The sequence below is a fragment of the Camelina sativa genome, chromosome 4 (genome assembly GCF_030686135.1).
Source record: "Camelina sativa cultivar CO46 ecotype springtype chromosome 4, ASM3068613v1".
NCBI lineage: Eukaryota > Viridiplantae > Streptophyta > Magnoliopsida > Brassicales > Brassicaceae > Camelina > Camelina sativa.
Window position 1 is genome coordinate 4,120,976 of NC_141883.1, and position 143,572 is coordinate 4,264,547.

The window sequence follows — 143,572 nt, forward strand, 5'->3', positions numbered from 1 at the left end:
AAGATATGAGAACTATTAAGTTCAAATTTATCTTTTAATTTGTTAATTATTTTTGTTACATTTTAGTGTTTAGGAAAAAAAATTGTATATTATTTGATGAATAACTATTTTTACGAATAAAACTAGATATTACATTTTTAAAGTTTTTAAAAGTACACGTTAACAAAATATAAGTACACATAAAAAAGAGAGAAATTTAACAACATCTTTTATTATTATTTTTTGTTAAACATATAATGGCATGTATTGTAAATAGTATTACCAAATGGGGGTAAATTGCTAAAAAGTTTCTGGAGCTCTCCAGCGACGACACCTCAGCATTTTTCTCAAAATGCTTCCCTATTAATATATCGGGAATTAGAACAAGGGCTGTAACATAGATAGCTATACTTAAACAGATAAAAATATTGAATGAATCACTAACTCAAACATAAAAAGCTGAACATAGATTAAAAACTAACTGCTTCAAAGCTACTCCAATTTCTTTCACAACCAGAAGAGCTAGACGTCAAAGCAAGCACTCTAGTTGCTAGCTTTTGTAGAGTAGGTACATGACATCCATAAATTGCCCACCAATTGCCTAAATTTAACAGTTTTAAGATATCTCATAGAAAACATATAAATGACGAGACAAGAATAAATTTAAATTCAAGTGAGAAGACAAACCGAGATCAAATTTTTCATCATTTTGTTGACATCCTCTTACTGCTAAGTCTTTTCCAAAAGAGCCAATTTTCCTTTTATAGAGATTAACCTCATCATTGACGACTATATTTTGCTTCTCAAAGTCACCATGATAAAAAGTTTCAACACAAGCACTAAATCCTAAGCTGATCTCCAAATCATTCTGAATATCAGAATCTCTGTAGAAGTAGAATGGATTTAAGAAGTAAGCAGCAAGATGCAAAGGAGAATCCAATCACCTTTCATTTTCTCATCCATAATCTGAAAAATAGGCTGATAATTCTTTTCAAGATGATTAGAACCTTCTTTGATCAACTTTCTAGCTTCTAACATCTCTCCATAAATAAATCCCATAGAAGGTTTCTTTTCCTCATCTGCAAGTCTTAAAACCTTCACCATAGGACAAAAAACTTTTAAAACCACTGTAACACTACTCCAAAACGCATTGCTCAAAACTGTATCAGATGATTGTTTTCCTTTTACACACTTAGAATGCTTGCACTCATGCCACTCATCACTGCCGAACATGGACATCAACTGTGATTTTTTCTCATATAAACTTTGTAGTGTTAAGAAGCATGTGGCGAATCTTGTTGCTCCTGGTCTCACAATATCCCTCCTCTTTTTTTGTGTTCTCATCATGGATAATGTCTTATGATGAGCATCTATAAAGATAGTGAGAGACTTAGCTTGACTGATCACTTTTGCAAACCAAGGCAACTTGGAAACTCCCTCAAGCATCAGATCGATGGTGTGAGCAGCACAACCTGACCAAAATATACTCGGTCTCTTATCTTTAAGCATCCTTGCAGCCTCTGCGTTATTTGTAGCATCATCAATCACTACTTGTACTACCTTTCCACCCCCAATATCTTCAATGCACTTGTCGATGTAATTGAAGATAAATTCACCTGTGTGAGAATCTTTAGAAGTGTCCTTTGAAGAAAGAAAACATGTACCTCCTCTTGAATTGACACACAAATTCATTATGCTTCTCTTTTTTCATGTCAGTCCATGCATCTGTGATCACAGAACAGCCTTGATTTTCCCATTCTACTTCTAAACTCTTCAACTTTTTCTTTGTCGTCTCTGGCTCTTCATTTAACAATGGTTCGCTCAACTGATATTGAGTAGGGGGAATCCAACCAGGTCCAAATTGTCCCAATGCTTCACAAAATAATCTGAAACTTTCATTATCAATAGCACTAAAGGGGATACTTGACTTGTACACCCACCTAGAACAATATTGACGAACAACATGTGTCTTCTCTTTAGAAATTGCATCATGAATATTCTGTTGTCGTATTTGTGCAGCTAAAGAAGCTTCAGGGTTGATGCAACTCGTAAACTTATCAATGGCACCTTGGAAGTGAGAAGCCGTTTGAGTTTCAAATTCTTCTTGCAGTTCACTATCCAAATGTGGTTTATTTATATTCACCTCAGCTCTAAGCTCTTTTTCACGTTCTCTCTTCTTCGTTTTCTTATTCTTTGCTTCTATAAGTGCATTCTTACACTAAGTTTCATCCTCCTTTGTTGACCATGGGCGAGCAGAAACATTTCCCTTTTGATGAGCAATATCCTATAAAATCCACCAGACATTTCTTTTCCACACAACTTGCATTTCAACTTATCTGGAGTTTTTGGATCATACAACATTCCATATTCCCATCCCACATCATCAGAATTACGTTTAGTTGTACATCAACCATTCTAACATGTAAAAAAACCAAAACATTAATAGATAGAAACATCAAAAACCGGCTGACCAGAGAAATAAAAACCAATACATGGAGACAACTTTATCTCCTAGACAGGAAAAGAAAATAGGCAAAAGAAACATCCTAATCTGCTACAAAATTTCAAAATTAAGCAGTAACAATTTATAGATTTTAGAAAAAGAACTAACGGTCAGGTGGTCCAAAAAGCGGTATGCGTATGTCTGAGGCAGTGAGTTCGAAACCATTAATTATAAATTAATTATAACAACACCAAGTATCTGAAAATTTACTTTTCTTTGGAAGGCAAATTTTTTGGGACAAAGGAGAAAAAACATACAAGTGAAATTATTTTAGATATACATATGACTGGAAACAAGGATGAGAGTTGCTATCACTTGAGTTAGAAAAATCATTTGATCTTATTATTATTTATAATTATTAGTATAAACTAAGTCAAACCAGACACTTTAGTCTAAATATAAATTATTTATCCAATTATAATTTCAAAATATGAAAAATTTCAAAATATAATTAATTTCAATATAAATAGGTATGATTAATGATTAATGTTGTTTTGCCTATTACAACGTTTTTTGTCATGTTCCTGTGGATTTATCTATCATAAACAACATGCTGCAACAAATTGTTTTACCAAATTTCCAAACATATAATCTTAACAATAATATTAAAACAGAAAACGGGTTTTTTTATTTGTTAACAGAAAAACGGATCTTCTATAGATTTTTAAAAATTTGGAAAAAGCATTGACATTAAATTTTAAATGTTTTGGATAAATTCTCCAAAACAAAAAGACCCTTTTCCTGTTTTATGGTGAAATATTAAAACCTTGATTGGTAGCAGTTTTTAGCAAGGTTTTTATTTTTCAAAATTCATGAATTTATTTAATCAAGATTATAGAAAAAGAAAAAGAAGCAAATTACGAGATAATGTCACTGGTCTCAATACTATTTTAATGTCTTTTACCTATTTTATTAATAATTTGAATTTTTCAAATTAATATTAACAAAAATTTGTGATTAACAAAAAATTTCATTTAATAAGAATTTTGCATTAATTTGTATTTAAACACAGTTAAAAACAAAAAAAAATTGTAATATCTTTTTTTTTGGTCAAACAGATGCTCTCATTCATTCAAATCAAAGCAAATACAAAGGAAGAGATTCAAAGATCTCAAAGTTTAAAAAGTTACAAAGGTTACAAATATGAGCATTCCCCAATGCCATAAAAGAGTAGATAAGTAACATCGAGATAGAATCCATGAGGGCTATGGAACCGTCTCTAGGAAGCGGCTTGGAACATGAGAGATCACGGTAGCTTGATTGATCATCCTTGAGAACTTCGGTGGATGACAAGATAGTCACGATCAAGAGACATTGTGACGTTAAGAACATAACCATAGCCAATAAACTCATCGGAGCGAGGGGCACTAACAGGAGCACCACATTAGTAAGGGTACGGTAGACCAAGGTTTGATGGTCAAGGGTCGAGTGCTTTAACATCCAAAGCGGAGGGTCAGGAACAAACTGGTAGCACCATGAATAACTTCTATAATAAACAGTCCTAGTGATGAAGATGGTGCTAAAGAAAGTTTGCTTGAAGTTGTCGGATACAAGCGTTGAATTCCAGGGCATAAGACCATAATGCTTCAAGATTTTAACAACAGACCATACAAGTGAAACTAGAGCCATACATTGCCAAGGATAACAATCAAACCGTAACAATACATGTGGGTTCTCTCTCACTTGGTGCCTGATAACTCTCTAATTTACATTTTTTAGACACCCTTTTTTGTCCATATTTTGCATTATATATACCCTAATCTTAGCATTTTTAGGTCCTTAACCGTTGGAATTTTCATTTAGGCTACTTAAGATGCTGCATTGTTGCATTTGTACATTTTGGATGAAATCAGGTGCTTTGGAGCCCAAAAAGGGCAAGAATGAGCTAAAACCTGAGATGTATCCAATGGAGTGATCGTGCGAGAAGAACAGTCTGAACCTTAACCTGACCATAAAGGATCTAAAGCATCAAGAAGGAAAAAGGAGGCACCCGACCATACCACATGATCATTGCCACATAGTACCTGGTCGAGTTCATGACGAGACCTTCAAATATCGACTCGAATGAAGATTATACGTTTGTATTCAGCTTCTGAGTTCTTCATCAATGTTATAGGAAAGCGAGTTATCTTTCCAATGATGGTGATATCAGGCCAATCAGATATGCGGTTCAAGAGTTATTCCTGTTTTAGTGAGTGTATATACATCCAGATCGAAGAATGAAACCACCCGATCGCCTATCCGACCATGCACCCGAAGTGGAGCTCGAGTTCCACCTTGTGTACCATGGTCGGATACCTGCTGAAGTGGCTAGGTCAACCTGTTTTCTTATAAATACCCCCTCTTAACCCTATTTTTGACAGATAAGAGGCGAGAGCCGTTTTTACACTTTTCTTTGAGCAAATTCTCCAATTTTTGTTATTCTTTCAATTTGAATTCTGTTTACATTTTGCTATTGCTTCTTTCTAATAAAACGTTTATCTCCTTTTCATTTTTATGATTATGCAATTTTTATTTATTTCTGGGTTTATGTTCTTTGCCATGAGATCTGAGTAGTGAATCAAAGTTTCTAGGGATGGGATACGCTAGTATGTATTCTCAATCGGTTATGATCTTTAGCTTGATTGTTTTATGAAAATTTCCTTATGGATTAGTGTTCTTAGTGCTATTTTCAGACCGAGAGGTTGAGATTATATTCAAGGCATTTCCGCCCGAGAGGTGTTCGATGAAATGCCTGAATTAGCTAATGCTAGAGATTTACTCACTTAGCCTAAGAGATTAGATGTGTAAGGAGTTTATTGACAGTAATGAATCATATTTTAATGCCTGCTTAGTCATGTTTCTCCAACGAGAGTTGGGTAGGGGAGTGACTAAGGTTGATTGTTTCTATCACGAGAGTGTTTTTGCAAGGTTCAAAGATTCATTGTCTAGTGAATAGATTGTAAAACATTCTAGGTTGATTAGTGATGTGTGTAGAATTTCACTCCAAATCTTTTACCTGAAAAGACTACACGACGACTGAAAGTGCACAATTAATCAATTGTAGTATTTTAGGATCGATCCCACAGAGAGTAATAGCTAACACATATTGAATTATAAGAGAAAGAACTATGGCTAAGACTAAATAAGAGATTGGGGTTTCGGTTTTCCTAATGTCTATTGCAAATAAATAAAAACGGTTTAAAACTATAAGAGTAAGGCGTTGGGCGTTTTGGGAGTCATCTCAGGGTTTTCATGGTTCTAAGCAATATTAAGTGTAAGATCTAACAAGTAAATACTAATTTCGATCTAGTTTATCAACTACGAAACACTAATGAACTAACAAGCTATTTTCATAGAATGAAAGTCTAAAGTCTTCATACTCCGTTACTCAACTTTCGCAGGCAACAACACATGTCAATCAGCTAGTTAAATAAGTTCGATACATTCACCAAACTCTGCAACTCAACTTACGCAGGTTACGACGCGATGTTTTGGTATAACACTAGTTCGGAGAAGTAGGATAACGCGGTTAACGCTCCCGTTCTCTAGATCAGCACTTGGTTATCAATCCAAGCACATGCATTAAGATAAAGATGTCCCAAAAGAACTTTAATATAAAACCAAAAATAAGATCTAACAACCTAATTGAAGCGAACCATGAATTCCCCTTGAATCACCCCATAGAACCCAACAAATAAACTACTCGCTCATGATGCAAAGAAACGACATTGATATTATAAAGTATAGCATCAAAAACGTATCAAATAACAAGAAGGGGTTCATAGGAAATTTCTCTATTTGTCACAAAAGTAACTTGACCCCAAAAGCAATGAAAGTATGAAAGAACTAGAAAGAGATTGGTGTCTTCGGCGATGGCTTCTAAAAGGAGCTGAGAGAGGACGAGCTTCGACGTCTGAAGAGGAGTCTTTGGTCGTCTCTAGGTCAGCTGCTGGTGGCGTGGATGAAGAATTACGAGGCACAAAGGAAGCACACCTTGAAAGCCTAGGTCTTAAGAGTATTTACAGGGTTTTGTCTTGGATTAGGGTTTGTAAGGGTAGGAATGTATTTTCTTCTTGAGTGCAGGACAAGGGGCGGCGAAAGAGGCTTCTGGACCGTGGAGGAGGCTTGGACTGGGCCGCCGTGATGGTCGCTGGTCAGGCCTCGAATAAAAGCCCATCGACTGGTTGCTTCTCTTCACGTCGGTTTGTAACACGTCTCGGTAAATCGGGAATAACTTCCGGATGAATGTATGGACTTCGAGGAGAAAGATGACTCTTTCAGCTTTCCATAGACACCAAGCACGTCACAATTTGAGTTCTGGAAGGTCTTCAAAAGTGGCCCGTACTGAAGAGATCTGAAACTTTCCTAAAATGTATTTTCCTTGACTTTTGGTCTAAATTGCTATAAAACCTGTCAAACCTTATTGAAACCTGAAATACCTGATAATAGGCCTTTTTTACTTGAAATCTCATCAAACTCTTCCTAAATGCATATGAAAACTATAGTTAATTTGAGTAAAATAATGATGTTATCAACTCCCCCAGACTTAGACTTTGCTTGTCCTCAAGCAAATAATCAGAATAAATCATGGAAAAGAGGTTTTGAAAATAATGGGAATTCACTTATCTTTGGGGATATTGTCTTTGCATTCTTCTTCACCTTGACATTAGGAACTTACATTTGTAATCCACCATGAGAATCATCAACGCTCTTTGATCAAACAATTCTTTAGAGTCTCCAGAATCTCCATTGTTATCTCTTTACATAAACTAAAGCAATAATAAAAAGTGAAATCTTACCAAGGGAAAATCGATCATAGGCTTCCTCAAGCAAAGACTTTCTTCGTATGATTCATTTCCTCTCCCTTTTATCACTTCCAAGAGATCTATCTCACCCTACTTTTCTATTTTTTTTAATCAAAGGTGTAGGCGAATACTGGGGTCATCAGTAATTTACCTACCCCTCGCTTCCAAGCTTTGTGTAATCATTTCACTCAAGAGTAGAATAATGAGGTCACAAGTAATTTACCTACCCCTCTAAACTGATCAAATCATCTCATCTTTTATTCTCTCTCTTCTTTTTTTTTTCGTTTCTTTCTCTCTTTTTTTAGAGTATTGAAGGAAGAGAGAGGGGAACATATTTTTGAAGAATTGCAATGTCTTGTGTGGCTTGAATGTAGAGATCTAGTACAATGTATACCAATTCCCACGGCTTGATAATTAAGTCCGATTTAGGTCCTATAAAAGTTAGAGACAACGTTAGATCATCTGAATATCCATCGAATAGGGACTTGGGGGATTGTTGAGTCGGCTCACAGTCTTTCCAAATTTTGGTTCTGTTGTCAAGCATAATCAAGAGTCATAAGAGTGTTAATCCAAATCAAATAAACCGTTAGAATAAGATCATAATCCCCTACTAGTTTTGACTCAATAAAATAAAATGTGACTCGATAAAAATGTCAAAATTATTGATGTAAAAAGTGGAAAAAGGTCTCCAGTCAACAAAATAGAAAATAGCATTAGTATAGGATGGAACATCCTTCTCCCCAGACTTAAATCACACCGTCCTCGGTGGGAAAAAAGAAAGAGTTGAGGATTAAAAATCATAAGGAAAAGTGTAGGATTTAAGAACAATGTCACCTGGATGGAATGATGTTTTGTCGACTCTAGACGTTTAATGGTTGCCCAAAAATTGTCTAGAGTTCGGCTGTGGAACAAAAATCTGGTTACTAACCATGTGTACTTCCTTTGGTTGCTTGATATCGAGTTTGAACTAGGCTAAGTTCAACCGAATTGTGTTGATATATCTCTAAATGCATCCTCCTTGAAACAAAAACCTAAAACCATCAATAATAATGATAAAATAAAAATAACAAAAACATACCTAAGTAAAAGGATGGTGATGGTTGGTGATGAGGATTGTGGTGGGTTCAGATTTGTCTCGCGGTACACGGGAGAACGGTCGCGGACATCAGCAAGTGGTGCAGTGGGGTACGCGGTACATAGGACATAGGTCATGGCATCGACTACGGCTGGTATGGCTGGTGGGGACTCTCGGCATCGATCACTCAAGGATGGTGATTGATCAGTCGCCTTCGGCATGCTTCAGTCATGTTGAACATGGCCGGTCAGTAGGTGGTACTTGCCACTAGACATAGTTGTGTAGATAATCCATGGACCTTCTTCTACCTTCTTTTTGGCTTTTTTATTTTCTATTTTTCTATTTTTTTTTTATAAACTTGAAACTAAAATGCAAAAATATTAAAAGTAAAAGAAAATAAATCCTAAAAAAAATACTTACTATACATGGGTTGCCTCCCAAGTAGCGCGCTTGTTTAACGCCGTTGGCTCAATGTTTGGTGCCTTTAATTAGGCTTGAGAAAAGTCAGCTTCGGGAATCAATGCTCCTTTGGCTCCTTTGATATCTTGATAGTCTGCTCCAGCTTCAACAACAAGTTGTCCTTTTGCGGAAGTTCCAAAACTTTTGCATGAAGAAGAACTTCTTTAGTATATGCCTTATCATCTATTGGATCTGCTCCTTGCTTTTGTTACTTAGCTCAGGAGGAACTATGATCTTGATCTTGGAAATTTGTGGTGGGTTAGGCGGTTTGGGTTGCTTGGGTGGCAGGTTGCTGGTACTTGTGGATGCTCCTTGGTTGAATTGCTTCAGCTTACCAATATTAGGATCCATTGGCTCTTCATGTAGCGAGTAGGTCGGCCACGGTTTCGGCTTGGAGAGAGTCGGATATGACTTCTTCTTGTAAATGTTAGCAAAGGTTGTCCTCTTTGACTTGTGGTCTATGATAGCTCCAGTAGTAGCTAGGAAAGGTCTTCCTAAAATCAAAGGTCTCTCGGTCTTGTCTTCCATATCTAGGATGTGGAAATCGGTAGAAACTATGCAGTCTCCTACTACAAGTTGTAGGTCTCGAACTAATCCGTCGGGAACTTTTTGTGATGAGTCTCCCAAGACTAAACTGAGGTTGGTTGGAGATATGTCTCACAATCCTAGCTTTTCAGCTACACTTCTTGACATAACATTGACATTAGCACCAAAATCACAAAGAGAGTTAGAGAATTCAATGCATGTTATGGAGTATGAGCAAACAAAACGTCATGGGTCTTCAGCTTTAGGTAGTCTCCTTAAGGGGTAGTGGCTTTCAATTAATACCTCGTCGTATGAACCATTAAGAACCGTGTAGGCACTCTCAGAAACAACATCAGCAGCGGTAGTGTCGAAAAGCATGAGTTTGGTTTCACCTGTGTTATCCATGACTTTCACGTGAAGCTTGTACCTAAGAGTGGATATGAAAAATTAAGTTAAAACTTCATATACGCTTGATATGATACGTTGAGAAAACTTTTATTACCTAGCGAGTACGTTGGTTACAACAGCCCTACATACATCACACCAAAATTTCGGCTACTTCTTTTTGGTGGTAATTGCAGCATTGTTACATTGTGTTTGCACATGTGTGATCTTCTTGTTACATTTCTTGCAGCTGATGTAATACCAAGACCAGTCGGTATCGACACCATAGATGGTACACAAAATCTTAGCTTTCCCAACCTACATATATTTATAGTAATTTATAAAAAAAATTTAATAAAATCAAAGAATTTTATAAATTAACGCACTTTTAAAAATCACATTACCTCGAAGGAGTCTTTTAATTCCCTAATCGTCTTTTGCTCAAATGCAAGAAGATTCTCAGGTCCTCTAGGGAAGTTAGCAGATCTCTTTGGCTTACTCCCACGGAAGGTTAGCATCAGACCATCTTTTGGGATCCTATATAAGACAATCGTAACAATAAGTTACCACAAAATTAATTTGCTATTTATCAAATTAGCAAACTTACGACTCAACAAAGGTTTGGATTTCAGCAACTTCAGGATTCAATCTCAACTGAGTTACATCAAATGAGTTTGCGACACAGATAATATCTATAAAAATACATTAATTTCCAACCGTTAGTTAATTTGCCATAGTTTTTTGGTTATCGTAAAAAAATAATAAAATACGAAAGTAATACCTTTGAACTCTTTTATCTTGGCAAAACGCAAAAGGCAAACAACGGTAACACCATTCTCATATGCATATTTTCCCCACAAGGTTACAGGCAATCTCACATCACTAACATATAGATTAGATTAACAGTTAAGAAAATAAAAATTATTAGCTAATCGAATTTTATTATGTAACAACTTACTTCTAATCGAAGTCAATCTTCTTAACTGGTTTATTGTCAACATCAAGGTCTTCAACATCACCAACATTAACAACTTGACCAATCACATCTGAAGAAGACAATCATCAAGTATTATATTTAATTTAAATATATAATATTGGAAAGAAAAATTAAATTTGAGATGATATGAACTTACCAACCAAGATGCTGGTATTAACCTCGTGTGCAAGGATCTTTGGAAACTTTGAAAGGGATAAGAAAATTGACTCACAAACATTGTCACTCGCCCTAACATTGGTACCGTTAAGGAAATTAATCTTGTACACGTGACCAGTAGGTCTGAAATAACCAGCAGCATTGGTTAGACTGAATGTCTCAATGAATCTCCATTGACCTTCAAGCAACTGATTTTCATGGCGAATAACCAAATCCTTCTTGACAGATGCGTGGATATTTGTATCCTATACAAATATTACAATGTTAACACGACATTATTGTATAGCCATATGATAAATAGGTTTGTAAGACTACATCTTACCGTGGAATCAGCTAAGATACACTCGAGTGCTTCACCAGCCTTAGGCGTATATTGATGCCATGACTGAAGGATTTTGACTTGCACTCTCCAATTCGTTTTGTATGGATGCAAGTCACGAAGGAAAGCAAAGGAAACAGCCATTTTAAGAAAGAAGTGTGTTTTTGCTGTAGGGAAGAAAGCAGTGTGTGAGTTGGTGTAGATGAAGTAACGAATACGTACGTATTTATAGTTTGGAACAGGGGGGAAACAAAAAGAGTATTATTGTTTTAAAAATAGAATAAGGAATAAAATCTTAATCAATCTCCATTGTTAGCGGGGTTAATAAACGATTTTCAGTTTAGATGTTCTGCAAATAACAGATACTCAATCGTATATTACGTGGAGTAGAGATAATTATAAGAGAGAATAAGATAATGATTGATATTTATCATTTTATACAAATCAATTTCGTAACGAAGTTATGTAATTATCTTCCGAAATGGTTGGGAAGATTAATGAAGAATCTCATGTTAATAAAAAGAAATCACAAAATTATTGGATTAGAATAAATTCCACATATGTGAATCTAATTGGTAGTATACGAATCTAATTAGTGTAGATTGCAATTAATATATTCGTGAAAATTTCCAAAAAAATACCAAAACAATCTCAAAATACCCAATGAGGATCCGCGTCCCTCTATTCTATACCCGAATGACTTATTCCAAACCCGAATAAAGTTTGATCCGAAGAAGGTATGTTTGTGAGAAAATCTTAAGGTGACAATACAATTTTACCCTTAATGAGAAAATCGGAAGGATTGTTTTGAGTGGCACATTTCGTAAATAAGTGAGTAATTTCGGACATTTTCAAAATGTACTTCACTTTTAATAGTATTAAGATTTACCACATTGATAAATATAAAATAGAGATACTTTGCCTAAAAAAGTTAGAATCAAATCAAATAATCCAAAATCAACTATAACACAAATATAAAAGATATTAATATATTTACAGAAACCATTCGAAATCAAATACCTAATCAAATATTTTATATTCTTTCTAATTTTCTTAATTGGAGGAAAGTGAAGTTTTGAAAAAAAAAATCCTAATAGAAATTACTACCCTTATATATTTGTTCTTCCAATCACAATCAAAACATCAGTTTAGCACGTAAACAAAATCACAGTTTACAAACACTCTTATCTTTTAATCTCTCATGACTTTTTTCAACAATGTTTGTGACTTGAAACCTTTCAAAAATATGTCGAGGATCAAGGTGAAGATCATCCGACTGTGGAAACAATACTCTATTGAAATGATCTTGATATATGCTATTATTGATAATGAGATTGTTTTATAATTTCCCACTTATATATACTAAACTTTTTATAGATTTTTGAAATTAGAGATTAACTAATATTATTTCCATCGTTTATATATAGCATAAAACTTTTGTATTTGTCATCTATTCTATTTTCAATTGCAATATATATGTTTACTTTTTACATTATATATATTTTAAATTTTTTATAATACTTATATTTTTATTATACCAAATCTTTAAAGGGGGACAAAATTCAAACTACCATAAAAAAAATTGGCAAAAAAATAATTCAAATAAATTATATAACAAATACAAAAAAAATATGAAATGATATTCAGAACATAATCCCGCGCGAGGCGCGAGTCCTCTAGTTAGTTATATTAATAAATCTGTTTAACACTTAACTTACATCTTGAAATTTTAGAAGAATAAAAGTGATTAGCAAAAGGCAAAACATGACGATAACAAAGAAATTTACTAATAAATTATATGAGTTTTATATATTACTTAACAATCACCATGTATGGACTTAGATCGGGTAGGACAAAATTGTGCACAAGCATATGTGAAACGATCCCACTTTTTTTTTTCAATAAATAATAAATAAACTACATGATCCCATACCCATTAGCTACCTAACCACAATCACAATCAACAGAGGAAATAACAAATACCAATATCCAATAAATATCCAATAGAAAATACAGTAAAACCTCTATAAATTAATATTCTATAGATTAATAAACACGATAAATTAATAAATTTTGCTAGTCCCAAGTCGGGACAGTGTAAAAAATAACAAAATTCGATAAGATAATAAGATAATAATTTTTTTGAAATCCACATATAAAATATGGTCCCAAGAATATCATAAATTAATAATCATGTAAATTTATATATATATATATATATATGCTGATATAGTAAAGTTTGTTTCTCTTAAACCTCATATTTATAAAACAATTGTTATATTGTATCTTCAAACTATAAAGATATAAAATATTCTATAACATTTCATAAAACAGCTAAAACTTTTTAAAGTTTTCAATTTCTAAATATGATTCATTTACATTTTGATAGTTTGATAGACTATTAAAATACGATAATTGATATTCTTATTCATAAATTTGAATATTTATGTCATGTGTATAAGTGAATTTGTCTATAATATTTGTAATTCATTGTCAATAATATTTTGTAATTATTTCAAATACAATTCCAATACTATAAAATTTACAACATCCAAAATTCTAATTTTATTTTGCAAAAATTGTCTCAATTCATAATTTTTTAAAAATTAGAAAATTAAAAATATACCTATAAATTAATAATTATTAATTTACACTATAAAATAATAATTATTAATTTATAAATAAATTAATATCACTATAAATTAATAAAATATCTTGGTCCCAACATTATTAATTTATAGAGGTTTTACTGTAACCAATATTCCAATACATAACCAATATCCAATAACCAAACAACAGGAAACATAGGACCAACAACCTAGCAATGTTTCTAATGACCCAACTCTAGCAACCTAGCAATGCCAGACAACATCCAATCGAGTCCCTAGAACATCCTCTTCTTCATTCCCTTGATTCTACGATCACACTTTGCCTTTACCTGCACCACAAACACATATTGAGATACATGAGTATTTGATAAACACTCAGTGAGGCAATCCTCCCATCTATTGGGCTATACACACAAACAACTGTAATTCCAATGTTCCAAACAATCAACAAACAAAGCATACAAAGATCGACACTACCCACACAGTGTCGATCGATGCTGCTTCACTGGTGTCGACCGACACCAAGTGGTGTTGATCGACACTACCTCTGCAACTGCGTTCCGCACGAAGCCGAGAGTCGAATCTCGCTCCCAAATTTCCACCAAATTGTCCAATACTCAAAACCCAAGCCAAGTACGTCCTCAGGAACCTGTAGCAATCAATCCCCAACAAGAAAACTCACAAAACAACAACAAACAAGCAAGAACAAGGAATCACAGGCTTAGATCAGCCATGGTCACGCACTCACCTCTATGCAGGGAGATTCTGACCAACAATGAAATAATCCACACTCCCAGCAAGCTTCCCACACGTTCCTAGCCTTGAATCCTCACTCCCACAGGAAGATCTCACCCACAAAGCCTTCAAATCTCACAAAAACTCCCAAAAACTCAAGAACAATATTTTCTTCTCTTTCTCTTTGTTTTCACCAGCTAGACAACAACAAAACACGACCTAGGTCGTTCTCCCACTTAAATATCATGGTTTAATGATTCTCCTCAAACCAAACCGACCAAAAATCAATAATTAAATCAAACTGGTCGAACCAGAAAACATTGGTGTCGATCGACACCCATCCCCAAAATACACATTTTGGTTCGCGGATGTTACAATATGTTATAGAGAGTCTCTATGAATCTCCATTCACAATGGATTTCCATTCTTTCAAATGATAATATAGAGAACAGTAAGATTTAAATAAATGAAACCGAAAATTAAAAATTATAATAACTGATAAACAGGTTTTCACCCAGGGTATCAATTCCCTATGCAGTTGTAGTACAAAGGGTTATCAATCCAAATGGTTGTCTATTGCTAGCAGGAAGGATATGATCAGAACAGTGCAAGCCAAGCCAAGCAAATGAGGGTTTAGTCTAACAATCCTAGAGTGATAAAAGAAAAGAAAGTAAACAAAGAACCACACGACCTAAGCACTCGATGCAAGCATTCGAGTACAGGATCGGGTGGGGTGATTGAGTAGGCAAATGAAGTATGAAGAACTCGAGGAATTACTCGATGCAGGTTATCGTGTACCTAGTCGGGTAAGAGATCGAGTGATGAAAGAAAATGCAAGAAATTAAAATACGAAAGCTTCTAAGGATGGGGTAATCGAATCCTAAGTATTCTTGACCAGTACAGATGCCTTACATGCCTCAAGCAAATATTTCCTAGACAATGAATCTCTAAAATCTTGTTAAAACACTCTCGCACTAGAAACAATCAACCTTGATCACTCCCCTACCCAACTTTCGTTGGAGAAACATGACCAAGCAAGCATTAAGATCTGATTCATTATTGTCAGTAAACCCCTTACTCATCTAATCTCTAATGATAAGTGAGTAAACCTCTAGCATTGGTTGATTCAAGTATCTCATCTACACCTCTCAGTGGTAAAACATCTTAGATCTAATCTCAACCTCTCGGTCTGTTGACAACATTAAGAGCACCAACCTAGAAGGAAATCTATCAAACACATACAATCAAACTAAGGCATCCTGACCGATCAAGAACACAAAATCATCTATCCCAACCATAGAAAATTTACTACACTACTCGGAAATCATGGCAAGAAACATAACAACAAATATAAAAGAGAATTGCATTATATTAAACGATAAAGTAGAGGGATAAGAGTACAAGACAGAAATTTAAAGAAATGATAAAAAGTTATGAGATAAAATCTAGAACAAAAGGGAAAAGTGTTTGAGTCGCTCAATTCTCTAACAGAAGCTCTCACTCTCTGGTTTGAGGGTCTGCGGCGTGCTCGTTTGCGAGGAAGGAGAGGAGGGGTTTATATATGGAAACCCCTTTGACCTAGCTTCCCAGACCTGCCCGATGGTCTACTCGAAGGGGTACACAAGGATGAAGTCGGGTTACTCCTCTGGTAGATCTTCGGGTTGTTCTTCCGCCTCTTGGATCCTCCTTGATCGTGTTGGGGTTCGGACTTGTTCTTCCAGCTCGATGGCTCCTTCGAGTACATGCTCGAGTTTGTCCTTGTTTTTCCCCATTTTAGGCTCTTAAGCACCTGTTTTCATCCAAAACATGCAAATGCAAATATGCAACACCCTAAATGGCATAAAAGTGAATTCCTACAGTTAATGACCTAAAAATGCTAAGTTAAGAGTATGAACAATGCAAAATATGGACAAAAAGGATGCTAAAAACATGCAAATTAGAGAGTTATCAGACCCCCAAACTTAAATCTTGCTAGTCCTCTAGCAAGGAAGTAGGAGGGTGCGGTTTAAAAATGGGGACTCATAACTTTTATATGCTAAGCGAAGGAATCAAGCTATAGTCCTCAAAGATAGTTTAATGGTGCGAAGATCAATCAACATACTTACAAATATTTTTCTATACTTATTACCATGCATCGATCTAGGTCAACCTCCAACTAAAAGTAAAGAACATCTCTTTCGCATTCAATTAAGTGTTTGGCGAATTCTTGCACATGGAAGGTGAATCAAGCTCAATCGGTTTCAAGGGTAAGGCTTTTTTAGTAAGGTGGTTTTAAACAAATTCTTTGGGTGGTTTTCTCTCAAGAGATGGAATCCTAGACAGTTGTGAAAACTATCTAAGATTGAAAACAATTTGGGCATACAAAGCTTAACTCTTGATAATCTACCCTTTTCTCATTCACTTTCTTTTCTTTTTTTATATCAAACCCCCTAGAATTACACTACCCACATCCTTGATTTTAACTCTCTTTTTTTTTTTACTCACTAAGGTTTAAACTCTAAACTTCTAGCTCTTTTTTTTTTTTTTTTTTTTTTTCTTTTCTTTCTTTGCTAAACTCCTAATATGTATATATATATATATATATATATATATATATATATATATTTCCTTTCTTTCTAGGAGACTATAGCAAGATCACAACCTATAGCACAATGAAAAATGTCTCACTTAACAATTCACAACATGGTTTGAAAGAAAGGTTTGGGTTCATGGGTAGGACAAACAAATCAGGTTAAACGAAAAAGATTGGTGAAATGGAGTGCTAACCCGAATTTAGTGTTACCATGAGCAAGTATTCAAGTTCCATAAACAAGACAATTAAAGTTCAAATTAAATCCAATAATATAGAGATGTTCTAATGTTCAAACAAGTGGAGGAAGCATTCAAAAGACACAAGGTTCTAAGCAAAGATTTTTCATTTTTTTCCAAAGATTGATCTAACAACAATGAACTGTGATTAAGGAGTATAGTTTCAATCCTAAGCTTTGATTTGAAACAAGGTAGTTTTAATCATTGTCCCCTAAGATGCATATGCAACAATCCTATATGAAACAAACTAGACTCAATCCTAATATGTAAATGCAACTACATGAACACTCTTTTTTTTTTTTTAATTTTTTTTTTAAACTTTTTTCAAAAAGTTTTTGGGTTTTTCAATGCACATAGGTGCAGACTCAAATGAATAAAACTAGCATGCAAAAAAATTGAAATAAGAAAATTAAGAAAATAAAATACAATGTTAAAAATATTCTAGGAGTCTCCCCCAAACTTAAATTACACAGTCTCTGTGTAAATAAAAGTTGGAAAGGGAATCCAAGAATCACACAAAATGAAAGAAACTAAATGCAATGTTATTTACAAAGATCGGATGAAAGTGGTACCTCATGGGTTGGTGAAGAAGGAGGTTGCAGCAGCCTCCATACTCGCCAACGTGTAGCCAGGGTCGTCTCCGGCTGCAGCAGGTGCCGGTGTTTGCTCATCAGAGAGCTCGGTGATATGCACGGACGACCTACTCGGACCAGCATCCGAGGGGTTGATCAAGGGTGGAATCGCATAGCTCATCGGGTAGGGCATCAGGTAGTATGACGGGTATGGAGGAAGAGGTCCAGAGTGATCACCCATATAGCCACTCGCAGGGTGCATCGTATACGGCATCGTGTATGGCATCTGGTAAAGCAGAGGGAAGAGTCATGAGTAATCACCCGATTGGGTGCTCGATGGGTGCATCAGATAAGGCATCGTGTATCCCATCGGGTTAGGCGTCGGATAGGTGTCCGAATGGCTTCTCCGTGATGCTTCAGGTCTGGTGATGTTCTCCTCAGCCTGGGGCTCGTAGGATGATGCTCTGTAAGGTTCTGGAGGTGGCAGTCCTCGATTTCCTCCTAGCGGTCCGCTTCTCCCCATCCAACTCGGTGCTTGTGCCAAGGTAGGTGCTGAGGCACAGCTTGCCTTGTCTTGCAGCTCCTTGATCTAACCTCCCATAGTCTTCACCGAACCTGTAAGTTCCTTTACCTTCCTCACCAAAAACTTGTTCATCCTCTTCAGCCATCCGATCGTCTTGTGGGCTTCCCTCACTCCAACCGGTTGATTTTGGGAGCACACATACTCCTCAAAATCGAAATCTTCCGAGCTATCTCCCTGTCTTTGCCCGGTTTCCTCTCTCTTCTTAGCTTCGGATTCCTCCTCCGGGTTGTACAGCTCCTCCAAAGGTGGTTCAAAGTCAATGTTGTCTCCTAGCCGAACCTTGGTGCACATTACATTGGGTAGGATCATCTGGGCGGCTCCGGCGGTAGGATGGACGAACTTGAAGAGCATCATATCGTTAGGCCTCTCATAGGGCAAAAATCTCGCCAGCACGAGGTAATCTACGTCCAGCACTCTTGGTTCGTGAACTATCCCTTTCAACGGCACATCTCATGCCACCAAAATCGGTGTAACCAGTTCTCCAATGGAGATCTCTCCGCCTCCTTCTCTTCTCTTAATCGCCCATGACTTGAGGTAGAGGAACTGATCGAGCAGTACAAACATCATATTAGTATCCGCAACATCTACGACAAGTGGTGTACCATCCCTAGCATTGTCCAAAACTCCACACAATGCAATATCCAGCAGCTGAATCTCGTGATCATTCACATTCCCAGTCTCCTTTCTAGCAAAAAGAGTGCATGCGAGGGACTTGTGAAAATACCTCAAAACAGGGCTCCTTATTTGAGCGGATTTGGAGCTTGTGGACTTGTAGGGGAGCTTGTCTCCTATTGTCAGCCATAGGGACCTCATTTCCTCCTTCCTAACCTCCATTCCTTCTCCACTCCCAGCCTTGAAACCATACAGCTTCTCCATCTCCTTGAAAGTGACCCGGTACACTATTTTTTTCACGGAGAAGGGGATCAACCCGATCCCCCCATCGGGTAGTGGGGTTGGGTGGTCTTCAAAGTAGTGCAGCCGCAAAGTCGAGAGAAAGTGGACCGTCTCCTCCTCATGAGCTTCAAGGTGAGCTCTCATCATTTGGCCCAGGTGGCACATGTCGAACAGGAACTCCACATCCCTAGCTATGCCCAACTGCTTCATTGTCTCTCGGTGAGGGTATCGGGTACCGACGAAGCTCATCTTCCGGAAAACCTTGAAGAGTTTTGCCGGAGTCTTCACTTCCTTATGCTTCAGCCTCCGTGAGGCTTGGCGTGTTCTCTCTCTCTGCTCCTCCTCTGCATCTCGATCCTCTTCCTCAGCTGCTCTCTTAGCTACCTTCTCAGCCTTCTCAGAGGCTGGTCTCTTTCCTCTTGCAACCACAGCTCTGCTCCTTGATCGAGATGTTTGGATCTCCTCTTGCTCTTCTCCACCAGCATCAGAATCGACCTCCATGGGGTTGGTAACGGTTCTTTCGAACGTAGACAGGTCCCTACGTCGAGGAGATCGGCGAACAGCACTCGCCATCGGACTAGGTGAGCGAACTCGATGGTCTACACGATCGGTTGCTCGAGCACCGGATTGGGTGACTGATCGGGTTGAGCATCGGGTTGGGGAAGCAAAACGTCCAGCCAACGGTTGGGAATGCAGAACGTTTCCTCTCCCTTGGGATTCTCGCGGTTCGACGATATCAACACCGGTTGTAGCAGCGGTGGAGGTTGATCTTCTTCCCTTCCTTTGGTAGATTTTCGTGTGTGACTTGTCGAATCCTTGAGAAGAAAAAGCTAAGCTTCGAGGTTAATAGGGTTAGTTCCCAAAGAAAACCAAATAAAACTCGAGTTTGAGAGAGAATAGAAAGTATGGAAACTAAAAACTCTAGGGTTGAGAGACAACTTCTCAGTGATGCTTAGGAGGAAGGGTTAGAAACCCTTAAATAAGCTAGGGTTGGTGGGTTGGGCTTTGCCGAGAGTGGGCTTTCTTGTGGAATTCAGACTCCTCTCGCCACCCGAGCAAGGACACGATCAGGCGCGCCAAGTACGGTGTCGGGTTGACCCTCGGGTTCCTCAATTCCCCCCTTTTTTTTATAAAAGTTTGCAAAAAATAGAAAAACAAGATTTAAAACAAATAAAATAAAAGAAAATAAAATAGAAGATACCGTTGGGACTTCTTCCCAAGTGAGCTTGTTTAAAGTCACTAAGCTTGACTCTTCATGCTCTCTAAGCATCAGATCCAGGTGGAGGAGGTTCTTGAATCCTCTCCACTATAGCAAGCTGGTTCAACTGATTCTCCAGGTTTTGTCCAGGTTCCAAGGCAAATGTGGTGTTGACTTCCTCAAGATGTTGCACTTTTCTCTGCTTTGTCTTAGTGGAAAAAGCTTGACCATCAATGGTTGGCCTTTTAATCCCCTTCTTCACATCAAACTCCATCTTGAAGTGCTCACCATGCTCAATTCTGATAATGCCTTGCTTCACCTCAATCACAGCGCCTACTGTTGCCAAGAATGGTCTTCCTAGAATCAGTGGATCTTCTAGTTCCTTGTCCATATCAAGGATCATGAAGTCAGTAGGGACTTCTATTCTCCCGATCCCGAGTGGCAAGTTTTCTAGGAGCCCAATAGGATGTCTGACTATTCTATCAGCTAGAACCAAATACAAACTGCTTGGTTTAAAACTGGTGAATCCCATCTTGTTGGCAACTGATAGTGGCATAATGCTAACTGAAGCTCCAAGGTCGCAACAAACAATTCTTGAAAATCCGAAGTCCTATCGAGCATGGCAAAGTAAAAGAGCCAGGATCCTCCAATTTTTCCTCAATTCGCAGCTCAGGATCTAAACACAATCCACTCCTGAGAATCTCAAACCCAATCTCCTTGACAGCCTCCTTAACCTCATTCTCCAGCCGAGCTGCCTCATTGGCAGATTCCTCTTGAAGTTCGTGTGGTGGCTAAAGCTTAGGAGGTGGAGCTTAACGCTTAGCCATTCGCTCTGCAAGCGCATCCAGTTGTATGTCAAGTGCAGCGTTGAACCTTTCCTCTAGCTCCCCTTCTGCTGCTACAGGTAGTTGAGGCTGATCTCTCTTCTCAACATCTACTCGATGCGTCATCTGATCGCCATCATCGGGTATGTCTTCGGGTTCAGCTTTGGGTGGTTCTTCGATTTGTGATTCTCTAGCTAGTGCTCGATCATCAACTCGATCAGTTTCCTCGGGTGAAGGCTCGGGTTCATACTCTGATATATAATACTTGGCCTCATTTATCATTGGGTGATCCATATCCTCCCCATCTTGATCATCATTGTCCCCAGTGAGGTAATCCTCATAGTCATCATCAAGGAAGATGGCTTGGGCAGTGGCATAATCTTTACGGTTTTGAACAGCTTTACCTGGGAGTTGGTTGATCTTTGGAGCTGGGTGGTTGTTGTGGTGGCCTTCTAGGTACCTTATCTTATTGTTGAGCGAATCATACTTGGCGTTAAGGTCATTGTATCCTTAGTCGATCTTGTTGCTCATCTCTGCAAAACGTTTGGCGGTGTCCATAGCAATTGGTGCCTGATTCTAAATCATCTGCTGAATTAGGCCGCGTAGGTCAGCATCTTGTGAATTATTCTGCGGGCCTTGTTATTGTTGGAATCCAGGTGGTTGGTTGTAGTTTCCAGAGTATTGCTGCTTTGGTGCATAGCCTTGATTGTATTGGACAAAAGGTTTATGTTTTACCTGGTTCCCTTGAACTGCAGATAGGTAAGTTTGGTCCTAAGGATTGGCAACATTTGGGTTCCAGTAAGACAGATTCGGATTCGTCTTGTAGTTGTTGTAACCTTTGTTGTAACCTCCATGGTTGTTGATGTAGTTAACATCCTCTATCTGTATAGTCTCCCCATCTTGTTGTAGAAACTGCTCTTCCTCTGATATTGCATGAACATCTTGCTGCTGGTTTAGGAGTTTATCGAGCTTGTCATTGAGGGCTTTCATGTCCCTCTTGTACTTGGCATCTTCCTCTCCCGTAGATCGCATGGTGCGATCATATTCCTCATTGTAATTGCCATCAGATTGAGCCAAGTTCTCCAGCAGGTCCCAACCTTCATCAACATCCTTGTTGAGGAAGTTACCATTTCTTGCGGTGTCCAACAACATTCGTATCTTGGGGACCACTCCTCTGTAAAGTGTGCTCAGCAATGAAGCATTGCTGAATCCATGATGAGGACATCTGGTAGTGTATCCCTTGAAACGTTCCCAAGCTTCACTGAACGTTTCATTGTTCTTCTAAACAAAGCTGGAGATGTCGCTTTGCAGCCTTGCGGTTCTGGAGTTGGAGAAGAATTTGGCCAGGAATGCCTTCTTGCACGCTTCCCAAGTGGTTATGGACTCCTTGGGGAGTGATTTCTCCCAGATGTGTGCTTCGTCTCCCAAAGAGAATGGGAAAAGCCTGAGTTTGAATCCATCTTCACTAACTCCATTTATCTTGGTGAGGCTACAGAGCCTATCCAATTCATCTAGATGATCCAATGGGTCCTCCATTGGCAATCCATGAATTCCCTATGCAGTTGTGGTACAAAGGGTTATCAATCCAAATGGTTTTCTATTGCTAGCAGGAAGGATATGATCAGAACAGTGTAAGTATTGCCAAGCAAATAAGGGTTTAGTCTAACAATCCTAGAGTGATAAAAGAAAAGAAAGTAAACAAAGAACCACACGAACTAAGCACTCGATGCAAGCATTCGAGTACAAGATCTGGTGGGGTGATCGAGTAGGCAACTTGAGGGATTACTCGATGCAGGTTATCGTGTACCTGATCGGGTAAGAGATCGAGTGATGAAAGAAAATGCAAGCAATTAAAATACGAAAGCTTCGAAGGATGGGGTAATCGAATCCTAAGTATTCTTGACCATTACAGATGCCTTACATGCCTCAAACAAATATTTCCTAGACAATGAATCTCTAAAATCTTGTTAAAACACTCTCGCACTAGAAACAATCAACCTTGATCACTCCTCTACCCAACTCTCGTTGGAGAAACATGACCAAGCAGGCATTAAGATCCGATTCATTATTGTCAGTAAACCCCTTACTCATCTGATCTCTTAGGCTAAGTGAATAAATCTCTAGCATTGGTTGATTCAAGCATCTTATCTACACCTCTCGGTGGTAAAACACCTTAGATCTAATCACAACCTCTCAGTCTGTTGACAGCATTAAGAACACCAACCTAGAAGGAAATCTATCAAACACATACAATCAAACTAATGCATCCTAACAAATTAAGAACACAAAATCATCTATCCCATCCCTATAAACTTTACTACACTACTCGAAAATCATGGCAAGAAACATAACAACAAATATAAACGAGAATTGCATTATATTAAATGATAAAGTAGAGGGATAATCCGCCGCTGGTTGCTTTGGTAATCCATTCCGGTATGACGGAGGATGAACCGGATCTAACCGGTTTTGATTTGTTTTCGCCGGTTGAGCTACGATGCCGCTGCTTGGAAGAAGGGCTCATGGTTTTGTTTATTGGTGGTGTCTGTGTGTCTGTGGTCGTTGGCCCTTCTCTCTCTCTCTTGAGAAAGACGACTTTGTTTGTGCGGTGTGAGAAAACAAAACAAGAGATGGAAATGGCTTTTGGATTTTTATAGGTTAAAACTCCAATACTACCCCTTTGGCGTATATCTGTATTTCATGTGTTTTTTCTCGATTAATGACGATAATAATGTGAGATATGTTTACTTCTATTAAATTTCTTTGCAAATCTACGCCGTATGGGATTATATTAATATTGTTCTTTCATACCAAAATAAAGATTTGTTCTTCTTTTACATTTTTTTTTTTGACAATTTCATGTTTTATGATTGGTGAATAAATTTCATAGAACTGGAATTAATGGTGAGAACACGTGTTAAACCAACCAATCATAATTATTTGACATTTTGGGAGTAGGCACGAACAACTTTTTGTCGACATAGTATTATCATTTATAAATATTTTTAATAAATAGGAAAAATACAAAGCTAATGACTTGGTGGCAGTGGCATGCATTGGCATTTGTAGCTGGTGTTATCAATAAAATATACAATTACGAATTATTATCACAATAGGTTGCTTTTCATCATAAAAGTTGCAAAAGTTCCGCGTAAGAAAAGCGTTAATACGGATAAATATCTTTATCAAGTGGAACGTTAAAAAAATGAAAAAAAAATGGATGAATTATTTCAGATGAAAACAGTTGCAAATATACGCCGGCAAATTATATATGGAAGGTATACAATCAATCAAACACTGGATATGCAGTTGAAAAGACTAAATAAGTAAATAACACTAGGAGTTTTAACTTTTAAGTAGTCAATGGATGAATCTGTGCCAGTTAATTGAAGCTTTTATAAGAGTTGTCACATAATAGCAAGCTCACAAGCAGAAACAGAAAACTAACAATATCAAATTATCAATGAACTGCTTAAAGAAACATGAAGATACTTGATTTTGTGATCAAAGTCATTAAAATCTTCTAAAACTGCCATGAAGAGGGTTTTTTTTTTTTGTTTTTTTTTGTTTTAACAAAAAACTTTTACAACCTATACAATTCCACATTGTGATCTTTGTTTTCAAAACTAACTACTGAATACCATTTCCAGCCAAATAAAATTGTTTCCGAAGACAATTTTCTACGCTTGGTTACATCTTCTAGTCGGTTCTCTTGGGCCCTGCAGCAGTAGGCTCTTGGTTAGTGATCATTTGATTCTTAGTTCTAGTACAGAAAGACTACAACTCTGTCTTGATGAACAAAAAATGGATAAACACTGAGATTTGGCCTTACCCTCAGACAACGTGTGAAACCCCACTGAAGAAGGAAGGGTACCTGCCAAATGAAACCAGCTAGTGAATGATCATTTTGTGAGGGATAGTAAGAGGCTCAAACGAAAACATAGATCGACAAAGCAACAAAACTGATTTATGTTTTATTTATCCACAGAAATTGAGGAACAAACAACAAAACTAAAAACAAAAGAACAAACCAAAACCTAAGGATGAACTCTGCTCTCTCATGCCCTAAGGCTAAGGCTCCCAAGAAACCCCAATACCAAAGACTCCCTTGAATCCATACTTAATACTCATCAAAGACCAATTAATATGTCGACACACAGTAAAGAGTTAGTAAAGCTGATGTAGCACTAGGCAATATCATAAATCTTCTTTACGAGGACTTATCATCACATGACGGCCACTCTTGAAGAATTTACAGAACTCAAATTATATCACTTTTGGTGTCTATGGAATGCTGGAAGAGTCATCTTTCTTCTCGAAGTGGAATCAAGTCAATCCATTCAGCCATCCAGAAGATATGCCAGATTTACCGAGACGTATTATAAACCGACGTAAAGAGAAGCAACCAGCCGATGGGATTTTGTTCAAGGCCTGACCAGCGACCATCACAGAGGCCCAGTCCAAGTCTCCTCCACGGTCCAAAAGCCTCTTTCACCGCCCTTGTCCTGCACTCAAGAAGAAAAGACGTTTCTACCCTTACAAATCCTAACCCTAGACAAAACCATATAAATACTCTTAAGACCTAGGGTTTTCAACTGTGCCTTCATCTAGACTTCAAGTGCCTCCTATACCGCCGCTGCCGTACAACCCTAGAAGACCAGAGAAGCTCTCTCCTCCTCGCCAAATCCATTGAAGCTGGAAGATCCACCAATCTCTCTTTCTACTCTTTCTAGTTCTTTCATACTTACATTGCTTTTGGGATCAAGTTACTTTTGTGATAAATAGAGAAGTTTCCTTTGAATCCCTTTTTGTTTATTGATTCGTTTTTGATGCTATACTTTATAATATCAATGTCGTTTCTTTGCATCATGAGCGAGTAGTTTTATTTGTTAGGTTCTATGGGGTGATTCAAAGGGAATTAATGGTTCGCTTCAATTAGGTTGTTAGATCTTATTTTCAGTTTTATGTGTTCTTTTGGGACATCTTTATCTTAATGCATGTGCTTGGATTGATCACCAAGTGCTGATCTAGAGAACGGGAGCGTTAACCGCGTTATCATACTTCTCTGAACTAGTGTTATACCAAAACCTCGCGTCGTAACCTGCGTAAGTTGAGTTGCGGAGTTTGGTGAATGTATCAAACTTGTTTAACTAGCTGGTTGACATGCGTCGTTACCTGCGAAAGTTGAGTAACGAAGTATGAAGACTTTAGACTTTCATTCTCTGAAAAAAGCTTGTTAGTTCATTAGTGTTTCGTAGTTGAGAACCTAGACCGAAAATTAGTATTTACTAGTTAGATCTTACACTTAATATTGCTTAGAACCATGAAAACTCTGAGATGACTCCCAAAACGCCCAACGCCTTAGTCTTATAGTTTTAAACTGTTTTTATTTATTCGTAATAGTTATTAGGAAAACCAAAACCCCAATCTCTTTTTTAGTCTTAGCCATAGTTCTTTCTATTATAATTCAATTTATGTTAGCTATTACTCTCTGTGAGATCGATCCTAAAATACTACATTGATTAATTGTGCACTCTCAGTGGTTGTGTAGTCTTTTCAGGTAAAAGAATTGGAGTAAAATTCTACACACATCATTTCTGCAGAGGGAGTTTCTATAGATCCGGAGAAGATTCAGGCTATCAGAGATTGGCCTAGACCGTAGCATGCCACGGAGATCAGGAGTTTCTTTGGGTTTGCAGGTTATTACAGGAGATTTGTGCAGGGCTTTGCAAGCAAGACACGTCCGATGACTAAGCTAAGAGGGAAGGGTGTTCCTTTTGTTTGGTCACAGGAGTGCGAGAAGGGCTTTGCAAGCCTAAAGGATATGTTGACTACTACGCCAGTATTGGCATTACCAGAGCAGGGAGAACCCTATGTGGTTTATACAGATGCATCCAGAGGTTGTTTGGGGTGTGTGTTTGTAACGCCTCCGAACCGTCCTAGGCCCAGACAAGACCGTTGGACAGCCGTGGGAACGTTACATGTTCGGGACCCGCACCCAGGTAGTCCGGTCGAGGGACGGAAGCTGCAGCTTCCTGACCAGTCCTCCTGGACGCGACTCCGCCCGCAGCTGAGGTTCCGCTTAGGCTTTGCAACCCTCGTGTCGCCTGGCGCGTTGTGTTGGCCCAGAAAAGGCCAATGTATCAAATACAACTTGTCATGTTTCCCCCAAAAACCGAATTATATTACTTATAATAAGTTATTACATTGAAAATAAGTTATTAAAGCAATATACATATATAGTCGGAGACTTCATAAAATACATAGTAGGAAAATACTTTATAGTCAAATACTTTATAGAATGCATAGTTGGAAAATATAAGCTTTTTACAAAAAAACACATGAAAACAATTCCTATCCGGTGTCCTAGTGTTTGCTCCGGCTCTAAACTACCTAAGTTACCTGCCGGCAAACACTAAACCACATGAGTAATCTAAGATTTCTCAGTGAGTCTGGGTACCCCTATTTTACTAGACATGCATTCTAATCTACCCTACCCCAACTACCCAAACTAAAAGGAAACAAGTAAGCAATCAAAGCTACGCAACAGAAACAATAGCGGAAGCAATAAACAAGCAAGCAAAGAAGGTTAGTTCTAATAATTCTCGACTCGACTAACCTAGACTCTACACCTAAGGGACTCTACGACACCTAGACTAAACAACAACCTATGAGCCCTCGATAATCTGTTCTGTTCCAAACCACTGCTCATGCTGAGAGCACAAAGATAACAGCATGAGCCAACTTCCCATGCTGAAACCACAAAGCTAACCACAAATGCTACAACGTTTTGTAGCGGTCACTCTAGTAGCAAGCTAGACGTGACATTGTCCCGCGCGAGTAGCCATATGAGAACTCTCACGAGAAAACCTCTCTACACTTGGAACAAAAGATCGACTACTCTATCCTAGCTATGACTCGAGAAAGATAACTAATATAATTCAAGAGACTAGCTAAAATAAGTACTACTAATTTTAAGGGTTAGTAAAAACTCTAAGAAGCTAGTACTAAACAATTCAAGCAAGCAAGCAAGAAAATCAAGCAAGAAAACAAGCAACAATCAACAAGAAACAAGAATAAAAATTGAAGCAACCTAGATTGTTCTATATGCATGCAACTACCCTAAACGATTCTCAAGCAAGTTAAAATTGCAACTAAAAATCTACCAAATTAATTATGCATGCAAGTCTATGGTCCAAATTTTAAGCAAGCCGAATTGCTTAATATGCATCAGGTTCAATTCTTAACATGCATGGTGATTTTCTAGCCTAAATTCAATGTGATTATCATAAACCTAGCATGAACCCTACCAATCTAAGCATGCAACTATCCTAATCCTAGCATGAATCCTAATCCTAAACAATTCTACCACAGACTCACAGTGATTCAGCAGAGGATTGATATAATTAGACTTCACGGCAACACGGATCAGACAGCGTCCCCCTGTTGCATCCAACAGCGTCTCCTTGCGTACGAACAGCGTCCCGACTGCGTCCGAGCAGCAGTCTCTCCTCCGATCTATCTTCTTCTTAAGAGAGCAAACGTAGATTTTTTTTTGTGGTTTTCTCTCTTGAGTGATGAACGAAGAAAACAAGAGAGTTGAGCTCCTATTTATAGGCAAGCTCGCCTCCTTCTGTCCCTTAGCTCGATGGACAAATGGCGTTCCATTCTTCGCATGTGCAACATTTGGTAATCCTTGAGACAAATGGCTAAACTCATTCCTTAAGCCCCAATTCTCTTCTCTGCATGGCGTTCTCATTGGCTGATTCTTTGAAGAGAAATCTTCTTTGTCTCTCCCACTTTCTTGCTCATGAAGCTCCATTGGTTGCTCCTTAAGGTGAGAAAATGATGATGTCTTCCCACTTTATTTGCATGAATCCTCATTGTTCACTTCTAAAAAGATAGCAATGATTGTTTCTCCTATTTTCTTGCATGAATTCCCATTAGTTGTTCAGGAAAAATTCTCTTTTGCGTTGGTAGACAATCACTCTGCAAATTTTGGATCGCTGTCGGCTTTGGCGTTACGTTCGTCAATCGTACGATAATTCCGCAGCTTCTCTGTCTCATCCGTAACTTCTCCGTCAATACCGCAACTTCTCTGTCAGTACCGCAACTTCTCTGCGTCCATGTGGTCTTTCCCGTATGCGCTCGATTTTTACCGTCTTCACTCTGCATGCATTCGTCTACTCGGTCTGTATCGTCTCCATTCCGCATGCGTCCGTCCTTTTCGTCTTTACTCGGTCCGTACAGTCTCCGTTCCGCATGTGTCCGTCTGTCCGTGCTGTCTCCATCCATGTACGTCCGTCTATCCGTGCCATCTCCGTCCATGTACGTCCGCCTGTCTGTGCTGTCTCCGTCCGTATATGTCTGTCCTGTCCATACCGCCTCCGACCGTGTACGTCTGGTCTGTCCATGCCGTCTCCGAGTTGTTGATTTTTCTTCGGACTTCCCTCGGTCGTCCTTCATGTTTTTCTCTTCTCCTTCTTCCCAAGTCTTTTCCGGGTCTTTTTCTCCAAAAATTTTATTTGAATTTTTACCCTTAGTGAGGGTCATTACATTCTCCCCCCCCCCCTTATAAGAATTCGTCCTCGAATTCTAAATTCTTCTAATCCTCTTGATATGGTGATGATGCTTCTTTGATGTACCACGACTTGTCTTCTCCATCAAAATCCTTATCTTGACACTTGTCTTTCTTCAGATTTTTCTTGACTTCTTTTCTTCGTCGTACAACTTGGTTTACTTAGACTTCTTGGCTTCTACCATCGACTTCTTCTTCTTCATAGTTTGTCTCCATCTCCGAACTCCTTGCTCATCCTCCAGACTTTGTCTAACTCCTTCGTCCATTTACTAGTTTGGTTCGATGGAACCTCACTGGTTTTGCCACTTTGCTTAATTTGCTTCATCTCCTTTGCCATCCATTATTTTCTTGCACCCTCTTTGTCCATGCTTAGTCGTTTTCTTCTTATTTTGCTTTGCCATTTTCGATTGATTTCCACTGCGCTTTCTGGTTTGGTTTTGTTCTCTTTGTTTGGTTTCTCTAAGGATTTTCCATAATCCTTTTTTTCACTGCTTTCTCTTGCTCTTTCTTTAATCAGCCCGACTCGCCTCTCCTTGGTCGATTTTCTCAAACTTCTTCAATTTGTCTGATCGCGTTCTGTCTGTGGCATCTTACGTGAATCCTCAATCAATCATGGTAATCCATTGCAAGCTAATTCTAAAAATTAACTATGAAAACCTACAAGATGCTAAAGCAATCAAAGCAAGCAATTAAACAAGCAAAGATTAGCAAGCAACACGCAATAAGTAGATAACTGCGGCTAGGGATTAACACAAGTATTTTACACCCAAAAGGGAAAAATATATGAGTTTTTCCTCCACCTAGCCATCTACTTTACATGATTCGGATCTTCCTAGGCAAAATACACAACTAAGGTTACGCCTAGCGGTTCAAAAGAAAAACCTATTCTACCCTTACACTTAACCCTAAAAGAAAAACTTCCCTTTCCCAAACTATCCTATTGGTTTTGGCGGTTCCTACACTCCTCACACGGGCACACACACATCCTAGTCGGCTCCTCAGGTTGCGGTTCAGCGGGAGAATTGGTTGAGGCAGGGGCAGCAGACGACGACGTTCCAGCTTGGTCCATTGCTTTGCATAAGAAAAGACTGTGATCCGCAAAAAACAGATGGGAAATAACATGACAAGCAGGAGCCAAAGTAATACATGTTATTTTTTCGTCTTGTTCAGCCTTCTTAATATTTGCAATGGGGTTCTCTTCGACTCTGACAGCTTGGTCTAACGAGTTCTCTCCTGTATGCATAACTTGACCCAGCGGGTTCTCCTTCCCTCGCACCACTCAGTCCGGACAGCTGTGAGTAAAGTGTCCAGACATCTCACACTCGGTACAAATAACATGCTCTGGGGTTAGTGGACGTTGCGGCCTTCTCCTCCAGCAATGTATTGTTAAATCTCCCACCGCTCCACACAAATCGCACAGCATGGTGTTCCTTAGGCGAACTTGACTTGGGTAAACTACCCTCTTCCGTGCAGTAGCTCTGATCCTTAGCCATCCTCTTGGCTGCGGTATCGCGGCTTGTTCTTCCAGCGGTGCTCTTGACTGCGCTTCTTGCTCCAACATCCTTGATCTCTTGGTGCTACTCTCTCCATCTTTGAATCTTGTGGACTCTCTGTTCAGCTTCCTGATAGACAGGTTTTCACCCAGGGTATCAATTCCCTATGCAACTATAGTACAAAGGGTTATCAATCCAAATGGTTGTCTATTGCTAGCAGGAAGGATATGATCAGAACGTTACAAGTCAAGCGAAACAGATAGGGTTTTGATTTAACATTCCTAAATTAAATGAAAGACAAGAATATAAACAAAGAAACCACACGACCTATGCACTCGATGCAAGCAATCGAGTACATGATCATGTGGGGTGATCGAGTAAGCAAATGGGATATGAACAGCTCGAGGTAATACTCGATACAGGTTATCGTGTACCTGATCGGGTAAGTGGTCAAGTAATGAAAGAAAATGCAAACAATTAAAATACGAAAGCTTCTAAGGATGGGGTAATTGAATCCTAAGTATTCTTGACCAGTACAGATGCCTTACATGCCTCAAGGAAATATTTCCTAGACAATGAATCTCTAAAACTTTGTCACCACACTCTCGCACTAGCAACAATCAACCTTGATCACTTCCCTACCCAACTCTCGTTGGAGAAACATGACCAAGCAGGCATTAAGATCGATTCATTATTGTCAGTAAACCCTAAATCATCTAATCTCTTACTTAGAGCGAGTGAACCTCTAGCATTGGTTGATTCAAGCATCTCATCTACACCTCTTGGTGGTAAAACACCCTAGATCTAATCTCAACCTCTTGGTCTGTTGACAGCATTAAGAACACCAACCTAGAAGGAAATCTATCAAACGTTTACAGTCAAACTAATGCATCCTAACCGATCAAGAACACAAAATCATCTATCCCATCCCTAGAAGCTTTACTACTCTACTCGGAGATAATAACAAGAAACAAAGCAACAAATTAGAATGAAAATTGCATTATAATAAACGGTAGAGTAGAGTAGAAAGAGTGCAAGATAGAAATCTAAGAAAAACGATAAAAACTATGAAAAAAATGTAAAAACGAAAGGAAAATTGTTTGAGTCGCTCAGTTCTCTCACAGAAGCTCTCGCTCTCTGGTTTGAGGGTCTGTGGCGTGCTCGTTTGCGAGCTAGGAGAGAAGGGGGTTTATATATGGAAATCCTTTTGACCTAGCTTCCCAGACCTGCCCGATGGTCTTCTCGATAGGGTACACGAGGGTGAAGTCGGGTTACTCCTCGGGTAGATCTTCGAGTTGTTCTTCCGGTTCTTGGATTTTCCTCGATCGTGTTGGGTTCGGACTTGTTTTTCCAGCTCGATGGCTCCTTCGGGTACATGCTCGGGTTTGTCCTTGTTTTTCCCCATTTTAGGCTCTTTAGCACCTGTTTTCATCCAAAACATGCAAATGCAAAAATACAACACCCTAAATGGTCTAAAAGTGAATTCCTACAGTTAATGACTTAAAAATGCTAAGTTAAGGGTATGAACAATGCAAAATATGGAAAAAAAGATGCTAAAAACATGAAATTAGAGAGTTATCAGACCCCCAAACTTAAATCTTGCTAGTCCTCTAGCAAGGAAGTAAGAGGGTGCGGTTTGAAAGTGGGGACTCATACCCTTTATATGCTAAGCGAAGGATTCAAGCTATAGTCCTCAAAGATAGTTTAATGGTGCTAAGATCAATCAACATACTTACAAATATTTTTCTATGCTATTTACCATGCATCGATCTAGTTAAACCTCCAACTAAAGATAGAGAACATCTCTTTCACATTCAATTAAGTGTTTGGCGAATTCTTGCAAATGGAAGGTGAATCAAGCTCAATCGGTTTCAAGGGTAGGGCTCTTTTAGTAAGGTGGTTTCAAACAAATTCTTTGGGTGGTTTTCTCTCAAAAGAAGGAATGCTAGACAGTCGTGAAAACTATCTAAGATTGAGAACAATTTGGGCATACAAAGCTTAACTCTTGATGATCTACCCTTTTCTCATTCACTTTTTTTTTTTTATAATATCAAACCTCCTAGAATTACACTACCCACATCCTTGATTTTAACTCTTTTTTTTACTCCCTAAGGTTTAAATTTTAAACTCCTAGCTCTCTTCTCTCTTTTTTTTTTTTTTTTTTTTTTTCTTTTCTTTGCTAAACTCCTAATATGTATATATATATATATATATATTTTTTTTTTTTTTTCTTTCTTTCTAGGAGATTCTAGCAAGATTTTTTCTCTTTTTTTTTTACTTAGAGACTTAGAGCTAATTGATTTTAACCTTAGGGACTTCTTTTTTTTGTATTCCTCAACCCAACCCCAAATAAACATACTAACCACCTATCTTTCAAAACCGAATCTATTAGCTAGTTCAAAATCTAACTTAGCTAAATCAAGAGGCAGTTCTTTGTCGTTCTCAATACTCTCAAGGTTTCACAACCTATAGCACAATGAAAGAGGCCTCACTCAACAATTCACAACAAGGTTTGAAAGAAAGGTTTGGGTTCATGGGTAGGACAAGCAAGTCGGGTTAAACGAAAAGATTGGTAAAAAATAGAACTGTGACTAAGGGCTATAGCTTCAATCCTAAGGTTTGATTTTTAACAAGGTAGTTTTAATCATTGTCCCCTAAGATGCATATGCAACAATCATATATGAAACAAACTAGACTCAATCCTATATGAACACTCTTTTTTCTTTTTTTTTTTTAATTTTTCAAAAATTTTTTTTTTTAGGTTTTTCAATGCACATAGATGCAGACTCAAATGAATGAAACTAGCATGCAAAAATTTGAAATAAGAAAAATAAGAAAATAAAACACAAAGTTAAAAATATTCTAGGACCCTCCCCCAAACTTAAATTACACAGTCTCTGTGTAAATAAAAGTTATAAAAAGAATCCAAGAATCACACAAAGTAAAAGGAAACTAAATGCAATGTTATATACAAGGATCGGATGAAAGTGGTACCTTATGTGTTGGTGAAGAAGGAGGTTGCAGCAGCCTCCATACTCGCCAACGTATAGCCAGGGTCGTCTCCGACTTCAGCAGGTGCTGGTGTTTGCTCGTCAGAGAGCTCAGAAATACGCACGGACGACTTACTCGGACCAGCATCCGAGGTGTTGATCGAGGGTGGGATCGCGTAGCTCATCGGGTAGGGCGAAAGGACTGAAGAGAGAAAATACTAAAAACATGTAAATCATATTTACAGACCTGCCTTTGGGATTTCCTCCCAAGTGAGTTTGTTTATAGTCTCTAAGCTTGACTTTCAATTCATCTCAGGTTGGCGCGGGTTCGTCGAGACGCAGAGATGATTCCACCTCTGTGCTCTCATTTGCCATGTATTTCTTCACTCTCTGCCCATTCACAGTAAATTCATTCTTATCTTTACCTAGCAGAGTGACCGCTCCATAGGGCAGAACTTCCTTAATTTCGAAGGGTCCTGACCATCTTGAATTGAGCTTCCCAGGGAATATCCGAAGCTTTGAGTTGAACAAAAGGACTTTGTCTCCAGCTTTTAAATCCTTGTGTCGGATCTTCTTGTCATGAAAAGCCTTCGTTCTTTCCTTGTACATCCTCGAATTATCATAAGCCTCCAGCCGTATCTCATCGAGTTCCTCGAGATCCATTAGTCTCTTTTCTTGGGCAGTCTTTATATTCAAATTCAGCAGCTTGGTCGCCCACATTGCTTTGTATTCAACCTCGACCGGAAGGTGACAGTTTTTTCCGTAAAGAAGCTGGAAAGGTGTCCACCCAATCGGCGTTTTATAGACGGTCCTATAAGCCAATAGCGCATCATCTAGTTTGAATGTCTAATCCTTTTTTGTGATTCCCACGATTCGAGCTAATATCGCTTTGATCTGTTTGTTGCTCACTTCCACTTGTCCGCTGGTTTGTGGGTGACAAGCTGTCGCGACTTTATGCTTAACTCCGTGCTTTTTCAACAAGCCATCGAAAACCCTGTTAATGAAGTGTGTTCCTCCATCACTGATCACTACTCTTGGGATTCCAAATCTCGGGTAAATGATGCTTTTGAACATCTTCATTATGACTTTATGATCATTCGTCGGGCTGGCGATTGCTTCTACCCATTTCGAGACATAATCGACTGCCACTAGGATGTACATGATTCCCCAAACATCAAAAATTTCGACTTCTAAGATTGGCTGCTGAGGCATTTCATTTCGTCGACCTATGTTACCCATTTTATGGCACAAATCACATTTTGCTATGAAGAGTTGTGCATCCTTGAACATTGTTGGCCACCAGAGACCAGCTTGGAGTATCCTTTGGACTGTTTTGAAGGTGGCAAAATGTCCTCCATAGGCAGACCCATGACAGTGCTCTAGTACTCCTTGGACTTCCTCTTCTGCTATACATTGTCTGAACAGGCCATCCGTCCCTTTCTTGTAAAGATAAGGTTTGTCCCAGTAGTAGTTGTTGACATCCCTAAAAAATTTCTTCTTTCTTTGAGCGTCATAGTCCTTAGGAATTTCCCCGCATACCAAGTAGGTCACGAAGTCTGAGTACCATGGGAGCTTAGCCGACTCGATGGCCATGAAATCGATCGACCCAGTCGACTCGGGGATCGAGTAAGCTATCGTGTGTCCGATCGTGTGGCTCATTTATTCCAAGAAGGCGATGTGCATTAGTCTTTCTTCGGGCATTGAGTCGTCTATTGGGAGTGGATATTCGATTCTCATTCTGGACGGATTGTCTGCTACCCCGTTTTCAATTCCTTTTTTATCCAGGATCTCTATGTCGAATTCTTGCAGAAGAAGGATCCATCTGAGGAGCCTAGGTTTGGTGTCCTTTTTTGAGTAAATGTACCGTAGGGTGGCATATTCGTGTGGACAATCACCTTAGAACCGACTAAGTAGCTTTTGAACTTTTCAAACGCGAAAACCACAGCAAGGAGTTCCTTTTCAGTTGTCGCATACCTCGTCTGGGCATCGTCCATGGTTCTGCTGGCGTAGTAGATCACATGGAGCTTTTTACCTATTCTCTGACCTAGTACTGCTCCCACAGCGTAGTCTGACGCGTCACACATAATCTCAAAGGGATGGTTCCAGTTTGGAGCTTGAACTATTGGTGCGCTCACCAAAGCCTCCTTTATCTTGTTGAAGGCGTCTAAACAGTATTTGTCGACAATGAACTCTGTTTCCTTGCAAAGTACCGCGTTAACGGTCGTGCAATCTTAGAGAAGTCTTTAATGAATCACCTGTAGAACCCTGCGTGCCCTAAAAAGCTTCTGACATCTCTCACTGATTTAGGAGGTTGCAGCTGAACCATTACTTTGATCTTGGCCTTGTCGACCTCGATCCCCTTTTCTCAGATCTTGTGCCCCAAAACTATTCCCTCATGGACCATAAAGTGGCACTTTTCACAGTTTAACCCTAGATTGGTTTATTCACACCTTTTCAGCACCTTGCAGAGGTTTGACAGACAGGATGAGAAAGAAGCTCCATATACCGAAAAGTCGTCCATGAAAACCTCTACCATTTCTTCTATTAAATCCGAGAAGATAGATGTCATGCATCTTTGAAAAGTTGCAGGAGCGTTGCACAATCCGAAGGGCATCCTCTTATAGGCAAAGGTTTCATTAGGGCAGGTGAACGTTGTCTTCTCGTGGTCAGCAGGGTGTATTGGGATTTGGAAAAACCCACTATACCAATCGAGGAAACAGTAGTAAGGGTGGTTAGCCAGTCGTTCCAGCATTTGGTCTATGGAAGGCAGGGGGAAATGATCCTTCCTCGAGGCTGCGTTAAGCTTCCTATAGTCAATACACATTCGATGACCAGTTATTGTCCTTGTGGGAATTAGCTCATCTTTCTCGTTTTTGACAACGCTGATTCCTCCTTACTTCGGAACACAGTGCACCGGGGACACCCAAGTACTATCAGCAATAGGGTAGATAACTCCAGCATCGAGCAGCTTCAGAATTTCCCTTTTCACCACTTCTTTCAGGTTCGGATTTAGGCGATGTTGAGGTTCTACACTAGAGTACGATTCAACTTCAAGGTTTATCCGATGGGTGCACAGATCAGGGGATATGCCCTTGATATCATCTAAAGTATAGCCTATTGCTCTCCTATAGTTTCTTAATTGAGTGCAAAGCAATTACAATTCCTTTTCAGGCAGGCTAGAATTGACGATCACTGGATAAGTTGAATTAGGTCCTAAGAAAGCGTACCTTAGCCCAGCTGGAAGAGGATTTAGTTCCACTTTAGGCGCCTTAGATTCGGACCAATCATCGATGGCTTGGAGTTGCTGCTCGAGGTTGTGCTCAATCACTCTACTCGATGGTGTGATCGGGTCAGTGTCCGGGTTGGTTGGTGTCGAGCAACTGCAGGACATGACGTAGGAGTTGACCACTGACTTGTCCCAATTTCTATTGTCGAGCATCACTCCCTCTCTTTCAGCTTCCTTCATGTCCTCACTTAGCTCTGGTTTGATGACATCTAGATAAGTATCAAGCAACTCCTTGTAGAGCTCCGTTTCTTGATGCACGAATCCCTACTTACCATCATTTGTCAGTGCTGTTTGTAAGCAATCCCCTATCGCAATCTCCTCAAATGCCTCCTCACGCAGTTTTTCTAACTCTTCTATCCAGAAGGTTTGACCAGCTATTGTAGGTTTTTTCATTGTTTCCCAAATATCAAACTGCATAGTGAGGTCTTCCCCGAGTTTCAGATCGATCTTCCTGTTCCTCACATCAATCATTGCCCCTGCGGTGGCTAAGAATGGTCGTCCTAAGATAACCGGATCCCTTGGCACCACATCCATTTCCAAAATCACGAAGTCAGTTGGTACGTCTACTGACCCTTCTTTGACCAGCAAGTCTTCCAAAACTCCGCTTGGCAACCTCGTAGTTTGATCAGCCAGAACTAGTTGGATGTCGGTAGGCTTGAATTTCTCGAATCCAAGACGTTTAGCTACAGTAAGTGGCATCAAGCTGACTGATGTCCCCAAATCGCAAAGACATCTTCCGAACTTCAATGGTCCGATCGAGCAAGGCAAAGTAAACGATCCCGGGGTGCTCAGTTTCTTAGGCGCGGCAGTCCTCTGAATTATTGCACTGCACTCATGATTGAGTATAACCATCCCTTGTACTTGCTTGATTCTCTCCATGACTGCATCCTTCAGGAATTTCTGGTAAGGGGGAATCAAAGTGAAGGCGTACATTAGGGCCATGCGAAGTTCGAGTTCCTGCATCTTTTTCTCGAACAATGCCTTGTACTTCTCCAGGAGTTCTTTGCGAAATCGCCCAGGGAATGGCAGAGGTGGCTTGTAAGGTGGGGGAATGAATCTCCTTTCTTTCTGCTTCTCTCTTCCCGGTTTGTCTACAGGAGGCGTAGTTACTGGAGGGTCAACCCGATCACCTATCCAAGTAGTATGGTCGGGTGAGGGGTCGGGTTGTCCTGGGGAGTGGCTTGGTGGTTCACCGAGATCCTCCCCATATAGATCATTGCTGTCCGCAGTGATGTCCAGTGGTACTGTTTGCGGGGGTAATTGTCGGCCACTCCATAAGGCGATCGTGTTTGCATACTCCGAGTGACTTTTTGAGGTGGAAGCCGAGTTATCCGTAATCACCTGAATTCGAGATCCCAAGGCATCAAACCTGTTGTGCAGTTCTTGGAAATTGGCTGACAGACGACAAGCGAGATTGTCGAATCTTGTATTAATGTGAATCATGTATGTCTTATGAGTGGATAGGACTGTGTGCATTAGGGATAGCAAAGCCAGCGATGACGAACTAGATGGTGGTATCGGGCTGTGTATCGGGTTTTGGTAAGGCACAATCAGATTCGGCTTGTAGTTGTTGTACCCTCTGTTGGAACCTCCTTGGTTGTTGATGAAGTTAACATCCTCTATCTGTATAGTCTCCCCATCTTGTTGTAGAAAATTCTCTTCCTCTGATAGTGCATGAACATGCTTCTGCTGGTTGAGGAGCTTATCGAGCTTGTCATTGAGGGCTTTCATGTCCCTCTTGTACTTGGCATCTTCCTCTCCTGTAGATCGCACAGAGTGGTCGTATTCCTCACTTTAATTGCCATCAGATTGAGCCAAGTTCTCCACTAGGTCCCAACCTTCATCAACATCCTTGTTGAGGAAGTTACCATGGCTTGCGGTGTCCAGCAATATCCGTATCTTGGGGACCACTCCTCTGTAAAGTGTGCTCATCAATGAAGCATTGCTGAAGCCGTGATGTGGACATCGGGTAGTGTATCCCTTGAAACGTTCTAAAGCTTCGCTGAACGTTTCATTGTTCTTCTGAACAAAGCTGGAAATGTCATTTCTCAGCCTTGCGGTTCTGGAGTTGGAGAAAAATTTGGCCAGGAATGCCTTCTTGCACGCTTCCCAAGTGGTGATGGACTCCTTAGGGAGCGATTTCTCCCAGATGTGTGCTTTGTCTCCAAAGAGAATGGGAAAAGCCTGAGTTTGAATCCATCTTCACTAACTCCATTGATCTTAGTGAGGCTATAGAGCCTATCGAATTCATCCAGATGATCCAATGGGTCCTCTATTGGGAAACCATGAAACTTATTACTCTGTATCATCTGGGTGAGACTACTCGTGATCTCAAAATTGTTGTTCTGCACAGCAGGTGGCACAATGCCAGTCCTTTGAGTGTGAGTAGATGGAGCATCTCCTGCTCCTATATTGTTCCTTGCTTGAGGAGCTGGTGGATCGTTCTGATTATTCATCATCTCCTCAATGATTGTTGGTTCCGGTTGAACTTGTTGTTGTCTGAGTAGCCTTGGTCTGTCGATGTTGTCGATGAAAGGACTCAGGTTATGGCTACCTCTGGATCGTGTTTGCATGCGCAAGTAGGTGTCCGAGTGTGTACACGAGGGTCTACTCGATCCAGGTGATCGAGTGACGGGTCGGGTGGGTGCTCGGGTTGTACCTGAGATTCAAAACAAACAAGAGCGAAAGCAAACAAGTCAGATTCCAAACCAATTTAAACAAAAAGAACTTGATCTAGCAAGTGCTGAAATCCTAAACGTAGCAAAATGAAATCAACCAAATGGCAACGATGCCAAATTGATAGACAGGTTTTCACCCAGGGTATCAATTCCCTATGCAGTTGTTGTACAAAGGGTTATCAATCCAAATGGTTGTCTATTGCTAGCAGGAAGGATATGATCAAATCCTTACAAGTCCAACAAAACAGATAGGGTTTTGATTTAACAGTCCTAAATTAAATGACAGACAAGAATATAAACAAAGAAACCACACGACCTATGCACTCGATGCAAGCAATCAAGTACAGGATCATGTGGGGTGATCGAGTAAGCAAATGGGATATGAACAGCTCGAGGTATTACTCGATACATGTTATCGTGTACCTGATCGGGTAAGTGGTCGAGTAATGAAAGAAAATGCAAACAATTAAAATACGAAAGCTTCTAAGGATGGGGTAATTGAATCCTAAGTATTCTTGACCAGTACAGATGTCTTACATGCCTCAAGCAAATATTTCTTAGACAATGAATCTCTAAAACTTTGTCACCACACTCTCGCACTAGCAACAATCAACCTTGATCACTTCCCTACCTAACTCTCGTTGGAGAAACATGACCAAGCAGGCATTAAGATCGATTCATTATTGTCAGCAAACCCTAAATCATTTAATCTCTTACTTAGAGCAAGTGAACCTCTAGCATTGGTTGATTCAAGCATCTCATCTACACCTCTCGGTGGTAAAACACCCTAGATTACCCTAGATCTAATCTCAACCTCTCGGTCTGTTGACAGCATTAAGAACACCAACCTAGAAGGAAATCTATCAAACGTTTACAATCAAACTAAGGCATCCTAACCGATCAAGAACACAAAATCATCTATCCCATCCCTAGAAACTTTACTACACTACTCGGACATAATAACAAGAAACAAAGCAACAAATAAGAATGAAAAGTTCATTATAATAAACGGTAGAGTAGAGTAGAAAGAGTACAAGATAGAAATCACTTCCTTAACTTGTCTAGCCTATCCATCCTCTCCAATATTGGGTCCCGTGGTACCTCCTCCATTTCCCTCAAGCGGTTTAGTGCTATCTCGTTCCTTAGGTTTGCCTCCAGCATCCTCGAATCCCACCTTCCATGTCTCGGCAACTCTTCTTCTTGATTTTTCTCTGACAGCGGCAACACCATCCGCAATAGTACAGCTCGGATTGGACTGTTTGGTTCCAGCACAACTTATTCTTAATTGTTTCGCTCCGACACAACCTGGTCTTGACTGCTCCTTGAATAAGTATTCTCCCTTGGCTCCATGCTCGCTTCGGCCTCTTGTACTGGGTCTTGCGGCTCATTGTCTCGGCTGCTGTTTCTCAGTTCAATCACTAGGGTCGGTATGCCGTCTTCATCATCCGACGACACTACGATCACCTCCACATTTTCTTCTTCTTCTGACGACGCTGGTTCATAGGGCTTAGGGTTCCCATCGTTCGCGTGATTTTATCCTCGGTCTCTGGTACCTCTCCACCACAATCAGCTTTGTTTGTTGGATGTATCTCGGACAGGAAGTTAAGAATTCTCTTGATCGCCTCTGGGTGTTCTCTCATGTAGTCCTCTGCATTGGTATCATCGGACTGATCCTCTACAAGGTTTAACAGCAAGTGTGGTAACTTATCCGCGATATGTTTGTCTTCTTCTCCATAGTCTCCGACTGGGAGAGTTTGAAATTTTCCTTGTGCGTCCATCCTGACTTGGATACCACTTGGTTCGCCAATCTCCAACACCACGGACTGATCATCTTTGTTCACCTCCATTTCCTCCGACACTTCTAAATTTTTTCTAATGGATTGGTCTCCACTGACGGGTTAGCGTCATCCTCATCGAGTAGTCCGTCAACACTCCACGTCTCTGGGTTAATGGGTTCGTCACTACTCTCTGACTCAGTCAACAAGTAACCATTGTGATTCTCATGATCCCCATGTCTCCTCCTGAACCATCCCCGCAACCTGATTCACCTGAAGACATCTAAACACACATAAGGGTAGGTAAGATCCTAATTGGTTCTAAGGTTTACACTCAACTAAATGGCCACAAGGGTAGGTAAGTTCCTAATTGGTTCTAAGGTTTACTCTCAAACTAAATGGAGTAAACAACCGGAATCAGAAAAAATGTGTGTTTGCGACTCATTTACTCGATAAAACAGTTTGAAAAGCCCAAGTGTCTGCGGGTTCTAAACCCGCTCTGATACCACCGTGTAACGCCCCCGAACAATCCTAGGTCCGGACAAGACTGTCGGACAGCCGCGGGAACGCTACATGTTCGGGAACCACACCTGGGTGGTCTGGTCGAGGGACGGAAGCTGCAGCTTCCCGACCAGTCCTCGTGGACACGACTCCGCCCTTGGCAGAGGTTCCGCTTCAGCTTTGCAACCCTCGCGTCGCCTGGCGCGTTGTGTTGGCCCGAACAAGGCCAATGTATCAAATACAACTTGTCATGTTTCCCCCAAAAACCGAATTATATTACTTATAATACGTTATTATATTGAAAATAAGTTATTAAAGCAATATACATATATAGTCGGAGACTTCACAAAATACATAGTAGGAAATAATGGGACTCTAAGACGCCTAGACTAATCAACAACTAATGACTATCCTAGACTCTATCACCTATGGGCCCTCGATAATCTATTCCGTTCCAAACCACCGCTCATGCTGAGAGCACAAAAATAACAGCATGAGCCAACTTCCCATGCTGAAACTACAAAAGTAATTTGTAAACCCAAACCGACATAAAATTTCATTTTAATTGTAAAATCTAAACCCTAATTCTCACTTATAAACCCAAACCGATATATAACCTCATTTACTGTAAAATCTAAACCAAGTGAATATTTAACTTTCCTTAAATAAAAGTATAAAGAAATTGTTTCCTTAATTTGTTTTAATTTTTAATTTAATTTTGATTTCTTTTTTAAATGAAATATTAAATGGAACATTCTGATTGGTTGAAAGATGAGGGGATGAATACAAAGGTTCACCCCTAGGGGTGAACCCAAGTATTTTTCGTGTAAGATTATATCATTGTATTTGACTGTTAATTATCCCCTATATATTAATAGAGAAGCACTATCACAAAAAAAACTGAGGTGTCGCGCTCACAGAACTTCTGTACTTTTTCTTTAATAAATCCATTACTTTTCATTATTATTTACATAAATATTCTATTGAAATATTATGAGCAAATGTTTTTTTCAATTAGTTTTTTAAAATGAAATATTTAATCAACTATTAAATCCGAAAATATATCTAATTACCATTTTCATAACCTATTTACTTATTAAAGTAAATTACATTTCATAAACAAGAAATAAACTTATTCATTTATTTACCACTTATCATTTTTCTCATTGCATTTTTAAACTTAGGATTAGTTTATATTAAATCGGTTAGTCTAAAAAATATTGCTTTATCTATTTAATGGTATAGTGATATAGATAATAATGTGAAACGTAAAATATGGGAATTTGATTTTTAGAAACACAAAAAACATCAAAACTTTCTACACCACTTTAAAAAAAAAAATTCAAGTTCAAATATTTCACGGGTAAAATATATTTTACAGAAAATAAACATAATTTTGAATAAACGAAAAAAACTTTACTTACATATTTTGTTGATACAAACAAATCTTAAATCTCAAATAATAATTTCACTCATAATATTTTATTTAAATCAATTTATCCCGCACTATGTGCTGGTCGGTTACCTAGTATGTATTAACAACTAAGCATGTCATTTATATCTGTTGTAACGTGAAATAAGTCTACCAAAAATATATTCATTAGCTATGTATAAAGTCTATCTAAAAACTTGCCCAACAACTAAGTCTTTCATCAAACACAATTAATCTACCAAGTTAATCTACCGAGAACATAAATCTATCTAATTAATCTATTTTTCCAAAAAGTTTACCAACACTACAAGTAAATCTACCATCTTAATCTACCATACACCTATAGTCTACCAACTTAATCTACCATTTTTATTTACACAATTTGTCTACCATCACACCAACGACAGACTTTGTTCCACTTCCAAATGCTTTTTTTTTTCTTTTGTAATGGCATCTTTCGTAATTACGTTTTGGTGTACACATTGTTGTATGTAGTAAATTCTAGTAATTTCCAACATTTTTGTACTAGTCTAGTAATAAGAAAACTTTTGTGTACATTATAGTAACAACATTTTATGTACATCAAACGAGTTTTTTTTTTAACAACTTTAATTGATTAGCTGAAAAAAGCCAATGCGTATGAACATTGTTTACAAATAAACTCAATAGCGGTTCAGCCCATACTTTATGAACCAAATTATCTTTTTTTGTATTAACTTAACGAGAAATTAAGGGTATGAATAGTAACCGCGGATTTAGTAGTGCAGGACAAAGAATTTGATATTATGGTACGGTTCAACTGTGGTACGTGCAGTACAAATGTGTTTGCGGGACAAGTGCTGTTATTCCAAAATAAGCGGTACAAAATAATGTTTGATTGGTGAAAAACTATTTGCGGCATTTTGTTAATAATTAGTATAATTATATATTTTAATTTTTTATACTAATAAATAAATATTTTTGTATATTTACAAACCTTTAAATATCTATGAAATAGCAAAATACATATTATAGATAAAAACCCTGTTTTAAAAATAGCTAGGCGCTAGTCGGGCGGTCGAGCTGGGCCTAGCGATTAATCTATTAATCAGGGATTACACGGGGATTAATCGGAGACTAGATTTAGGGATTATATATACTTATAATAGATATATATATTATATTATGAATTAAGAAGCAGATAAGTTCGGTGGTGCAGTGGTTTAAGTCAGTTAAATTGAATTCTATGTCTTAGGTTCGAAGCACAGCAGTGGCTTTTTAATCATTCAACTTTAACCGAGCGTAGAATATGTATTTTATCTTCTTCTTCTTTGGTCTGCGCGCAGACATACACAAACAGTTTGTTTTTTTCATTTTTTTACTCAATTTTTGTTCAAAATCAGTATATTTATACGCAAAACCTACAGATCTAATCATAAATAATCGATTTTAACTGAATTTTAACAAAAAAGTGAGTTTTTCCCAGATCCAATTTCTTAGGCGAATACACTGAAATCGCGGCGGCTGGGTGCCGCCGAGCGCTTTTCCGACGAGAAATAGGCCGTCGAGACCGATTTTTAAAACTGGGGATAAAAATATAAGCAAATTTCTTATAAATTTAAATTATAGATTCAAATTTTAATGAAATCACATTTTCATCTATTACATATAAACTTTAAAAAACAAAAAAATTTTGAATTAATCAGGTAAAATTTATTTTATTTTATTTTTATAAATCTGTTTTTCATGCTAGAAGAAATTATTTTATAACTTAGAAAAATAATGAAGTATATTCAATATGAGTTTTTATTACTTTAAATTAAAAAAAAAGTCATTTATTAAAAGATGTGTTGATTATTTAGGTCTCTTTTATTAAATATGAATTAAATATTAAAATAAATTGTTTTGTTAACTACTACAAATAATTGTGATTGGTGTATAAAGTAATTTACGTTTTTTTAGGTATGTATTGACGAATGACAAGTGGTTCCTACGTCAGCAGTAAAAGGCGATTCAAAGGGCGATTAGGGTTTCTCGGTTGAGTGAGGGTTTTAGCGGCTAGCCATTTTTTTTTTCTTATGTCGGAAGTGGTCGGAGAGGGGCCTCCGGCTGCCGTGAAGGAGGCGGAGGTGGTTAATGTTGCTGTTCCAACTCAGAAATCGTATGCCAATGTGGTTGCGAGACCTGGTCTATCAAAGTTCGATGTGGATGCCTCTGTTATTGATGGGAAAGCCACGGCGGCGGTTCCGGAGGGGCTCCTGGCGGAATCCACTCCACTCTGGGAAGATTTTCTGGTGGGGCAGTTCCCTTCATCGGCTCCGCATGAGGCAAAAATTCATGTTATTGTTAATAAGATCTTGAACTTGGGAGACAAGAATATAAAAATTGACGTTTTTAGGGTTAATGATACCATGGTAAAATTCAGAATCCGGAATACAACAGCTCGGCTTCGTGTGCTTCGTAGAGGCATGTGGAACATTTGTGATTTACCGATGATAGTCTCTAAGTGGACACCCATCGTGGAGGATGCTCAACCGGAAATTAGAACGATGCTGATGTGGGTTGTCATAAAAAATGTTCCGCATTCCTTGTTTTCTTGGGCAGGATTGGGTTTTTTGGCCAGCCCGGTTGGAGAACCAAAAAGATTGTATCAGGAGACAGAGTTGGTCACAAATTTTGATGAGGCCAAAGTATTTGTAGAGGTGGATTTATCCAAGGAGCTTCCGAAAACATATTATTTTCAGATAAAGGGTGCAGAATTTTGTGTTCACTATGAATATCCATGGCTTCCTCCAAGATGTTCTGTCTGCCATAAGTGGGGACATTTTGAGGAGGGCTGTCTCATGACTGTGGGTCGGACTAGTACTAGTGTTCAACCTGGGATCTCAACCCCATGATCAAAGTCTCCCAACAATACGCGTTCTGTCCCTGAGACTCAGAACACAGAGCAGCGTAGTAAGGAGGGAGAAAGTATGTTGGCATTTCAGATTAACGCAGTGTTAGGTGCTCCGGTTGATGTGGTGCCTGAGCAGAACCAAACAGATGACACGGCTCTAGTGATTGAGCAACAATTAGATGAAAGAGAGGCCAAGCGGGGTGTTTCTTCCCAGATGGAGGAGGGAGAAATTGTTGCTGAGGATTGGTCAAGAGTTTCCCCTTCTGGAGGACGTAAAGTGCATAAGAAATTATCAGAAGTGGCAAAAGAACATGATCAGATAGTCTCTCCCTCTAGGTTTGAGGCACTCCGAAACCTTGAAGAGACTTCGACTTCAGGTGAAACAGGGTTTCAAGAGGACAAGGGGGTTGGGATCGCTCAAGATATTTCTGTTGCGAAACACAATTCTTCATTGATACCAGCGCTTTCTACTAAAAACAGCCAGGAAGACTCTATGCTTCGGGCTTCTTTGCCTCGCTCGTCGGAGCAGGCGCATAAATATCTCAATGGCACTACGCAAAAACCAATTGATTAAAAGCAAAAGGTTCTCGGAAATAAGTCCCACCGTAAACACTAATGTCAGGATTCTTTTGGAATATCCGAGGTTTTAATAAATTCAGTAAACAATTGGTAGTTAAAGATATGATTAAAAAGCATTCTCATCATTTTGGATGTTTGTTGGAAACAAGAGTGAAGGAAAGTAAAGTGGATCAGGTTGTTGCTTCAGCTTTTACGGATTGGTCTATAGTATCTAATTACGAGTATAACCGTTTGGGGAGAATCTGGGTTGTTTGGAACGAAAGGGTGCAACTACAGGTGCTGTCAAAAAGCAGTCAAATGATCACTTGTCAGCTATCAGTGGAGCCATATGAGCAGGAGTTCATTGTCTCTTTTAATTATGCCTCAAATTCAATGGAGGAAAGGAAAGATCTATGGCGAGACATTCAGTCTCACCATGATTCCTCAGGTTTTAGTTCTTTGTCGTGGTTGCTTTGTGGAGATTTTAATGAGATTTTGCATTTGAATGAACACTCAAGTATCATGTTATCGATCCCTCCTGGCAAATGCGACTTTCAGGCACTGATAAGGCATTGTTGCTTCTCAGACATCGGACAACATGGTCCTTTATACACATGGTGTAACAAAAGAAAGGATGGTCTAATCTGTAAGAAGCTGGACAGAGTATTAATGAATGATAATTGGCCACTTGCATTTCCCCAGTCTTACTGCGTATTTGAATCAGGTGGTTGCTCTGATCATCTCAGGGGTAGGCTTTTTCTGCAGTCTGAGGTTTCCAAACCGAAGGGACCTTTCAAATTTACAAACATCATTGCTTCAATGCCATAATTTAAACCTGCTGTGGAACAGATTTGGGCAGAAACGGAATCTATCTTTGAATCAACCTCTGCTTTATTCAGATTTTCTAAGAAGCTTAAGAAGTTAAAGCCTATTTTACGATCACTGAGTAGGCAAAAACTTTATGATCTTTCACGACGTACAAATGCGGCTTATGCCGACTTGTGTGCTAAACAAGAAAATACTCTGGCAAATCTGCAACCTGTAGCAATTGAGGACGAGGCTAGAGCCTTAGATCGATGGGAGAAATTAGTAGATTTGTAGGAGAGCTTTTTAAAACAGAAATCTGGGATCCATTGGATGAGGGTGGGGGACCAGAATAACAATTTTTTTCATAATTCTGTGAGGGAAAGAAAAACACGAAACTCTATTAAGGAGGTTACTGATGGAGCTGGATCATGTTTAACGGGGTTTGAGGAGGTTAAAGCTGAAGCAGTTCATTTCTTTTCTGAGTTCTTGAGGCATCAACCTTCTGATTTTGAAGGTATATCAGTGGAGCATCTGCAGGAGCTTATTCACAATCGTTGCTCAGATCGTGAGGGTGAAGAGCTGATAAAAGAGGTTGCAGATAAGGAGATCAGGAAAACTTTATTTTCTATGCCAAGTGATAAAACTCCAGGGCCGAATGGTTTTACTGTGGAGTTCTTTAAAGAAGCTTGGTCTATTGTTGGGAAGGATTTTTTGATTGCAGTCAAGTCTTTTTTCAGATTTGGCTTCCTGCCTAAGGGACTAAACACAACAATCTTAGCTCTGATCCCGAAGAAGGCAGATGCTATGGTCATGAAGGATTACCGTCCGATATCCTGTTGTAATGTCATATATAAGGTTATCTCGAAAATCATAGCAAACAGATTAAAACGACTACTCCCAAATTTCATTGCCCCAAATCAGTCGGCATTTATCAAGGGTCGACTATTAATGGAGAATCTTCTTCTTGCTTCGGAGCTAATTCGGGATTATCATAAAGAGGGACTCTCACCGCGTTGTGCTGTCAAAATTGATATCTCAAAGGCTTTTGACTCAGTTCAATTGCCGTTTTTACTGAATATACTTGCTGCATATAACCTTCCAGAAACATTTATCACTTGGATTCGATTATGTGTTACCTCGGCATCTTTTTCTGTCCAAGTGAATGGAGAGCTTGCTGGTTTTTTCCAAAGTTCAAGAGGTCTAAGGCAGGGATGCTCACTCTCTCCCTATCTGTTTGTACTATGCATGAATGTATTATCTATGATGTTGAACGCCGAGGCCAGTAAGGGAGGTTTTGGTTTTCACCCAAAGTGTCGCAACTTGCAGCTCACGCATTTATGCTTTGTTGACGACATTATGGTATTCTCCGATGGGAAAGTTGGATCCATGGAGGGAATTCTTAAGGTTCTCAAGTTGTTTGAGCGGATATCGGGTCTTGGTATAAGTATTGAGAAATCGACTATCTTTCTCTCGGGTGTTGCTGACTCGACTCGAGTGGTCATGGCTGAGCAATTTGGTTTAGAGTTGGAGACTCTACCAGTCACGTATTTAGGTCTTCCTTTACTGACGAAAAGAATGACACTTTCAGATTGTTTACCACTGTTGGAGAAGATCAAATCAAAAATTAATTCCTGGAAGAACATATTTCTCTCTTATGCTGGAAGGTTGCAGCTGTTGAGTTCAGTAATCTCAAGCCTTATCAATTTCTGGATTTCAGCTTTCCGTTTACCTAGTTATTGTATAAAGGAAATTGAAAAAATTTGCTCCGCTTTCCTTTGGGATGGACCTGATTTAAATACAAAAACAGCGAAAGTGGCTTGGAAGGATGTGTGTAAACCAAAGCAAGAAGGAGGATTGGGTATCCCCGATCTTGTGGAAGCAAACAAAGTAAGTTGTTTTAAGCAAATCTGGCGGATAGTTTCAGCTACAAGTTCTCTTTGGGTGAACTGGGTTCAGCATGAGTTGCTTCGTAATGAATCGTTTTGGTCAGTTAAAGAAACGACAACTAGGGGATCTTGGATGTGGAAAAAGTTGCTTAAATATAGATCTCAGGCTCGATATTTTCATGAAATGGAGGTCGAGAGTGGTCTGCAAACTTTTTTTTGGTATGATAGCTGGTGTTCTATTGGGTGTCTTCATCAGCTTGTTGGAGACAGAGGCTTTGTGGCCATGGGAATCCCCTCCGCTGCGTCTGTTGCTGAGGCAGTGGCCTCGCATCAACGACGTCGATATCGGTGGGATATTCTCAACAAAATTGAAAATGAATTGGATAACCTCTGAGGCAGAGAACCAGTAGCAACACTTGATGTTGCTCTGTGGAGGACTCAGACAGGTAAATTCAGAGCAAAGTTTTCAACACAGGATACATGGCATCAAATAAGGCAGAAAGGTCCTATTAAAGAATGGTATAAGGGAATATGGTTTCCTCTGCCACTCCTAAATACTCCTTTATGGTTTGGCTAGCAACGTTAAATCGTTTAACCACGGGGGATAGAATGTTGACATGGAATGCAGGAGTGAATCCTTCTTGTGCTCTCTGTAATGCTCCATTGGAGACTAGAGACCATTTGTTCTTCGCCTGCAACACCTCAAGTCAAGTCTAGAAGCAGCTGGTTGGGAGACTCTTACCACCTGCTTACCCGACAAACTTCAGTGCCCTGTTTGATCAGATCACTGCTCCAACTCTATCTAACACGCTTCACTTCATTCTGCAGTTTGCTTTCCAGGCTGCAATCCACGCTATCTGGCGCGAACGCAATCAACGACGACATGGCGAGCTTGTAACCCCAATGGCTAACCTTGTCAAAAACATTGATCGGACTGTCAGGAACAAGTTACTATCGCTGCAGACTCATGGCTCCAAGCACCATGACGGCTTGTGTATGTGGTTGGGCTCTCGCCTATAAAGAGTCCTCTCTGCTCTGTTTTTCCCACTTGCTCTGTTTTTTCAAAGTTAAACAGCTTATTTAGTTGGAGGACGCATCTAATGTAAAACAGGTTTTTTTTTGGTTTGAATATAATTTAACATTCATTCAAAAAAAAAATTACGTTTTTTAAATTCCGCACTACTAGTATCTCCATACAAGACAAAAAATTAAAGAAAAAAAAACTCCTCTTATGATTCTGGATCTCTTCCAGTTAGGTTAAGATAAAACATTTTGATTAAAGAGAAATATCCTAAAATAGCACTAAAACAAGTTTTATGGACAACTATAGCACACATTTCATAAAATTTCAAAAATAGCACTATTTAACAAATTAAAATATTAAAATTAATTTTTAGAATTAATTTTTCTTTTTTAAGTTTGGGTTCTCAATTTCACATTTAGGATATAGTGTTGAGGGGAAAAGTCTTTTTAACTAGGACGAAGAGGATGCTGAAGGCGACGGCGATTTAGGGTTTCTTGACCTAGCGAAGATTTTTGGTGGCGATTTGGGTCTTGATTTGGGGGTGATTGGGGATTTATGGGATTCACTGGAGATCTGTTCCGGGTTTGCTGGGGTTCGATGGTGTTTCTTTGGATGTGCCTTCCGGATTTTCTCGATTTGGAGTGATGGGGGCTCCATATGGTTAATGGTTCACGGGATTTTACTGGGTGATTCGAGGTTTAATCTGGAGGATGGTGTTCTACTGGGATCTAACAGGGATTTTGATATCTCGGAGATTTACAAGGATGAATCACAATTTTGGGATCGTATCCCTCCTTTGGTGGGAATGGAGATTTTCAAGGTGATTCACTTGCTGGTTGTGGTTTATATTTTGGTCTATTTCGGTTCCCGAAATCTGTGGGATGTGGCTATATCTCTGGTTGATGATGCTACTGTTATGGTCGGATCTTTTCGATCTGTGTTTTTTCACTTTGGTTTCATTGTTGTGGGGTTTCAGAGATTTGGACTTTGTTGTCTGAGATTTGAGGCAGATATGCGAGTTGTTATGGTTTTCCTGAGTTGCGAGAGAAGATTGATAGGGATAATTATCGGATTTGGTCGATCATTGGAGTTATGGTTTGCGGAGCAGGGGGTGGGTGACGTATCACTCTTGATAGGATTAATTCCTTTTGCTGTCTTGGGGGATCAATTCCAATCTTTAGGATTCTCCAAGTGTATCTTCCATATATGAGTTTCCGGATTCGATGGGTTCGTTCGAGGTGGTTTCTCTATAAAAGGATGTTGGGAACCATTGTGCTCAGGCACTTCTTTTTCGACTATCTCCTTTTCATATTGCTATTGGTCCTTTTTTTGTTACAAAGCTGTGTGCTCGAGGGTTTTTTCTTGGGTAGAGATGTCGCAAGCTGGACTTATGGAGAAGGGTTTGGCGGGTTAGAAAGAGGGGGAGACGAGACCGAGGCGCAGAATCAAGATTTCTTATTTTGATAATTCTGAGCTTATTGCGGGCTACTCCAAAACGATGGTTGGAAGATGTTTCAATCCCCAAATGCAAGACATGAAATCTTTATTGCTCATGTTGCCGCGCATTTGGCAAGTGGAGGGGAAAGTTGCTGGTGCTGATCTAGGCTTTGGCAAATTTCAGTTTGATTTTGATGAGGAAGCAGATATTGTTGAAGTTTTGTCGATGGAGCCTTTCCATTTTGACCCTTGGATGGTGTCTTTGGTGAGGTGGACACCATTGGTCGATCCTGCTTATCCCTCATCCTTGAAGTTCTGGGTCTGTGTATCGGATGTTCCTATTCAATTCTGGGCAGAGTCTACTTTTGGGGATATAGGATCAGTTTTGGGGGTGGTCGAAGCGGTTGACATTGACCATGGGAGGGTGCAGGTTACAATTGTCGGGCTCAAACCTATCTGCTTTGATAGTGATATTGAGTTTTCTACTGGGGAGGTCACGGTTGATAAGTTTTTTTATGAAAAGCTTTATGGTTGGTGTAAGAAGTGTTTTAGTCTCTGTCATGATGAAACGGTCTGCTCAGAGTCTCAGGGTGGGGTTCAAGGTGGCTCTTTGGTTCGTAGGGAGGATCACCCAGAGAGAGCTCAAAATTTTAGCTATAAGGGTGCGGTCATGGCTGATGGGAGGAGAGGGACTGGTCTGGGTGGTTCCTTCAAAGGATCGTATCATGGAGGTCATCAATATGGTGGTTCTCATTCTTGGTCTGAGCATGGGTTGGGAGATATGCCGAGACAAAAGGTTATTTACAAAGGGTCCTCTAGTTCTGGTACCTCACAGGATCAAAGGGGAAGGAATGGTGTTGCTCGCGGGAAACCGCGTGATGTTCATATATTTTACCCTGTTTTCCCTTAATATATTCAAATCTTTTGCATCTTTTGCTATCCTGTTTCACCATATTTGCATAGCTTTTAGGACTGTTCATGCATTAGAGTATAGTTGCATTGCACTTGCATATTTTCTTGCATAAACAGGTGATTTTGGAGCCTAAGGAGCATGGAAGCAATGCTGAAGAGGAGTGAAGCTATCAAGAGAAGAAAACAAGGGAGTTACAGGTGAAGAATCAAGGGTCCGGAGTTCCACTCGACCGCCCACTCGACCAGACACTCGACCGTGTGCGGAGAAGGACTCGACCAAGTGGAAGGAGCACAAGAAGAGCCAACTCGACCGGTAACTCGACCGAGCACCAGGTCGAGTTGATCGAGCCGCCTATCTATTTTGTCTTTTAGCATTTATAGGGCTTCCACTACTTTTTCTATAAAAGGGCCTTGTACCCTTCAGCCACCAAGAGAGCCACCTTGGAGAAAATCTAAAAACTTAATTTTTACCCTTTTGGGAATTTATGCTTTTTGCTTTTTACATTTCTTAGATTTTGTTCTACTTTTAAAGGAGAAAACAAGAGATTTCTTCATACTTGTTTGTTCAATAACTCTCAAAGTATAAAGAATTCGAGTTTGATTCCTTCTTCAAAATTGTAGATCTCTGCTTTATCTTTCTAATGATGCAAGTTTCGTTATTTTCTGGGTTTATGACTTTGTTCATCATGTTTAGCATTTGTGAGTAGTTGCTTAGGATCTTGAGGATGGGTTAGGCTGGATTGTGGTTAAGGTTTGTTTAGCTAGGTCAAGCTTGATTGTTATAGATCTCTTCTAGGCTAGATGTATTCTATGCTGATCCTATAACTGAGAGGGTAGGATTTAATTTTAAGCTTCTTAGCATCACACCAATGTCTAGGTTGCAAGATAAGGCTAGATCTAGAGATTATCATTAGGCATGCTAAGAGATTAGATGTCTTGTTTGATTTTTGACATAAATGATCTGTTGCTTAATGCTTGCTTGTATAAGTTCTTTGCTTTGTGAGAACAAGTCTAGAAATATATGAGCTTGATTGTTTTTGCCATGAGAGTGGATTAACATGTTCTAGGAGATCATTGTCTAGAGATTAGCTCAAGTTGATTGAGATTTGTTAACCAAGTTAGATGACCTTAATCATTAGTCCAGCCCATGAATCACTCCTCAAGACCTTCCTTGTCTATTGATTTCTTAGTCTAAATCATGTTGTTTGGTCGTTGTTTGATTTACTTTTGTCTTGCTCTGTTTTGTTTGCATTGCTCTGTTTCTCGCATTTGTCTGACTCGACCCTGTACTCGATCGCACACTCGATCGAGTGCTTGCTCGAGCTCATCCCTAGAATTCTTGTTTATGATTTGTGTTTGTCCTGTTTCAATTCCTATTTCATTTTAGTTGCTTTTCTGTTACATTCATTTAGTTTCTTGTTCATTACTTGCCTTGCATTAGTTTATTACTTGCATTACTATAGTTTCTATTTCTGTTTCATTGCATTGTTGTTTAGATCATCCTGTTCTCTTTACTTTTAGCATCTAGTTTTATAAGCTTTTACATTCTGCATTTTACATTCATCATTAGGTTGTTAGTGACAAACATCCTACATATTTGGCTTGACTTAGACAAATATTCATACCCTAATTGCTTGCATAACACTCATTTAGGATTGACATCTCTTATACTACAACAACATAAGGGAAATTGAAACTCCTTGCATTCCACCTGTTCATCATCACATCATATCATCTCATTCATCATCACCCACCATAAATGCCAAGTTTCACCGCGTCAGCATACTGGTCCTGTTTTACCTTCGGTTTCGGAGGAGGTACAGGTGCAATCTTTTGATCAAAGGCAACATAAGCAAGTTCGGAAGGCCCTTTTCCAGGAGGACAAGGTGGTAGAGGAATAAACGGTTCAGGCTCCCCAGGAGCATGATCCTCTTGAGGAGGGTCAAATATTTGGTGGAGAAACTGAGTTGTCAGGTGCTGCTGATGGTACGGGTGGAGAGAGAGGATCTGTAGAAAACCTCGGGGGGAGTTCGATGAGGCTAGAGGGGGAAGACAAGGATCAGGATACAGATCCTGTCCAAGCCCTTCTTGATGAGGTGGCAGAGGATTCTATGGTAGATGGGCAGGTCTTTATGACCAAATCATCTTTGGAGGATACAGGTTTGACTGAGGAGATCACGGAAATGGATACTTATGGGTCGGCATTGCTGAATCAGGTTATGTCTAGTGGGGAAGTCAGGGTGGATCCTGGGTTGGGAGTGGTAGATGCGGAGAAAGCTGATATGGAGGTGGATGCATCAGCGTTGGAGGAAGTGGATGTTGATCAAGTGCAAGGGGAGTTTGAAGCAGCAAAGCTTGCAAGTGAGGATACATTTGTCAATGAGAATGACACTGGTGCTCCAATCAAGGTGGATGTAGGTGAGAAGGGGAAAAAGGGGAAGGGAGTTTTTCTGCTTAGAGGGGTTTCTACTAAAAAGAGGAATGCTAATATGCTTTTGTCCCCACGACGTCGACTTCCTCCACAAGGACAGGATGCTGGGATAAGCGGAGTAACCATAAGGTCTCAGGAAGGGGATAAAGGGTGTCACGGTCTCGGCAATAAGGCCACCATTGGAAATCTCAGAGATTTATGGAATAAGCATAGGCCAGTTTTTTTATTTCTCATGGAAACAAAACAATCTTTTACTTTTATGGAACAATTTATAGGCCATTTTGGTTATAAAAATTTAAAGACTGTAGAACCTATTGGTTATAGTGGAGGTTTGGCTTTGTTTTATAATAAGGATGATTTTAATGTCTCAATTTTATTGGCTACAAACAGATTGATTGATATTGAAGCAACTTATAATGGCAAATTTTTTCATATAACATTTGTATATGGGGATCCGGTACCCAAAAACCGGGACATGGTTTGGGAATGGTTACTACGGATAAGTTCTATAAGATCAACTCCTTGGTTGGTTATTGGAGAATTTATTGAGTTAACAGGGTGTCACCCTTCGGACAACTCGGAGCCGGCAATTCTAGGATCATTCCCGGTGCAACCACTCGGACCAAGAGCTCATCCAGGACTCCAAGACACAAGATCAACCACTGCGTTCAACCGTTCATCCAAAAAGACCAAGAGATCGATTCGGCCATCGGCGAGATCGTCCGTATGGCCTTCGTCCTTACCAAAGGACGAGGGCGCCAAAGACGTTAGAATCATGACTCGTACTCTTTTTCCTTACTTTGGGTTTTTCTCATGTGGTTTACCGGAGAAGGTTTTAACGAGGCGACGAGTTCTGACGCACAACACCGCATTTTGAAGCCAATGACATGGTTCCCGCGTCCAGCCTAAGGACGTGGCCTTTTTCGTTTAAAGCATTGCGTTTTGAACTTTGTCTAGAACTTTATTTTGTAACGTTAGAGTAGTGTGACGTGTGTGGTCCTTTTTAAACCACTTAGAGGGCGACGTGTTCTCCATCAAAGGAAACATGTCAAGGGCAAACGTGTGCCGACCATAGCGAGTCCGCGTATCCCTAGTTCTCTCTAAACCCTCACACTATTTAAACCCTCCTCTCTATTGTAAAACGGAGACTTGAAGATTGAATTAACTTCCAAAGAGAGAATCTTTGTTTCTTGTCTCACCTCTCTCCTTAGCCCAAGTCCGGGACTTGGCTCTCGAGAATCCCTAGGAGATTCACGAACCTGTTTCGTAATCCCCTAGTTCGACCGTATCACGAGCCGAGCCATCTCTCGTGTGTCGTCGCGAAAATCCACCCTTCTATCTGTAGTGTCCATCGTCCATCCGAATGCAGTGTCCCATTCGACCATTTCCTTAAGAACCGATCGGGTCGAGTTTCTTACCGAGACGTTCTCCCATCCGACCATCCTTCCTGGAGATTGCCGAGTCGAGTTATTCATCGGCAAATCTCGTCCAGCTTCCGTCCATCCGCAACCGGAGATCCGCGTTCGACCATCCGCAATGACCGGTTAGACCGTCCGCAACGACGCGCCGTCCGTAGCGACCGTCCGTCCGTGAGACTCCATAGACGACCGCGTCCGGCGCTCACATCACAGTGAACCACGAAAAAAGGGGGGTAAGCTAAGACATGCAGCTTCGTTTCGCTCTTTTAATGGGATGATCCAGGATTGTGGATTTATGGAATTCCCATTTCTTGGTGATTGGCTATCTTGGAAACACTGGCGAGATAAGAGCCGATTCGGTGCAGGTTGGATCGGGATCTAGGTACTGAGGATTGGCATGATCAGTTTTTGGACACGGTCACTGAATACCTGCATATGATCGCTTCTGATCTCAAACCGCTAGTGGTTAGTATTGGTGCTAAGCGTCCGAGAGGGCGTCAGTGTTTTATGTTTGATAGACGTTGGATTGGTAAGGAGGGTTTGTTAGAGGCGATTTCTGCTGGCTGGGGTGGTGGACCTGACCAGAGTTCGTCTAGTTTTGTGTCCAAGATTGGGAGTTGCAGAAGGGCATTATCTCAGTGGCGGAAATCCCAAGTCCCCTTTGGGAGAGATACAATTGAGGATCTTAAACGTCAGCTGGAGGTGGCTCAAGAGGACGATACTGTTGATCTGAGGGTTATTACAGATCTTACCTCTCGCTTGCGAGAGGCTTATAGGGATGAGGAGATTTATTGGCATCAAAAAAGTCAGAATCGATGGATGAGAGTGGGGGATAAAAATACCAAGTATTTTCAAGCGCAAACAAAACAGCGACGGGCTCGAAACCGAATAATTGGGCTGCATGATAGGAATAATAAGTGGTCTACAAAGGAAGAAGATGTTTGCAATACTTTTGTGTCGTATTTTGAGGATTTATTTACTTCCATTGTCCCATAGTCTTTTGAGGAGGCTTTAAGTGAGGTAGACATGGTAATTACGGAGGAGGTTAACGAGCGGTTAACAGCTTCGGTTACGGAGGCAGAGGTTCGTAAGGCTTTGTTTTTGATGCAGCCGGATAAGGCGCCCGGGCCGGATGGAATGACCGCATTGTTCTTCCAGAAGGCTTGGGGGGTTGTCAGTACAGATCTTGTTTCCATGGTTAATCAGTTTTTTTAGGAGGGCATTTTTGACAAGAGTTTAATTCGAACACACATCTGTCTCATCCCCAAGGTGGCAAAGCCTACATGGATGGCAGAACTACATCCGATTAGTCTGTGTAATGTGGGGTACAAAGTCATCTCCAAGATTTTGTGTCAAAGGCTTAAATTGGTGTTACCAACTCTTGTCTCGGAAACTCAGTCAGCCTTTGTGCCTGGTCGGCTGATTTCTGATACATTTTGATTGCTCAGGAAATGTTTCATGGGCTTAGGACTAATCCGTCCTGTAAAGGGAAATATATGGCAATCAAAATGGACATGAGCAAGGCGTATGATAGGGTCGAATGTTGATGATTTTAATACTGCCTTGTTGGCTAAACAATTGTGGCGGCTGATTGATTCACCCGATTCTCTTTTTGCACGGGTGTTTAAAGGCAGGTATTACAGGAATTCAAATCCTATGGACCCAATATGTTCATATTCTCCATCTTATGGGTGGCGGAGTATTGTTTCAGCTAGATCTTTGGTTAATAAAGGGCTTATTATATGGGTTGGGACTGGAGAGTCCTTTTCCATATGGACAGATCCATGGCTACCAGCTCAATTCCCAAGACCAGCTATGAGTAAGGGACCTTTTCAGGACCCTTCATTAAAAATTTCACATCTTATTGATCGCCAAACTAATACTTGGTGTATGGATATGCTCCTTGAGCATTTTGTTCCGGAGGATGCATCTTTGATCAGGGCTATACCGTTGGGTAGTTCCCAGTTGGATGACTCACTAGGTTGGTATTTTACGAAATCCGGGAAGTATTCGGTTAAATCAGGGTATGATACGGAACGCTTGGCGAACCAGGGGTCTCAGGTGCCTCGTTTTGGGCCACACTGTACTGCACTCCTCGCTGGAGTTTGGCGGGTGGCTAAATAGAGGATATTATGGAATTTGGTTTGAATTTGGGATTCTGTGAATTTCTACGGAGAAGTACATGGTGGTTCGATTTGGATTTGTCTGCTAAGCATATGGATTATGGTTTGGATGATCATGACATTACTTTAAAAAGAAAAGGAGTTTCCACGTTTTCAAACCTTTTCCACAGATTAAGTTATTGATTTGCTTAAGGGCAAGCAAAAGCTAAGTCTGGGGGAATTGATATATCATGGTTTTTAGGTGTTTTAGCCATGATATAAGGAGTCTTTAGAGTATTTCTTTGTGTGTTTTAGGTTCTTTGTGATTCTTTTCGGGTTTTATAGGATTTTGGCATGGACAGAGAAAAGTGAAGCAATTTGGATCATTTTGGAGCATTGAACCGAAGAAATCAACTTGGAGCCGATCAGAAATGTTGGTGTCGATCGACGCCACCCTTGGTGTCGGTCGACACCCTGTTTACCCGACTCAAGACCCAAGTTTTGGAAGTTTTACAAAAGTTTCCCGAAGTTTTCCATATTTGCATCATTAGTCCCTGGACGTGTTTTAGGAATATAAATAGGTTTTCTAGGTCATTGTTTAGACCTAAGCTTTATTTTTTCCTGCAACCTTTTGAGAGAAAACCCTGAGAAATTTTTAGAGAGCTTTTAGAGAGAAGAATCAAAACTCCTTCAAAGAAGATTCATAACTCCTTTACTTCTTCTTTTAATCTCTTAATGCTATCTATTTTATTCATTATTTGTGTTCTTACAATTATGTCTGAGTAGATCTGCTTGTTAGGTTTAAGGTTTCTCATTAGGTGAAACAAGAGCTGTTTCAAGTATCTACTTATGAATGAATGAATGAATGATGACATGCAAACAAACAGACTTAGGCTAAGATGATCAGAATGTAATGCAAGGTGTTTCAATTCCCTTATGATGTTGTAGCATAAAGGATGTCAATCCATAAAGAGTGTGATATGTAAGCAGTCAAGATGTGATCAATGCATTCAAGTTAAGCCAAATATCAAGTTGATTTGTTTCTAACAACCTAATGACAAAAATGTAAATGCAGAAGATTAAAGCAACTTAAGACAATACTAATGCATAATTAAACTGTAGAACATGTGCAATAAACTATGCTAAGCAATAGAAAACTACTAACAAATGCAACTAAGAGCAAACTGAAATGAAACAGAACATAAACGAGGAAGTAAACTGGCACTCGAGTAGCACTCGGTCGAGTGAGGGGTCGAGTTGACTTCCGGTGAAAAACAGAGACAGAGAAACAATAAAAACAGAGCAAAATGAAAGTGAATCAAACAACAAGCAATAAACAGGATTTAAACAGGGAAATCAATAGACAAAGAAAGGTCCTAAGGATGGATTCATGGGCTGGGCTTAAGCTATGGTTATCTAAACTGATCAACAAACCTCAATCAACAATGAGCTATCTCTAGACAATGATCTTCTAATACTTGCTAATCCATTCTCATGACAATAACAATCAAGCTTAGATACTCTTAGACCTAGCTCTCACTAGCTATTACATATAAAAGCAGGCATTAAAACCAAGATCATTATTGTCAAAAATCAAACAAAACATCTAATCTCTTAGCATGCTTCATGATAATCTCTAGATGTAGACTTATCTAACAACTTAGACATTAGTATGATGCTAAGAAGCTTAAGATCTATCTTTACCCTCTCAGTATAAGAATAGCATAGAGCATATCTAATCTAGAAGAGATGTATAACAATAAAGCTTGATCAATCTAAACAACCATAACCATTATCCAGCCTAATCCATCCTCAAGATCCTAAGCCACTAATCAGATCTAAAAATCATCATGAAGAACACAAACCCAGAAATTAATGAAACTACCATGATTAGAAAGATAAGATAAAGATGAACAATATTGAACAAAGAAGTGAAAGCAAATACTCAATAGATTTAAAGTTATGAAGGTTACAAATCTATGAAAATCCTAGAAAAGATAAGAGATGATGCAATAAAGTAAAAGTAGCTAAAAATGGCAAAAACTAGGTTATGAGGTGTCTACATGGTCTCCAGGGTCTCTCTCTTCGGTCACAAGTGTCAGTACACATATATATAGTAAAGAGAGAGATGCCCTAGTTAGCTAGAGGACAAAACAGAGAGGCGGCGGTCAGCTCGACCATGTGCTCGGTCGAGTGCATGGTCGAGTGGTTGGTCCGTCACGTAGCTCGAGTCTTAGATCTGGGATGATATAGGGATAACTCTTGCACTACACCTCTGATTGCCTTTAAACCACCGGCAATAGAAAGTTATCTCAATTTCCTACAACTCTCATGAAGGATGCGGAAGCTGAATCGCAACGGAAGATCTTCATTTGTATCGATCTTTGAGGAGCTCGTTATGAATCCGACCGAGTACTCGAACATGTGCCTGCTCGAGTGCTGTGGTCGAGTTGCCTTGCGAATCCACTTCCTGATACTTTCAGTCCTCTTGTTTAGCTCCAGAAATAACACCAAGTCCTTCATTACCCTTTTAGAGCTCCATAACACCTAATAATACTCCAAATGCACAAATGTATGCAATGCATACTTCTAAACATCCTAAGTGTATATTTGGACATAAATGACTATAAAAGCTAAGGAATCATTTCTATATGATGCAAAACATGAACTAAACAAGGCCTTAAATATGGTAAAATATAGTAACATCATTAGGGATTTCATGGATTGTTAGATTGATTGATTGTTTAGATTCATTATCTTTCTTGTTCTTCACCATAGGTTGTTCTTAATGCTAGTTCTTTGATTAGTCATCTGGATTTAGATATTAGGATTATTGATTGATATGAGAATATAATTGTTTTCATGACAAAAACCTTTGGTGAGCAAAATTATTTTTTTGGAAAGAGATTTGAATTAGTGATTTGGTGAACTTATCTAAATATGATGGCTTGAAAAAAACACCTATTTTGTAAGTTTTATACTGTTAATTTTGTAATTTTATTTATGATAAATGATTATGTTTGTTGTTTTGTTTTTATTTAAATTTTTGAACATGTTTGATGAAAGTTTTTTAATATGATTTGTGCTTAGGTAAGATTTTATTCCTTTTTACGCCTAACCGTATATTTGTTTGCCTAACAGTATATATTTTGTAGCAATACATAGAATACTAAAGATTTTATTTCGGAAATTGTATAAATCATTGGAATATTCTCTTTAAGAGAATTTTTTGGTATGTTCTTAAGTGTATTCATATAGACCACAAATTGACCAATTAATCAATAACCTTTTTTTTGTAACCAACCTATATTTAATCTATAACCTATTTTGTAACCAACTTATAAAAATTATATAGTCTACAAAAAAAGTTGTGTACTTCCATTTAATTATATAGGAGATTTTGGTTTAGCATAATTAAAAGAATAATAAATCTGTGAAGTAACCTTAGTGCAGTGGCCAATGGTAAGTCCTTAATGCACAAGGCACCATCACATCAGGGATCAAGTCCCGCTCTCTACGAACGTAGGGATTTGACTAATGGGCGGGCCTGTTGTGGCCCAATGGTTGAAAAAAAAGAATATTAAATCTATTGTGTAATCTAGAGTCCTTATGGAATTCGACCCCTAAGTACTATAATGATCTCTTAATTTGAGAGTAGCTCTAGGGTAAATTTGAGCATATCACATAACTGTATAAAAACCGTTGATTAACCGCATAAATAAACCATAATTTGTTAATTGTAATCGTTTTAAAAACGTAATAAAATACACTAATAATTATTTATTTAATATGAATCATATGATATATATAGAAATATGAGTATACTAAAATAATTATTAATTATAAATAAATAACATTAACTGTATCATATTATCAAATAATCGTAACCATGTATAACCTTAACCGTATATAACCGTAACCGCTTCAACCAGAACCGTCTTTAATCATAACTGTTTAATCACTTATTAAATAATTATGTTAGGGCTAAACAAAATTTCTAACCGACCGATGATTAATAAACCGTAACCATGATGGGAATTATTTTGTAATTAGCTAGTCCAAGCGGAGACACAAACACAGCTTCTTCATCAAGTATCACTCTGTGTGTTGCATAAACGGCGACTAGGATCGTGGGACTATGTGAATTCTTGGAGCCGTTCTTGAATTTTATAGTACTTCGGATTCCACTTGCAGATTCGTCATCATCGTTTTTTGCGAGGGAATTGATTTCATTGATGGCTTCTCTTTGTTTTTCCAAATTAATACAACATTTTAAAAAAAGTTGAAGTTTTTAAAACAAATTTGTTGTTCTTAGTAATTACTTTGGAACTAGGATCGAACCCGCGCTACAGTGCGAAGAAAAATTCGCATATTATTGTAGCGGATGACCCTATATAAGGTGGTGTATTAATTCGTCTCTATACTGTTTTGTTCCAAGCTACTTCTACTGCTGTTAAATTGTTTTTAAAATTAATTAATTATTTATATCTTAGTATTGAAGATTATATAAAAAAAAACATGTTTAATGAGATGGGATTTTAATCTATACTAAATAAAAGTAGAAGTTATAAGCTTCTAAAGCCGTCCACATAGGATTTTAAACAACCTATCGGGATTTGACATGTCACTCATTAACATTTTATACAATTTCCAGAATTTTTTATATTAAGAATTATTATAAACAACCTATCAAGATTTGAAATTTCATTCATTAACATTTTTTAAATTTCCAGAACTTTTTAGAAAAAGGAAAATTTTAAATTTATGCAAATAAAATAACTATGCAAAATATCCCACATCGGCTAGAAACTTTTTAGACATTTGTTCAAAACCAGTATAAATAATACTAATATGTTTCCAACAACGAATGAGCAGGTAAGCTTGATTTATCAGGCGTCCAAGTTTAAAAGTTTTATTCGGTTTGATCCGGTTTTTTATTTGATCAAATTAAAACTTTAAAAAGTTTCAAAAAAAATTTATAATATTTAAAAAATTTAAAAGTTTAAATATTATAAATATTGAAACTTAAAAAAAAATATTATAATTTTTAAATTTTAAAATATTATAAATATTGAAACTTTTTAAAAGGTTCAAATTTTATATTTTGAAACCTTTTATAAGTTTAAAATATTATAAATATTAAAACTTTTAAAAGGTTCAAATATTTAAACTTCATAGAATGTTTTAAAATGATACAATTACTTAACCTCCATAGATATTTTAAAATATTATATCTATACTAATAAAAAGTTGAAGCTATAACTCCTAAAGGTGTCCATATAGGATTTAAAAAACCCAATAATAATTAGATTTTTCATTAATAACATTTTTGTAAATATAGAAGTAATCTATATTATTAAGATTTTTTTAGATAAAAAAAGAAGAAAAAGTAAAATCTATATAAATAAAAGAAATATGTATAACGTCCCACATCGGCTAGAAAATTTTAGACAATGGCTGAGAATCATTATAAATAAAACTAATATGTTTTTAACTATAAATTTATCAAGTTTGCTAGATTTATGCTAATTTATCAGTTTCAAAATTTAAAAGTTTTATTTGATTTATTTTATGTTTTAAAGTTTTAAAGGTTTAGATATTTATTATAGAATGTTTAAAAATATTATAAATACCTCCATAAAAATGTTAAAATATTATAACTATTTAAACTCTATAAAAATTTAAAGTGTCATTAATATTTAACTCTTTTAAAAAAATGTTACAAATATTTAAACTACATTTTAAGATTAAAATATTTTAAATATTTAATCTCTATTAGTAAAAAATTTAAATTTTAAGAATAACTAAATATTATATATCATATTTTTTAATATCTTGAAAATATCTTACTTATCTTCGTTTGTGTTTTATACCTCTTATGAACTGTAAAACATGTTTTTGTGTATGACTTTGCAAATGATTTGATACTTTTGCAGTAAATTTTTTATTGTTAAGTCAAAGAAAGAAGGATTTACGTCGCAAGACCTTGATTTGATGTTATTTGAGTTGAAAGAACAATGATTGATGAAAAGCAAAAATATTGTTTTAACTATACATGTGTTCATATTACTTTCTCTACAAGTAAGAATTTTGGTTTGAGAAGTTTCAATACGTGTGGATCTAAAACCGAATAAGTATATGGATGAAATTATCAATGATTGGGTGCATGTGTTGACTATGCTGGTTTTCATAAAATTGCACAAATTTTATGAGAAAATAAATGATTTTGGTCTTGGAGTTGGATGGGTTAACAAGTTGTGCGGTAGTCTTAAAAAAGTTTTTCAGTGGAAGAATGTGAAGAAGTTGACGAGAAAGAAGAAGAAGAAGAGTATAACGAAGAACCGGATGATAATTACCATAAAATTTGACAATGAAAATGACAATAAAGAATATGAAGAATAAGAAAACATTTAACAAAAAACATGAAAACATAGGTGATAACGATCAATTAAATATTAAAACTGAGATAAATTCATGATTATAAAATTGTTTCATTTTTCTGGTGGTCAAAGAAATGGTTTAGGATTTGTGAGTTCACCAGTTTGATTTGTCTCGCCTAGACGTAAGTTAAATTCATGATTTTTTTATCAGATTTGATTTTATAACAAAACTGATTTTTATATTTTAAAAATTTTGTATCTGAAAGTTAATTTTTTTTCTTAATAGTAATCTAAAGTTTTCTATAAGATAATATTTCATTAACGTCATCAATCATATATAATTTTAATCAAAATATATCAAATAAACCCACGCGTAGCGTGGGTTCAAAACCTAGTAGAATAAATAGTTATAGACTGAAGATGCGTTTGTCCACAAACAGAGGAATAATATTGTATAGAGATTAATATGATAGATGTTAGAGATATACTAATATGTGTTTATTCTTCTACACATCATGAACATGGACAATGTATTTAACCAATTTGGTAACCGTAGTTTAAGTATAAATTTTTTAGTCTATGACTTGTAATTTAAATATATTATAACTTGTAAGTAAATATAGTTGAGTTACGTTTATAATGGTGTACTAGGTATCAACCCGCACTATGTGCGAAATAAATCGATTTGAATAAAATATTACGAGTAAATTATTTGAGATTTAAGATTCGTTTGTATAAAACAAAATTTGTAAGTAAAGTTTTTTTTCGTTTATTCAAATTTGCGTTTATTTTCTGTAAAATACGTTTCACCCGTGAAATATTTGAACTTGGAAAAGAGTTTTGAGGTGGTGTAGAAAGTTTTGATGTCTTTTTGTATTTCTAAAAATCCAATTCACATATTTTATGTTTCATATTATTATCTATATTACTATACCATTAAATAGATAAAGCAATATTTTTAAACTAATTGATTTAATTTAAACTAATCCTATGTTTAAAAATGTCAATGAGAAAAACGATAAAAGTGATAAATAAATGAATAGTTTTTTTTCTTGTTTGTGAAATGTAATTTACTTTTAATAAGTAAATAGGTTATGAAAAATGATAATTAAATATATTTCGGATTTAATAGTTGATTAAATCTTTCATATTTAAAAATTAATAGAAAAAATAATATTTTAGTGGCATGTTTATGTAAATAACAATAAAAAGTAAGAACATTTATTAAAAAAAGGTACAGGAGGTCTATGAGCACAACACATCAGTTTTTTTGGAGAGTGCTTTTATTTTAATATATAGGGGATGTATATTTTATTGGGCTTAGATATTAATTTCTACACATTAAAAATCCAATTCACATATACAATCGGGAAAGGAGAGAAGCTTCATTGGGTCCAATCAAATCGATGTTGGGGTAGATAAATTCAAGAATTGTCGTCTATCATTCCGAATTGGTTCAATTTTAACAAACTGAGTAATCAGCTCTGTATTCAACTAAGCTGTCGATTGTATGTTTTTGTTTGGGGAAAGTTTTAATGATTACCCATTGTCCAGGAAATAATCGTTCTCTGTAACTTTCCAAACTGTGGTTTCTTTAAGCGTTGCATGAATGAGTTCCCTTAAAAAAAATATAGTATTTAAAATCAGTAAATTTGCATATACAGTATACGTGAATAGAATTAAGTTAAATAAAAAGTTAAAGAAGCTTACAGAAATATCTGCTAAGACCATTTCGATGGTCTCGCCAAAGAAGACGGTTATTTGCTTCCAAGAGTGAATGATTTTCACTTGAATTCTCCAACTTGTTTTAAATGGTTTGATGGACAGTAAATCTGTGGTAGGAGTGAGAGCGGCAGCCATTGGAAAAGGGTTGGAGAAGACAGAAGGGAGAAGGTTAAAAATGTTTGATGATTGAACCTTTGATTACTAACATTGTATTTATAGGAGGGCTTCACGTATGATGAATTAGGTATACTTTGATTGTATAAGTTTGCTATATTCTGTAAATTAAGGTATGTAAATATTTTCAGAATAATTTAGTTAAGGATCGATTTTAATAAAAAAATCCAATAAGGAAATATGGTAGGTTAGGAAGATTTCCATATTTTGATAGGAGATTGATATCTTTCAAATTAACTGATGAGATTGAGTAGCGTAATCCTCGGCTAAGTTACCGTGATAGGAAGGTAAGAAATGGATTTCGTTTAAATGTGCACAGCCCATTTGTATCCTAAATCCACAAATTGTTTCCTAAATATACACAGCCCACAAATTGTTCTCTAAATGTGCACAGCCCATTTGTATCGAAAACCCATAAACCCCCCTCCCCCCAATTGTTTTATAAAGACCCGATTTGTGAATTTCGGGTTACGCTAAAAATTAAACCCGACCCAATTAATCATATTGTCATATTTACCCTCCGCGTTCTTGTTTGCTTGGAGTTGGCGTAGAGGGATTTTCGGGCCAAATGCAAGTTGTACTCTTTTTTTACTAATATAGGGATAGAGATGAATTAAGTGAAAAAATAAAACACACTAATTAGCGGTTTTTCCTAGTGATGTTATAAGTAAATCTAAATTAGTATACTACATGTTGCTTAATTAAAGAATTTACTAATAAAAATAAAAAATACAATACAAAACAAATAAAAAAACGAGATAAATAGTTGTTCTGGTTCACCTTCACTTTTTGCCACTGCAAAATCAATAAAAAAATTCGAGAGCTACAAGTGTTCTTTCAATTTCCCAGTTCGGTTGGTTTTCCTGCGAGTCAGGTTGTTTGGGAATGCACCCCCAATTGTTAGAGGTATGTATTTAACCTGTGGTACACTGCAGGACAATATTTTTAATTTTAAAAATTTAAAATTTATATTGTATTTATTTATTATTAATTTAAAAAATATAAAATTTTACCGGTATTTGATATAAGTATTCAAAGTATAAGATTTTTGTAATGTTTTCAAGGTTTTAACCTGTGTGATATATGTATAGTCTATTAATACATTTATCTTTTGGTACACATCTAAAAGTGTTTTAAAAAAAACAATTCCACTTAACTCCCTATATAGGATTAATGCCAACTCGTCTCACCAAAATCAAAATAAATTTTTGCGTAAAAAAAAATAATCAAAATAAGTTTTTTTATCAAGTTTAGTTATGTTAATAGTTTTACCAAATTAGCATACTTATATAGTTTATAATTTTCCATGTCAATATATATAGTTTATGATAATTAATAGAATTTTAATTTTTTTTTTGGTAACTCCTCAAAAAAAAAAAAAACCAAATTATATGGAGGTTTTCAACATATTTAATGTGACATTTTATAATTGGATTTTTGGTTTAGGAAATTTATTAATGTTAATATAATTATGGATATTGTAAACTTTTGTTATGGAAAATCTGTTGTATATCATTTAAATTTGAGAGATTCTAGTATCCATAAAAATAATTTTGGAGATTTAATGTGTTAAAACTTTAAGAGAAATACCCTAAAATGCCACCCAAATAGTTTTTCTTCCTCAAATACCACACATTCTTTACTTTTCTATTAATATCATTCATTAATAAACACAATGACTCTTTTACCCTCGCATTTTATAAACCCAAATTGTGTTAAGATTTTATAAACTCCAATTATTTTCTTCGACGAGATACGATGGCACCAACTTTTCCGAAGAGATCTTCCGGTAACGATTAGCTCCGTCGTTGTGTTCCATCATTTCCGGCGATATCTGTCAACTTTGTCTAGCTCCGATGTCAGTTTAGTGATCGATCCTGCTTAATTTGGTAGTGGTTCCTCTCAATTCGCAAGTTCAATTTGGTAGTGGTTCCTCTCGATTCATATTGAGATCTAGCCTCAATCGCAAGGTGATCTCTAACCTGATTAGTGACTATGATTGAGTTATACTCTGTTTGTGGGGAGTGGAAACAAAACAATAAAGGAGTTTGGGATTTTGCAATTGATTCTAAAAAAGGTGGATCTCTTAGTGAAGTAGATGAGAATATCACATATAAGGTTTTAGCTGAGATGGTAATTGAAGATTTTGGACTTGATTGTTTAGTGAATGATATCAAACTTAGCTATAGGCTTTCTTCAAGGATGAATTTGATGGTAGAAGATTCTCCACCAATGTATTTGCGAAATGATCGTCAAGTACATACGTTTTTCAGGAAGTTTCAAGATGACCCTGAGTTGAATCGTTTATGTGTAACAGTAAGTGATACACTGTAGTTTTCTTACTGCATTAGTATGTTTTTGCTATATTTGATGTTTTTTTTTTTTTTTTTTTTATGTAGCTGCCTATTGATTCTGGGAATGTTCAAAGTAATACTCTGTCAGCTACTTTAGAGAACAACCGATGCATTCAAGGTTTTCAGTGTTTGAATAGTGATACTCTGTCAGCTACTTTAGAGAACAACCGATGCATTCAAGGTTTTCAGTGTTTGAATAGTAATATATCTGTTGCATCAGTTCGTTATCTAACCAAGGTAAACTTGGCTCTATCTTTTTACTCAAAAAACAATGTCTTACAAATCATAGAATACACAAGTGCTTTTTGTAATAGGTGTTTGTTGTGAGTATATAAAATAGAGTCATATATATAGTTAGAATCTTTCTTTTTGCATTAAGAAGGATATGGTGAAATGAAGTCTGATATCTATATGTTAGGAAAGTCATCCTAAAGTCTTTATCAGATATGAAGCCATTCCCTAATTGTTACATTTTAGATGTAGGAGTTTCATGAACCAAGTGGAAGTGGCGCCACAGTTTCTGAATAACATAATGATATATGTTCAACTGCTGAAAAAGTGATTTATGATGGTATTCCTAGAGGTTTTTCACATCACACTCAAGCGACTGATTATATACATGAGGGGAAATATTTCAAAGACAAAGCAAAGTTGATGATGAAGATGCGGCTGTTTACCTTCTTGAAGGGGAAATTTAAGGGAACTTTATTAGTAGCTACAGCACAAGATGGAGATCATCACCTATACCCGATAGGCTTTGTTATTGTTGATTCAGAAAATGATAAATCTTGGAATTGGTTTTTTAGGTGTCTTCGTACTATCATACCTGATGCACCAGATTTGGTGTTTGTCTCTGATCGTGCATAGTCCATTGCAAAAGCACTTACAGAGTTGTCTCCAGCATCACATCATGGAATCTGCAAATACCACCTTGGAAACAACATCAAAGTAAGTTTCAAGGGTCAATCATATTTGCCATTTGTTGAATCTGCAGCCATCGCTTATACTCGTGAAGAGTTTGCTAAAATATTCATCCAGATTCAAGATGCAAATCCTAAGTTGGCTGAGTATTTACAAAAGGCTGATTTCAGAAACTGGGCTCGTTCCTATGCTCCTTCAAATCGTTACAATATTATGACAATAAACATTGCAGAGTCATTTAATTCGATGTTGAAAGAACCACGAGAGTTGCCAGTTCTTTCTCTTCTTGAGACAATCGTTAACTTTGACTTCATGGTTTCATGAGAGACGTGGAAAGGCTGCTAAACATAACAAGCTTGTCACACCGCAAGTAGTGCATAAGTTGGTATCAAGGTTCTCAGATGCAATGAAACTTGACGTTTTCCAAGTTGATGAAGACGAGTTTGAGGTGAAGGACAACATTAACAAGTTTATTGTTCACTTGAAGAACATGCATTGCAGTTGCTGTGTTTTTGACATCGACAAAATTCTGTGCATTCACGCCATTGCTGCTGCGAAGCGTTCAAATAGGGATGAAAAGAAGTTTGTTCATGTTTGCTACTTGACTGAGACAGGGGCTAAAGTATATGCTGAAAGCATACACCCGAATGGAGATATAAAGGATTGGATTTTCCCTGATTTTATAGAAGAACTCTTTTGTGCACCTCCATTTAGTAAGCCAAACTGTGGAAGACCACCAAAAAAAAAGAAAGCAATCTGTTGGAGAATTTGGGGTGCCAGGTTCAAAGTCTCAGAGTCACAAGTGCAGTAGATGTGGCACAGCAGGACACAATAAGAGTACATGATGACTTCCCATATGATTATCGGTTAGTGATAACTTTCATAGAACAAAACTATATGTTGAATCTGTGACATTTTTGGGATATGTATTTTAACATTTTTCATTTTTTTTGTTGGTGTGGTAGAGGATGATACAACAAGGATGATGTGTTTCATACTTTACAATATTCTATTCTTTAATTTCAATTTATAGTTATTCATTTGATTGGGTAGCCATTATGTTATGTGAAACATTAATACTAAATACTTTTATACTGTAAAGGAATGTCATCCTAAATTTCAGAAACTCCTTCATAAATATTATTAAGTTTTTTAGCAGATTTAATTTGTCTTACCTTTATGTTGTTATTTATGAAAGCTTTCAGTTTCTTTAACACACATTATTGTTTTTGTGTGTTTTTATAGGTTGGGAATGCATTTCTGCATCATTATTTCTTAAATTACATACTATTAGGGAATGCTATCCCAAATAACAAAATAGCCTTCCTAAAATAAATAGCCTATATATTTCATGATATATATTAAAGCTTATAACTAATTCTCGATAAATAGGCTTTGGCCTACTGGTTACTCTCCTACTTGTAAACTCCCGATGTCGCGTGTTCGAACCTCCTGGATGCGCATTTGAGGAATGCCATCCTGATTTTTTGTAATCCCTTCCTAAATGCCATCCTGATTTTTTGTAATTCCTTCCTAAATGCCATCCTAAATGTTTGACCATATATATTAAAGGTTATTACTAATTTCCGAATAACAGGCTTTGGCCTACTGGTTACTCTCCTACTTGTAAACTCTCGATGTCGCATGTTCGAACCTCCTGGATGCACATTTGAGGAATACCATCCTGATTTTTTGTAATCTCTTCCTAAATGCAATCCTAAATGTTTGACAATATATATTAAAGGTTATTACTAATTCCCGAATAACAGGCTTTGGCCTACTGGTTACTCTCCTACTTGTAAACTCCCGATCTCCCAGGTTTGAACCTCCTGGATGCGCATTTGTGGAATGCCATCCTAAATGTTTGACCATATATATTAAAGGTTATTACTAATTTCCGAATAACAGGCTTTGGCCTATTGGTTACTCTCTCACTTGTAAATTCACGATGTCGCAAGTTCGAACCTCCTGGATGCGCATTTGTGGAATTCCATCCTGATTTTTGGTAATCCCTTCCTGAATGCCATCCTGATTTTTTTGTAATCCCTTCGTAAATGCCATAATTGATATGTCACCATATATATTAAAGTTTCTAACGTATTCCCGAATAACAGGCTTTGGCCTACTGGTTACTCTCCCACTTGTAAATTCACGATGTTGCAGGTTTGAAGCAAATGTAAACAATACAGCTCCAAACGGCAACGTTTATGTCAAAGGCCCAGAAGAATTCAGGTCCAGCTCAAGCCCATCAGCTTCTGAGTCCAACTCACGTCAACGGTTACCTGCAACAAAAGACAAAGAAAAAATAGAGAGAGTCAGAGGATTAGCAGATGTTGCAGGCGACAAGAACAGAGAATCAGCAGAAGCTGCAGGTCCGAAAGTGACATTACAAAATAGGTTTGAGCTTCTGGGATCGTGTGATACCGATGACACTATGAAACAAAACACACCAGCTGGACAAGAATAGAAGCATCTAGACTCTAGGGTTAAAACATTGTATCACTATAAAAGCACAATGTATTTGTAAGAGAAACTTAAGGTTGAAGAAATAAGAAAACAAAAGATATTTCTATTTCTCTATCTTCTTTCATGGTATCAGAGCCATGGATAGAACCATGGACCTTTACTCTACTCCTTCATTACACATCTCCAATTGTGTCACTTTAAAGCTCACTGAGCAAAACTACATTATCTGGAAATCTCAGTTTGAATCTTTTCTCAAAACTCAAGATCTACTTGGATTTGTTGATGGCGCTGTCAAATCACCGGATAAGAAGATACCTATCCGCAACAAAGACGGTAAGGTTGAAGAAGTTCTCAATCCAGACTTTGAGAATTGGTCAAGATCTGACCAAGTTGTTAAGGCGTGGCTGCTTGGGTCAATGACCGAGAATGTTCTTCGTCTAGTCGTTGGCTCTGCAACAGCAAAAGAGGTATGGGATACTCTGGTTTCTCACTTTAATCGCACCTCCTCCTCTAGGCTGTTTGAACTGCAACGTCGTCTGCAAAACTCTGAAAAATTAGACAAGAACATGTATGGCTATCTTAGGAGTATTAAAGATATCCGTGATCAGTTAGCTTCTAATTGTGATCCTGTTAGTGAAAAGATGAAGATTTTTGCTGCTTTAAGAGGTTTGAGTCGTGATTATGAGCCAATAATCACTGTTATTGAATACTCAATGGATCGAAGTCCTCAATCAACATATGAAAACGTGATCTCTCACGTAACTGGTTATGAGGATCGACTTCAAGGCTACTCAACCTCTCCTGATGTCTCTCCACATCTCGCCTTCCACACCATGAGGCCGTCAAACGTCTCAGGCAGAGGATGTGGCAATAGAGGTAGAGGACGTGGCAACGGCTACTCGACCAGAGGGCGTGGCTTCCATCAACAGTTCTCAGGCTCGCCTCAGTTCTCAGTTTCTTCTCAGTTTCCAAGCTCTTCTCATGGCTCTACTAAAACTGAGTTACCAGTCTGTCAGATTTGCAGCAAACGAGGACACAATGCTCTGGACTGTTGGTACCGTTTTGATGAAGAGTATCATAAGCCAGAGGTTGCAGCTGCCGCTTTCTCTGCTCTTCATATCACCGATGTAACTGATGATGGTGCTTGGTATCCAGATTCCGGTGCAACAGCTCATATTACCCATAACACTCAACGCTTGCAGAAAGCTCAGCCTTACACTAGAAACGATACAGTCATGGCAGGTGATGGTAACTTTCTTCCCATTACTCACATTGGTTCAGCAAATCTACCTTCCACTTCAGGTAATCTCCCTTTAAAAGATGTATTGATTTGTCCTGCAATAGTGAAATCTCTGCTTTCAGTTTCAAAGTTGACTAAGGATTATCCTTGTGCAATCACATTTGATTCTGATGATGTTCTTATTAACGACAAGCAAACAAGCCAACTCCTGACAAAGGGAAAGGAAAGTGATGGTCTTTACAAATTGGAGGATGGAAAGTTTAAGACGTTCTACTCTACCAGACAAATCAAAACCTCTGATGAATTTTGGCATCAAAGATTGGGACATCCTAATGCTCAAGTCCTCCAGCTTCTTTCTGCAAACAAGGCAATTCAAATCAATAAAAGTACCAGCAACATGTGTGAATCGTGTCGGCTAGGGAAGAGTTCGAAATTGCCATTTGTTTCTTCTGATTTTCATGCTTCTAGATCCTTAGAGAGAGTTCATTGTGATCTCTGGGGTCCTTCTCCTGTCTCTTCCATTCAGGGATTCAGGTTCTAAGTAGTCTTTATTGACAACTTTTCAAGATATTGCTGGTTTTATCCTCTTAAGAGAAAGTCAGATTTTTGCTCTATATTCATCAAGTATCAGCTCCTTGTTGAAAATCTTCTTCAAAACAAAATTGGAATCTTTCAGTCTGATGGTGGAGGTGAATTCATAAGTCAAAGATTCTTGAATCACTTTCAAGAGTCTGGTATACAACACTATATTTCATGTCCACACACACCACAACAAAATGGGTTGGCAGAAAGAAAACATAGACAACTTACATAAATGGGTCTCACTCTTATGTTTCAAAGCAAGACACCTCAAAGCTATTGGGTGGAGGCATTCTTCACTGCTAATTTTCTCTGCAATCTCTTACCGACTACCTCTCTTGATGGTGATCGTAGTCCATTTGAAGTTCTGCACGGCAAAGCTCCAGACTACTCAGCTCTCCGCACCTTTGGATGTGCTTGTTACCCAACACTTCGATCATATGCTTTAAATAAGTTCGATCCCCGGTCTCTCAAGTGTATTTTTCTGGGTTACACAGAAAAATACAAGGGATATTGTTGCTATCATCCTCCTATTGGTCGTGTATATTTGAGTCGACATGTCATATTTGATGAAGCATCGTTCCCTTTTGCAGACACATATGCTTCTCTGCAACATTTTGTTCCCACACCTCTGTACACCGCATGGATCAAAGGCTCCTGCAATGGTTATCAATCTTTTCAGGTTGCTGACCACATCTCTTCTCGTGAACCTCAATCACTTGCAGATTCTGCACCTATTCTCTCAGTTCCAGCTCAAGTACCAGTGGACTCTGCACCTGTCTTACTCGATCCTACACCAACCTCATCAACCTCGGTGGTTTGTGTTGATTCTTGTACTGCTAATGATTGTTCACCTGAATGTTCAGCTGATCGTGATGAGGAATGTACTGAGTGTACGACAAGCTTAGATCTTGTTCCTATAGGCAACAGCGTTCTCTCATCACCACCTCAGCTGACTACATTCGGTGCTACAAATCAACCTGAAACATCAAATGCAGAGCTCCAACTGGCATCTACTCACCCGATGATTACAAGATTAAAATCAGGCATTAGTAAGCCAAATCAGAGATATGCTCTTCTCTCTCACAAAGTGTCTTATCCAATGCCTACAACGGTCACCGAGGTTTTAAAGGACGAACGTTGGACTGCTGCTATGGGTGAAGAAATGGGTAATTGTAAAGCAACCAGAAATTTCTCACTTGTTCCTCCTCCACCAGATATGAATGTGCTCAGCTCAAAATGGGTTTTTCGAGTTAAGCTTCATGCTGATGGATCTCTAGACAAATACAAAGCTAGACTCGTCGCTCAAGGTTTTAACCAAGAAGAAGGCATTGACTACCTTGAAACGTACAGTTCGATTGTTCGCACTCCTACCGTTCGAGCTGTTCTTCATATTGCTACTCTTCTCAATTGGGAACTCAAACAAATGGATGTCCACAATGCTTTTCTCCATGGGGATCTTACAAAAAATGTTTACATGAAGCAACCTGCAGGTTTTGTAGATGAAGAGCATCCTGAGTATGTATGGTTACTGCACAAATCACTCTATGGACTTAAGCAAGCTCCAAGAGCCTGGTTTGATAAGTTCAGCAATTTTTTGCTTGAATTTGGCTTCTTTTGCAGCATCCCTGATCCTTCTCTCTTTAATTCTTCTAAAAATGGTGATGTTATCTTCCTGTTGCTTTATGTTGATGACATGGTGATTACAGGCAATTCCTCCAGTCTTCTCAATAATCTTCTTGAAGAGCTCAACAAACGTTTTCGAATGAAGGATCTGGGTCAACTGCATTATTTTTTGGGGATTCAGGCTCACTTTCACCCTGGTGGTTTGTTTCTTTCTCAGCAAAAAAATGCTGAAGACCTTCTTACTGTTGCAGCCATGTCTAATTGCTCTGCAGTTGCTACACCCCTACCGCAACAGCTCAACAAAGCTCCAAACCAAGATAGACTCTTTGAGAATCCTAATTATTTCAGAAGTCTTTCTGGCAAACTGCAATATCTGACTCTTACAAGACCAGATATTCAATTCTCTGTCAACTATGTGTGTCAGAAGATGCATGCTCCTACAGTTTCTGATTTTCAACTTCTCAAACGTATACTTCACTACATCAAAGGCACTACTACAATGGGGATCTCGTTTAACAACACCACGAACTGCAAATCCAAGCTTTCATTCTCGTACTAAGCATTTTGCTACTCACTACCATTACGTTCGTGAGCAAGTTGCCTTTGGCAACCTCATCGTCAATCACATCTCCGCTGATTACCAAATTGCGGATGTTTTCACTAAATCGCTGCCGCAGGGTCCTTTTGAGGAATTACGATTCAAACCTTGTGTAGTTGTTCCACCTACTCCAAGTTTACGGGGGAGTGTAAACAATACAGCTCCAAACGGCAACGTTTCTGTCAAAGGCCCAGAAGAATTCAGGTCCAGCTCAAGCCCATCAGCTTCTGAGTCCAACTCACGTCAACGGTTACCTGCAACAAAAGACAAAGACAAAGCAGAGAGAGTCAGAGGATTAGCAGATGTTGCAGGCGACAAGAACAGAGAATCAGCAGAAGCTGCAGGTCCGAAAGTGACATTACAAAATAGGTTTGAGCTTCTGGGATCATGTGATACCGATGACACTATGAAACAAAACACACCAGCTGGACAAGAGTAGAAGCATCTAGACTCTAGGGTTAAAACATTGTATCACTATAAAAGCACAATGTATTTGTAAGAGAAACTTAAGGTTGAAGAAATAAGAAAACAAAAGATATTTCTATTTCCCTATCTTTTTTCACCACATGGATGCGCATTTGAGGAATGCCATCCTTATTTTTCCTTTTTTTGAGGAAAGCCATCCTGATTTTCTCTAAACCCTTCCTAAATAACTTTCATTCTTTCCCTAATCTGTACAAATACCATCTAAAATAAGAAAAGTTTCACAAAACACACCATTTACTAAGTATCTTTAAAATTTAAATCATAATCCCAAAACACACAACATATGAAAACAAAAAATCAACCTCTAAACATCTCAATCTTCTTAAGTATGATATAATGATAGATATCAAAGCATAACTTGGCTCTTATATCTTCTGAAACCTCTTCTTGAAGATTACTCATCATCTCTTCTACGCCCATGGAGTGACATTCCACCATTTTAAGAATGAATAATCCACAGTTTGCATCACTCTTAATGTGACGAAAGAACTTTTTAGGGCACAAGACTTTAAATAGAGACAAATCAACTGTTCCTCTATTTCTTTTAGTGCCTAAGAGATAAGGTATCATCTCTGCAATACACACAAATAGTTATCAGAAATATATCATAAGCATAAGATTCACATCATAATCAAATAAGTTCTTACCTGCAATCGGCATAACATGAGTTTTCACCAAGTCACCTTTACTCTCATGAGTTCGACAATCAAAAACAGTAATCTTCCTGGACTTGAAGCTTATTTCCATACCAATGAACTGTTTGTATGTAGAGTTATAGGCAATACCATAAACTCCCCCGAGATCCTGCCACTTCTCAGTAGGAAGACAAACCGAAGGCAACTTCCCACTCACAATATCAGTGACTTCTTTTGGAAACGCATGTTGTGATTTAAAGTTATCCTCCTTGAAACTGAAGTATCCAGCTTTCAATTTTGAAAAGAAGTCTGGCCTCACAAAGGTTGATTTCGGAAGTCTCTTGTTGTGAAATAAATGGGATCCTTGTTTCTTCTCAACTAAAGTAATCCCAAAGCTGCATCAATATGTTACATTAAAAAGAAGAAAAAGACTTTTAGTGTATTAGAAGAAATAGACACGATAATATTTGATAATCTGACATTCAAGATAGGATTCATGAGTCCACCCAACACAAAAGAAACCGAAACAAAATTTGTGAGCAGTACCGTTTCTTGCAATTTATTCTCTGGTCTTCCCAGCAAATGTATCCAATGTGAGGTTAATGGTTCTGTATCCGTTATTATCCTGACATTATCAAAAAACCATTCTCTTATACTTGGATAAAAACTTACTTTTTAAAGTTGACGAGAATTGTTAAAACATCACACTAACCTTGTTCTGATATTTGAGCGCTTCCAAGAGTTCAATTCTTCAATGTCATTGAAAGATGGAGACAGGAAAGGGTTGAACATTGGATGAATAGCAGATGTGGCAGGGTTTCTTGGTGCTTTATATGGAGTAATGGTTGAAAATGATGGAGTTGTGAGCCGATTGCTTCGCATTGGAACATGCTTCTCACCATCACCATCATCTTTTTGCTTCTCACCATCACCATCAACTCTTTGCTTCTTTCTTGGAATAACAATTTTATCTTTCTTATCCATCTTTCTCTTTTTTTCCTGAAATCAAGATGTAACAAAGAAACTTGTTTATGAATGTCTTCTTTGTCTTTTTACAAAAGTCAGCAATGATATGTACAAAACAAACAAGAACGAAATTAAATTGACATACCTCAGGTGAACTAAAACACTTAAGATCGAATGATGGTCCCTCGTCTTGTGGATTCTGTTTGTTTTCTTTTTCATCATCACCATCATTTGGGCTCACTCCTTCTTGTTCATGACCATCATTTACATTCTTACCTTCATCCGCATGATGACTTTGATTGTCATCTTCTTCGTCATCACCTTCCTGAGGAAGGTTCTCTTCATCACCCTACAAGCAAAAAAATGTTTTAGAACCTTTATTAGCTTAAGAAGACTTTCCTATAAAATTAAATCACAGAAAAAGTTGTATAATAAATCTTACATCAACAGCTGAATCGAGCTTATGGGTCATCTCCTCAGTTTGGTTCATCTCCTCAGTGATGGTATTGAGCTTTTCGGTTAACTCCTCTGTTTGGGTTAACTCCTCCGTTTGGTTTTCCCTTGGAGTAAAGAACTGGATATGAATTATTTCATTTGTCAATATAATGTGTTAGAATATTTTTAAAAAGTTTTAAGAATCATTTCATTTACCCCAGCAGTTAAAACTTCTGGATTTGGTTCACTTTCATTCTCTCTATCCAAGAACCGTATTTGTTCTTTTCCAAATAATTCTTCTTTCTTTGATTTGCCCATCAAAACACTGATTCCGTTTTCAAAAATTGCTTGCACTCTTCCTTTGCTCCATTTGTTCTCATACCTAACTTCAACTTCTTGCAGCAATTGTAGCTGAAAAAAACATTAGAAGCTTTTAGTACATTGATTAAGAATATTTTCCCTTTCATTCAAAATACAATTACCAAACCAATTCTTACCTCCTTAGGAATCTGAGTCTCAGAAGTCAGAGCCACATGCACTGTTTTTTGTTCAGTGGTAGACCTGTTAGATGGTCGGATCCCATCACCACACTGCAAATATAAATGTTTTTAGGAAGCTTTTGTGCATAATTAAGAATACTTTCCCTAACATTCAAACTACAAATAAGAAACAAATTCTTACCTCCTTAGGAATCTGAGTCTCAGATGTATATTGTTCAGTGGGAGAATTGTTAGTCGAACGGATCCCATCACCACTTTGCAAGTACAAATCGTTTTTAGGAAGCATTAGTACATAATTAAGACTACTTTCCCTAAAATTTAATTTACAAGTAAGATACCAATTCTTTACCTCTATAGGAATCTGAGAGTCAGGAACCTGAGTCATATGCTACGTATTTTGTTCAGCGCATGGAGAACTGGGGAATGAAGGGTTTGAAATCGGATAACTGGGAAATGTAGGCATTCCACTATCTTGGTGTAGATCCTACAACACAAAATGAAAACGGATAGAAGTTACATTCATGAAAAAAAATTCTTAAAGAGAAAATTTGTTTTACCTGATCTCTGTATTGGTAGGTTTATATCTTCCCAGACTCTCTTCCATTTTGGATAACCTGCAATTGATATCTTTGAATCCATCTGTAACAATGTTGTACAGCTTGTCTAGTTTCTCCATTAGTGACTCTCCAGAAGAGGATGGCTTTACTGTCTCCTTGTTACGGAACTGGAAAGATTTCATAGCAATATCTTCCATCACTGCACCAACATCCAATGCTTTTTTCCCCCAGTCTTCAATTGTCAATTTGCATCCCTTGTTCACTACTTCTGTTAACATACTCAAATCTTGATCAGGAGTGTCTTCCAAGAAGACTGTATCTTCTGCATCATCAGGTATCGATGGTAATATGTGAATAACCTTGAGCTGCACACAAACAATTTCTGTTTAGTTAGACAGTCCTAAATTACTATTAGTCCTTCTTAAAATTAAAGAAAATATAACTTACATGGTTTGATGCTTCAATGTTCTCCACTTGAGCAATCGATGGATTAACTGTATGTGTGTATTTTTCACATAGGTATGATGTTGGTCGCTCAATTACACTCAATGTGCTGAAAGAAGACTTTAACATAGGAACATACTCAAGGATCCACAAGTGCAATGCCAACGGATATCCATGTAAGTAATATTTATTCTTCTTCAGATTTAATTCAACATTCTTCTTTACTGATTTAATCAGAAGATTATATGCATCTTTTCCCCACGGATAATTAGCCAAGACATCCAAATGCTGAGCCCTCTTAAGGTTTTTTGCGGGAAGCCTGTTACCTTTGTACCTCTGAAGGAAGATGCATTCTATAAGGATCAGCATCGCAAGAGAGAACCTTTCATCTGCTTCCTCTGGATCAGTTTCTTGTAGAATATCCAAAAGATCTTCATATGTGTGAACATGTTCAGTGTTAGCCCAGTTATAACGATTCTGCTGTCGATCTTCATCACCTCTCCATTCAGTGCATTTTAATCCAGTGACCATATGGAATTCTCTTATTGAGAATCTCATAGGTTGTCCTCCAAAATGCATCCATAGTTCATTTTTCTTTGATACCTTTAAACTCCTGCTCAGAAAACAGTGCACCATTTTCCCTGACATCATCAGTCCTCTGTTGATAACCTTCAAATTTGGTCCTAGGAAGGAATTCTTGATCCTCTCATACTCTGCAACCGAGAGGATGCTTTTCACTTTTGTGATGCCATCGTTGTTTGGAAACTGGTTTATCGTCACGTCTGATCTTGGTTCCTCTCCAATGTTGAAGAAGTTTGATTTCTATAGGGAAAGAATCACCCATATCCTGCAACATATAAGAGAAAGAGAAGAAATGCATATTCGTGTCAGAAAATTTATCCTAAATTATGTAGATTCTTTCATGAATGTTAAAAACCTAGCATCGCCATTGTACTCAACAAAACGTGAGAACTATCATCCCCTTTGAACTCGCTCTTGGCCATGACTATCATCCCCAAAATTATCATCCCCATTGTACTCAACAAAACTATCATCCACATTGTAACCCACCATTTAGAATATGTTTTTACTAGAAAATCATAAGAATCTACTAAATTTTTCACCCAAATTGTTTAGGTTTTTGTTTCACACAGAATTGTTTCAAATGTCACAAACAATCATTTCAAATTACACTCAAATCATAGAATTTACTAAAATTTTCACCCAAAATTGTTTAGGTTTTTGTTTCACACACAATCGTTTCAAATATCACTCACAATCATTTCAAATTACACCAAAATCATAAGAATCTACTAAAATATCACACACACACACATAATTGTTTCAAATTTCACAAAATCAAACCGTAAATCACACAATCGAGAACAATACGTTAAAATGGATCTGAAGCTTACTTATAAATGGCAATAAACCGATGATAAAGTGTCGCGTGGTGAAGATTGATTAAATAAGAAGATCCGCGGAGACGAGATTCAACAAAATCACTGACGGCGAGGAAAAACAAGGCTAGATCTCGATCTGTATATAAAGGATTTTTTGGTGGTTAAGGTGATCTCGATCAAGGTATTCTCGAAACGGTGACTCGAAGGAAGGTATTACCGAAACGACGACTCGAAGGAAGGTATTACCGAAACGGCGAGATATGCTGGCGAGATATGCCGGCGACGAGAGTCCGATGATCAGTCTTTTCGTCTCAAGAGAGAGGAGACGCAAACGAGGGTTTGAGAAATGTGAGGGTATTTTCATCATATGTTTTAATTAGAAATGTTAGAAATGGAAATTATTGGGCCTTGTGGTATTTTTGACCCAAAAACAAAAAATGATGGTATCCATGACAATTGCCCAAACTTTAATGGGTAGAGTTGTTTTTGGGAAAATCGGAATGTATAGATGTTGTTAAGATTTTATGGCAATAAATATAACAAATGTTGGTCAATTTAAGAAAATTTAGTATTTGAGTTTCTCTGCAATGTTATTTATAGAATTAAAAATTAAAATTTAAAGAGCATAAACTAAAATGTACTTCAAAAATGTTAATATAGATTCAAACTGTTATTCACAGCTATATCTGCTGCATTAAGTTGTTTTTTTGCTTAATATATGATTATTGCACAGCATAAATGAGTAGTTTACGTCATCTGGATCCATTTGTATCTATTCTACAATTTTCTAGTGGAACCTGCCAATAAATACGAGAATCTCTGTATCTCATTTGATTTTATTATTCTGCGGCATACAAATATCTCCATGATGCAATTGGTAGAAACATAAATTTTGATTAGATAGGTGGGAACTGGAAGAGAGGTTGTTTGATTGCTTAATCGTGTTAGGCTGTGATATGAATGGGATAATATCATTCTCTTAGCTATGTTAAAACTAGGAGTGTGATTGACCCTTCAATTCAGATCACGATGATCCTTTGAAGACTACTGACCAGACAAGACGCCTTGGTTTAATTGTATGACTCCTACCTTCTTTTTTCAGTACTAATAAGTGTAATTCCTATATAATTCTTCTGGTTACATTCTGGCATCTTGTTGCTTGTAATAGTGTTTCATAGTTTAGATTCTGAATCACCGTGGTATGTTTTGTCTGGTTTATTAGGTTTGCCGTGGAACAGCGGTCATGCTTGTCTCACCAACCGATGGCACTGAAGAAATCGCTAACCCATTTGTTCAACCAGAAGCCGTCTAAATACTTTCTCCCCAGACATTATGTCTCCCTATTAGTTTAACTTGGCCATTTAGAGAGAGTATTTTGTATCTGACTATCTGGTGTGATGTTGGAAACATATATGTATCTTTGTTACCAAACTTGAATTTAGTAGCTTTGTCAAATCTCATTTCAGTCTTCTGACATCATCCCACTGTATAAATTCGGTTATCTATACCCAAAATTCCAAAACAAGATTCGAACTAAACCAGAAAATCAAATGTCCAAGTTTGTTTTGAGGCTCCCGGAGTTGTTTGCATAGTTTATGGTGGAGTCAGTAACGGCAAAACTCATACTTTTTGGACCAGTCCTCACTTTACGTTGTTCTTACAGCTCCACCACCGATCAAGCTCTTCTTCTTAACGAATTTACCAGACTCTGTTACCAGAGAGACCTTCCCAGAGCTCTAAAAGTAATGGATTCGTTACAAAGTCATGGTCTTTGGGCAGACTCTGCAACTTATTCTGAGCTTATCAAGTGTTGCTTATCTCATAGAGCTGTTCATGAAGGGAATCTCATTTGTCGTCATTTATATTACAATGGTCATCAACCAATGATGTTTCTGGTTAATGTTCTGATCAATATGTATGTAAAGTTCAATCTTTTGAATGATGCTCACCAACTGTTCGACCAAATGCCTGAAAGGAATGTTATTTCTTGGACTACAATGATTTCTGCTTATTCTAAGTGCAAGCTTCATCAAAAGGCTTTAGAGCTTTTGGTTTTGATGTTGAGATATAGTGTGAGGCCTAATGTGTATACTTATTCCTCTTTGTTGAGAGCTTGCAACGGGATGTTTGATGTAAGAATGCTTCATTGTGGGATTATCAAGGAGGGTTTGGAGTCTGATGTTTACGTTAGGAGTGCTTTGATTGATGTGTTTGCTAAACTAGGTGAGCCTGAGGATGCTCTTTCGGTTTTCGATGAAATGGTTACTGGTGATGCCATTGTTTGGAATTCGATTATTGGTGGGTTTGCTCAGAATAGTAAAAGTGATGTATGTAAATGCGGATGAGGCAATAATAAAGTGCAGAAAGTAAAGAACACAAGAGCTTTGTTCACGAGGTTCGGTTTTTTCTACTCCCTGGGACCATGTCCAGATTTCGATTCCACTAGAACAAGAAAGCAAATACAACCTATTCGCAAACGCATAAATCAAGCACAACCCTCTTAATTCACCGCTCCGTTCTATAACATGAAATCTTAAGGATAATTCTCTACCCTTAACTAGACTAACACCAAGCCTAGATTTAAACCAAGATAACCTAACCTTGGGCTAAACTCTTCCTGAGTCTAGACTTCAGATCTCCAACACTTTGGAGCAACCTTCACAAAAACGCCACACCGACGAACAAATAAGCTTGAACAACACAAGCACCAAACCGCGAAACTAAGCCGCACACAAACACAGAAAGCTCTCTAGGATTTATCTTTATGCCTCAGCTCTCTTGATTTTCTAGGACGTGCCCAACACCTCCTTATATACCTATCAAGACTTCCTAATCAGCATAGGAGAAGATTTCCAAATTTCATAAGAAATAGACTTTTTCCTTTTTGATATTTACCTTTTCCTTGTAAAACTCCAATTTAATCAACCAACGAAATAGTAGTTTTCCTCTTCAATCCATCCTCAAACCGTCCTTCAATATTGCATTCTCAAATCTTCTTGAAACTTCTAACACACACAAAACAACAACAATCCATTATCACGTCTTGAATCACACAGACACTACTTCAGCCATCCAATACATCTTCATTCTCCCGCTTTTTGACTATGCTTGTGAACTCATCAGTCCAAACTCCTAAACAACATTATACCAAACACATCTTCATTCTCCCCCTGAATGAGTCACAAAATGGTCAAACTAGCTGAAAAATTCTCCCCGCATTGAAATACGCGGTTGGTAGCCTAGTACACCACCTCCATAGAACTCATCTTTTCTAACCCAAATCTTGTTGCGTCTTAGACCTCCATGATTGACTCATTGAATGAATCTGAAACAATTCCTCTTAATATGTCCTTGAACTCCACAATGATAACATGTAGGACCATGAAACCTTACATCATAAGCATTCTCCATTCGGCTTCTCTCTCTCAACATTCTGAAACATCTTGGCCTAATATGCCCAACAACACCACAATGATGGCAAACAGGTCGAAACACTTGTCTTGGTGCATTCCGAAATTCAGAGATTTTGTACCACATCCTTTCACAAATACAGTCTCTGAAGCAGCCTCTGTAGCAGTCTCCGAAGTAGTCTTTGAAGCAGACTTGACTTTTCCACTTGAAACAAACACCCGTTCCGATTTTGAAACTTTTCCTTCATATCCAAGGCCGCACTTATCTGTCTTGCCAATATTCAGAATATGATCCAACTTTTCTGTACCATTATTAAGCATTCTCAAATTCTTTTGAGTTTCTTCAAGTTTCACTTTAGCTTGTAATGCTTCTTCTCCTTTCTCTGTTGCATGTTTCTCTACTTCAACGATTTTAGCCTCTAACTCGAGCTTCTCCTTAATCAAAACTGAATTATCATCAACTACCTTAAGCCAATGTGCATATAACTTCTCATAACTCTTACCAAGTTCTTCATAACTCATATCCTCTGCATCACTATCACTATCAGATGCAGTTGCAGGTTTTGCTGCAGATTCAGAAGCAGTTGCAGACACTGTTGCAGACGCTGATTCAGAACTATCTTTAAAAGTTGTAAACGCCACAAAATTCTTCAGATCTTCTTCTTCATCTGAATCAGTTTCAGAATCACTAGTAACAACATTCATAGTCTTCTTCTTATGCTTTTATAGATTGGCACAATCAGACCGTACATGACCATATCCTTTGCATTTAAAACATTGGACATTCTTTGATGAAGTCTTCATCTCTTCACCCATTCTACTTTTCTTCTCTTTGCCCTTACGCTTCAGAAATTTAGCAAATTGCCTTGATAACATAGCCATTGAATCTTCACAAGATGATACCTTAAGAGCTACTCCAATGTCAACTTCCTTCTTTATTTCTTCCTTAACTTGATCATCTTTCTTCTTTACTCCTTCAGCTTCATATGCTTTGCTTAATTCAAAAGCCTTAAGAATCCAACCAAACTCATCAAAAGCCATCTCATCTAAATATGAGCTTCTTCAACTACAGAAATTTTTGACTCAAATTTTGCAGGCAATGACCACTTCAGCTTCTTCACAAGCTTTTTGTCTTTGTACTGCTTTCCAAGAGCAAAAGCCTCATTAGAAATATCACATAACTTAGCACTGAACTCAGCCACAGTTTTTTTTTCTTCCATCCTTAGATTCTCAAATTGTGAAGCCAACATATCCAATTTTGTTCTCTTAACACTTGAAGTACCTTCAAACATATTCTCCAATGACTTCCACGCTTTCTGAGCTGATACACATTGAGAAATCAACTTGAAGTGGCTTGAATCAATAGCATTGTAAATCGCAGTCTTGGCTGTAGAATTACAACTTGATAGCTTTTTCTCTGCAGTAGTCCACTTATCTCTTGGCTTAAGACACTCAACTCCTTTATCATCCACAAATTTAGGGGGCTCCCAACCAAGCTCAATCGAATTCCAACAATCTTCATCAAGGTTACTAATAAACGCTTGCATACAAACCTTCCAATATCCGTAATTCGTTGAATCAAGCAACGGTGGTCTTGACATAGACGTGCCTTCTCTGTATGAAGTCATCACTACTGATTCAAAGCTCTGCCTTACTTCCTGAACTACCCTCACCCTTGATCTACCCGAAACTAGACTGAATCTCTATCGAGAACCCGCTCTGATACCACTTGTAAATGCGGATGAGGCAATAATAAAGTGCAGAAAGTAAAGAACACAAGAGCTTTGTTAACGAGGTTCGGTTTTTCCTACTCCCCGGGACCACGTCCAGATTTTGATTCCACTAGAACAAGAAAGCAAATACAACCTATTCACAAACGCGTAAATCAAGCACAACCCTCTTAATTCACCGCTCTATTCTATAACATGAAATCTTAAGGATAATTCTCTACCCTTAACTAGACTAACACCAAGCCTAGATTTAAACCAAGATATCCTAACCTTGGGCTAAACTCCCCCTAAGCCTAGACTTCAGATCTCCAACACTCTGGAACAACCTTCACACAAACGCCACACCGACGAACAAATAAGCTTGAACAACACAAGCACCAAACCGCGAAACTAAGCCGCACACAAACACAGAAAGCTCTCTAGGGTTTATCTTTATGCCTCAGCTCTCTTGATTTTCTAGGACATGCCCAACACCTCCTAATATACCCATCAAGACTTCCTAATCAGCATAGGTGACGATTTCTAAATTTCATAAGAAATAGACTTTTTCCTTTTTGATATTTACCTTTTTCTTGTAAAACTCCAATTTAATCAACCAACGAAATAGTAGTTTTTCTCTTCAATCCATCCTCAAACTGTCCTTCAATATTGCATTCTCAAACCTTGTAGAAACTTCTCACACACACAAAACAACAGCAATCCTATATCACGTCTTGAATCACAAAGACACTACTTCAGCCATCCAATACATCTTCAATGTAGCTTTGGAACTTTTTAAGAGGATGAAGAGAGCTGGTTTTATTGCCGAGCAGGCTACATTGACTAGTGTATTGAGGGCTTGTACTGGTTTGGCTCTTTTAGAGCTTGGGATGCAAGCTCATGTTCATATTGTGAAGTATGACCAAGACTTGATACTCAACAACGCACTCGTTGACATGTATTGCAAATGTGGGAGTTTGGATGATGCTCGACGTGTGTTCAGCCAAATGAAGGAAAGAGATGTGATTACTTGGAGCACTATGATTTCAGGGTTGGCGCAGAATGGTTATAGTCAGGAGGCTCTGAAGTTGTTTGAATCCGTGAAATCTTCTGAGACAAAGCCAAACTATGTTACGATTGTCAGAGTTCTCTTTGCTTGCAGCCACGCGGGACTTCTGGAAGATGGTTGGTATTACTTTAGATCAATGAAGAAACTTTATGGGATTGATCCAGTGAGGGAACATTACGGTTGCATGATTGATCTGTTAGGAAAAGCTGGAAAGCTCGACGATGCAGTGAAGCTGTTAAATGAAATGGAGTGTGAGCCAGATGCTGTTACCTGGAGAACTCTACTTGGTTCTTGTAGGGTTCAAGGAAACATGGTCCTAGCTGAATATGCATCTAAAAAGGTCATAGAACTCGATCCTGAGGATGCAGGAACTTACATAGTGTTGTCTAACATATATGCAAACTCTCAGAAATGGGACAGTGTTGAAGAAATCTGGACACGCATGAGAGACAGTGGAATCAAGAAAGAACCTGGATGTAGCTGGATCGAAGTAAACAAAAAGATTCATGCTTTCATCATTGGTGATGATTCTCACCCACAGATAATTCAAGTCAAGAAGAAGCTGAACCAATTGATCCATAGACTCATTGGTATTGGTTATGTTTCTAAAACAAACTTTGTGCTACAAGATCTTGAAGGAGAACAGATGGAAGATTCTCTTAGACATCACAGTGAGAAACTAGCTTTAGTCTTTGGCTTGATGACATTACCTAGTGAGAAAGTCATTAGGATCAGAAAGAATCTGAGGATATGTGGGGATTGTCATGTGTTCTGCATGCTCGTTTCAAAGCTTGAAAACCGCAGCATCGTTATAAGAGACTCGATCCGTTGCCATCATTTCCAGGATGGCAAGTCTTCTTGTGGTGACTACGGGTAACAATCATATGGTTTTCTCTGTTAGTTTTCTTAATCAAAATTTAGATTAGTGAATTATGTTTGCTTGTGAAGCTTATTGATATGCCAAAATTTTTGATAGGATTATGTAACATTTTACATTTGCAATATTGAAGATTGGAGACTCAAAGACTAATTTGTGAGAAAAAAAATACTTATTTTTAATTATTGTGCTATAGTTGAGTTAATGGGAAGACACTACTGCACATGGATATGGATCATGAAATATAATTTATGCTTAATCTCTCTTTATCCCCTATATAATAAAATTATAAAATAAAAGTACACAACTTTTTCTGTAGACTATATATTTTTTATAAATTGGTTACAAAATAGGTTATAAATAGGTTGGTTACAAAAAAAAAGATTAATTGGTCAATCTGTTGGCTATATGAATACGCTTAAAAATATCTCAAAGAATCTATACTAAATAAAATAGAAGTTATAAGCTCCTAAGACTGTCCACCTAGGATTTAAAACATCCAATTGGGATTCGACATGTCACTAATTAACATTTCTTTAAATTTTCAGAATTTTCTATATTAAGATTTTTTAAACAACAAATCGCGATAAGACAACCCAATATTTAATATTTTTGAAATTATGTTAAATTTCTATATTAAAATAATTATAAATAAGTGTATTCGCAACGTCCCACATCGGCTAGAAAAATTTGCACAATGGCTGAGAACCATTATAAATAAGACTAATATGTTTCCAACTACGAATGAGAAGGAAGCTTGATTTATCAGGTGTCCAAATTTAAAACTTTTAAAAGTTTAAAATATTATAATTATTGAAACTTTTAAAAATTTCAAATATTATAAAATTTTAAACTTTATCGGATGTTTAAAAATATTATAAATACCTCCATTGAAAGGTAAAAATATTATAAATATTTAAACTCTATAAGAAATTTAAGTATTATTAATATTTCACTCTAATTTTTTTTTTAAAGTTCAAATATTATTTATATTTAAACTTCATGGGATGATTAAAAATATTATAAATAACTCCATAGATAATTTAAAATATTATAAATATTTAAAGCATCCAATCGGAATTCGACAAGTCATTCATTAACATTTTTTAAATTTTTAGAATTTTTATATTAAGATTTTTTAAACGACCAATTGAGATCAGACAACTCAATATTTAACATTTTTGAAATTCTGATAAATTTCTATATTAAAATACTTATAAACAAGTGTATTTACAACTTCCCACATCAGCTAGAAAATTTTAGACAATGTCTGAGAACCATTATAAATAAGACTAATATGCTTCCAACTATGAATGAGCAAGAAACTTGATTTATTAGGCGTCCAAATTTAAAAAAATTTAGAAGTCTAAGATATTATAATTATTAAAACTTTTAAAAAAGTTCAAATATTATAAATATTTAAACTTTATAGGATGTTATACCTCCATAGAAAGTTTAAAATATTATAAATATTTAAACTCTATAAAAAGTTTATGTATTATTAATATATAACTCTCAAAAATTTAAAATCTATTTTTTATGTATGCATTTATAGATGATTTATTATTGTTTCTGTAAAATTAATTTTGGGTCAAAGGAAGAAGGATTGACGTCGCAAGATCTTGGTTTGATGTTTTTTGAGTTAAGTTTTGAGGTTTAAAGAAGAATGATCGATGACAAGCACACATGTTTTATTAGCTATACATGTGTTCATATTACTTTCTCTACAAGTAATTTGCAATTATGTACTATAAGGATTTTGGTTTGAAAAGTTTCAATATGTGTGGATCTAAATCCGAGTAAGTATACAGGTGAAAGTATCAATAATTTGGTGCATGTAGTGACTAAGCCGGTCCATGAATGCAAAAAATTTACGAGACAAGAGGCAATGATTTTGGTCTTAGAGTTTGATGGGTTAACAAGCTGTGTGGTAGCCTAAAAAAAGGGTTTTAAATGATTATTCAGTGGAAGAATGCAAGGAAGCTGAAGAGGAAGAAGAAGAGTATAACAAAGAACTGGACGGTAAAAATAACGATGTATTATGAATGATTATATTGTTGTATGGATGCTCATTATCGGTCCATTAGTATAAACTCTAAACCCTAATATTGTATTCCTATATATATGTAACATCCGCGAACCAATTATTGGTTTTCTGGGATGGGTGTCGATCGACACCATGGTGGTGTCGGTCGACACCAACATTCTTTGGTTCGACCAGTTCGATTTAATTATCATTTTGGACCGGTTTGGTTTAAGGAAAACCATTGAACCGAGGTTTAAAAGGGGGGAAACGACCTAAGGTCGAGTTTTTATTGTCTTACGCCGTTTGAAAGTGAGAGAAAGAGGAGAAAACAGTTTCTAAAGGTTCTTGAGAGAGTTTGTGAGATTTCAAGATGTTTTTGGTGAGATCTTGCTGTGGGAGTGAAGATCTAGGGCCAGGAACGTGTTAGAAGTTTGCTGGGAGTGTAGGATTCGTTGCTGTTGGTCTAAATCTTCCTGCAAAGAGGTGAGTGTATGACCATGGCTAATCTAAGCCTTTGATTTCCTTTGTTCTTGCTTGTGTGTTGTTGTTTTGTGTGTTTTCTTGCTGGGGATTGGTTGCTACAGGTTTCTAAGGATGTTTTCGGCTTGGGTTTTGAGTATTGGACGATCTGGAGGAGGTTGGGAGCGAGATTCGACTCTCGGCTTCGAGCGGATCGCGACTGCAGAGGGAGTGTCGATCGACACCACTTGGTGTCGGTCGACACCAGCAAATTGGGCATCGATCGACACTGTGGGGTAGTGTCGGTCGACACCAAGGCCAGTGTTGGTCGACACTTGGCTGGTGTCGGTCGACACCTCCCTTCCAGCGAGACTTGTCTGATTTCCTTGTTTGTATGTCTTGTTTGTTGATTGTTTGGAACATTGATATCATTGATGCTTGTGTCACTACAAGAAAACATGCGGTTAGCGACTACACTATTAGTCGCTTTGTAGTCGTAAAAACTATGTTTATGACCAAATAGCGACTAACTCAAGCTGTCGGAGATCGAGAGTCGCTAATTAAAGTAGTCGTATTTATAGTCGCCTTTTAGCGACTGCTGTACGACCAAAAAATGTAGTCGTTATATGGTCATGAAGTAGTCGTCTCGTAGTCGTTAAAATAGTGTCTGTTTTACGACTATAGTGTGATTAATTAGTACTGAGTGTTTATAGTCGCTATATAGTCACTTACTGTAGTGACTATTTAGAAACTACATTACGACTATTTGGCCACTGATGTTGATTTCAGAAACTGTATGTTATGACTATTTAGCCACTGATGTTGATTTCATAATTTGAAAGTTTCATATACTAATTTCCCATTATCCTCTTCTTTTCATTCCCATTATCCTCTTCTTTTCATTCTTGTATACCAATTTAAATTGAAAGATTCGAATTTGGAAAGACAATATCGAAATATTGAAATACACAACATGTTCAAGTTACAAATCAAAAAAGGTCATAAACACAATCTGAAAGTGGCAATGAGTTCATACAAAAGAGCGAGAGATATAGTTCATCCGAGTAGAGTGAGATAGAGTTCATCCAAAAAGAGTGAGATTGAGTTCATCCAAAAAGAGTTAAGACATAGAAGAAACCTATTAAGCAGCGGTTGATGGAGTTGGAGTTGCATCATCTTGGGGAAGAGGTTTTGTGGTTGTCTGTTTGCTTGCAACGAGATTCTGAAACCGCGGATCACATTCCCTCAGAAACTCCATCTGACACAGCAAAAGACTCTGCCTCGAGCTGAGACAACCTCTCTTGAACAGTCTTCTCATAAGTTTCTGCAATCTTCTCTGCCTTCCGATCAACATATGTACCATCAGGCTTTGTATGTGCCTTGATAAAAACCTAACAGCTATGTAAGAATTGAAAGTGCCTAAAATAACAGCTACTTAACCATTTCGTCTTGAATTTGTCGATACGACTTTGGCCCTGAGAGGTGGACGTGAGGACCTAGGCCGTTACGGTCAGACATACAGGCATCAGAGTAGGTTTTACTCCTTTGTTGTGCTTCTTCAGTGTCCCAGTAATCCTCCATCGTAACCCAGAGAGTGTCGCCAATCCAGTTTGGTTGAACTCGACTAGTCCTCAAAGTGCTAACCATGTCTTTGATCCGCTTTTGAAAGATTTCCTCAAAGTAAGCTTGAACAGTCCCGATTATCAAAGGATCCTAGGTGTGGGTTTTCTAGAAAAAAGGACCTATTGTGAGTGAAAAGAAGACATGTAAAGCTATGTATGAAGGCTATGTATAAAAGCTATGTAAAAAGAAGCTATCCTTACCACGAACTCAAGGAAGTATCTCTCTTGTTTGTCCCGCGGCACACATGTCCAGCTGTAGAAGGGACCTTCGAATTTGTTTTGAAGAATTTTAGTAATCTTCCGAACAAGTTTTGATCCTTTGTCACGAGTAAACCTCCATACACATGAACCAATAAAATAAGTAAGCAGGTTACTTAGAAGCAAATAATAGACAAACCAAAAGAAATAAGATCAATACAAGACAAGACCAAAATCATTGCTATTCGCATAGACAAAAAAACACCATTGCTATTCCTATATGACAAGACCACAATCATAAAACACTATTGCTATTTGTATAAGCCAACACCACAATCATAAAACACCATTGCTATTCGTATAAGCCAACACCATTGCTATTATTTTAAGCCAACACCACAATAATAAAACACCATTCCTATTCGCATAAGCCAACACCACAATCATTACAATACATTGACTATTCGTATAAAACATGTGAAGAGGAAAATCATACTACTGGGTGTTCGGTACGGGTGTGGGAGAGAGGACGGTGGTGAACTTATCCCTGTCTGGAACCACAAGCAATGAATTTAGAGCACGCAACACGTCCGCCTGTAGTTCGGGCAACACCGGAGAAGATTCTTCTTCGAAGTTGTTCCCTTGAGACTTTGGATGCGCTGGATGCTCCTGACTTCTCGCCTGACTTCTCGCCTGACTTCTCGCCTGAGTTTGAGAGGGTCGAACTAGAGAAGGCGGAGAGACATCCCGACTTCTGGCATGAGTCCGTGGATTGAAGTGGAACTTCTTCTGAAGGAGTCCGGTGTAGCTCGGGTGGAGGTGGATGTGTAAATGAGTTCTGAAAAAGTTATTGCGGCGGAGGATAGTTCCGGATCTGGGCTGATGACTGTCGTTGCAAACCGCCGAGTTGTTCTTCAGGCGTCTGTAGAGGAGGAGGATCTTGTACCGCCAGCGTGAAGTTGTACCGAGTGGGCAGAGTATTAGGCCGTCGATTTGGTGTTGCCCCCATCGCTCTCTGAGTAACGTTAGGAGCAACCTTCCTCTTCTTCCCTCGATTCGGCATTACGGTGGTGATTGAGACTGATAGATTCGAAGAGACAGAGAACAAGAGAGGTAAGGAGAGAGGTTTCGAGAGAGTAGGTTTTGAGAGAGAGTTACGAGAGAAGCGATAGAGTTCGAGAGGGTGTGAGACTAGGGTTTTTAGGTTAGTTAGTGGGTTAATGGGCTATGTTTAGGAATATGTAGGCCTAATTAGTTAATTAGATAGTGGGTTTGGGCCTTAATTAGTCCAATTGTAAACATTTAAATGATTAAGGTAGAAATTATAATAATAAAATTAATTTATTCTTCAGGCGTCTGTAGAGGAGGAGGATCTTGTACCGCCGGCGTGAAGTTGTACCGAGTGGGCAGAGTATTAGGCCGTCGATTTGGTGTTGCCCCCATCGCTCTCTGAGTAACGTTAGGAGCAACCTTCCTCTTCTTCCCTCGATTCGGCATTACGGTGGTGATTGAGACTGATAGATTCGAAGAGACAGAAAACGAGAGAGGTAAGGAGAGAGGTTTCGAGAGAGTAGGTTTTGAGAGAGAGTTACGAGAGAGGCGATAGAGTTGGAGAGGGTGTGAGACTAGGGTTTTTAGGTTAGTTAGTGGGTTAATGGGCTATGTTTAGGAATATGTAGGCCTAATTAGTTAATTAGATAGTGGGTTTGGGCCTTAATTAGTCCAATTGTAAACATTTAAATGATTAAGGTAGAAATTATAATAATAAAATTAATTTATTCTTCAGGCGTCTGTAGAGGAGGAGGATCTTGTACCGCCGGCGTGAAGTTGTACCGAGTGGGCAGAGTATTAGGCCGTCGATTTGGTGTTGCCCCCATCGCTCTCTGAGTAACGTTAGGAGCAACCTTCCTCTTCTTCCCTCGATTCAGCATTACGGTGGTGATTGAGACTGATAGATTCGAAGAGACAGAGAACAAGAGAGGTAAGGAGAGAGGTTTCGAGAGAGTAGGTTTTGAGAGAGAGTTACGAGAGAGGCGATAGAGTTCGAGAGGGTGTGAGACTAGGGTTTTTAGGTTAGTTAGTGGGTTAATGGGATATGTTTAGGAATATGTAGGCCTAATTAGTTAATTAGATAGTGGGTTTGGGCCTTAATTAGTCCAATTGTAAACATTTAAATGATTAAGGTAGAAATTATAGTAATAAAATTAATTTATTATTTTCTAAAAATTATAATTACAAATTTAAATTATTTAAGTACTTATTAATCATTAATGAAAATTAGTTTAAATTACAGATTATAAATATAATTTATTTGGGTTTAAATATTGAAACAAAAAAAGAAATAAGGAAAAGATTATATATATAACCTATATAGATGCTATTATGCAAATATTGACACGTTTAGATTATGTAGATAGAACGCTATTATGCAAATATTGTTTGTGAATAAAAGTAAGAAAATGATAGGCTTCTTAAAACATATGTTTGTTTTTCTTCTTCTGCTTTGCCTTCTATTGCCGACAGGTTCTTTCGTATGACAGCTACTTCACGATCGTTTAAATGCATCGAACGGATGCATCATAACTTTTCTACCCGAGAAACTTACCGCCATTATTCTGAACTGTATCTTGGCTACATGCAAACGATAAGAATTGGTCCAACCCCACTTCGAATTCAGATAAAAAATTTCCCGCCATTAAATATATATATATATATATATATATATATATATTGTGTTTTTTTTAGAACTATATATATATATTTTTTTTGGGAGAAAATAAAAGTTTTTATAAAGCCAAATTTTTTTTTTGATCTAGAATTTTTTTTTTTGGGGAAGGAAAGACACTTGTGTTGGAATGAAGAAGACAAATGGGTGCAATTTGTTTTTAAAGACTAAACCTATGCCACTAATAGGCGACTACTTAATAACAGTTGGTACACCAACCCCCACATGAAAAAACACGTTTTTTTAACTGTCTTTTATGACTATTTGGCGACTACGGGGTGACTATTTAATGACTCGCCGAATGAGTCGCACAATACACGCTAATTTGACGACTATAGTACGACTATCAACTGCGGTCGGTAAGGTAATGATTCAGTAGCGACTAAATTACTGTAGTCACAACGTAGTCGCAAAGTGGTCACTATTTGGTCGTTATTTTTGGTGACTACAAATGTAGTCGCTACTAATAGTCGCTAATCGACTGTTTTCTTGTAGTGTGTGTATAGCCTAGTAGATGGGAGGATTGCCTCACTAAGTGTTTACCAAATACTCATGCATCTCAATATGTGTTTGTGGTGCAGGTAAAAGCAAAGTGTGATCGTGGAATCAAGGCGATGAAGAGGAGGATGTTCTAGAGACTTGATTGTATGTTGTCTGGCATTGCTAGGTTGCTAGATTTGGGTCTTTAGCAACATTGTTAGGTTGCCGGTTTCATGTTTCATGATGTTTGGTTATTGAATTGTTATGGTTTGATATTGGTTATTTATTTGTTGGATATTGGTATTTTTGTTATTCCGCTGTTGGTTGTGATTGTGGTTAGGTAGCTAGTGGGTATGGGACCACTAGCTGTAGATTATTATTTATTATTATTATATTTATTATTTATTTATTATTTATTTATTATTTAAAAAAAAAAAAGGGTCAGGTCGTTTTAGTTTGGTATCAGAGCCCTTACGGTTCTAGGTTTGGGTTCACTAGGTTTCTTTTGTGATGTTTGGGATTGCATGTCTTGATTGATTATGTGAGTTAGTCAATTATGTGTGGCATGGAGTCCTAGAACATCCTCTTCGAGCCTACTGTGTGATTCCACGGTGAGTTATATTTTTGTGTTATAGAATCAATTGTTTGCTTAGTCTTCTGTTCATGGTAGTGCAAATGGCTAGAGGGGGTGCTGTTGCTGGTCGTGGTCGTGGACACGGACGTGGTCGTTGACGCGGACGTGGTCGTGGTGGGGGCAGAGTCCCAGTGTTTAGTGAGACCGAGGACCATAGTGTGACAACAGAGGGTGTTGGCGAGTCGCAGGGTGCCCAGGGGGATTCCGTGAGTGTGGCCGGAGGGGGCGGTGTTGGTTCTCCAGTAGCCGGTGATGTTAGGGCCCCATGTGTGGGTGTCCCAGTGGTTGGAGTATCGGGAGTCGACCTTGCGGGTTTGCTGGCACAGTTGTTAGAGCGGTTGCCGCCAGTGGCACCGGCTCAGGCTCAGGTAGTGCCACCAGTGGTGGCGGAGGAGCGGCAGCCAGTGGCTGCGGATGTGGGGGTTCATTCTCGTTATATCAGCATGCTCACAGAGATGGGTCGTATTCGTACCGAGCGGTTTTCGGGAGGTACAAATCCTACCACTGCGGAGGCATGGTGGACGAGTGTGGAACGTAACTTCCATACTCTGAGATGTCCTGAGGAGTTTTGGGTGGACATTGGGGTCCACCATTTGACTTGTGATGCCCAGTTGTGGTGGAGTTTTGTGGCAGCCAGGAGAGTGCAGAGGGAGACGTCTTGGGATGACTTCGTCTTGGAGTTCAACCGCAAGTATTTCCCTAGAGAGGCACTGGATAGGTTGGAGGTGCAGTTCCTTCAGCTAGCTCAGGGAACCCGGTCAGTGCGGGAGCATGACTTGGAGTTCAGTCGACTTCTGAGGTATGGGGGTCGGGATATGGAGTCTGAGGAGGCTCAGATCAGGAGGTTTTTGAGGGCCCTACGTGACGATTTGAGGTGGAGGGCGGAGTTATGCTACGCGTGCAGAGCTGGTTGAAACTGCAGCAGGGATTGAGGAGTACATCCGGGCACAGTCAGTGGCGGTTAGTCCAGCAATCCAACCTAGTAGGGCTCAGCAGCAGGGTGGTTCTAGCAGGGGCGGTAAGCCTGCGCAGGGAACCAAGAGGAGGTGGGAGTCTACACAGAGGCCGAGTGGTGCGAGTTGCTTCGGTTGTGGGAGAAAGGATCACAGGATTGCTAGTTGTCCCAAGAGGAGTGCTCCGACGGCAGGGGTTCTTGTGTGCTAACATTGCAGGGAGCCGGGGCATATCAGTCCCATGTGTCCCAAGTTGCAGCCGGTGGCAGTGGCGGTGTTGCAGCAGGTGCAGCCTGGAGGTCAGCAGGTGGCACGGATTGAGCAGGCGCCACGGGCTTACACGACTGTAGAGACTGGTGGAACCAGTGCTGGGGCGATCACAGGTATAATTTCTGGTACTTAACTTCGTGAATTCTTAGTAGGTTCAGATTTTATGTTTTCCTGTGATAAAGTGTTAGGTTCTCAACACACATGAGATTTGTGTAGGGACCTTGTTGGTGGGCGGGTTGAAGTCCCACGTTATGTTTGATTCTGGAGCTTCTCATAGCTTCATTACTCCGGAGTGTGCAGAGAGTGCGGGAATCAGAGGGGATCACGGGGAGCGTTCAAGAGTTGTCAGAGTTGCAGGAGGCAAGTTCCTGAGGGTTATTGGACGAGCCAGAGGAATTGATATTCAGATCGCAGGAGAGTCGTGGCCAGCGGATTTACTTATCATCCAGTGGAGTTGTATGATGTTATTCTCGGGATGGATTGGTTGCATCGGCACATGGTGCATTTGGATTGCTATTGGGGTAGAGTGGAGTTTGAGCGTCCAGGAGGGAAGTTGATTTTTCAGGGGATTAGACCCACTTCGGGGAGTCTCGTGATCTCGGCCATACAGGCTGGGAAGATGATCGAGAAGGGCCGTGAGACTTATTTGGTTACCATATTTATGCCAGAGTCAGTGGGGAAGTCTATGGTTAGCGGTATTCCAGTTGTAGAGGAGTTTGAGGATGTGTTCCAGTCGTTGCAGGGGTTACCACCATCTCGGTCTGATCCTTTTACGATTGAACTGGAACCAGGGATGACACCGTTATCCAAGGCTCCTTACAGGATGGCTCCAGCAGAGATGGCAGAGCTGAAGAAGCAGCTAGAGGATTTGTTGAGTAAGGGATTCATCCGTCCTAGTGTATCCCCGTGGGGAGCACCGGTGCTGTTTGTCAAGAAGAAGGATGGGAGTTTCCGGTTGTGTATTGATTACCGGGGGTTGAACCGGGTCACTGTAAAGAACAAGTACCCTCTTCCTAGGATCGATGAGTTATTGGATCAGTTGAGGGGTGCTACTTGGTTCTACAAGGTAGATCTAGCGTCGGGTTATCATCAGATACCGATAGATGAGGCAGATGTGAGGAAGACTGCATTCAGGACGAGGTATGGGCATTATGAGTTTGTGGTGATGCCTTTCGGGTTGACTAACGCACCAGCAGCATTTATGAGATTGATGAACAGTGTGTTTCAGGAGTTTCTGGATGTATCTGTCATCATTTTCATCGACGATATCCTGGTTTATTCTAAGAGTCCTGAGGAGCATGCAATGCATTTGAGGGCAGTTATGGAGAAGCTGCGGGAGCAGAAGTTTTTTGCTAAGTTGAGCAAGTGCAGTTTTTGGCAGCGCGAGATGGGCTTTCTGGGTCATAATGTGTCTGCAGACAGGGTTTCTGTAGATCCGGAGAAGATTCAGGCTATCAGGGATTGGCCTAGACCGCAGAATGCCACAGAGATCAGGAGTTTTCTGGGTTTGGCAGGTTACTACAAGAGATTTGTGTAGGGGTTTGCGAGCAGAGCACGTCCTATGACTAAGTTAACAGGGAAGGATGTTCCTTTTGTTTGGTCACAAGAGTGTGAGGAGGGCTTTGCAAGCCTGAAGGAGATGTTGACTACTGCGCCAGTGTTGGCTTTGCCTGATCAGGGAGAACCCTATGTGGTTTATATAGATGCATATAGAGTTTGTTTGGGGTGTGTTCTGATGCAGCATGGGAAGGTGATTGCCAACGCTTCGCGGCAGTTGTGGAAGCATGAAGGCAACTATCCTACTCATGATTTGGAGATGGGTGTGGTAGTTTTTACCCTGAAGATTTGAAGATCTTATCTTTATGGTGCCAAGGTGCAGGTGTTTACAGATCATAAGAGCTTGTGGCGGATTTTGATTTGGAGATAGCCTATCATCCTGGTAAGGCTAACTTGGTTGCAGATGCTCTGAGTCGGAAGAGGATAGCTTCAGCTCAGGAGCGGGAGATGGAGTCTCTGGTAGGAGATATCGGTGCGTTGAGTTTGTGTGCTATGTCTCAGTAACCGTTGGGTCTGGAGGCGGCCGATAGAGCAAATCTTCTGAGCAGATCTTCTGAGGAGAGTGCGGTTGGCTCAGGAGGGGGATTTAGGGCTGGTGAATGCCTCAAAGGATGTTGATTCAGAATATCAGGTCTCAGATAATGGTACCATCTTGGTGCACGGTCGGATTTGTGTGCCCAAGGATGAGGAGTTGAGGCAGGAGATCCTGAGAGAGGCTAATGGGAGCAAGTTTTCTATTCATCCTGGAGCGACTAAGATGTACCGTGATCTCAAGAGGTACTATCATTGGGTCGGGATGAGGAAAGATGTAGCTAGTTGGGTCACGAGGTGCGATGTGTGCCAGCTAGTGAAGGCTGAGCATCAGGTTCCAGGAGGGTTACTGAAGATTCTTCCTATTCTGGAGTGGAAGTGGGATATGATTACTAAGGAATTCGTGGTAGGTTTGCCAGTGTCTAGGACGTTTGATGCTATTTGGGTCATTGTGGACCGGTTGACTAAGTCGGCACATTTTCTGGCCATTAAGAAAACTGATGGAGCAGCGGTCTTGGCTAAGAAGTATGTGAAGGAGATAGTCAGGTTGCATGGGGTGCCAGCGAGCATTGTGTCTGATAGGGATTCTAAGTTCACTTCGGTGTTCTGGAGAGCGTTTCAGGCAGAGATGGGCACTAAGGTGCATATGAGTACAGCTTATCATCCCCAGACAGATAGACAATCAGAGAGGACGATCCAGACGCTGGAGGATTTGCTGAGGATGTGTGTATTGGATTGGGGAGGCCATTGGGCAGATCATATGAGCTTGGTAGAGTTTGCTTACAACAACAGTTATCAAGCAAGTATTAAGATGGCTCCTTATGAGGCTTTATATGGGAGGTCGTGTCATACACCGTTATGCTGGACTCAGGTGGGGGAGAGGAGCATTTACAGGGCAGATTTTGTTTAGGAGACCTTAGAGAAGATTCGGGTTCTCAAGCTGAACATGAAGGAGGCACATGATCGACAGAGGAGTTATGTCGATAGGAGGAGGAGAGATCTTGAGTTTCAGGTAGGAGACAGAGTGTACCTCAAGATGGCCATGTTGCGGGGTCCGAACAGGTCATTGACTGAGACTAAGTTGAGTCCGAGGTATATGGGTCCGTTTAGAGTGATTGAGGGTGTCGGACCAGTGGCTTATAGACTGGAGTTACCTGAGGTTATGCGTGCATTCCATAAGGTTTTCCATGTTTCTATGTTGAGGAAGTGTCTCCGTGAGGATGATCAGTTGTTAGCTAAGATTCCTGAGGATCTTCAGCCTAACATGACTGTGGAGGCGAGACCAGTGAGGGTTCTCTAGAGGAGAATTAAGGAAATTCGGAAGAAGAAGATTCCTTTGATGAGAGTCCTTTGGGACTGTGATGGTGTTGAGGAGCAGACTTGGGAGCCTGAGGCGAGGATGAAGGCAAGGTTTAAGAAGTGGTATGAGAAGCAAGCCGCGACTTGAGCTTGTCTAGCCTAGTCCCATCTATAATCCGTGGCTGGAGCGGGAATGGAGTATTCCAACCTATCTCTCTTGTTTACTTGGTCGCTTGGAGAAGTTGGTTGTGCGACTAAGTAACAAGATGAGGTGGTGCTCGGGGTACAAAGTTTCCGTGAGGCGGGGTTTTTTGAAAAAAGTTTCCGTGAGGCGGGGTTTTTTGAAAAAAGTTTCCTGAAATAGAAGTTTTTGAAAGTGGAAAGTTTCCAAAAGTGGAAAGTGGTAAAAGTGGAAAGTTTTATGTGAGTAAAAATTTTTCCACTTAAGTGGAGAGAGCGTTGGAGGGGTTTATGTGGCCTTAGTGGCGGACTTTTTAGTCATTGTGTGGCCTTAGTGGCGGTCTTTTGAGACATTGTGTGGCCTTAGTGGCGGGATATTCAGCCAGATGTGTGGTCTTTGTGACGGTCCTTCGGGACAGATGGTCTTTGTGACGGTCCTTCGGGACCGATGGTCTTTGTGACGGTCCTTCGGGACAGATGGTCTTTGTGATGGTCCTTTTTAGGACATTTGTTTGGTCTTTGTGACGGTCCTGTTTAGGACATTTGTTTGGTCTTTGTGACGGTCCTGTTGAGGACATTTGTTTGGCCCTTGTGGCAGTGAGATGATCCATGTGAGGTCATGAGGTATTCCAGTGAGGGGATATGTGGTTGGTAGAGCATTGAGATGTCTTACGCGAACCACGGGAAGGGAACCTGGATAGGGATAGGACTCAGACGTGTTCAAAATTGTTTACTCACGACTCTTGGGGGACGTAGGTTCTCCAAGTACTGCTATATTCTGAGACTTTGTGGCTTGGGAGTATGGTTGGTATATCGACTTCGGATGACGATCCCGGGGCGCGATGTAGGGTGGCAACCCGAGAGACGAGTATTGGACTTCCTTATATATTATGGCATGCAGGTTTCAGCCTGATGAGGAGCCAATAAAACTCAAGGTTTAGGCCTCTGAGTAAAGGAAAGTCCAAAAGTCGAGAGCAAATAATGCCTGGAGCGTGAGTCTATCGCCTAGAGGTGACCTTTCTTAGTTCGGTCGGAGGAGTGCAGGCCGTGGAGACGGTTGCACGCGAGTCCTTGGCTGATGGTTATTCGAGATTCGAGGACGAATCTATATTGGTGGGGGAGAATTGTAACATCCACAAACCAATTATTGGTTTTCTGGGATGGGTGTCGATCTACACCATGGTGGTATCGGTCGATACCAACATTCTTTGGTTCGACCAGTTCGATTTAATTATCGTTTTGGACCGGTTTCGTTTAGGGAAAACCATTGAACCGAGGTTTAAAAGGGGGAAACAGTTTCTAAAGGTTCTTGAGAGAGTTTGTGAGATTTCAGGGTGTTTTTGGTGAGATCTTGTTGTGGGAGTGAGGATCTAGGGCCAGGAACGTGTTAGAAGGTTGCTGGGAGTGTAGGATTCGGTGCTGTTGGTCCAAATCTTCCTGCACAGAGGTGAGTGCATGACCATGGCTAATCTAAGCTTTTGATTTCCTTGTTCTTGCTTGTGTGTTGTTGTTTTGTGTGTTTTCTTGCTGGGGATTGGTTGCTACAGGTTTCTAAGGATGTTTCCGGCTTGGGTTTTGAATATTGGGCGATTTGGAGGAGGTTGGGAGCGAGATTCAACTCTCGGCTTCGAGCGGATCGCGACTGCAGAGGGAGTGTCAATCGACACCACCTGGTGTCGGTCGACACCAGCAAATTGGGCATCGATCGACACTGTGGGGTAGTGTCGGTCGACACTTGGCTGGTGTCGGTCGACACCTCCCTTCTAGCGAGACATGTCTGATTTCCTGGTTTGTATGTCTTGTTTGTTGATTGTTTGGAACATTGATATCATTAATGCTTGTGTGTATAGCCCAATAGATGGGAGGATTGCCTCACTGAGTGTTTATTAAATACTCATGCATCTCAATATGTGTTTGTGGTGCAGGTAAAGGCAAAGTGTGATCGTGGCATCAAGGCGATGAAGAGGAGGATGTACTAGGGACTTGATTATATGTTGTCTGGCGTTGCTAGGTTGCTAGAGTTGGGTCTTTAGAAACATTGTTAGGTTTCCGGTTTCATGTTTCATGATGTTTGGTTATTGAATTGTTGTTATGGTTTGATATTGGTTATTTATTTGTTGGATATTATTGGATATTGGTATTTTTGTTATTCCGCTGTTGGTTGTGATTGTGGTTAGGTAGCTAGTGGGTATGGGACCACTAGCTGTATAATATTATTTATTATTATTATATTTATTATTTATTTATTATTTAAAAAAAAGGTTAGATCGTTTCAATATATGTTGTATCATATGGAATATAGAATAATACAAGAGAACAATTTCCTAAACCTTTTGTCGTAACACATTATCAGCACGAGTCTCTAACCCTAGCCGTCTAAGAAAAAAAAAATCTAAGTCTAAACCATGAGTCCTTATCATCTTCCTCCGACTATGTACGGCCTCTGACTATGTCTTCGTACCTTCAACTAAAGAGTTCTTCGACAAAATCTTACCTGACGTCTCTGATTACCCAAGAGAGATAGATCTCTTTAAGACGATCTCTCTACACGCTTGATATGAAAGATATATTTTGTCGAAAACCTAGCCAACAGTCTCGTGTTAACACGTCTCCGTCTCCGAAACGACTGAGATAAGTATTATTATATGCTTTGTGATTATCGACGTACGCATGTCTTATAGTTTGTCAATCTGGTATTTAATTTACATATGCTTACTCATGCGTCATAATGAACGATTTGGCTCATGCATGCATAGATTATTGTTATATGCCTTTGTGTGTTACGATCTAGTTGTGGTGGAAGTTTATTGCTTCGTTATAGTTTATTACAATATAATTGTATTTATTATTGTTTATTGATGTGATCGAACACATACTATATGATTTATAATAATATTGTACTTATAATATCACTTTAAACTTTGATGTCGAATATTTTATTGAGCATCTTAGATGTTAATAGTTCTTGTGATTATATGGCATCTAAAAATTTTATTCATGAAGGAGATCGATTTCAAAATTTTCTATCAAGAGTTATATTGGATTTTGCATCATTGTCTGTTGATTGTTCGTTTTGTGAAATTTTTTTTTGATTTAATTTGTTTGGTCAAGCTTTGATCAGATTTCTTTATTGAAGCTTTACTACTGATCGATATATTTTATGATTGCTCTGTTAATCACCGAGATAACTCATATTCGTTTGTTTGATGAATCGTTGGTTATTGTCATTGATGTCTCTAATGCCTTGTTTTTTTATATTCTTGGTGATAGGAAAGAATTGAATATGTGTTTTGTTTCTATCAAAATACTTAACCGACGTGTCTCCGTTTGCTACCGTTGCATGTCGTCCCAACTTAATTAAGAGCTCACTTACGATCGAGGCCATATCTCTCATTAGAGAAGTGCGAACGACCCTACTCAAAGATAAGTGTCACTTACTTGCTATATTTCTTAGATTTGATCGATAAACTAAAAACTTTAGTAAAAGACTGAAACATGATCAATCGTTAAGACTCAAATTTATTATAGTTTTAAAACTGTTTCACCAAAATCAAAAGCAGCTTTAGTTGTTTGGTATATGTTGGTCTAGTTATCTTGCTGTTATTTGGTTTGATATATAAGTCCACGAAATGATGATTGATTAATCCTTTCTTTTGACTTGATTATGTGTATATGCAAGTTGTACATGTATAAATGAAAAATGTGTATGTGTGTTGCATGTATATTATTAATCTAAAGAATAATTGTTAGCTAATTAATTAACCAATCTAAACCGTGAACTACAAAGTCATAAGTAGTTGCAGTAATAGACAATTATGGCGATATATTTTAACTGATTAATCCGGTGACAATTTAATCATGTTCTTGTTATGATTTTATTGATTCATGATTTTATAGAAATCTCATGAACACAACTAGTGATAATTATTGGATTATTTTCTTCATAAATATATTATTTGATCACTAATTTAAAAATATTTTAAATCATGTCATCCAACCTTGTGTGGTGACTAAATTAAAAATTTAGTAGCAAATTACTAAATAATATTATTAATTATATTTTTTTGGCATCACTTCAAATTTTTTGAGAAGGTTTAAGTCCAAGTATATGGTCATAAGATTATTTAGTTCTTTAGAATAATCTAAAGAAAGTAAATGACTAAAAGTTTGTAAGAGAATATAGACAAATCATCTTGATTCCAATTATTACCAAGATTATGTAATAGAATATAATATCATTGATGGAAAGATATTAGAAAATACATAATTTACTTGTCACCAAATATTGTTGTCATGTAGACACAATATAGTGAAGAATATATTTTTAAATTTTTATAATCTTGTTATTTGTGAATGAGTAAAATTATGAGATGTTGATGTGAATCACATTCTATTGGGCTGGTCTATTCTTTAAAGTGAATATGACTTTATGCTATAAGTGGTTTCCACTATTCTACTACAATATTAAGAAGTAGTAGAAAAAGTATTGAAAGCTCTTGAAGAGTATATATACTATTGTCTATGGGTACACAATTTGATATTAATGTGTTATAGTCTCCCAAGTCTCAAAGATAAAAAGGTCTAAGATATAATAGACAACCCAATTTGAGAATGTTATTGATTACAGAGTGGGATTCAAATCGAGATTGATAGACATGAAGTGTCATCATCTCGAGGGGGAGAATTAAGGAATCCCACATACAGAGGTGATGAAACAGATATAAGATTATTTTCACACTAAAATGAGTTTAATCACTCATATGAAAGAGCAAATCTTGAGGATTTGAAAAGTAATCATGTTGAGACAATAAGGAAGGAAAAATACTTTGAAATCATACGTATTATTACCCAAGACAATAAAAATATTTTAGAGATTACATGCATTATCTAGAAGATAAAATGCTTTGTGAAAATCTCACTATTTGGCATGACAGGTTAAGCCATTCCGGTTCAGTAGTGATGCGAAAGAATAATCAGAAATTTCTGAAAAGATTCATTAGAGAACCTAAAGATTTTTCCTAGTGATTTCTTATGTGTGCTACTTTACAAAGCAAGCCGATTATATATGACTTTCACCAACCCCATGAATTTGGATAGTGTCAATTTTCTGGTACGTATGCAAAGAGATATTGTGGACTGATCATCCATCATATATTCGAGTTTGCAAGAGTATTTGGTTAACTGACAATGGTGGTGAAACCAGGCTATGTGATTGACAAAAATGACTCTATATGTCAATAAGTTCGCATCGGGCCAATGAATTATCATGAGTGCTCCCCATTACAATTAGTTTGGGTTAGAAACCAGATATATTCCATCTAAATGTGTTATACATGTTGAGTTGCTCCACCAAGTGATTAAGATGGGATTTGAAAGAATGTTGGAAATATGTTAGATATAGATCTCTCTTTATAATTGAATATCTCGAGATGCAGAGACTATTGTTTCAGTGAGTCAGTCTTTGCAACATAAGGGGGAGAAAATAAACAGCTGGTAAAGAATTATATTGTAAGAAATTATCTTGATCCTCGTACTAAGAAATGTGCGCTAGAAATTAAAAATATAATTTATTGGCAAAGTTTGCAAAGATGCTAAAAGCATACCATAGCCAATTTTCTGACCTTGAAAGTGAAAAAGTCACATATACCAGCTGTGCTCCAAATAATGTCCTAGAAGGATAAGATCAACTGCTAGTAAGTCTAAAGATCGCATGAAGTGTGATAGACTTATGGTTCCAAATATAAGCATCCTCAGAAAAGAAAAAAAACATAAATTAATATGGCACCAAGGAAGCAGAGAGTTATGAAAAATCTCTAGAAGAGATCTAGAGACTTAGACATGAGTAAGAAAGAGATTCAAGTACCTGAGAATGATAATGAAAAGAAATCTCAACAAGTTGAGTCATGTCTAGAAAGAAAAGGAACCAAAAAGCAAATCAACGTCGTAAATATGTTTGCATGCAGTGATGCAGTTGATTATGTTATGGATAAAATCGAGGATCATAAACCGCGGTTAATAGAAAATTGTTTATTGAAAAGTGTACACAAAGAATGATTGGTTAATCAGTGAAAGAAGTAACTATGAAATAGTTCAAGTCTCTTAAAGAGAAAATATTTGGACATATAGTCCTTACACTTGATAGTGTAAAATGAGTGAGACATAAGTGGATCGGTATGAGAAATAAAGTACGTATAGCAGTACAATGATTCTTAGAAAATACTTATGAGAGATGTACTCTCTTTTGGTGGAAGCAACTATTCTCGATCCCTTATGAGTTTGACAATAAGAGCAAGACTTGATTCAGTCTATCCCTTAAAGTGATTATATTGCTAAAGGTAATATTTTATCGTTCTTGAGAACATTGTAAAAGTGATAAAATGTTTTGATGCCCTTTGACACCTTTGGGGAGAAAATGGTGAGAGTTTATCTCTATGAGAGAATCATGTATATAGATCATTGTTGTAGATCTTAAGGATCTCATTGTAGGTTGAAAATAAATCGGGAACAAGCTAAGAGAAGATCTTAGGGTTGTGTAAATCCGAGATTGAACACTAATTTTAATTGTATTTAAGAAGTATTTTCAACAAATTTTGAGGACGTACGCATTTGTTGAACCTCGTTAAAAGAAAAATTATATGTCTCTTATCTCTTCAGCACTTACAAGTGGTTCTTGTTAAAAGAAAGGTACAAGAACAAGTGCAAAATATTTTGATGATGAAAATATTATCCGATCTCTGGTACAAACAATCAATGATGAAATATTACTCCTGAAAGATGGAGAAATCAGATTTTATAAGATCAAATTTTTCATGAAATTTCTTGAGGTTATGGATTTACATCTGTTGGAAGAGATGTTATCTCAAGATGCTTACATCTTACATAGAAAAATGGTCTTTTATTACCATACTAAGAAGAAGAGTTGAAAGAGAAAGTTTTACAAGGAGATTATAAATAACTCCTATGTATAAGATGATTGTTTGGAAGATTGTACGTGAAAGAAGATTTGGGCTTAAAGTTCAATAGATCTTCTATATGAAAAGGGTGCAAATGACTTGAAGTTCAATGACCCGAGAGAATATATGATGATCATATGAGTTTGTAAACTCAAGCTCTGTTTATTACAGTTTAGAAAAGCTGATATATATGATCACAATGTATAACCTGAAGATGATGCTTTCAGGGGGAGAAATATGATCATGTGTTTGGTTGTACTCTTTTTTCCTTATCATGGTTTTTATCCCATTGGGTTTTTTCATGAAAGGTATTTAACGAGACAACAAAGAACACGCAAAAGATAAACATGTTGAGAGGTATTATGATTCCAATGGTGAAAGACTATCATCTTCAAAGTCGTTGATATACACTGATGAGACCATGAGAAATGAATATAATGATCAAGATGAGTCATTTAAGAGACCAATAGCCTACAGAAGAATGGTGATGTACGGTGATATACATGTTCTATACATTTGTTCAAGTGAAGATTTGGCGAACCATTTACCAAGGCGTTTTTAACAACTACTTCAAGAAGTTACTTCATCATATTGGATTGCGACATTTTGAAGATTTCAAGTGATGTACTCAAGAGGGGGAGTAAAAGCGCGCTCTTATACCCTTAACCATGGTTTTTCCCACTGGGTTTTCCTGGTAAGGTTTTTAACGAGGCAGCATCTCATATGCGCATTAGGGATTACATTTTAAAAATGGTCATCCAAGGGGGAGTATTATGAATGATTATATTGTTGTATGGATGCTCATTATCGGCCCACTCTAAACCCTAATATTGTTTCCCTATATATATGTTGTATCATATGGAATAGAGAATAATACAAGAGAACAATTTCCTAAACCTCTTGTCATAACACAATGACATTTATCATGAAAATTTGATAATGATAATGATGAGAAAGAATATGAAGAGTAAGGAAACAGTGAAAAACAAATCACGAAGACATAGATGGTAGTGGTCAATTAAATATGAGAAAACAAGATTAATTCATGATTATAAAAATGCTTTGTTTGTCTGATGAAAGAAACGGTTTAGGATATGCTAGGTCACCAGTTTGATCCGCCTCGCCTGGACGTCCAATTAATTTCATGATTCTTTTGATCAGATTTGAATTTTTAACACAAGTGACTTTTATAGTTTGAAAAATTTTTGTATCTGAAATAAAAGTATAAAATATTCACCAATCAATTGTAATCTAAAATTTTATATAAGCTAATATTTCATAACTGTCATCAATCATATATAATGTTTACCAAAATATATCAAATAACCTACGCCTAGTGTGGGTTCAAAACTTAGTTCTCTTAAATAGAATATTCCAATGATTTATACAATTTCCAAAATAAATTTTTTAGTTTTCCATTTATTGTTACAAAATATCTACTAATAGGCATAAAAATATATTATTAGGCGTTAAAAGAAATAAAATTTTGGCAATTTATCACACTTAATTGTTTTACAGCTTTGTTACTTACCAAATAAATGAGTAACATCAACAATCCAAGGACAGATTTTTGGTATCTATCATCTTGGTACCAAAATTTGAGATTTTTTCAAAAGCTGGCGCACAAAATGTTACTTGAATTGCTTGTTTCTGTTTTAGTAGTTCGATTGTATGCCACGTTGAGTTTCTTAAATTGGGCTTAGAGCATGCATGCACTTTTTTTTTACTCGCTGTCTTTTAGATATTTTTGTGTAAACTTTTCACAATTTATCAAGAATTATGAGAATATTTTTTTTAAATTGTTGTTATATGTTTTTAAATTAACACTCTTTAAACCTCTTTTTTTTGGGGGGGGGGGGGGGGGGGGGGGGAATTCATCTCTTTAAATTTGTGTAATCGATTTTGTGTATCTAGATATTTTTGGTTCAAAGCTACCTACGCACTAAAACATTAAGATTTCTTTTTATAATTGAAAACCCTACTTGAAATTGACGATAACCATTAATAGCATCGATTTATGGACATATGTTTTGTTGATCATTAAGAGGGAGATTAAAAGAGAGAGAATCATAAAGATTTGGTGTTAGAGAAACTGAAAGTGTTGAAGAAAAGCTTAGAGCATCAAAGAGCGAGTGTCGATTATAATCGAAGCATTGAGTGGGGAAAAGGAAGAGAAGATTAGAGAAGAAGAGCTTCTAGAGATGGTGGAGAAGCTTAAAATTGAATTGGAGGCCGAGAAGCTAAAGACCTTGCGTGCTGAGAAAGATAGTGTTTTAGGTTAACTGTTGTAAACTTGTTAGTATTGTTATCGTTCTATGTTAAATCATTTAGGTGGCATATATTCTATATCTTTAATTTACAAATTTAAGAAATTTAGGGTCGTATTGCAAAACTATAAAAAATCTTTTTCCCTAAACAACGTATGAGCCGCTATTCTTAACGCTTTTTTGATAGGTCACCAGTCCGATCCACCTCGCGTGGACGTCCAATTAATTTCATGATTCTTTTGATCAGATTTGAATTTTTAACACAAGTGACTTTTATAGTTTTAAAAAAATTTGTATCTGAAATAAAAGTATAAAATTTTCACCAAATTGTAATCTAAAATTTTATATAAGCTAATATTTCATAACTGTCATCAATCATATACAATGTTTAACAAATATATAAAAATATACTGTTAAGCGTAAAAAAGAATAAAATTTTGGCAATTTATCACACTTAATAGTGATTTCCGAGATCTTATTGTGCAGTTGAAAATAAAAATTTTACCTAATCACGGGTCATATTAAAAAACTTTCACCAAACATGTTCAAAGTTTAAAATAAAAACAAACAACAAACATAACCATTTCTTATACATAAAATTACAAAATTAACAATATAAAACTTACAAAATAGGTGTTTTTTGCAAGCCATCATATTTAGCATATGATTTTATTGCATAACATTTTAGCCAAAAACTTTTAAAAACAATCATATAAATTATATTTTATTCTAAAATCTTATTATATAAAATTGGGTTTTTAAAAGTTAGCCATTAATAGGATTTTGACATGTGTAAAAGTTAATATTTACTAGGATGGATTTGAAATTACAACAAAAAAAACAAAATATTTTGTTTTAAACAATATTAATAATGTAAATATATAATTATCAAAAAATTACAAAATTAAAATTTTCTAAAATAATTTTAAGAAGATTATATATAAATATATACATATATTTCATAAAATTCGAAATTATAACATTTATTTTTAATTTTAAGTTATTAATTCCACAAATAGAAATGAGATTAAGGAAATATACAGTTAATTATTAGTTCTAAATTTTGTAAATACTCACTTCTATATAAACATAGATCGTCTCATATTTTTCATCTAACAAAATAATTTATTCAAAAATATTGTTTTCAACTTTGTTCTATTAGTAAAACTTTTTTAATGGAAAGGTACATTTTTCTTATTTTTTAAAACCAAAATTTTCTCCAACTTTCTCCTTTTTCAGTTTGGAATAGGTAAGATTAATATGGTGACCAAAAAAAAAAAGATTAATATATTCAACTTCTTTTTCTAATACTGTAATTTTCCCCTATATAATAAAACAGAAATACAAAACTTTTTTTGTAGACTATATATTTTTTATAAGTTGGTTACAAAATATGTTATAAATAGGTTGGTTACAAAAAAAAGATATTAATTGGTCAACCCATTGGCTATATGAATACACTTAAGAATATCTCAAAGAATCTATACTAAATAAAATAGAAGTTATAAGCTCCTAAGACTGTCCACCTAGGATTTAAAACATCCAACTGAAATTCGACATGTCACTAATTAACATTTCTTTAAATTTTCAGAGTTTTCTATATTAAGATTTTTTTAAACAACCAATCGCGATCAGACAACCCAATGTTTAACATTTTTGAAATTATGTTAAATTTCTATGTTAAAATACTTATAAATAAGTGTATTCACAACGTCCCACATCGGCTAGAAAAAATTGCACAATGGCTGAGAACCATTATAAATAAGACTAATATGTTTCCAACTACGAATGAGAAGGAAGTTTGATTTACCAGGTGTCCAAATTTAAAACTTTTAAAAGTTTAAAAATATTATAAATACCTCCATAGAAAGTTAAAACTATTATAAATATTCAAACTCTATAAGAAATTTAAGTATTATTAATATTTAATTCTAATTTTTTTTAAAAAGTTCAAATATTATTTATATTTAAACTTCATGGGATGATTAAAAATATTATAAATACCTCCATAGATAGTTTAAAATATTATAAATATTTAAAACATCCAATCGGAATTCGACATGTCATTAATTAACATTTTTTAAATTTCTAGAATTTTTTATATTAAGATTTTTTTAAACGACCAATTGAGATCAGACAACTCAATATTTAAATTTTTTGAAATTCTGTTAAATTTCTATATTAAAATATTTATAAATAAGTGTATTTACAATTTCCCACATCAGCTACAAAATTTTAGACAATGTCTGAGAACCATTATAAATAAGACTAATATGCTTCCAACTATGAATGAGCAGGAAGCTTGATTTATCAGGCGTCCAAATTTAAAAATTTAAAAGTCTAAGATATTAAAATTATTAAAACTTTTTAAAAAGTTCAAATATTATAAATATTTAAACTTTATAGGATGTTATACCTCCATAGAAAGTTTAAAATATTATAAATATTTAAACTCTATAAAAAGTTTAAGTATTATTGATATATAACTCTCAAAAATTTAAAACATATTTTTTATGTATGACTTTATAGATGATTTATTATTGTTTCTGTAAAATTAATTTTGGGTCAAAGGAAGAAAGATTGACGTCGCAAGATCTTGGTTTGATGTTGTTTGAGTTAATTTGTGAGGTTTAAAGAAGAATGATCAATGACAAGCACACATGTTTTATTAGTTATACATGTGTTCATATTACTTTCTCTACAAGTAATTTGCAATTTTGTACTATAAGGATTTTGGCTTGAAAAGTTTCAATATGTGTGAATCTAAAACCGAGTAAGTATACAGGTGAAAGTATCAATAATTGGGTGCATGTAGTGACTAAGCTGGTCCATGAATGCAAAACTTTTACGAGACAAGAGGCAATGATTTTGGTCTTAGAGTTTGATGGGTTAACAAGTTGTGTGGTAGCCTAAAAAAAGGGTTTTAAATGATTATTCAGTGGAAGAATGCAAGGAATCTGAAGAGGAAGAAGAAGAGTATAACAAAGAACCAGACGGTAAAAATAACGATGATATTTATCATGAAAATTTGACAATGAAAATGATGAGAAAGAATATGAAGAGTAAGGAAATAGTGAAAAACAAATCATGAAGACATAGATGGTAGTGGTCAATTAAATATGAGAAAACAAGATTAATTCATGATTATAAAAAGGCTTTGTTTGTCTGATGAAAGAAACGGTTTAGGATATGCTAGGTCACCAGTTCGATCCGCCTCGTCTGGACGTCCAATTAATTTCATGATTCTTTTGATCAGATTTGAATTTTTAACAAAATTGACTTTTATAGTTTGAAATTTTTTTGTATCTGAAATAAAAGTATAAAATATTCACCAATCAATTGTAATCTAAAATTTTATATAAGCTAATATTTCATAACTGTCATCAATCATATATAATGTTTACCAAAATATATCAAATAAACCCACGCGTAGTGTGGGTTCAAAACTTAGTTCTCTTAAAGAGAATATTCCAATGATTTATACAATTTCCAAAATAAAATTTTAGTTTTCCATTTATTGTTACAAAATATATACTAATAGGCATAAAAATATACTGTTAGGCGTTAAAAGGAATAAAATTTTTGCAATTTATCACACTTAATTGTGATTTTCGAGATCTTATTGTAACATCCGTGAATCGAAATCCCGGTTTGGGGATTGCATCGGTCGATGCAGAAGGTGCATCGGTCGATGCAGGTTCAGTTTTTTGCGCTTTGACTTAAGTTAAACGCTACGTTTTAGGTTAGGAAAACCCTTAAGTCGTGTTTTTGTCTCATTCGATGGATTTGGCCGTTTTTGAGAGAAAACGAAAGAGAGAAAAGTTTCTTGAGTGTTCTTGAGGATTTTGGGTGATTTGAGGCTGTTCCTATAGAGATCTGTAGTTGGGATCGTTGTAGGAGCTTCCTGGAAGTGTTTTCTTGCTTGTTTGAGGTTTAGATTCGTCTTGGCGAAGGTAAGTGCAGGACCATGGCTTATCTAAGCTAGAGAACTCTCTAATTTTCTTGTTATGTGTTGTTAGACTTGTTATATTGTTATTTGGGACGTTAGGAAGCTTTCTTGTGGCTTGGTATCAAGTTTTGGGGTTGTAGGAACGAAGATCCGGCGATAAGCTTGGGGAAAACACGATGCTCGGCATTGCATCGGTCGATGCATAACTTGCATCTAGGGTTTTTCGTGTAAAACTCTAGGGTTTTTTGTGTTATGTCGAGCATGCGTCGGTCGATGCAGCGAGAGTGTCGGTCAATGCAAGTGAATCGAGCATCGTTCGATGCAATCCTGTGTCGGTCGATGCATCCCCATGTGTTGTCGGTCGATGCATGTTGGTGTCGGTCGATGCAGAGTCCTGGTTTGTTATTTGTTGTTTGTTGATTGTTGTTTGATTGTTAGAGATGACTCTATTGCTTGTGTGTATAGCCCAGTAGATGGGAGGATTGCCTTACTGAGTGTTTATTAAATACTCATGCATTGCAATATGTGTTTGTGGTGCAGGTAAAGGCAAAGTGTGATCGTGGAATCAAGGAAATGAAGCGGCAGCAAGTGGCTGCGGATGTGGCAGTGATAACTCTCTAATTTACATGTTTTTAGCATCCTTTTTTGTCCATATTTTGCATTGTTCATACCCTTAACTTAGCATTTTTAGGTCATTAACTGTAGGAATTCACTTTTAGACCATTTAGGGTGTTGCATTTTTGCATTTGCATGTTTTGGATGAAAACAGGTGCTAAAGAGCCTAAAATGGGGGAAAACAAGGACAAACACGAGCATGTACTCGAAGGAGCCATCGAGCTAGAAGAACAAGTCCAAACCCCAACACGATCGAGGAAGATCCAAGAACCGGAAGAGCAACCCGAAGATCTACCCGAGGAGTAACCCGACTTCACCCTCGTGTACCCCATCGAGTAGACCATCGGGCAGGTCTGGGAAGCTAGGTCAAAGGGGTTTCCATATATAAACCCCTCCTCTCCTAACTCGCAAACAAGCACGCCGCAGACCCTCAAACCAGAGAACGAGAGCTTATGTGAGAGAATTGAGCGACTCAAACACTTTTCCTTTCGTTTTTACATTTTCTTTCATAGTTTTTATCGTTTTTCTTAGATTTTTATCTTGTACTCTTTCTACTCTACTCTACCGTTTATTATAATGCAATTTTCATTCTTATTCGTTGCTTTGTTTCTTGTTATTATGTCTGAGTAGTGTAGTAAATTTTCTAGGGATGGGATAGATGATTTTGTGTTCTTGATCGGTTAGGATGCCTTAGTTTGATTGTAAACGTTTGATAGATTTCCTTCTAGGTTGGTGTTCTTAATGTTGTCAACAGACCGAGAGGTTGAGATTAGTACTAGGGTGTTTTACCACCGAGAGGTGTAGATGAGATGCTTGAATATACCAATGCTAGAGGTTCACTCGCTCTGAGTAAGAGATTAGATGAGTTAGGGTTTACTGACAATAATGAATTGATCTTAATGCCTGCTTGGTCATGTTTCTGCAATGAGAGTTGGGTAGGGAAGTGATCAAGGTTGATTGTTGCTAGTGCGAGAGTGTGGTGACAAGGTTTTAGAGATTCATTGTCTAGGAAATATTTGCTTGAGGCATGTAAGGCATATGTACTGGTCAAGAACACTTAGGATTCAATTACCCCATCCTTAGAAGCTTTCGTATTTTAATTGTTTGCATTTTCTTTCATTACTCGACCATTTACCCAATCAGGTACACGATAACCAGTATCGAGTAATACCTCGAGCTGTTCATATCCCATTTGCTTACTCGATCACCCCACACGATCATGTACTCGATTATTTGCATCAAGTGCTTAGGTCGTGTGGTTTCTTTGTTTATTTACTTGTCTTTCATTTATTTTAGGACTGTTAGATCAAAACCCTATCTACTTGGCTTGACTTGTAACGTTCTGATCATATCGTTCCTGCTAGCAATAGACAACCATTTGGATTGATAACCCTTTGTACTACAACTGCATAGGGAATTGATACCCTGGGTGAAAACCTGTCTATCAGAGAGCACATGGACGTTCTTTGTCCATGCTTAAGGAGAAGACGCGTCTCGGGACTGAGCAGTTTTCGGGTGGTACAGACCCTACTGTTGCGGATGCGTGGAGGACGAGTGTGGAACGTAACTTCCATACTCTGAGATGTCCTGAGGAGTTTTGGGTGGACATAGGGGTCCATCATCTGGTTGGTGATGCTCATGTGTGGTGGAGATCAGTGGCTTCTAGGAGAGTGCAGAGGGAGATGTCTTGGGCTGACTTCATCTTGGAGTTCAACCACAAGTATTTTCCTAGAGAGGCATTGGACCGGTTGGAGTTCAGTTCTTTCAGTTGTCTCAGGGGACACGGTCAGTGCGGGAGCTGGAGTTGGAGTTCAGTCGACTTCTGTGTTATGGGAGTCGGGCTATAGAGCCTGAGGAGGCCCAGATCAGGAGGTTTATGAGGGCTCTTCATGATGACTTGAGGGTCCATTGTAGAGGATGTAGTTATGCTACACGTGCAGAGCTAGTTGAGACTGCAGCAGAGATTGAGGACGATATCCGGGCACAGTCAGTGGCGGTTAGTCCAGCAGTTCAACATAGGCTCAGCATCATGGAGGTTCTAGCAGGGGCGGCAAGCCTATGCAGGGAACCAAGAGGAGGTGGGAGGCTACGCAGACGCAGAGTGGCGCGGGTTGCTTCAAGTGCGGGTTGCTAGCTGTCTCAAGAGGAGTGCTCCGATGGTAGGGGCTCGTGTATGCTATCATTGCAGGGAGCCAGGGCACATCAGGCCCTTGTGTCCTAAGTTTCAGCAGGCAGCGGTGGCAGCGTTGCAGCAGGTGCAGCATGGAGGTCAGCAGGTGGCACGGATTGAGCAGGCGCCACGAGTTTGCACAACTGCAGAGACTGGTGGAACCAATGCCGGGGTGATCACAAGTATAATTTCTGGTACTTAAACTTTGTGAATTCTAGTAGTTTCAGATTTTATGCTTCCTGTGATAAAAGTGTTAGGTTCTCAACACATGAGGTTTGTGTAGGGACCTTGTTGGTGGGCGGGTTTAAGTCCCATTTATGTTTGATTCTGGAGCTTCTCATAGCTTCATTACTCCGGAGTGTGCAGAGAGCGCGGGAATCAGAGGGGATCCTAGGGAACGTATAGGAGTTGTCAGAGTTGTGGGAGGCAAGTTCCTGAGAGTTGTTGGACGAGGTAGAAGAGTTGATATTCAGATCGCAGGAGAGTCATGGTCAGCGGATTTGCTTATCAACCCAGTGGAGTTGTATGATGTTATTCTCGGGATGGATTGGTTGCATCGGCATATGGTGCATTTGGATTGCTATCGGGGTAGAGTGGAGTTTGAGAGTCCAGGAGGGAAGTTGGTTTTTCAGGGTATTAGACCGACTTCGGGGAGTCTCGTGATCTCGGCTGGGAAGATGATCGAGAAGGGTCGTGAGGCTTATTTGGTTATTATATCTATGCCGGAGTCAGTGGTGAAGTCTACGGTTAGCAGTATTCCTGTAATGGAGGAGTTTGAGGATGTGTTTCAGTCACTGCAGAGATTACCACCATCTCGGTCGGATCCTTTCACAATTGAACTGGAACCGGGGACGATGCCGTTATCCAAGGCTCCTTACAGAATGGCTCCAGCGGAGATGGCGGAGCTGAAGAAACAGCTAGAGAGTTTGTTGAGTAAGGGAATCATCCGTCCTAGTGTATCACCATGGGGAGCGCCGGTGTTATTTGTGAAGAAGAAAGATGGGAGTTTCCGGTTGTGTATTGATTACCGAGGGTTAAACCGGGTTTCAGTGAAGAACAAGTACCCTCTTCCCAGGATTGATGAGTTGTTGGATCAGTTGAGGGGTGCTACTTGGTTATCATCAGATACCGATAGATGAGGCAGATGTGCGGAAGACTGCTTTCAGGATGACGTATGGGCATTATGAGTTTGTGGTGATGCCTTTTGGGTTGACTAACGCGCCAGCAGCGTTTATGAGATTGATGAACAGCGTGTTTCAGGAGTTCCTGGATGTGTCTGTCATCATTTTCATCGACGATATCCTGGTATATTCTAAGAGTCCTGAGGAGCATGCAGTGCACTTGAGGGCAGTTTTGGAGAAGCTGCAGGAGCAGAAGTTGTTTGCTAAGTTGAGCAAGTGTAGTTTTTGGCAGCGTGAGATGGGTTTTCTGGGTCACATTGTTTCTGCAGAGGGGGTTTTTGTAGATCCGGAGAAGATTCAGACTATCAGAGATTGGCCTAGACCATAGAATGCCACATAGATCAAGAGTTTCCTTGGTCTGGCAGGTTACTACAGGAGGTTTGTGCAGGGATTTGCAAGCAGATCACGTCCGTTGACTAAGTTGACAGGGAAGGACGTTCCTTTTGTATGGTCACAGGAGTGTGAGGACTACGCTAGTGTTGGCTTTGCCTGAGCAGGGAGAACCTTATGTGGTTTATACTAATGCATCCAGAGTTGGTTTGGGATGTGTGTTGATGCAGCATGGGAAGGTGATTGCCTACGCTTCGCGGCAGTTGCGGAAGCATGAGGGCAACTATCCTACTCATGATTTGGAAATGGGTGCTGTAGTTTTTGCCCTGAAGATTTGGAGATCTTATCTTTATGGCGCTAAAGTACAGGTGTTTACAGATCATAAGAGTCTTAAGTATATATTCACTCAGCCTGAGCTGAACTTGAGACAGAGGCGGTGGATGGAACTTATGGCAGACTGTGATTTGGAGATAGCCTATCATCCTGGTAAGGCTAACTCGGTTGCAGATGCTTTGACTCGTAAGAGGGTGGCTTCGGCTCAGGAGCAGGAGATGGAGTCTCTGGTAGGAGAGATCAGTGCTTTGAAGTTGTGTGCTGTTTCACAGGAACCGTTGGGTTTGGAAGCAGTCGATAGAGCAGATCTTTTGAGTAGGGTGCGGTTGGCTCAGGAGAAAGATTTGGGGCTGATGAATGCCTCAAAGGATGTTGACTCAGAGTATCAGGTCTCAGATAATGGAACTATCTTGGTGCACGGTCGGGTTTGTGTGCCCAAGGATGAAGAGTTGAGGCAGGAGATTCTGAGAGAGGCTCATGCAAACAAGTTTTCTATTCATCCAGGAGCGACTAAGATGTACAGTGATCTCAAGAGGTACTATCACTGGGTCGGGATGAAGAAGGATGTAGCTAGTTGGGTCGCGAGGTGCGATGTGTGTCAGCTAGTGAAGGCTGAGCATTAGGTTATTGGCGGTTTATTGAAGAGTCTATCCATTCCTGAGTGGAAGTGGGATATGATCACTATGGATTTTGTGGTAGGATTGCCAGTGTCACGGACCTTTGATGCTATTTGGGTCATTTTGGACCTATTGACTAAGTCAGCACATTTTCTGGCCATTAAGAAGACTGATGGAGCAGCGGTCTTGGCTAAGAAGTATGTGAGAGAGATAGTCAGATTACATGGGGTGCGAGCGAGCATTGTGTCTGATAGGGATTCTTAGTTCACTTCGGTGTTCTGGAAGGCATTTCAGGTAGAGATGGGCACTAAGGTGCATATGAGTACAGCTTATCATCCCCATATTGATGGACAGTCAGAGAGGATGATCCTGACGCTGGAGGATTTGCTGAGGATGTGTGTATTGGACTGGGGTGGCCATTGGGCAGATCACCTGAACCTGGTAGAGTTTGCTTACAACAACAGTTATCAGGCGAGCATTATGATGGCTCCATATGAGGCCTTGTATGGGAGACCATGATGTACACCATTATGCTGGACTCAGGTGGGGGAGAGGAGCATGTTCAGGGCAGATTTTATTCAGGAGACCTCAGAGAAGATTCAAGTTCTCAAGTTGAACATGAAGGAGGCTCAGGATAGGCAGAGGAGTTATGCTGATAGGAGGAAGAGAGATCTTGAGTTTCAGGTTGGAGACAGAGTATACCTCAAGATGGCCATGTTGTGGGGTCCGAATAGGTCATTGTTAGAGACTAAGTTGAGTCTGAGGTTTATGGGTCCATTCAGAGTGATTGAGCGGGTGGGACCGGTAGCATATAGGCTGGAGTTGCCTGAGGTTATGTGTGCTTTCCACAAATTATTTCATATTTCTATGTTGTGGAAGTGTCTCTGTGAGGATGATCAGTTGTTGGCTAAGCTTCCTGAAGATCTGCAGCCTAACATGACTTTGGAGGCGAGACCAGTGGAAATTCTCGAGAGGAGGATCAAAGAACTTCGGAAGAAGAAGGTTCCTTTGATGAGAGTCCTTTGGGACTGTGATGGTGTGGAGGAGAAGACGTGGGAGCCTGAGGCGAGGATGAAGGCAAGGTTTAAGAAGTGGTATGAGAAGCAAGCCGGGACTTGAACTTGTCTAGCCTGGTCCCATCTGTAATCCGTGGCTGGAGCGGGAATGGAGTATTCCAGCCCATCTCTCTTGTTTACTCGGTCACTTGGGGTGGTTGGTTGTGCGACTTAGTAACAAGATGAGGTGGTGCTCGGGGTACAAAGTTTCCGTGAGGCAGGGTTTTGGGGAAAGTTTACTGAAATATAAGTTTCCAAAAGTGGAAAGTGCTAAAATGGAAAGTTTTATGTGAGTTAGAATTTGTCCATTTTGGTGGAGGAGAGCCTAGGAAGGCTTGTGTGGCCTTAGTGGCGGACTTTTGAGTCATTGTGCCCGTGTGTGGCAGTCTTTTTAGACAATGTATGGCCTTTGTGGCGGGCTGTTTAGTCAGATGTGTGGCCTTTGTGGCGGGCTGTTTAGCCAGATGTGTGGCCTTTGTGGCGGGCTGTTTAGCCAGAGTGCTTGTTTAGGTGGTCCTTCGGGACAGATGATCTTTGTGACGGTCCTTCGGGACAGATGGCCTTTCTGGTGGGCTGTTTAGCCAGAGTGTCTGTTTAGGCGGTCCTTCGGGACAGATGGTCTTTGTGATGGTCCTTCGGGACAGATGGTCTTTGTGACGGTCATGTTTAGGACAGTTTGTTTGGTCTTTGTGACGGTCCTGTTTAGGACAAATTGTTTAGGTTTGGTGGCGGTCCTGTTTAGGACATTTGTTTGGCCCTTGTGGCATGTATATGATCCTTGTGCGGTCATGAGGTATTCCAGTGAGGGGATATGTGGTTGGTAGGGCATTGAGATATCTTACGCGAACCACGGGAAAGGAACCTGGACAGGGATAGGACTCAGACGTGTTCAGAATTGTTTGCTCGCGACTCTTGGGAGACTTAGGTTCTCCTAGTACTGCCATATTCTGAGACTTTATGGCTTGGGAGTATGGTTGGTATATCGACTTCGGATGATGATCCGGGGGCGCGCTGTAGGGTAGCAACCTGAGAGGCAAGTATTGGACTTCCTTATATATTATGGCATGCAGGCTTCGGCCTGATGAGGAGCCAATATTATGGCATGCAGGTTTCGGCCTGATGAGGAGCCAATAAAACTCAAGGTTTAGGCCTCCGAGTAAAGGAAAGTCCAAAAGTCGAGAGCAAATAATGCCTAGAGCGTGAGTCTATCGCCTAGAAGTGACCTTTCGTAGTTCGGTCGGAGGAGTGCAGGCCGTGGAGACGGTTGCACAGGAGTCCTTGGCTGATGGTTATTCGAGATTCGAGGACGAATCTAGATCGGTGGGGGGAAATTATAACATCCGTGAATCGAAATCCCAGTTTGGGGATTGCATTGGTTGATGTAAGCTCAGTTTTCTGCGTTTTGACTTAAGTTGAACGCTGCGTTTTTGGTTAGGAAAACCTTTAAGTCGTGTTTTTGTCTCATTCGACGGATTTGGCCTTTTTGAGAGAAAACGAAAGAGAGAAAAGGTTCTTGAGTGTTCTTGAGGATTTTGGGTGATTTGAGGCTGTTCCTGTAGAGATCTGTAGCTGGGATCGTTGTAGGAGCTTCTTGGAAGTGTTTTCTTGCTTGTTTGAGGTTCAGATTCGTCTTGGCGAAGGTAAGTTCAGGACCATGGCTTATCTAAGCTAGAGAACTCTCTAATTTGCCTGTTATGTGTTGTTAGACTTGTTAGATTGTTATTTGGGACGTTAGGAAGCTTTCTTGTGGCTTGGGATCAAGTTTTGTGGTTGAAGGAACAAAGATCCGGCGAGAAGCTTTGGGGAAAACACGATGCTCGACATTGCATCGGTCGATGCATAACTTGTGTCGGTCGATGCAAGTGCGAGGACGGCGCGTAAAACTCTAGGGTTTTTCGTGTTATGTCGATCATGCGTCGGTCGATGCAGCGAGAGTGTCGGTCGATGCAGCGAGAGTGTCGATCGAGCATCGGTCAATGCATTCCCATGTGGTGTCGGTCGATGCATGTTGGTGTCGGTCGATGCAGAGTCCTGGTTTGTTATTTATTGTTTGTTGATTGTTGTTTGATGGTTAGAGATGACTCTATTGCTTGTGTGTACAGCCCAATAGATGGGAGGATTGCCTTACTTAGTGTTTATTAAATACTCATGCATTGCAATATGTGTTTGTGGTGCAGGTAAAGGCAAAGTGTGATCGTGAAATCAAGGCAATGAAGAGGAGGATGTTCTAGGGACTCGATTGGTTGTTGTCTGGCATTGCTAGGTTGCTAGAGTTGGATCATTAGAAACATTGATAGGTTGTTGGTTCTATGATTCCTGTTATTTGGATATTGGTTATTTATATTATTGGATATTGGTATTGTTATTCCGCTGTTGATTGTGATTGTGGTTAGGTGGCTAGTGGGTATGGGACCACTAGTTATAGTTTATTTATTATTTATTATTATATTATTATTATTTTATTTTATTTTTTTTAAAACGGGCCGGGTCGTTTCACTTATTGTGCAGTTGAAAATAAAATTTTACCTAAACACTGGTCATATTAAAAAACTTTCACCAAACATGTTCAAAGTTTATAATAAAAACAAACAACAAACATAACCATTTCTCATACATAAAATTACAAAATTAACAATATAAAACTTACAAAATAGGTATTTTTTTCAAGCCATCATATTTAGCATATGATTTTATTGCATAACATTTTATCCAAAAACTTTTAAAAACAATCATATAAATTATATTTTATTCTAAAATCTTATTATATAAAATTGGGTTTTTAAAAGTTAGCCATTAACAAGTTTTTGACATGTGTCAAGTTTATATTAATCTGAGATTTTGACATGTGTAAAAGTTAATATTTAATAGGATGGATTTGAAATTACAATAAAAAACAAAATATTTTGTTTTAAACAAGATTAATAATGTAAATTTATAATTATAAAAAATTTACAAAATTAAAAATTTCTAAAATAATTATAAGAAGATTAAATATAAATATATACATATATTTCATAAAATTCGAAATTATAACATTTATTTTTAATTTTAAGTTATTAATTCTACAAATAGAAATGGGATTAAGGAAATATACAGTTGATTATTAGTTCTAAATTTTGTAAATACTCACTTCTATATAAACATAGATCGTCTCATATTTTTCATCTAACAAAATAATTTATTCAAAAATATTGTTTTCAAATTTGTTCTATTGGTAAAAATTTTTTAATAGAAAGGTACATTTTTCTTATTTTTTTTTAACCAAAATTTTCTCCTACTTTCTCCTTTTTCAGTTTGGAATAGGTAAGATTAATATGGTGATGCAAAAAAAAAAATTAATATATTCAACTTCTTTTTCTAATACTGTAATTTTAAATTTTCTATTATTTCTATATTTATGCCAAATTAATTTTCTTCTGATTTCTCAACCTTGATTGGTGGTTGGTCATAGAACTTTTTTGTGCAAACATAATTGTTACGCTTTATTCAATCCGAAAGGGAGATAAGGAGTAGAAGCTCATCAACCTAATGGTTAGATAAAATAGGCTAATCAAACACAAGCTTACAACAAACATAGATATATAGATTGGAAAAAATAAATTGTTGTTGATAGATCCATAGGAGTTCTGAGACTGTGACACCCTGGTTTGCGGATAGGTTTAAAAGAATTGATTTGACAACCTATATCACCAAGCATAGCACTTATCTTTTCGATCAAGGGTCCTGAGTGAACTCTAGAGTTAAGCGTATTTGAACTGGAGTAGTTTCAGGATGGGTGACATTTCGAGAAGTGATTGTGGGAGCTGTGCGAGTGAGAACAAAACACATGGAAATATCATATGGTGATTTGTAGAGTTGGTAACAAGTATTTAAAGCCTTTCGGACTTAACAGACCGGTCGACGAATATGGATAGGCCATGAGTAGACATGGGGCCCACTAAGGAAGGTGGGACCATGGACGTGGGTTCACTAAGCAAGGTGGCAGTCGGGGCATTCCAGAGACAAAGGCTACATCATGGTGTGTAAAACACTTCCACGAATACATTTGAAAATTTAACATTAGTTACTATCAAAAGATTTTGTGACGTTAAAAAAAGGTCTTTAGTTTCATTAGATGTTGGAGCAAGCCATTTTTAAATAGCTAAAAAACGTGAACATGCTCTCTCCATACATGAGGAGGTAGAGCCGAGGTTCTCTCTATGGTGGAAGAGGTTGGACGCATGGTTATCTCCCCAAGGGAGGAAGATGGAGGAGGTTGACGCAAGGTTATCTTTTCAAGGGAGGTAGGTGGAGACAAGGTTCTCTTCATGGTGGAGGAGTTTGGACGCAAGGTTTTCTCTATAGGGAGGAGTGCGGAGTCGAGGTTCTCTCCATTGTTGGTTATACACTATTGTGATGATATATAATTGATTAGTATACTATGTAATATATTTTTTACTCGAAATATTTTTTGAGCCAATAATTTTAGTAATTAAAAATGCTATGCAAAACTGAAAGTAAAAAGATATATAATGGTTGGCTTAATGTGTTCATACAGACATTTTCTAGGTGGTGGTAAAGAATATATTATAATACACAGTATATTTAGGTGTAAAAATATGATTTTAATGGTAACATACATAAAAGATTTGTTAATGGATATAAATCTGTATATTATAGCAAACATAAAACTTATAAATAACGTACAACAAAATTTAATATATTTTTCTAAAATTTAATTTAGTTTACAAAACTTTAAACCCGCACAACGGGTGAATCCTTATATAATTATAATATAAATAAAAAGAATTTCAATCATCAGTGCTCTCGCACGAATCCTAATCTAGTTATTTATTAAATGAAAAGTATTATAATAATCAAAAGTGTTCAAAGCTGAATTTTGCATCATGGAGACAAGATCTTTATAATGTCCAAAGTGGTTTAATCTCATTATATATTATGATTCACTATTACTCATGTGGACTTAAAAGTGTCATCGTAGTCGCTTTATTCATTCGATTACACCTAATGGTATTGTTTTTGCAGACTTTTTAATTAAATATTTGAGTTAATTTTTTTGTTGATTGTTTAATTCTTCAATTTTTCTGTTAATTAGATAATATTTGATTTATCAATGTATTATCTTAAATGAACCTAAAAAATGTGACTTAAGTTATACGTAAAGGTATATGTTAAGAGAAAGTTTATTTTATTTAAAAGTATTTTGAGAAGGTTAAATACTAGCTAATTTTAACTAGATTAAATGAAAGTACAATCTGACCTTAGGAATTATAGGAAAAGAAGAGAGTATATGTGTAACTTTATATATCTCTCAAACTTCAATAATTATTTTAGTGTATTTGTCAAAATTCTCTAAATATTATTATTGGTCATCAATTATTCTTTTAATAATATTGTACCGCTTCAGGCATTTGTTTGGCAGCTTTGCTGCCTACCAAAAATTCGGCATTTTTTATGGCAAGTACTCTCGGACTGTGTGACAACGACAGCTAGCCTGAGACGTCGTGGTATGGGCTGTGATATGGAGTGTGCACGTTGTGGAGTGACGGATGAGACAATCAATCATGTCCTTTTCCTATGTCCTCCGACATGGCAGGTGTGGGCTTTATTCCCATTTCCGACAGCGCCGGGTGGTTTTCCTTCAAATTATATCTATGCAAACATGGACACTTTGTTCAGGAGGTCTCAACAGATCCTTTCGGTGGAAATTTTTCCATGGATCATATGCTATATTTGGAAGGCTAGAAATGATAAAATTTTCAGTAATTTGGACTCAAACTCTTTAGCAATTTTAAAGATAGCGGAGGAGGAGGCCAAGCTTTGGTCTTTGGCACAGGAGGACTCTTTAGGACCCACTCAGGATGTTCCTAGGCCGATCTCTGGTACTATGGTCAATGATGTTGCTACAAGCAATAGATATGGAACCAACTACCGTTGTTTCATGGATGGATCTTGGAAGGGGACTGATCAGTTTACTGGCAGAGGATGGCACTGCATTTCTCCTGAGGGGGAATTTCCCACTATGAGTGCATTAAATTATCGTTGTAGTTTATCACCCCTTCGTGCAGAAGTAGAAGCCTTTATTTGGGCAATGCGGTGTATATATGATTGGTGCGGATAATGAAAAAGTAACATTTTTCACGGACTGTTCTGATTTGGTGAAGATGGTGTCTTCGCCTTCCGAGTGGCCTGCTTTCAAGACTTATCTGGACGTTATTGAAGAAGACAAGGAGGAATTCTTATCTTTCTCCATAGTTCTAATCCGCAGATCACAGAATGGTAGTTCGGACAAACTGGCACGACGAGCTACAATGGAGTCGTATCAAATTGACCTATGTGAATGGTTTTCCTACAAATTGGCTTGTTTGAGCTGATTCTTGTATTTTGTTGTCAGGAAAAAAAAAACAAAAAAAAACAAAAAAAACAAAAAAAAACAAAAAAAAAAACAAAAAACATTGGACAATTATTTAGTCTACTTAACTTTTTTTTTTAATTTACATATTTTGCATGAACTATGAATTAATAATATTTCTATTTTTTCTAACAATTAATACAAGTTTAATACAAAAGAATATCATATGATAAAATTTAGTCAAAATTTAGCAGGACGAGCTACAATGGAGTCGTATCAAATTGACCTATGTGAATGGTTTTCCTACAAATTGGCTTGTTTGAGCTGATTCTTGTATTTTGTTGTCAGAAAAAAAAAAAAAAAAAAAAAAAAAAAAAAAAAAAAAAAAACATTGGACAATTATTTAGTCTACTTAACTTTTTTTTTAATTTACATATTTTGCATGAACTATGAATTAATAATATTTCTATTTTTTCTAACAATTAATACAAGTTTAATACAAAAGAATATCATATGATAAAATTTAGTCAAAATTTAGCTTTAAAATCAGAAGAAAAAAGAAAAATTATTCATTAATCATTTTATTAGAAAGAAGACATGTAGTATAAAATAAAATGTCGACACGAAAATTTGTAACGTTGCATATCATCTCTCTAGCTCTGTTAATAATTGTCTTTTGTTCAAATCTTTTTCAATATTCATTTTCCTTAAATACATATTATTACACTGAATAATAAAATTATTATATATAGGGAGAGTTACTATAATATTACATAAAAGGTTTCTTATTACAAAAGTAGCACACAATTGTTGGTAATTACTAGACTAAATTTTGTACCCTTAGTACCCTTGAAACTAGTATTGGGAAAAAATGTAATTACGGCTAATGCCATTAGTGGAAAAAAAACATTGGGAACTGGGAGAAAGTCTACCAATTCTTTGATGGTACATTTATTTGAAGGTGTACGTCAGATTTTATTGGTATACTTAGTTGTAGTGTTGGTACACTTATGGGTTAAGGTAGATCAATTTGATAGATATATGATTTCGTTAGATTAAGTTGGTAGAGGAATTGCCCTTGATGATAGACTTATGTTTTTAGCGGGTATATCGATAGACGTAAAAGGGTGGGAAGATATTTATGGTAGGCTAATGGCCTGTTCCGACAGATTTATGCGACAGACCTCGTCCTGTACAGATATTCTTGGTATATTTTGTTTGTTTTTTGAAATAGTTTTCGTAGTGTATTGGTAGACTTCTAGTATGTGGTAGATTTAGTAGGCATTTTTGACAGCTGTAAAGTCTTACCGGAATAATACGAATTTGTTTGAGCTGGCAAAGACAGTCTAGCGTTGCGATAGACTTATTGGAAGAAGATTTACGACAGTCTAAACACTTCTGTTGTCCTTCCGTATCAATGGTGTTCATGTAATAAAGTTTGGAGCAGATTAATCAATCGTGTTCTGTTTTTCGGTCGGACCAATCGTGTTTTTCCTACTCAGTTTCGGAAATCTTTCCTCTGGGTTCATCCATGGAAGAGCAAGATATCGTTTTGGTGTGTGGGAGGTGGAGGGTAGACAAAAAGCGATGGTTGTTTGATGTTGATACTAGCAAAGGGTGCAGGATTATAATTGCCGATAAAGAAACGAAGTTTGAAGACTTTACTGCTATGGTGTTCGATGACTTTGGTTTCTGTGAAGGAACTTCCGGAATACAGTTGAGCTATATGTTAGATAGATATAAAAAAAGTGGATGTTATATGCCACCGGTGATTATTTCGAATGGTCGGCAGTTTAAAAATTTTCTCAAACACTGCAGGGGTGAACAAGTCCAGCTATGTGTTGAGATTGAAGATAAATCTGGTGAAACCTTGTTCGAGGAAGTTAAACCGAAAACCACAGAACCAACACCCAAGACCCCTGAAGTCGTTGTAGATGATTTCGTAGGCGTGGCAGAGGAAATGGGAAAGAAAGATGAAGAGTACGAGAGTCGGAAGGTAGACGGTGAAGATAATGTAGGAAAGGATGTAGATGACGATGAAGCAGATGACGAGGAGAACAGTAGATTTGATTACTGTGACGACAGCGATGGTGCAAGTTCAGGGGATGAAGACTATCGGCTGTACTCCAACTTCGCCCCGGATGGAGCAGAGGAATCATTGGACGACGGACCTGGGGTGGTTCTTGTAGAGAGTAAAAGGGGTGTAACAAAGAATCAAATATCCGTACCCGCAAGACTAACTCTGCAACTGATGCAATTGAGAAGGAGGTTCGCAAAATAGAAAACGGAGGTGGTGATATTGCTGTAGGGGATAAGTTTGATAGCAAAGAAACGTTGGTGGCAAGGTTGAGGGTGTTGAGTGTATTTGATAAATATGATTACAATGTTCGATATTCAACGCCCAGTGTTGGGTAAAAGGTTGTAAATGGAGAATACGGGCTTCAACCTTTGGTGATTCGTCGGTGATGCATATTCGCAAATATTGTCGTGAACATACATGCTCTGTTACGGAACGATATGGCCGTAGCCGTAATACTACACCACCAATCCTAGCTCATTTATACAAGGATTATGTTGGTGGTGTGGGAGGTTCTGTTGTGCCAAATCTTGTTGGGGAAGGGCTCAACCTACGATATGGTGTACAGGTGGGCGACAATAATACTTAAAATGCAGTCTTTTTAATATGTATGGGGGTACAATAAAATTCCTTGATTTGTATTGGCGAGGATGAAGTAGGTATAATAGGTGTATTGGGGTTTTGTCATTGGGGTACATTTAATAACAAACTGTAATATAAGGAATGGTTTACATATGATGGTCTATAGAGTGTACAGGGAGTATTTTCTTATGTTACTAGGGGGCTTTGTGTATGTGAAGACGTAGTGGAAATAATAACAAACAGATCGTAGCTTTAGTTTGTTGGTTTTCTCAGAAATTAGATGATTTTATGGGCTGCACTACACATATATATAATTCGATCTAGTTGTATTTTTCAGTGCTGATGTGTTTCACTGACCATTTTCATATAATAGCTTGGCTACTGGAAAGCACATCGTACACTTATAAAGGCGCGGGAGTATGTTAGGGGTACACCTGAAAGTGGATACGCTGAGTTACCTGCATATTTATACAGGCTGAGGTGCTCTAATCCGGGGACCATTACTAGACTGGTCGTCGATGCAGAAGACAGATTCAAGTATGTTTTCATTGTGATTGCTGGATGCATTAAGGGTTTCAGGTATATGCGGAAAGTTGTAGTTGTAGATGGAACCTTTTGGAAAGGTGAATTCAAAGGGACTCTTCTGATAGCGACAACACAAAATGGGAATTTTAATATATTCCCTTTGACGTATGCGGTTGTTGATATAGAGAACGACGAGTCGTGGGAATGGTTCTTTACGAAATTAAGTAGTGTAATTTCTGATGATGAAGAGCTTGCACTGATATCTGACTGGCATAAATCTATTGGTAAAGCTATCGGTAAAGTGTACCCCTTGGCAAGTCGTGGAATCTGCACTTATCATCTTCACAAGAATATTATTTAGAGATTTAGTGGGAGCAAAACATTCCGGCTGGTAAAAAAAGCAGCTGCAGCGTACCGTGTAGTTGATTTCGAAGAAATCTTCCAGAAAATTCAAGAAGCGAATCCGCAACTGCATGCTTACTTGCAGCATGCAGATGTATCCAAGTGGAGCAGGGCGCACTTTCCTGGTGATAGGTACAACTTCACCACGAGCAACATTGCAGAATCGCTAAACAAAGTACTGAATCCTGCGAGAGCCTATCCCATTGTAGAGTTATTAGAAGCGGTTCGGAATATGTTGACACGTTGGTTTGCTACAAGGAGAAAACAAGCCACCGCAATGCCAACTTTACTCACCAAAGGAGTGGAGAACCTGTTACGGGTATGAGATTCATTAACATATCCATCGATATATATGTTAACGAAAGGAGTGGAAAATGGTAGTGGATATGTTGTGTTCCTTGGTTATATGAACTTACGCTTTCATTTACTCATAGGCACGTATTGAACATTCAAGGCGTGTAAAGGTTCAAGAAATTGATGAAGATCGATTTCAAGTAAGTGGTGGTACCTCTACGCATGTTGTCAATCTGAGGTATAAGAGGTGTTCATGTAGGCGTTTTGATCTAGATAGGATGCCATACGTACATGCTATCGCAGCCGCATATATGGCCAACCTATCAGTTATAATCCAGTTCCATCCATACTTCCGCAGAGACAGCCTTTGCAGTGGTTATGCGGACTCGATAATGCCAATAGATACATCCTGCATCGTTCCTACTGATGTTACATCGTCCAGATGTAAACCACCTTTAGTTAGGAATCTTCCAGGAAGGCCAAAGATGTCGAGGATGAAGTCTTTTTTCGAGGTTGCGTTGGAGACGAAGCGGCCCCGTAAACAGAATGCTTGTTCTCAGTGTCAACAGGTTGGCCACAACTGTACAACATGTCCAGCTAATATGTAGTGCAGGGGCGACAATAGACGTGTTCTCTTTATCTGGTGTGCACTTCACATTTGGTCCGCAACAATAGTAGTACTATATTAACGTCTTTGGTGAGAGGAGGTCCTTATCATCGGTTATTAAATGTTGTCAATAATTTTTGATGTCGTGTGAGGATAATACTCGTTTTTCCTAAGTGCCACCATCGCTTTTTGTAACATGTTTAGGATGAACCTTTTGAATTTGTAAGCCCACCGTTAAGTTTGACTATAATTGATGGAGAAATTGGTCCCGGCAGCCCTAGTTGGGCCTATTACTCGTGTGGGCTTTTTAGGAATGTCAAGCAAACGGTTTAGTGTTTGAATAAGATACTTACAAAAGCGAAAATATATCTGTTTGTGTATTTTATGTGGTCCATTAGAGAGGTCATAATGCGATGGAAGGATATTTTTGCAAATGTTTTAACTACATTCATTGTACATGTCAACGGACCAAAGAGCTATGTTACTTTTACCGTTTTTTGGATGTACGATTGATAGCAATTATGTACGTAAATCGTAGATACTATTGTTGTGTACGTACATATATAACGTTGTACTAAGTTTTATATTTTGTTGACAAAATATAACCATATATTATCCAGAATCAGCGTAACATTCGGTTCATTCAGAAGTACAAACACACTGAAAAAAAAATAGATAATAAATTGCATAGATCTGTGATGGTTTTTCAATATTCTAAACTCCTTGAGCTCTCCCATTCGACAGTCTAGTTCCTTTCTTCTTAAGGCCCTGCATTCTCCCCTACGTGCTCCAATATATGTTTTATATAGTAACGTCCAGCAAATTCAGATCTGCAGTAAATAGAGAAAGTGTATTAACGTATTTGACATTAACAACATATACAAGTAGATTTCTTTATAGAAAAACAAACAGCTTACATCGCCTTATGATGTTCCATTCCTACGAATTCTGGTTTTATATAGATTTTCGAAGAGGCAACTGTGTTGACAAGACATGGTACACCTACAGAACATTTAAAAAATAAGATATATATGGTTTCACAAACTATTTTCCTTATCTGATCTATCAAATCGAACGTACCTTCGTAGCTTTCAACCTTCCAGAACTGCAAAATACAAAAGATGGGTTCGGATGTAAAAGTAAGATGACACCCGTTTGCTTCCCAAGCATTTATGAAGCGAGCTGCATAAGCATCTATGGCACGACACTTTAGGGTTTCATTCCTACGATTTTCTCTTGTTAATATAGAGGGGGAATAGGAAAAAACTTTAAATGAAAATATATTCTAAAGGTAGCACAAATCTCCTTTACCCCCCATTCAGTAGGGTGAAGACAACTTCATTGGCCGCATTTGCCCCCTCCAGCAATCTTTTGTCTTCCACTCCAACTACACACCCACAAACATCTGATTCGGGGAAGACATATACTTTAAACGTTACAATTAATGTACTTTGATATGAAATGGTCTACTAACCTAATTATTTAGTATCAAGGCTAAAAAACTAGTAATGTGCACAAATATATCATTTAGGTAAAGCAAACGTTTTTTAACATTGTTCCAACAATTTGTGTAAAGAAAATTTTAAGATAAGTGTACCGAATGATATGGGATGGGTAATTCTCCCACGAGATATATCACCCAAATCCTCGAAACGGAAGTAAAGTTTCTGATTAACCGATCGGAGCAGATTCATCGTTGACTCATCAGTAAATTTGATTTGGAAAGGATGATGTGTATTCCTCTCCCTAAGGGTTGACCGGATGATCATGAAATTCCTTATTTCATACCAATCACCATCATCGATATACTTCCTCAATTTCTTGTAGGTCCCTGGTAAAAACGCCACCTCGATTGTCTCACCCTATAAATTGCATATCAATCGTGTATTAGACCAGTGTTAGATTAACAACTTTGTGCAAATATTTTACAAAGTGAACTGGTCTAACCCGTTTATCAACAAGGAGTAGAACCCGCTTTTGAAAGAACTCAGTAACAAACCACGAATGCAAGACCTTCGCATGAATACACCAATTCGTTCTTCGTGGTTGAAGATCAGCGATGGCATCAACTCTAAATTTCATGGTTTTCTATGATAATTTCCTGTTAATTGTTTCTACCCTGGGTTTGGAAAGGAGACAGGGAGATGCTATTTAAATAAAACAAAGCGTCACCACTGGTACTTTCAACTTACTAGCGACTCCCTCTCTCTCCTTCTCTAATAAGCGCGACTCTTTGCTTTCTTTGGTTTTCGGGTGTATATTTCAAATTTACTTAATTACGGTTCGATTGATGCATCTACGTATGTTATATTACATCAATAACGTTATGTACTTACATGGAACATGGTATTGGAGACGTTATTATATTGTAAATGCAATATAATACTCATTGTAAATGTTCTGGCAAGACGACCTTGTTGGGCATATTTTCTTGTTGTTGTATTCCTATTTCCTCTTGTAATTTCTTTTTGCTGTATCTTTTATACCCAACTTGTGTTAGAGGGTATGTCTCCATTATGTATTGTATCCTGTATAATTACACGTACACTCACAAGTAACAATCTTGGGTACGTTTAGTCATAATTTGGGTCGTAGTGTACGTACAGACAACTCATTTATGTTGTGTATGTGGTATTATTTTATTATCTTGTTGATATATGCCTTTTTCCCCTTCTACTTTCTTAATTACGTTATGGCGCCCAACCACTTCGACAAAATAGCTTGAATGGTTGAAAATAGTCTTATCTTAGTCACAATTTGGTTCAAATAACCAAATCACAAACGACTTTACCAAACGAATGCACAGTTGTAACAAAACTATACATTAGTCATACCTAACGTAAACACCTATGTACCCAAACACACTTTGTTGTACACACACAATAGGCAGATTTATCAATTGTGTATATTGGTTTTGCATAAGAGAACAGGAACAAAAAAAAAGATACAACATTAGGTGGTACATGATTCAAAATTACTACAAGAGAAAACCATGGAAACAAAAGGTTTTATTCAGTGTGCGTAAACCCGTTGACGAAGATATAAGTACTGGATTTGATAACAGAAGACCTTTAGATAAATGTTTAGGGCGAAACATCTAAGGAGATAATATAACTAAAGGATCTCGAATATAGCTTTCGCCAACCACCAAAGGCCGCAATTTGTTCACACCATGTCATAATCTCGATAGTTGAGAGAGTAGAAACCATGCTCCAATAAACACAAGCGAGCACATTCAGGAGAAGGGATCAAGGGAGCAATAAGATATGTGAATGACTCCCTGTACATGTTTAGTCGCGCCGTCTGGTATCTACCCAACAACATGAACAACTCCCTGCCCAAAAGCCTTGCTTGAGATGTATTCAGTCAGTAGTGATGTGCATGAAACTTGTAGAGAAAATGACCCGATGTGTCGAGGTTCCCATCTAACTTAGAAAACCCACATGCTAGTGTGGCGTCATCTTCTGCGGGAACGTTACGAGTTAGAAGTGCAACACCTCCCTTAATGTCCCTTTCCTCAGCAACCACACGGAGACCTTCGTAATAGATTGTCTTTCTGTTCCCAGCATCAAGGCATCTTTCGAAGATACGGCGATGCATCCTTTCCTCTTGGACTCTACCATTACGGTGGTGGGATTTTTGGAACCAAGAAGGATGGGAAGTAATGTTGGAGATGTTAGCATCCTTGAGAACTTGGGGCGTAAGCACTATTTTCACTCCTCGAGGTCCTGCCTTGAATATTGGAGCAAGGTACTTCAAACCATCAACTCCGAGAAACCCGACGATATAACCAACAACTCATCTGGTAGACGAGGCAATTTTTGAGACGCAGACGCCATGTTGACGTGATTTTTCAGTAGGAACAACTACTTGTAGAGAAGGGTGTTGGACTAACAAAGAGTACCGGTTGTACTCAGTGGGAGTGGTACAGTTATTAATATTCTTTATAGAACGCTAACGAGATACTTACTTAGCCGATACTGTAGCCTATTATTATTGTAATGTGACGAGACATTACGTTAGTTACGACTGTTTAATTACAAATCAAAGAGATATAAATCACATATACGTTTATGTTAACACGACTTTGGGGGTGTATGAGTTGTCACATCGTCTAACCTACTGCTGTCATGTCTACCCCTACGTAGAGCCGAGCGGAATTTAAACAAGTTAATTGTCATACTCGTGTATAAAGCATTTGAAATCCGTTATTATGGTGGCGCCACGTATATACTAATACGAAATTGCAGAATCTGCGTAAGAAGTTATTTATATCTAATTTTCCTAAAAACAATAATTGCCGAACTCTTGTTAACTATTGTACGTTCACTCAATCTACAAACTCTTGTACGTACAATGCATAACCCGTTTATAAACTCTTGTACGTACACTCAACTTACATACTCTTGTACGTAATTCTCAAATTATAAACGTTGTTAGTACACTAACATCTTTCATGTGGTGTATGTCTTAGTATTATATTTAAGTGTTCTTGCAAGGGAGATCGATCTATATGGTTTTATATTCATAAATCCTCTCCAACGCCTTATAGTCACGTTTAAACAAACTGGCGAATTACCATACATAAACAACATATGTATGTACATATAAAAAAAACAGACAGATGTAGCAATTACAACGCAGTAAGTAACGATAGATACCACATGCTTACAAAGGATACAACATTAGGTGGTACATGAACCATGTTTACTACCACAGGATTTTAATCAACATTTCATCTGGTATATCAGGCATTTTTTGAGTTACAGACGTCATTTTCAATTGATTTTTCTAAAACAATGTTTCGTATGTGTTGCAACTTGTGGATGTTGTTCAACACCTACATAAAAACATAAATGTGTATGTAGTAAGTGGGAGTTACAGTTTTTTCATTATTATATATAGAATGCTAACCAGAAACATATTTTTCTAAAACAATGTTTCGTATATATATGTTTTACGTAAGAAGGTGACTTTGTTCCTACACATAGCCAATACCATCAACAGCCCATATCGACTCAAAAAGATAAACCATGAACCCCCTCCAAATGAGATTTTCCTGGCCATCAAGTTGCCAAACCCTACAAGCCTCGTGTTTGTCACCCCAATCCAGGCTTTGGTCGAAGCGCTGAATACTGTCAACATCAACACCGTTCAACTACGTCCGTTTTTGTCATGGCCACACTTCATCCATATGGAGTCTAAGTTCAGGTCCTACTTTTAACTTCTCCTCCAGAGGGGCCACATCGTAGCGACTTACAATGAGGGTGTCAGGCTTGCTTCAAACTCCAGGTATGGCATTGCTTCGCTTTCTTGCACCAACTGATCCGTATGCAAACTTCGCTTACATGTTGTTCGCTACGTGTATCGGCCAAGTGATGGAGGCTGAGTCGTTTGGCAATATTTTATGGGACATGGTTCCTCATCTGAACACCGCCGTTAAAGTCGCTACTATGGTGATGTTCCATGTTGCAAATCTCCACCTTCGTGGTCCCCCGTTTGAAGTGAGAGCGTCGGCTTCGGTCCTCCACCACCGTAGGTGTACTTGTTGTAGCTACCTTATTGGGTGTAAGTCCTGTTTTTTCTACTAGTATGCACAGGAGTTGCGCTCGTTCTTTTAAGAGTCTCTTTTAATGTTTCTGCGGCTGAGTCGACAACTTGGTTATTGTTATAATATTATGTACCTTATGTCTGTTTTTTTTTTTTTGGAAGCTGGAAGTGTTAACCGGTGTATGCTGAAGTTTATTATCTAATCAACAAATGTATTCTATTTAATGACCATTATAACTACTTTCAACGATAATTGTCTTTGTGTAACAAGCGTACGGCACAAATAGCAACCATCATCGTACACAGATGTATGGCATCATCCCCATTCCCACAACTATATATTTATGTACGTACACATGGACAAGTCCCGTACATTTTGTTTGGTTATTTTTAATGACCATACACGCTGCGCAGTCGGAAAGACTGGGCGACGGTTCATGCCGAAGCTGTCATAATAATATAAATTATCTGTTATCGAACATTTTTGAAATAAGAGACATCCTCATTCTGAGATAACCATGACCCTCTGCGTCGATTGTATTACTTTAATCAACTGGATAATAACATTTCACAAAAATTATCATTGTACGTACCACCGCTCATATAATTTCACATGTACGTACCCAGCCTTATATAACAGTACATGACAACAAAAATTAAAACTTTTAAGACACAGGGGAGTTTATAGAACTAAAGGATTTCACATATAGACTTTGCCAACCACCAAAGTCCGCAATTAGTACACAAGATGTCGTAATCTCTAAAGTATAGAGAAAAGAACCCCGATTGGATACAACAGATGGCGGCACACTCCGGATTAGGGATCAGGTGAGTAGATGGATAGACAAGATTATCTATGAATGTGTTTTGAAGTGCCACCTGGTATGTAAACAACCGTCGAAACACAGCCTTGCCGATAACTCTAACCCCATCAGATTTGAGAGGACAGTGATGTGCATCAAACAAGTGAAGAAAATGAACCGCCATCTGCTCGTTCCCATATAACATGGAAAAAATACCACATGCAAGTGTTGCATCAGCGTGTGCGGGGACGTTTCGAGATAGAATTGAAATTCCTCGCTTGATGTCTCTCTCCTCCGCAACAATCCGGAGTCCCTCATAGTAGATTGCAATTTTGTTCCTAGCTTTAAAGCATCTTTCGAACATACGCCTATGAATCCCTTCATCTTGTGGTTCACCATTTGGGTCGGTTGACGATTAAAAATAGTGGATGCCAAGAGATGTTGTATATGTTAGCACCCTTTAGAACATAGGGGGCGAGCACCATCTTCAGACCTCGCCGACCCGACTTTAAAATAGGAGCAAGGTAAGACAGCCCATCTACTGCCAGAAGCCTAACGATTTCGAGGAAAATATCATCAGGTAGATATGGGAGCTTATTGTGTGGTTTCGACATTTTTCAGGAGATTTTATTCTCGTATAGTTATTAAATTTAAAGGAAATTACACCATAGAAACGTTGTTTCTGTCATATATATGCTTCAAAAGTTGAGCAATTAGCTGGGGATATTTGTATATATTGTTGAATATTAATGCGTTATATATATTTCTATTTGTATCGGTGTAAACAAACGCCTAATCAGATCTAAGTTACGCTGTACTAGTTGGGAGAAAGAGGACGTCACAATTACGTAATAGACTACTGGTTCAAAAAAAAATAAAAAAATAAAAACTAATATCTCGACATATCAGTTTAACCAAAATTATATTTCGTTATTAGATAAAAATTATACTACTCTGTTTCGAAAAAGATGTTGATAATTAATTACTTTAAAAGGTGTTCAGTAAAACACAATAATGAAATAAGAATCATTTCAAATTATAAGTACCAACGACTTTGGTCAAATACGAGCTGTCAAATCGTAGGACCTAATAGTCTCATTTAAAAACATAGGGTTAGCGGACCCGGACGTGATAAGTCTAATATTTGTCTAATTCGTATTATTATTCATTTCAAATCCGATACACGATCTCGACACGTTAACTGCCATGGTATATTTAAAAAATGATATTCCTCGAGACGAGAAGTAGTGGATGAGAGTAAATTCATCAAATCCCCTTCTCAGTAAATCTAATTGTGAAAGGAGTTAGTAGGATGTAATGGTTGTGAATTGTTTAGAAAATACTAATATATAATAATAAAAGGGGAAGACAAAATTATAGAGAACCCATACTTTAGTTGCTTGTGGAAGAATCGATTCTCCTAAAAAAAGACAGATGTCGTTTTAAACATGTTCCGTGCCGGACGAATCATTTGGAACTCTTGATGCGGTCAAAACTAGAATGGAAACTAACTAGAGTGTTGTCGTAACTGTTGTGAGTTTGATAAGGTATTCAACTATTTAATCAAATCATGCAAACCCGAAAAAACCATCTCTTGAATTGTAAAGCAAAATTTTGGTTCAGGGTTCGGTTATGGGGAAACAAAGAGATGCTGCAAGATATGCTTGCATAGATTTAGGAGTTTAATGGTCAAGGAATCGGTATATTTATTTCCTCTTTCATTTTGCTCGCGATCTCGTTCTTACTGTCTAGTTTGGCCCACACGACCCCAGTATAGTATGACGATGGCCAATTTTCGATAGTGGGTTATTTGTTAGTGTGGTGAAAGGGTGAAACCATAAACTTCTTTTACAAGCTATATATACAAAATGTACATATGTACGTACACTACGTTGGGAACCGTACATTTGGTTTCGTAATAAACTAACTCCATGGAAAGTTGAAACGCCTCGTCGTTTTGACTAGTCACTCTCCGTTTGTATTTAAATTGATAAACTCCTTCGACTTTCCGAACCTGACTGAAAAAAAAGACAATCAAAATCTGAGAGCACCATGAGCTTCAAAGTCGATCGTATTGCTGAACAGGATCGCGGCAGAAGGAATTGGTGTTGGTGTATCCACGCCAAGGTTTTGAACGCTTGGTCGATTCTCGAATGCTTAGTCAAAGGGGTTCTCCTACTGGTGGATGAAGAGGTTTGTTAATCAAGTTTCCCTTCATTCGCTAAATCCAACAATTTATCTACAGATTAAGAGGTTTGTTAATCAAGAGGTTTGTACATAACAATTTATCTGTTATGAAGGGTTCCACAATCGAAGTGGCGTTTCTAGAGGGTATCCTGGAAAATCTACGGATGGATATTGAAACCGGTTCTTGGTACGAAATTCGGGAGTTCAAAGTAATCAATCCAACCCTTAAGGAGAGGAATACTCATCATCCTTACCAAATCAAGTTTACGGATGAGTCAACCATGGATTTGATCCAACCTTTGAATAACAAAAATTACTTCCGCTTCGAGGATCTCGATGATATAAATCGTGGCAGAATAACTCATCCCATCACTTTCGGTAAGTTTTATCTATAATTTCTTTACATTTTTTATATTAATGTCCGTGAATTTATGAGCTGGCTGTTGGGATTTATTTAGTGGTCGTTTGGGAAGTTTAGAATTTCGAGCTTATGTGCATCATTTGGAAAAAGTTCAAAATAATCGTTATATCTAGAATTTTTCCCCCGTGTTAAATGCTTGTGGGTGCATCGTTCATGTGGACTTCATAAGAAGACGTGAAGATGGCAGCTGTAGTGAAGTTGTCTTCACTCTACTGAATGGTAGGTCAAGTTTATTATAAACATAGATATATATATATATATATATATACGAACTTGATAAATAATACAGTTATAGCAACTGTGCATTAATGCAGGAATGAAAGTATCAAATGTCGTCTCATAGACTTCTATGCCTCTCGATTTCTCTCTTGTTGGGAATCAAACGGGTGTCATGTTCTCGTTAAATCCGAACCAGTGTTTTGTGTCTTCCGGTTCTGTAAGGTTGGGAGATATGAAGGTACGTCAGAGCAGATAGATATGATAGAACCAACTTCATGTAAATTGTCAAGCTAATCAATATGGCAAATGTGTGTAGGTGTACCATGTCTTGTACACACCGTAGCCTCTTTAGAATATTCATAAAAGCAGATTCGATGGACTTGAACATCACCAGCATCTGTAAGTTTATATTATTTATAATTGGTATGAAACCGTATTTGTTCATATTGTTCAGAACCTTACATCTACATTTTTAGATAATTACAGTTGTGAGTTTGCAGCACGTTATCACATCAAACATGTGATGCGACACGATGGGTAGAGGTTTGTGACACAAGATGAAACAATGTCCCAGGAAGGAGAGAGCTCCGGAAGTCATACAGAAACAATGGGGGATGGTGGGGACTGTGAAATGACGGCTGAATGAAAAATGTCCAGATAGAGATAAAAAATGTGGTTTTCTATTTCATATATTGTAGTTATTGAATGATCTGAAAGCTTGTACTATGTGTGAATAATTAGGTATTTGTGTGCTATATTTAATCAGAAGGATAAACGATAATAAGTCTTGATTTGTTATGTCTACGTACACAAGCTTACATAACCGTATATTCAATCAATCGTATAGCAGAATAGTCCATACATTGGGCGGTTTACAGAGTAACGTTGAAGTACAAAATAGAACCGCTAATATTTTAAATAAACATTTCTCAGAAAAATCCTACACATGTCAACTCCTTATTAGTTACATAATAAACTTTGTTTTCTATTTTCCCGTGTAAAACG

General features: G+C 38.0%; 10 protein-coding genes, 1 long non-coding RNA gene, 2 other non-coding genes and 4 pseudogenes across 14 annotated transcripts; 8 read left to right on the forward strand and 9 right to left on the reverse strand.

Annotated features, from left to right (window-relative positions):
• LOC109132438 (uncharacterized) overlaps positions 1-2,376 on the reverse strand; it is a 2,977-nt pseudogene extending 601 nt beyond the window's left edge.
• Positions 2,377-9,574: 7,198 nt separating this feature from the next.
• LOC104783517 (uncharacterized) lies at positions 9,575-11,328 on the reverse strand. Its single transcript, XM_087509204.1, has 9 exons — positions 11,188-11,328; positions 10,846-11,110; positions 10,697-10,758; positions 10,494-10,509; positions 10,320-10,404; positions 10,117-10,249; positions 9,975-10,030; positions 9,831-9,857; positions 9,575-9,755 (listed from the first exon to the last, which is right to left on the reverse strand). Exons 1-9 carry the CDS (start codon positions 11,326-11,328, stop codon positions 9,575-9,577), a joined length of 966 nt encoding a protein of 321 aa, XP_087365330.1.
• A 4,547-nt stretch (positions 11,329-15,875) lies between these two features.
• On the reverse strand, positions 15,876-23,968 carry LOC147945331 (uncharacterized). The gene is made up of 2 exons (XM_087509875.1): positions 17,909-23,968; positions 15,876-16,317 (listed from the first exon to the last, which is right to left on the reverse strand). Exon 1 carries the CDS (start codon positions 19,956-19,958, stop codon positions 18,942-18,944), a length of 1,017 nt encoding a protein of 338 aa, XP_087366001.1. The 5' UTR covers positions 19,959-23,968; the 3' UTR covers positions 15,876-16,317; positions 17,909-18,941.
• On the forward strand, positions 22,615-22,721 carry LOC147945332 (small nucleolar RNA R71). Its single transcript, XR_015597882.1, has one exon. It is a non-coding gene; the product is annotated as a small nucleolar RNA R71 (small nucleolar RNA).
• Positions 23,969-34,780: 10,812 nt separating the features above from the next.
• LOC104783518 (uncharacterized) lies at positions 34,781-35,131 on the reverse strand. Its single transcript, XM_010508664.2, has one exon. The coding sequence runs from the start codon at positions 35,129-35,131 to the stop codon at positions 34,781-34,783; it is 351 nt and encodes a 116-aa protein (XP_010506966.2).
• Positions 35,132-36,258: 1,127 nt separating this feature from the next.
• On the reverse strand, positions 36,259-39,197 carry LOC147945333 (uncharacterized). The gene is made up of 5 exons (XM_087509205.1): positions 38,027-39,197; positions 37,696-37,963; positions 37,366-37,593; positions 36,930-37,275; positions 36,259-36,666 (listed from the first exon to the last, which is right to left on the reverse strand). Exons 1-5 carry the CDS (start codon positions 39,195-39,197, stop codon positions 36,259-36,261), a joined length of 2,421 nt encoding a protein of 806 aa, XP_087365331.1.
• Positions 39,198-39,702: 505 nt separating this feature from the next.
• On the forward strand, positions 39,703-39,809 carry LOC147945334 (small nucleolar RNA R71). Its single transcript, XR_015597830.1, has one exon. It is a non-coding gene; the product is annotated as a small nucleolar RNA R71 (small nucleolar RNA).
• A 6,388-nt stretch (positions 39,810-46,197) lies between these two features.
• Positions 46,198-47,016, forward strand: LOC147945335 (uncharacterized). Its single transcript, XM_087509206.1, has one exon. It carries the CDS (start codon positions 46,198-46,200, stop codon positions 47,014-47,016), a length of 819 nt encoding a protein of 272 aa, XP_087365332.1.
• A 680-nt stretch (positions 47,017-47,696) lies between these two features.
• LOC147945336 (uncharacterized) lies at positions 47,697-51,286 on the forward strand (annotated as a pseudogene).
• Positions 51,287-52,788: 1,502 nt separating this feature from the next.
• LOC147945337 (uncharacterized) lies at positions 52,789-58,484 on the forward strand. Its single transcript, XM_087509207.1, has 3 exons — positions 52,789-53,607; positions 55,550-56,874; positions 57,854-58,484. Exons 1-3 carry the CDS (start codon positions 52,789-52,791, stop codon positions 58,482-58,484), a joined length of 2,775 nt encoding a protein of 924 aa, XP_087365333.1.
• An 8,795-nt stretch (positions 58,485-67,279) lies between these two features.
• On the reverse strand, positions 67,280-67,866 carry LOC147945338 (uncharacterized). The gene is made up of 2 exons (XR_015596335.1): positions 67,681-67,866; positions 67,280-67,588 (listed from the first exon to the last, which is right to left on the reverse strand). It is a non-coding gene; the product is annotated as an uncharacterized LOC147945338 (long non-coding RNA).
• A 13,190-nt stretch (positions 67,867-81,056) lies between these two features.
• On the reverse strand, positions 81,057-82,234 carry LOC147945339 (uncharacterized). The gene is made up of 3 exons (XM_087509209.1): positions 81,680-82,234; positions 81,233-81,597; positions 81,057-81,159 (listed from the first exon to the last, which is right to left on the reverse strand). Exons 1-3 carry the CDS (start codon positions 82,232-82,234, stop codon positions 81,057-81,059), a joined length of 1,023 nt encoding a protein of 340 aa, XP_087365335.1.
• Positions 82,235-83,865: 1,631 nt separating this feature from the next.
• On the forward strand, positions 83,866-90,144 carry LOC104783521 (pentatricopeptide repeat-containing protein At2g03880, mitochondrial pseudogene; annotated as a pseudogene). The gene is made up of 3 exons (XR_015596252.1): positions 83,866-84,155; positions 84,302-85,410; positions 88,982-90,144. The product of XR_015596252.1 is annotated as a pentatricopeptide repeat-containing protein At2g03880, mitochondrial pseudogene (transcript).
• LOC147945340 (uncharacterized) lies at positions 86,275-88,117 on the reverse strand (annotated as a pseudogene).
• Positions 90,145-128,069: 37,925 nt separating the features above from the next.
• LOC147945341 (uncharacterized) lies at positions 128,070-128,922 on the forward strand. Its single transcript, XM_087509210.1, has 2 exons — positions 128,070-128,618; positions 128,713-128,922. Exons 1-2 carry the CDS (start codon positions 128,070-128,072, stop codon positions 128,920-128,922), a joined length of 759 nt encoding a protein of 252 aa, XP_087365336.1.
• A 1,509-nt stretch (positions 128,923-130,431) lies between these two features.
• On the forward strand, positions 130,432-133,388 carry LOC147945342 (uncharacterized). Its single transcript, XM_087509211.1, has 6 exons — positions 130,432-130,628; positions 130,719-131,079; positions 131,306-131,545; positions 131,933-132,380; positions 132,489-132,805; positions 132,921-133,388. Exons 1-6 carry the CDS (start codon positions 130,432-130,434, stop codon positions 133,386-133,388), a joined length of 2,031 nt encoding a protein of 676 aa, XP_087365337.1.
• A 759-nt stretch (positions 133,389-134,147) lies between these two features.
• Positions 134,148-135,469, reverse strand: LOC147945343 (uncharacterized). The gene is made up of 6 exons (XM_087509212.1): positions 135,335-135,469; positions 134,985-135,249; positions 134,699-134,792; positions 134,468-134,610; positions 134,305-134,389; positions 134,148-134,217 (listed from the first exon to the last, which is right to left on the reverse strand). The coding sequence occupies exons 1-6, from the start codon at positions 135,467-135,469 to the stop codon at positions 134,148-134,150; spliced, it is 792 nt and encodes a 263-aa protein (XP_087365338.1).
• Between the last annotated feature and the right edge of the window lie 8,103 nt (positions 135,470-143,572).

Excerpts from the sequence above, each read along its gene's own strand:
- LOC147945337 (XM_087509207.1), top strand. The coding sequence starts at position 52,789 with ATGGTTGGAAGATGTTTCAATCCCCAAATGCAAGACATGAAATCTTTA. Across the intron at positions 53,608-55,549 it reads CTCGCGGGAAACCGCGTGAT|GCTCCCCAGGAGCATGATCC; the intron begins GTTCATATATTT and ends TAAACGGTTCAG. Across the intron at positions 56,875-57,853 it reads ACTCTTTTTCCTTACTTTGG|GTTGGATCGGGATCTAGGTA; the intron begins GTTTTTCTCATG and ends GATTCGGTGCAG.
- LOC147945331 (XM_087509875.1), bottom strand. The coding sequence starts at position 19,958 with ATGGCGAGTGCTGTTCGCCGATCTCCTCGACGTAGGGACCTGTCTACG.
- LOC147945343 (XM_087509212.1), bottom strand. The coding sequence starts at position 135,469 with ATGAAATTTAGAGTTGATGCCATCGCTGATCTTCAACCACGAAGAACG. Across the intron at positions 135,250-135,334 it reads TACTCCTTGTTGATAAACGG|GGTGAGACAATCGAGGTGGC; the intron begins GTTAGACCAGTT and ends TGCAATTTATAG. Across the intron at positions 134,218-134,304 it reads ATGGAACATCATAAGGCGAT|ATCTGAATTTGCTGGACGTT; the intron begins GTAAGCTGTTTG and ends TATTTACTGCAG.
- LOC147945333 (XM_087509205.1), bottom strand. The coding sequence starts at position 39,197 with ATGATTCACATTAATACAAGATTCGACAATCTCGCTTGTCGTCTGTCA. Across the intron at positions 37,594-37,695 it reads CCTCTTCCAGCTGGGCTAAG|GAGAGCAATAGGCTATACTT; the intron begins GTACGCTTTCTT and ends AAGAAACTATAG. Across the intron at positions 37,276-37,365 it reads CCGGTGCACTGTGTTCCGAA|GAAGCTTAACGCAGCCTCGA; the intron begins GTAAGGAGGAAT and ends TATTGACTATAG.
- LOC147945341 (XM_087509210.1), top strand. The coding sequence starts at position 128,070 with ATGGAGTGTGCACGTTGTGGAGTGACGGATGAGACAATCAATCATGTC. Across the intron at positions 128,619-128,712 it reads TATCACCCCTTCGTGCAGAA|ATGGTGTCTTCGCCTTCCGA; the intron begins GTAGAAGCCTTT and ends GATTTGGTGAAG.
- LOC147945335 (XM_087509206.1), top strand. The coding sequence starts at position 46,198 with ATGTCGGAAGTGGTCGGAGAGGGGCCTCCGGCTGCCGTGAAGGAGGCG.
- LOC147945342 (XM_087509211.1), top strand. The coding sequence starts at position 130,432 with ATGGAAGAGCAAGATATCGTTTTGGTGTGTGGGAGGTGGAGGGTAGAC. Across the intron at positions 131,546-131,932 it reads ACCTACGATATGGTGTACAG|CTTGGCTACTGGAAAGCACA; the intron begins GTGGGCGACAAT and ends TTCATATAATAG. Across the intron at positions 132,381-132,488 it reads ATCTATTGGTAAAGCTATCG|CTGCAGCGTACCGTGTAGTT; the intron begins GTAAAGTGTACC and ends TAAAAAAAGCAG.
- LOC104783517 (XM_087509204.1), bottom strand. The coding sequence starts at position 11,328 with ATGGCTGTTTCCTTTGCTTTCCTTCGTGACTTGCATCCATACAAAACG. Across the intron at positions 10,759-10,845 it reads TAATACCAGCATCTTGGTTG|ATGTGATTGGTCAAGTTGTT; the intron begins GTAAGTTCATAT and ends TGTCTTCTTCAG. Across the intron at positions 9,858-9,974 it reads GTCGATACCGACTGGTCTTG|GGCTGTTGTAACCAACGTAC; the intron begins GTATTACATCAG and ends TGATGTATGTAG.
- LOC147945339 (XM_087509209.1), bottom strand. The coding sequence starts at position 82,234 with ATGAGATTCTCAATAAGAGAATTCCATATGGTCACTGGATTAAAATGC. Across the intron at positions 81,598-81,679 it reads ACATTGAAGCATCAAACCAT|CTCAAGGTTATTCACATATT; the intron begins GTAAGTTATATT and ends GTTTGTGTGCAG. Across the intron at positions 81,160-81,232 it reads CCTACCAATACAGAGATCAG|GATCTACACCAAGATAGTGG; the intron begins GTAAAACAAATT and ends TTTGTGTTGTAG.
- LOC104783518 (XM_010508664.2), bottom strand. The coding sequence starts at position 35,131 with ATGGATCTCGAGGAACTCGATGAGATACGGCTGGAGGCTTATGATAAT.